Source organism: Ornithorhynchus anatinus, chromosome 13 (genome assembly GCF_004115215.2).
Source record: "Ornithorhynchus anatinus isolate Pmale09 chromosome 13, mOrnAna1.pri.v4, whole genome shotgun sequence".
NCBI lineage: Eukaryota > Metazoa > Chordata > Mammalia > Monotremata > Ornithorhynchidae > Ornithorhynchus > Ornithorhynchus anatinus.
Window position 1 is genome coordinate 19,112,480 of NC_041740.1, and position 144,179 is coordinate 19,256,658.

The 144,179-nt window shown below is 41.9% G+C and overlaps 1 protein-coding gene, 1 long non-coding RNA gene and 1 other non-coding gene across 3 annotated transcripts; 2 read left to right on the forward strand and 1 right to left on the reverse strand.

Annotated features, from left to right (window-relative positions):
• Positions 1 to 5,328: 5,328 nt before the first annotated feature.
• On the forward strand, positions 5,329 to 100,779 carry NEBL (nebulette). Its single transcript, XM_029078185.1, is given in 31 exon segments — positions 5,329 to 5,387; positions 6,656 to 6,780; positions 7,677 to 7,780; positions 7,871 to 7,942; positions 12,851 to 12,955; positions 16,708 to 16,818; positions 25,021 to 25,131; positions 31,981 to 32,082; positions 35,658 to 35,759; positions 45,455 to 45,568; positions 46,468 to 46,572; positions 50,276 to 50,380; positions 53,463 to 53,570; positions 55,128 to 55,238; positions 59,561 to 59,671; positions 59,874 to 59,984; positions 60,838 to 60,948; positions 61,165 to 61,279; positions 63,930 to 64,036; positions 66,955 to 67,047; positions 70,303 to 70,395; positions 71,436 to 71,522; positions 71,667 to 71,672; positions 72,789 to 72,881; positions 74,096 to 74,188; positions 76,749 to 76,853; positions 78,121 to 78,292; positions 81,283 to 81,375; positions 84,088 to 84,231; positions 98,153 to 98,268; positions 99,237 to 100,779. Coding segments are annotated over 29 exon segments (3,069 nt in total). The 5' UTR covers positions 5,329 to 5,387; positions 6,656 to 6,780; positions 7,677 to 7,684; the 3' UTR covers positions 99,414 to 100,779.
• On the reverse strand, positions 86,194 to 90,570 carry LOC114816187. The gene is made up of 2 exons (XR_003763956.1): positions 90,168 to 90,570; positions 86,194 to 86,546 (listed from the first exon to the last, which is right to left on the reverse strand). It is a non-coding gene; the product is annotated as an uncharacterized LOC114816187 (long non-coding RNA).
• Positions 100,780 to 128,287: 27,508 nt separating the features above from the next.
• TRNAS-AGA lies at positions 128,288 to 128,369 on the forward strand. Its single transcript has one exon. It is a non-coding gene; the product is annotated as a tRNA-Ser (tRNA).
• The last annotated feature ends 15,810 nt before the right edge of the window (positions 128,370 to 144,179 follow it).

Below are 144,179 nucleotides of genomic sequence, written 5' to 3' on the forward strand. Positions count from 1 at the left end.
GGAATACAATGCAGAAATGGAATACTTGTCACCGTATCTGAAACAGAAGGGTTGGGAAAATTCCAACTGAACTGAAAAAATAATAATAATAGTAATTGTGGTATTTGTTAAGTGTAATTATGGTATTTGTTCAGGGCTTACTGTGTGCCAGGCACTGTACTAAGCATTGCAGTAGTTACAAGACAGGTTGGGATCTATAAAGATGCGTAGCGGAAGGACTTTGTATGTAGCTCTTACTCTGAAAAAGCAGTGAAAACTATGGTATTGATGGGATTGGCAGGCTAATTAAACAATCAGTTAGTGGTGGTGTGAATGATGCTGGTTTCTTTCAATTCAGATGAAGACTCCACAGGACATAGACCTGATTGAAGTTTGCTATTAATGCCAAGCTATGCCACAGAATTTGCTAGAGGAAATCTGTTACTTGTAGGAGAATAATAATAATCATGGTATTTGTTAAGCGCTTATTATGTGCCAAGCACTGTACTAAGCTCTCTGGTAAATTCGAGACAATCAGGTTCCACATGGAGCTAACAGTCTAAGTAGGAGGGTGAGCAGATATCGAATCCCCATTTTTCAGATGAGGACACTGAGGCACAGAGAAGTTAAGTGACGTCTAAGGTCACACAACAGGTACATGGAGGAGTTCTGTTTATTGCTATTGTTCCTGTCTCTCCCGTTTAGAGTGTAAGCCCATCAAAGGGCAGGGACCGTCTCTATCTGTTACTGATTTGTACATTTCAAGCGCTTAGTACAGTGCTCTGCACATAGTAAGCGCTCAATAAATACTATTGAATGAATGAGTTGGGATTAGAACCCAGGTTCTCTAACTCCCAAGCCCATGCTCTTTCCACTAACTCAACCTGCTTCTTAAAAGCAAGAGCCAGAAAACAAAAACATGTTCCCCGCTGCTGCAGGTGTTCTCAGATCAAATAATATTCTTGGGAAATGTTGTGTTGAATGTTTGACGGATGTAGTATCAATCAATCAATTGTATTTATTGAGCACTTTAGACTGCAAGACCGTCTATGGGCAGGGATTGTTTCTATCTGTTGCCGAATTGTACATTCCAAGCGCTTAGTACAGTGCTCTTCACATAGTAAGTGCTCAATCAATACTGTTGAATGAATGAATGAAGTGTGCAGGACCCTGTACTAAGCACTTGGAAGAGTATAACAATAAACAGACAAGTTCGCTGTCCACAAGGAGCTTACAGTCTAGAGGGGGAGACAGACATTAATATAAATAAGTAAATTACAGATATGTGCAAAAGTGCTGTGGGGCTGAGGTGAGGTGGATGGTGAATAAAGGGAGCAAGTCAGGGTGAAGCAAAAGGAGTGGGAGAAGAGAAAAGGAGGACTTGTCAGGGAAGGCCTCTTGGAGGAGATGTGCCCTCAATAAGGCTTTGAAGGTGGAGAGAGCAATTGTCAGTCGGATATGAAGATGGAGAGCGTTCCAGGTCAGAGGCAGCACGTGGGCGGAAAGTCAGCAGCGAGGTACAGGAGATGGAGGAACAGTGAGTAGGTTGGCCTTAGAGGAGCAAAGTGTGCAGGCTGGATTTGTAGTAGGAGAGCAATGAGGTGAGGCAGGATGGGGCAAAATGACTGAGTGCTTTAAGCCGATGGTAAGGCCTGTTTGATGTGGAGGTTCAGTGAAGCTGCAGTGTTGTTAAAAAAGGGATTTTCCTGGCACAGTTGCTGTATGGTAGTATTCATGTGTTTTGCATTGATAATAGATAGGGTATGGCGTATGGCACGCACTTGCAAACATTCTTTCTCTATGGAGAAACACAACAGTGTTCTACGTAGGGAGAAGTGATTAAAATATTTACAATTGGTTTAAAGTATTTGTGACTCTAATGGAAGCACTCACTCCACTAGATTCAAGTCTTTTGGCTTACGTAGTAGACAGCAAAACAATAACTGCACAGTTTTGAAAATTGCTCAATTGTTTCCCGAAAGGTTTGGGAAAAATTATACCACATGAGAACTTGGGTAGGTGTGTGGCCTCGATATATTAGGTAGATATATGAGAGAGTTAGAAACTGTAAGCTCATTGTGATCAGGGAATGTCTACTAATCTGTTGTACTCTCCCCAGTGCCTAGAAGTGCTCTGCATATAGTATTTGATAAATGTCATTGATGATGATGATTTAGAGCAAGATTTCATAGAGAGTCATAGAAATACAGGCCGAATCTAGAAACTTTAGAAACATTCTTCAGAGAAGAGGAAACCTAAAGGAGCTGATTCACCTTAAGAAGTAGTTTGTCTCTATGAACAATTTAGGGGAACGACCAAGTGGAAACTTGAAATTTCAAAGCAACGTGAGAAGTTAGATCCAGGTACAGGGCAGATTGGAACCCTTCTACCAAAGTAGGATTAGCTGCTCAAGGAGGTAGATTTGGAAGAGAAGCAGTGTGGTTTAGTGGATAGAGCACACGGTAGTGTTCTAATCCTGGCTCTGCCACTTGTCACGTCACTTTTCGGTGCCTCAGTTACCTCATCTGTAAAATGGGGATTAAGACTGTGAGTCCCCTGTGGGACGGGAACTGTGTCCAACCTGATTTGCTTGTATCTACCCTGGCACTTATTACAGTACTTGGTGTTAACAAATAACATTATTGTGATGATGACGATGATGTGGAATTACTGTTTGTATCACTCCTAAGAATAGGAGAGGCCAATATTTATAGCAATTATTGTTCAGAATGGGTACAAGAATGTTGGAAAATGTTTCAGATTCTTATAGCATCACCTATGACACTCTTACATCTTAGTCATTGTCTTGCACCTTTTCCCATTTCCCTGGACCCGATTCTCCTGAAATTGGGAGACCAAAAGTAAAAAGATGCCAGGGATGAGTGAGGTTTTATTCGCTTATGGGTTTCTTATGGTATTTGTTAAATGCTTATTATTCAGTTGTATTTATCGAGCGCCTACTGTATACAAAGCATGTGTCAGGCACTGTGCTAAGCTCTGGGGAAAATACAAGCTAATCAGCTTGGACACAGTCCTTGTCCCACAAGGGTCTCACAGTCTCGATCCTCATTGTACAGATGAGGGAATGGAGGCATCAGGCACAGAGAAGTTAAGTGACTGGCCCAAGGTCACACAGTGGACAGGTGGTGGAGGAGGGATTAGAACCCAGATTCTTCTGACTTCCAGGCCCATGTTCTAACCACTAAGCCATGCTGCTTCTCTGCTGTAAATGTTAGTGATCACAGAGTGGCCTCTCCAAACCAACCTTCCTTTGCTGTTTACATGAGTATTAATATGATGATAATAAGCAGGTCTGAGGTTTAGCTTAGCTCTCATATAGGCTTAACAAAACATTCCTGCAAGTCATCAAAGCTTCTTGAGCACATTTCATAAGCAGAACATGTTAGTTGTGCAGTCATTGTTGGGTGATATATGCCCAAATGGCTTGAAGAATCACCAAGTTGATTTCTCTCTTTCTGGGAGCTTTTAGGGTGTCACTGAACCAAAGATGAGCTGCTTCAAAAACCGTGCTCTGATCGTCAAGCCTTTCCAGATGCAAGGAGTAGTTAAAGCCCTGCATTTATCGGGGTGTACATTCTTTTTGAAGAGCAACAGGCAGCTGGGGTGAATTAGCTGTATTTATGTCAGTGATATGTATATCTGCTAGATGAGAAGAAAACTGGGGCTTGAAAAGATTGATTTTTTTTTTTTAACTGAAGCGTTCTCATCCTTCTTTTACTGAACATTTAAAGGAAGAAATAGGGAATAGTGAAATACTCATAGCTCTCCTAAATCTTTATAAATGGTAACATTGTCCTCCTCATTTGAAGATAAGGGTGATGATTTCTAGTTCTGGGTACGTGTATGGATGAAAAGGAGCAACTCTCTTTTATGCTGTTATTCTAGACTGCACAATGCAATGACTGTTTTCAGCTTCCAGTGTTCACCACTGAAAACCTTTGATTTGCTGAGGTTTTCCTTGGCTTGGAACTCTGGACTTCTATAAGCCTGCACTGACTATGTAGTAATTATGTAGTGCTTATATGTGCAGAGCACTGTACTAAGCACTAAAAAAGAATGCACAGGTAGGAATTAGACATTATCCCTATCCTTTGGGGGGCTCATAATCTCCCCAGAGTGTCGCATAGCCATATATAATCATAGTAATGGTGGTATTCGTTAAGCATTTACTATGTGCCAGGCACTGTTCTAAGTGCTGGGGATGTTATAAACAAATCGGGTTGGACATGATCCCTGTTCCACGTGGGTCTCACAGTCTTAGTCCCCATTTTTACAGATGAGATAACTGAGGCCCAGAGAAGTGAAACAACTTGCCCAAGGTCACACAGCAGATATGTGGCAGCGCCACGATTAGAGCCCATGACTATATCTTCTTGGTTTTGTGTTTCACGGACATGAAGAATATCACAGATCATGGATGACTGCTTTGAAATTTTGATTACGCTCCTAAATTTTTTATGGTATTACTATGTACCCGGCATTGGGGTAGATACAAGCTAATCAGGTTGGACACAGTTTGTGTCCCACGTGAGCTTACAGTCTTAATCCCCATTTTACAGGCAAAGTAATGAAGGCACAGGGAAGTGAAGTGACTTGTCCAAGGTCATACAGCAGCCAAGAGGTGGAGCCAGGATTAGAACCTAAGGAGGTTTTGATTGTGAGGTTTTGAGGCTGAGGGAGATCCTTATAGCCAAGGGTCAGGAATTCCGGTTTGATTTAAAAATGAACGGATAACCATAGGAGAATTTTGAGGCATGAAGAGACACTGGCAGAATGATGTTTGAGAATGGTGGTTGGAGGAGTAAGATGAAGGCAAAACTGGAGAAGGGAGAGGCCGGAGGGAGGAAAACCAGTGAGGAGCTAGAATATAATGAGCATCGGGACCAGGGCGGCCGCCATTTGGATGGAGAGACTTGGGGAGATCTGGAAAATTTCACTGAGGAAAAACCAACATGATTAGCACAATCAGGATGTGAACATTGAAAGAGAGGGAGAAATCAAGGATAATGCCAAGGTTGCTGACTTTGGTAACAGGGAGGGTGGGGGTGATGGGAAAGTGGAGTGGGGGAGGAGGATTTAGCAGGGAAGGTGGGGTCAGTTTGACAAATTGAGCTTGGTGGGGGTGGAGTGAGAAATTGATACAAAGACATCTTGAAGGCTAGAGGAAATGTGAAACTGCAGATGGCAAGCAAGGTCACTGCCAGTGTAGATCCATGTAGAAAGTTCACCTGGTCACCCCTGATATTGGGATGTTTTGTTTTGCCCTCTACTCCTATGATTCGCCTGAATTTAACTCCCACCAACTTTCCTCTGTGTCTTTAATTCCACCAGGTACTGAAAAGCTCTGAAAACCCACTTCCTGAAGATGGGACTGGAATTGTGTACATGTACGTTGAAGGTAGCATATGTCTATGTGTGTGATGTGAGTGTGGGCATGTGCATGCATTTCTTGTTTAGGAAGCAAACTCCTGCAAAAGAACTGTTATTACCATGCCCTAGAAGGCCTGAAAAGAATAAAACTTCCACCTTGTGCACATGTAAAGATAGTCTTTTTACTAAGGAGGCAAAAGGCTGGTGTAAGTCTCCAGTTTCCACTCAAACAAATTTTAGTGGGACACTTGGTAGGCAGCCACCCCCACCATTGGCATTAAGGAGAAATTGGAGGAGAATATTTCTTTATGTTTTTTTCTCCAGTTCATTGGAACGTCATTTCCCCAAAGGGGTTCAGGTTAAGGGACATTGGCTGTGGATTCTGTATGTCCAGCTCTTTAATATCCAAAAAAAAGGGCCCGACCAAACATCTTCACTTATAGACACTATCAGGGAAGAACTTCCAGAAGCTCTCAGTGTAGAGGAGCAGGGTGACAGTTGAGGGAGCCCATTCTTTCGAAGTGTATATATGAGGACTTACGGAGAATTAAGCCCTATAACGTTGACGTCACATTAAATATCTCCACTCCTCTCCCACTACAACCCAGTCAGCATGCTTTGCTCCTCACCAGCTAACCTACTCACTGCACTCACTGAGACTGTAAGCTCCTTGTGGGTAGGGGAAGTGTCTACCAACTGTGTTATATTGTACTCTCCCGAGCACTGAGTACAGTGCTCTGCCTACAGTAGGCACTCAATAAATATGGGTCATGATTGATTCATCTTCAAAGCTCTACTAAAATCACATCTCCTCCGAGAAGCCTTCCCTGACTTATCTTCATAGGCCTTCCCTCCGGTTCCTCCTCATCTACTGCATCACCTATGCATTCGAGCCCTCCCTCTCAAAGCACTTAGTACTCACCCCTCTTCCTTATAGATATGTACATATCTTTAAATTCTTTTGCTTTCTTTATTTGTAATTTATTGTAGGTCTGTCTCCTTTGCTACACTGTAACTCCTTCAAGGCAGGGATCGTATCTACTAACTCTGTTGTACTTGACCGGGGTCTTACTATGGTGCTTTGCATAGGCTAAGCACCCAAGAAACACTGTTGATTGATCAAATTGTCGAGGTAATGTGTGCCAGTTAAAGGCTTTAGATGAGATAAAGTTAAGGGATCACAGAAAAGGAAAGTAACCAGAATATTTGCCAGAATAACTGTGGTTATTTTGAATGATGCCTAATGCTTTTGATATCATGTTTTTTTCTTTGTTATTAACTGTAGGGGACCTTTATTTCCAACTGCTGCAAGCTCAGTGACTTTGTTACATGAATGCTTCTGAATTTGGATGTATCAGAATTTCTAAATAGCAAGTGATAATACTGTTTTGAAAACCTAGTATTATCAAGGTGAGTCTTGTTCTCTGAATGTTACATGGGATAAATACACAGAGTTTTTTTCATTGTGGATGATTTCTTAATAGATTGGAGGACTATGGCGGTAGAACTTCCCTTCAGAAAACTCGTTCTAGAAAGTGACTTTGAGTTACTGGCTGACCAGAGATATGCCTGAAATGCAAGCGAAAGCTTTATTTAGACCGAGTGAAAGAGCTTTGAGATAGCAGGCGCTACGGCATGCGCTATCTTAAACGTGAGGGTCTGTTATTTTACCCATATGGTGGTCACGTGTCCTTCTCAACTGACTGGACCCAACAGTGGTCTTGGAGTCTCCAGTGGTTGAATCAGAGACTTGTAATCAGGTCTTATCTCTTAAATGTATTCACCAATTGAAAGGAAGTTGACTTGGAAAGGCCATCTGTGTACATACACCTAATCAATCAATTCATGGTATTTATTGAGTGCATATTATGTGCAGAGCACTGTACTAAGCACTTGGGAGAGTACAGAACAACAGAATTAGCAGACACATTCCCTGCCCATAACAAGCGTACAGTCTGGAGGGGGAGACAGATAATAATGTGAACAAATAAGTCATTTAAAATATGCATTTCCAAGATATGAACAATCACTGCTATGGGCTTGGGGATGGGGCCAATGTAAAATGTATTTTATCAGGTGAAAACTTTCTCATGCCTAGAGTAACTAGCAAATCATCTGTGAAGCTTTTCTGTTCCCGATGACGTAATTCAGATATAGGCTATCAAGGGTATTCTAAATAAGGATGAGGCCTCGGTCAGGTTAATCTCTGAACAGGGTGCCAGATCTCAGGGAAGCTGGGGAGGTAAGACAGTAAACTACATGGGAGGATTATTTTAGACTTCACTTTTTTTTTAATATTTCTGAAGGAACAAATATGAGGGTGCCTGTCATTCAGGATTTCAAGGATGAAAACGAAGGAGAAGAAAGAGAAGAAGAAGGAGGAGATGAGGAAGATGAAGAAGAAGAGAAGGTAGGTGACTATTTGGGAGTCATATCGCAATTCCATTTTTACTCTAGTCTCTGTGAAACAATCTTGGAATCCTTTCTGCTTCCTGCCTAGGTTTTCCTTAAGCCGGTCATTGAAGACAGAAATATGGAATTGGCCAGAAAATGCACAGAACTGATTAGTGATGTAAGTGAATGGATCAATTTTTGTTCAGTTTACATTATATGTGTCTTTAGAATGGATGGGTTTTCTTTAAGCTGATCATTGAAGACAGAAACATGGAATTGGCCAGAAAACACGCAGAACTGATTAGAGATGTAAGCAAATGGATCAATTTTTGTTCAGCTTGCATTTTATGTGTCTTTAGAATGGTCGATGCTAAGAATGGTTCTGAGATCTGGATATCCAAGTGATCAGTTATCTGAACCAAGGTCAGTTCAGATGATTAAAAAAATTGTGGAAATGGACCAAATTGGATGATTGCCTTTTTGAGATTGCCAACCCAATTCTTTTGGATATCTAAGCTTTTGATCATCTGGACTAATCTTGGTCCCAGTTAGTCTGGATAATCAGATTCTTGTGCATTAGCATCTTCGGCAGTGGCACGAGAGAAAAAATGTTATTTAGTGTCCTCTATTCCAAAGAAGTTGTTCCATACATTTTCTAAAAAGATGACTCTAAAGCAGTAGTACTTAGGAGTGTGTAGGAAATTTATTATGTCAGTTTGTAACATTCTGAATTATTGACATTATTGGCATTTTAAGAGAAGGTAAAGGCATTACCTTAAAGTATGGTAATTTCATGTTATTGCCATAAATATCCTTTATCTTTTCAGTGTTTGCAGTTCAACCTAACTCTGACAAGAAAGATTTAACCTAAGGATTATGCTAAAAAAATTCAGAAATAAAAATACATCAGGAATAGACAGTGGTTTATGGGGGTGTGTGTGTGTTCCGTTTTCCCATAGTATTTTCAATTGGATATATAATGTTGTTAATAATCCATTCATCCAAGTACCTCTTAGCATTCCTTCTTAGCCTACATCTCATTGCTTTTTTTTTATGGTATTTGCTAAGTGCTTAATATGTGTCAAACATTGTTCTAAACATTGGGTAGATACAAAATAATCAGGCTGGCTGCAGTCCCTGTCCCACATGGAGTTCACAGTTTAAGTTGGAGGGAGAAAAGTTATTGAATCCCTATTTTGCATTTGAGGAAACTGAGGCACAGAGAAGTTAAGTGACGTGCCCAAGATTATATAGCAGGCAAGTGGTTGAGCTGGGACTAGAACCCAGGTCTCCTGGCTCCCAGGCCCAAGCTTTATAGGTCATACTGCTTCCCTGTTCGCACATGGGAGAAGTCCAAGGAGAGTTTGCTTTTGAATTTAAGTTGTTTAGAGGTATTTAATGGTAGATGAACTTATTTTTTTTTCACTAAATTACAAAATGAACCTAAATAGTATTTGTTTTGATAGCTTGCAGGAGCCAGTGGGCACAACAATCTTTTATATTAGAAAGAGTGTCACTTTAGCCCTCTAACTGTAGAATTGCTTTTTCCTGGTTTTCCTCTAGGCTGCAAGCTCTTTGTGGGGAAGGAATCTGTCTATTACATTGTAATAATAATAATCATCACAGTACTTATTAAGTACTTACTATGTGCCAAGCACTGTCTTAAGCCCTGGGGTAGATACAAGTGAATCAGGTTGGTCACAGTCCCTGTTTCGCACGGGTCTTACACTTTTAATCCCCAGTTTACAGATGAGGTACTGAGGCACAGAAGTGAAGTGACTTGCCCTAGGTCCCTCAGCAGACATGTGGCAGAGCTGGGATTAGAACCCTGGTCCTTCTGACTCCCAGGCCTGTGCTCTGTCCATTAAGCCATACTGCTCGTACTCTCCCAAGCTCTTAGTACAGTGCTCTGCACACTGTAAGTGCTCAGTAAATACAATTGATTGATTTGGATGGCAAACAGAAGGTCTGTAATAGCAGTGATAAAATACATCATTAAGCATCTAAATTACTCATTGCATATCTTTTTTTCTGAGTTACAGAATCTGACATTTTACCTTAAATCATACCATCTATTGATTAGATCAGAAAAAATGCTTGACAAAAAAATGCTCAGGATTTTTTTTTAAAGAAATGTTCTTGTTAAAGGCCAGTGTTTCAGAAGTGTTCCATTTATATTTTCGTAGTTAGAAATTAAAACAGACTGGGATTTTAAGAGGAAATGCAGTTTAGGAGTAAGTATTATAAAGATCATGCCATTCTATAGCAGGGACATCTATGCAAAAGAGGCATCCTAATTAAAAACACAATTATCCCAAAAGTTAAAGAACAAATAACTTGTAAAATAAATATAACCACATGTTTATAAATTCTACTTTGGTGCTCTGGAAATTGCAGTCTTCCTTTAAATCTCATATTTTTTCAAGAATTTTTTTCACAAGCTAAAACATCATCAAGAAGGCATCTTTGGGTGCCTCTGTTGGGAATGTTTATGCCATATAAATACTCCTCCAGTATTTCAATTTGAATATATGTCCCAAAGGCTTTCTTTCTCTTGCTTTCTTGTGGGCAATGAACATGTCTACCAACTCTGTTGTATTGTACTCTCCTAAGCACTTAGTAGAGTCAGCACATGCCACTGATTGATTGATTGAAGTAGACAAAAAAATGCATTGTCAAGGTAGAAGAGCACCTGTAGGCTCCTTGGATTTTCAAGACAAAGAAGTTTATTTTCCATATCGGTACAAACCCAGCAAATCCCACTCCTTGCAACCGCAACTGGAAACTTCCTTATTTCAATGTAAAACCTCCAGATTGGCCCGAAATCATTCTGGGAACTAGAGTGTCATCAACAAAGCTAGTAACCAATCGAAGTTCAACCTTATGAAAATGTCAAACTGTCAAAAGAGATAAGTTTCAGTTTAACACACCTTATGGATTAGCATCAGCATAACACCATTTTGCGTCATGGCTCCAGGAATTTTCTGTCCCCATTTTGGGAATTTTTTTACCTTCCAAAATTACATTGGTCAGTCTTTTTCTAAAATAAGAAAAAAATGCAGTCAATACTTTGAACTCATTTTCTGGATACAGTTAGAGAGAGAGAGAGAGAGAAATTAACTGGGACTGTGTGTGTGTGTCATTGTTTAAACAGGAGAGGAAAGTGAATATTTCACACTTGACTAAAGTATGTTGCTTCTGTCAGTTCTTATCGGAGGGCCTGCAGTCCATAACTACATACCACCAAAGAGAAGAATGTGAAAGTGAAGTTAAAACTATAGTGGTTTGATGGCCAAATCATGAACAGAGCTTAATGTGAACGATGGGTCATTCTTCCTCCCACTAAATTATGGAAGAGGAGAGTCATAGCTTTTTGCTTATGGCCAAATAGTGGCCGATTTACTACCCTACTGTTAGCGATTTCATTCCTGCTCCCTGAGCACTGTGGTTTCAGACACCTAAAATTAGAGCCAATCTCTGATAAGACCGGAAGGAGTTGAATGTTCGGAGAAGATAAATAGGCTTCCAGTGTGATTTCAAGCAGCCGAGTGGAATGTACAAAGTTTCAGGCAGCTTCTGTGCAGTTTCAGGAATCTATTGCTGAACTTTAAATCGCGGGTTGACACTTCTAATGATTAGTACAATTGGTTTTATGTCCCATTGAACTTCAGTGCTGAAACTTCTACCATATGGTGTGTGGCTGCCCCAGTTACTTTTTTATGGTATTTTTTAAGCACTTGTTATATGCCAGGCACTGTACTAAGCACTGGGGTAGATACATGCTAATTAGATTGGACACAGTCCCTGTCCTACATGGGACTCACAGTCTTAATCCCCCTTTTACAGGTGAGGTAACTGAGATCCAGAGAATGAACCAACTTGCCCAAGGTCACATAACAGACATGCGGCGGAGTCGGGATTAGAACCCAGGTCCTTCTGATTACTGGGCCTGTGTTCTTTCCTTTAGGCCACGCCACTTCTCTAGTTTTGGAAGTCCCCTAGAAATATCTCAGGGAGATATTATCAATCACTCAATCAATCAAGCGTTGGGGTAGGTACAAGCTAATCAGGTTGGACATTGTCTGTGTCCCAGGTGGAGTTTATAGTCTTAATCCGTGTTTTACAGATGAGGTAACCAAGGCATGGGTATGACTTGCCCAAGTGCTTAATAATAATAATAATAATGTTAATAATTGTCGTATTTGTTCAGTGCTTACTATGTGCCAGGCACTGTACTAAGCAGCAGGGAGATACAAGGTAATTGGGTTGGACACAGTCCCTTTCCCACATGGGACTCACAGTCTTAATCCCCATTTTACAGATGAGGGAACTGAGGCACAGAGAAGTGAAGTGACTTGCCCCATGTCACACAGACAAGAGACAGGAGCTGGGATTAGAACTCAGCTACTTCTAACTCTCAGGCCTATGCTCTATCCACTAGGCCACACTGCTTACAAATACCATTAAAAAATTAAAAAAGGAAAGTAGAATAAAATTCCTTCACCCCCAATGCCTGTCTCTCAAGAAAAGAGCAAGAAATCAGTAACCCTTTTAATATTGAGGGATGAAATCAGGAGAAATAGAAAGAAACAAGAAAAGAGTCAAGCAGATGACTGCTGCTCCACAGTCATTGTGAAATCCATCCTTCAATAGAAGAGAAAGACGAAAGACACGTGATGCGAAAATGAATAGAATTGGAAAAACAAGGCAGAAAAAACCAATAATGTAAAGAAAAATTGATCAAAGATAACAACTGCTTCCCAAGACATCCATGTGACAACAATAGCTCAGAAAAACAGAAAAAGCAAAAGATGGAAGGAAGAAAATAGGAGAAAAAAGACTAGAAAAAGAAAGATAATTATATACCAACTAGGGCAAAGAATGGGCACCTCTGTTATCGTTGGCTCCTGGGTTTCATTTAGTGAGTCTGTCAGAATTTGATTTGGTTCCTTTGTTTTTTTCATTTAGAATCAGTAGAAAGAAAGCAAATATGTTGTTTTTTTTCTTTAAGGTTGACAGTCATATATAGACATATATGCAAATATCTATTTAAGCATATCTATTTAACATATATTTCTCTTTGTAGATCCACTATAGAGAAGAATATAAAAAGTCTAAAGACAAGTGTACATCTGTGACTGACACCCCTCTGCTAAATCATGTGAAAAGCATAGGTGCTTTTATTTCGGAGGTAAGATATCACAAACAAAAGAACTTTCTAATCAGCTTTGGTTCCTTGAGGCAGTAAAATCCAGGCCCTTTGTGAAATTCATGCTAAAGTTTTTCTGAAGTCCAGAAAATATTCAGAATAAATTGCAAGCACTTGGAAGGCAGGAGCTAAGTTTTGGGTTTTTTTCTATTGCATTTATTAAGTGTTTGACTGCTGTTTGACTTTGGACAAGCCATCAACTTCTCTGTGGCTCAGTTACCTCATCTGTAAAATGGAGATCAAGGCCGTGAGCCCCATGTGGGGCAGGGATTGTGTCCAACCTGATTAGCTTGTATCTACTTCAGAGTTTAGAAGGGTATTTGATACATAATAAGTGCTTAGCAAATACCATTAAAAAACAACAACCAATAACCAACAAAACCTCCTCCCATTTCTGAGGAAACTGTTATGCTCTTAGGTAAGGAAGTCTGTGTCACGTTTCCCTGCATATAGTCTCTGAAGAGCCCCAGGCCCAGGACTGAAATTGCCCAGCAATCACATGACTGAAAGTCAGTCAATTGGTGGTGTTATCAAACACTTACTGAGGGCAGAACATTATACTGAGCCCTTGGGAGAGTACAATATAACAGAATTGGTAGACAAGTTCCTTGCCCACAAAGAGCTTACAGTTTAGAGTTGGCTTGTTTTTTAAAAAATGGTATTTGTTAAATGCTTACTATGTTTCAGGCACTGTACTAAGCGCTTGGATAGATACAAGCTAATCAGTCCCTGTCCCACAGGGGGTTCACAGTCTTAATCCCCATTTTACAGATGAAGTAATTGAGGCCCAGAGTCCGACTAATAATGCCATTGATTGATTGAATTATTTTAAGATCAATCAGGTGACAGCATTGCAAATTCATCAATAGGCACCTTTAACTCAAAGAAGAAAAAAACCCAAAACTCAAAGAGAAGATGTAACCATTATGAAGATTGTAAGCTCCTGGAGGGCAGAGATCATGTATAACTACTATATGGTAAAAATAATAATAGGATGATATTTGTTAAGTGCTTACTATGTGCCAGGCACTATTCAAAGCCCTGGGCTAGATGCTAGATAATTGGGTTGGACACACTCTAGTTCCCACATAGGGCCAAGTCTCACTCCCCAGTTTACAGATGAGGAAACTGAGGTCCAGAGAAGTAGAGTGACTTGCCCAAGGTCACACAGCAAACAAGTGACAGAGCCAGGATTAGAACCCAGGTCCTTCTGACTTCCAGGCCCAGGGTCTATCCACTAGGCTACGCTGCTAAGTACAGTGCTCTGCACACAGAATGTACTCAGTAAATACCATTGTTTGATGACTGACTGATGAAGCTGCTGGTGTCAGAAATATAGTAAAAACAGATAAGACATTTGAGAATTCACCACTGCCCAATCGAAAGAAAAACGATTTTGCTGCTTTTTGGACTGACATCTTGCCTTGGGCAGTGAGTGAGAGCATGTGTTTAATGACCTCTAATGTTGCATAAGTCAATAAGGGAAAATACCAAGACTTTATAATCTCCAACGGTGCTTCTCAAAAGCATGTCTGCCAAAGGGGAAAAATGTTCTTCAACAACACGTCAAGGAGAATCAGGGAAATTTTTAGAAATGCCCAGAGTTATTTCAAAATCTCCTGGGCTCACCTGGTAAATCTGAAAGAAACGTGATGGCTGGGGCATTTATGATAACTTGGTTTCATTTGAGGGAAACGCCTTATATTCTTGGTGATCGATCCATTTTCCCCATCCTGAATGGTGTCAGTACGGAGATAGACACAGGTACAAAATGAGCCGTGATGATCCCTTGTGTCTGCATATGTGGAAGAAGTGGAGAATCAGTGTTCACTGGATCCGCGATCCAGTGAAGCATCAGCTACGACAAAAAACAGACAAAAGAAACACTGAAGCAGCATGGCCTAATGGGTAGAGCATGGTCCTGGAAGTCAGAAGGAACCAGGTTCTAATGTGGCCTCTGCCACTTGTCTACAGTGTGACCTAGGGCAAGTCGCTTCACTTCTCTGTGCCTTATCTTGAAAAATGGGGATTAAGACTGTGAGCCCCATGTGAGACAGAGACTGTACCCACCCTGATTATCTTGTATCTACTACCAACGCTTAGTATAGTCCCTGGCACATAGTAAGCAGTTAACAAATACCTTTAAAAATTGCATCAGGCTTGAATGGTCAAGTGGAATTGAATAAAGTCTTTGTGGTTTTCCAGACGAGGCCTTTGACAGGGACTATGTATACCTCCCACTTCATTAGAGAACTCAAGCGCTCCATTGTTTCTACGTTTGCTTCACCCGTGGCCAAAATGTGCAAAACTCTGCAAATCTGAAAAAAACATAACTGATTTTGCTTTATGAGACATGAAGAGGATTATGAAGTAGAAAACCAATATTTACTTTCTCCTTTGCTGCCCTCAAAGGGTTCATTGCGGTCTTTCTTGTGGGCAGGGAACATGTTTTCCAACTCTGTTGTAGTGTACTCTCCCAAGAACTTAGGACAGTGCTCTGCACACAGTAGGTGCTCAATAAGAGCGATTGATTCTTGTATAGTTTTCACTCTGTAAGTTCCTGGTGGGCAGGGAACATGTCTACCAACTGTTATTCTCCCAAGTGCTTAGCATAATGCTCTGCAACCAGTAAGTGCTCAATAACAATGATTGATTGATTGGCTATTGTTCTTCCTTTTTGCAAAACCTTGTCCAGGGGATTCAGGAATCTCAGTTATCATCCCTTTTAGCCATCTCCAGCACTTAGGCACTTAATTACAACCTCCTTAACACCTAGGTGTAAGTGTTTGTGCAGTTTATTCATTTTGCTAGTGGTTTAAATATTTTTATGCTTCCCCTGCTTGAGTGTAATCTCCTTATGGGTAGGGAATGTGTCATTATGTTATTCTGTAATAATAATTATGGTACTTCTTAAGCGCTTACTATGTGCCAAGCACTGTTCTAAGCCCTTGGGTAGATAAAAGTTAATCAGGTTGGACACAGACCCTGTCCCACATTGGGCTCACAATCTTAATCCCCATTTTATACAGATGAGGTAACTGAGGGACAGAGAAGTTAAGTGACTTTGCCTAAGGTCACACAGGAGACAAGTGGTGGAGTGCCCAAGCACATAGTATAGTGTACCACATATCAAGATTGAATGAATGAATGAATGAAAATGAACTATCATTAATGAATTATTGAGTGCTTACCATGTGCAGAGCACTATACTAAGGGCTTGGGAAAGTAAAATATAATATAGGACTGTATAATACAGCACAGTGCTATATTCCTACTAATACAACATCTACTATTGCATCAAATTGTATTACAATATAATCAGCATGGCCTAGTGGAAACAGCACAGGCCTAGGAGTCAGAGGACCCAGTTTCTAATCCTGGCTCTACCAATTGCTTGCTGTTTGACCTTGGGTAAGCCACTTAACTTCTCTGGGCCTCAGTTATCTCATCTGTAAAATTACCTCATCTGTAAAATGTGAATTAGCTCTTCCTCTCTTTAACTTAACCTGTGAGCCCCATGTGGGACTGGGACGTGTCCAACTTAATAAACCTGTACCTGCCTCAATGCTTAGAAAACTGCTTGACACATAGTAAGCACTTAACAAATACAATTAAGAAGAACAAAAAACAGATAAATTGGGTAATAGGTTCTGACGCTTAGAGATTCCTTTTAAGTCTTACTGTATTTGCTGGAAAAATGAGGATTTTCATGGCCTTATCTTCTTGTTTCCTAGTCCAAGTACAAAGGCACCATTAAACAGGATCTCTCCAACTCAATTTATAAACAGATGCCAGCCACAATTGACAGTGTGTTCGCAAGAGAAGTCACCCAGCTTCAGAGCGAGGTACCGTTTTTCAGAATTATTTCTGCATGTGCGCAGCTGTGACTAATCCTTGAAGTTAAAAATGGCAATCAATAAATAGATGATAAAGGGCCACATATTTACTTGGAGTATCATTTGGGCAACACTAGTAACTTTCCGAGTATGATGCTGAGAGAGGCAAAGAAGTATTGTCTCTCAAATCCCACGTCATCAGGGCCAAGGGACAGTTTCTCTTGTCTCTTCCCTCACTCTAGACTCTAAGTTCCTTGTGGGCAGGGAATATGTCTACCATATCGGTTATATTTTGCTCTCCCAAATGCTTAGGATGGTGCTGTGCACATAGTAAGTGCTCACTAAATACCATTGAGTCAATGATTGATTCCTGGGTAGTTTTCACTCTGACCCATGAAATTAGGCCATTCCTGCATTCCCACAACATATACCATTTCCTTAAGCCTGAGGGGAAACCCTTAGATTGAATTCTCAGTCTTTGCTGGATTTCTTGGAATTCAAATTCTGTCAGTTAATGACAACCCTCTTAAAGGTTGTCATCGACATTTATATCCTCAGCAAATTCCTTCCCACTTATGAAGGCCAGATGAAGGAGGACATGTCCAGCGTGGCCTAGTGAAAAGAGTATGGGTTTGGGGATCAGAGGATGGAGGTTCTAATTCTGGCTCTGCTGCCTGTCTGCTGTGTGACCTTGGGTGAGTAACTTAACTTCTGTGGCCTCAGTTACCTCATCTGTAAAATGAAGATTAAGACTGTGAGCCCCATGTGGGATAGGGACTGTGTCCAATCTGATTAGCTTATCTAACAGTACTTAGACCAGTGCTTGGCACATAGTAAACACTTAAACTATTATTATTATTATTACCACAGTTATTATTATTATTATCATGTCCAGTTGTGTTCTCCATCTTCTGCTTCAGATAGCCATCTCCGTTCCTCATCCAAGAACTTGCTTTTTTTTTTTTTGGAGAGGGGGCAGTGGTGTTTTTTCCCCAGCTAAGTGTCTAGTTAGTTAACAATCATCAGTGGTGTGTATTGAGCGCTTACTGTGTGCACAGCATTGTAATAAAGCAGTTAGGAGAGTGCAATACAACATAGTTGGTAGATACGTTCCCTACCCACAGTGATTTTACAGTATAGAGGAGAGAGGAGGTTACAGTACTCTTTCCATTAGCCCATGCTGCTTCTCTCACTTCTCTCTAGTATATGATTTTCTGTTTCCAGAGAATTCCTAATTTTCATTCCCATAGCTTTTCCTTCTCAAACTCCAGTTGCAAGACCAATTTGGGGTAAACAGCACATGTAGCCCTTCTAAAATCTGACCTACCTCAGGAGTTATTTGTCACCTCATTTCCATCATCCATGGGCATATCATCCCAACGGCTCCCATAGTATTTTTGTATTTATCAACTTATTTATGTTTGCGTTTACTCTTTTTTTCTCTACTCCTCCTATCACCAGTTGAACCTATGTTTTTCCACTTATTCCCCCTATATGATTACAATTTGCATCTCTCTAACTTTCCCAAGATCCACAATAAATCAATCAAGGGCATTTATTGAGCACTTACTGTGTACAGAGCTCTCTGCTAAGCGCTTGGGAGAGTAGAGTAAAACTGAGTTGGAAGACATATTCTGTGCCTACAGCGAATTTACAGTCTAGATGGAGAGAGAAGCAGAAATGTAAAAGACATTAATTTTTAATTTTCATTTTAAATTTTTAAATGGTATCTGTTAAGCCCTTTCTCGGTGCCAGGAACTATACTAAGTGTTGGGAAAGATACAAGCTAATTAGATTGGACACAGTCCCCGTCCTACATGGGACTTAATGTCTTAATCCCCATTTTACAGATGAGGTAACTGAGGCACTGAGAAATGAGGTTACTTGCCCAGGGTCACACTGCAGACAAGAGGCAGAGCTGAGTTTAGAACCCAGGTCCTCTGGCTTCCAGGCCTAGGTTCTTTTCACTAGGCCATACTGCTTTTATTGAACTCTCCCAAGAGCCTAGTATACTGCTCAACATACAGTAGACTAGAAATACAATTGAGTAAATAAATTGGGACTTTGGTTTATTTTTCTATTCTGTATACCCTGGGAATCATTCTACACCTTTCCTTCTTTTTTCGTGGCTATTCCTTTGAAAAGTTTCTAAACTGTGTCAGGATGGTCAGAGCTCTTGTAGAACATTGGGGCACTATATTTGCCTGAGTTGCTTTCGCCCTTGAAGGGGACAAACTGAGTTTAAAACTCTTCATCCTAGATGAGTCAGTCTCTTGCCAAAGAACCTTTTCCTTTCTTGTCCGACGGACCCTCGTTCATGATTTCCAAGTGCTTTGAAAACAGATGACACCATTTCAATGATAAGCCCCGATATCATTTCCAAAATATATCTCAGTCCCCCCGTAATTATAAAATCAAGCCGCAACTCTGCACCTGGCTAGAATGACATAATCTCAACCACGGAAGGCCAGGCTAAAAATATAATCTGGGTGATTCTACATCGTTGACCATGATTAATATATAGTTTACTTTTCATGCTAACATCTGGCCATCAGTCCACTTACTGGTATTATAGACTACATTATAAAGCAAATAATTACAGTCCCACACTTGATAGAAGACAAGAAGCACTGGAGAAATAAAGACGGAAAATTAATAAGAAGCCCATGTATGCTACAGTGATCTCACAAGGCCATTTCATGAGCTGATTGGGAACATGCTTTCTTAAGCCAGTGGTACGATGTATATTACATGATTGTGAATCACACTTTCAGAAATAAAAGCAAACATGTCATACCTAATTTGCATGTGATTGAATGCAACCCCAAAATGGTTGAGAACCCTGAGATGCTGGAAGAATCCTATGGGAATTTTTGTTATAATTTCAATTTGTAATAATCTGCATCTGCTCGTTTGGCAAACTAGGGGCGTTATGAGCCTTAAACTTTCTGCCCTATGGCCCCTTATCTACATTGGTTCAAATGATCCCCTATTTTCAAACCATTTTAAAATTTCTGGAACTTAGTGTTTTGATTTAGTAAGGACCATTGATTGATTGGTTGATTTAAGAGTTGTGGCCCGAGTGAGTTTGAGATTTAGAATTTCTGGAATGACAGTTTATTCCCCCCAGTCCCAATACTTCTTTATATCTAATAATTGAACTTTCTGGAGCCAGGAAATACTTCATTACTAGTCTTTATCAATTTATATTTCCCTCTAGACTGTAAGCACATTGTGGGCAGGGGATGTGTCTACCAGCTCTGTTATATTGTACTCTTCCAAGTGGTTAGTACTGTGCTTTGCACACAGCTCTCAAATATGATTGATTGACAGCCTCAAAGAATCAAAGATTATAGTATGGGAAACACCACTCAAATGATAGCTTACTATTAATGAACATAATTTAAAAAATGTATTTATGTGAAATAATTTTCCATTAACAGCTTAAAAGCAGGAAACAAACGTGATGAATTAAAGTACAGTACTTGCTAGTGTGATGTTCACATAATTCACACGATTCCTTATGGAGTTAAAACTGAACTAATTTTTTTAGTGCTCAGTAGAAAATGACATAGCCCTTTAAACTTTGTATTTATTAGCAAGATATTTTATAAATTATTGAGTTTATGACGTTTCTATGGAAGTCACTCCAATGCCAAAGCCTACAGTTTTATGTTTTTGAAATTAGCAATGGGAGTCAATTCAAAATATTGAATGAGCTACTCAGATGTATGAAAACATGTAGACAAACCATTCCTAGTCAGAAAAAAGAGTGAAATCCCCAAGTGTTTTTTTTTTCTCCATATATACAATACTTTAAAACCGATCTAGTCCTGTTTTTGAACATTCCCTCCAGGCAGTAAACAGCATCTAAACCAGTTTATTCTCGTCTTCATCAGTGGTATTTACTGAGTGCTTCCTTGGCGCAGAGCACTGAACTAAGCACTTGGGGGAGTACAGCACAACAGAGTTGGCAGGCACGTTCCCTACCCACAACAAGCTTGCTGTCTGGAGGGGAAGACAGACACTGATATCAATACATAATGCCAATTATATAATTTATAGAGCCGTACATAAGTGCTGTGGGTCTGAGGTGAATATCTAATGCCCCAAAGGCACAATTCCAAGTGTAGAGATAATAATAATAATAATAATAATAAAGGTATTTGTTAAGTGCTTACTATGTGCCAAGCACTGTTCTAAATGCTGGGGTAGATACAAGGTATCAGGTTGGACACAGTCCCTATCCCACGTGGAGCTCACAATCTCAATCCCCATTTTACAGAGGTGGTAACTATGGAACAGAGAAGTTAAGTGGCTTGCCCAAAGTCACACAGCAGACAAGTGGTGGGGCAGGGATTAGAACCTATGACCTCTGAATCCCAAGCCCTTGCTCTTTCCACTAAGTCACGCTGCTTCTCATGACATTTGATACTACTGATTGCTGGGCCTGTTCAATCCATCGTATTTACTGAGCACTTATGTTCAGAATACCATGCTAAGAGTTTAGGAGAGTACAATATAGTGGAATTGGTAGACACTTCCCTGCCCACAGTGAAAATTATCCCAGAAAAGGGAATACTATTAACTTCTTTTAAGAGCTTGTTCTAGTATTTATTCACTTTATAGTAAAAACATATTCTTCCCCACCCACATATGACCAAACTTTCTTCAACTACAATCTAAACCCATTTCCTCAGCTCTGTTATTTAAGGAGATACAGAAGGGCTGGTTAATGTCTTCTTTCTAATAATTCTTCCTAGCTTGAAGTCCCTCCCAAACATTCTCTTTTCTAGGCTAAATGATGTTCCTTTGAGGAGCTGTTACAGTCACATTAATCGTTATTTCCAGATCTTTACCAGGTTTTCTCTATCCCTCTCAAAGTGGACCGTAACTGCTCCATTTTAGTAATTCAAAGTAATTCTCATAAATGACATAATTGATATACTTTCTTGCCGAAAACTCACCACAAAGATAAGAAAAGTGTGGGTTGTTTTTGTTTTTTGTTTTTTTTCTTCTTCTGGGCTCACTTCTATAGTTTCTATATATACTTTGGCATATTGTACAATGTCAAAGTGAAAAAATCCTGGAAAATATGATGCTTTCTCTTTATGGCAGCTGGCCTATTTCTGTTGACTCTGGGGAGTGATTGACATTTTTGTGAATAATCCACTCTGCCTGTATAGGAAAATCCATGTTGGCCAGGGTTTGAAAGAATTATGATGCGTTTTTCAAGTAGAGAAGTGGTTTGGATAGGATCAGTTTTTTGGGGGATTGTGAGTGTGATCCCATGCTAGAAGGACCAGGAGTATAGGAATTTCTTTGTCAGTAATCACCTCGGGATAGAGGTAGGATTTGACTCAGACAATTCTTCCCTTTCACCCAATTGTGGAAATTTTTTTCACCTTAAAATAGTTAATTTTAACCTAAATGTCTTACCGTGTATCACCCTGTTAACCTGGTGGAAAACTAGGAAAGGAGTTCCCTTAGGTTTAGGAATAGGAGAAGCAAGAAGCATAGGATATCAATCAGTGGTATTTATTGAGATCTTATTGTGTGCAGAGCATTGTACTAAGCACTTGGGAGAGCACACTGCAACAGAGTTGGTAGATACATTCCCTGCCCACAATGAGCTTACAGTGGAGAGGGGAAGACATATATTGATATAAAGAAATTTATAAATATGTACATACATTTATATTTTTTGTGGTATTCGTTAAGGCTTACTATGTGTCAACACTGTCTAAGCACTGGGGTAGGTATAAGTTAATTACGTGGGGCATCGTCCCTGTCCCACGTGGAATTCACAGTGTAAGTAGGAGGGCGAACAGGTATTTAATCCCCATTTTATAGTGAGGGAACTGAGGCACAGAAAAATGAATTGACTTGCTCAAGGTCACACAGCAAGCAGTTGGCAGAGCCAGGAATAGAACCCTAGTTCTCTGACTCTCACGCCCATGCTCGCTTCACTAGGCCATATTGTAGTCACAGGATAGATGTTAACAGTCCTAGGGAGAGAGCAGATCCAGTGGAAGTCAAACAAAATGGCCATTCAGAAACCTCCCAGCCTCCAGTCTGAGTCCACAGTTTGTCCCCATCACCCCTCAACTGTTTTGTGACCAATATTATTGAGGAATCTGAGCCTTCCCATTCCCCCTTCCCAAATTCCTGGTTTCATAGCTAGGTTCTGATGATGAAGGCTTCGTGTGGTGAGGCATTGCAGATATCCCCTTGGGAGGCCACAGAGTGCCAGGGAGTGTGGACAGGGTTTTACCCTCTTCAGGGAAGCAATGTTGCCTAGTGGATAGAGCAGGGGCCTGGGAGTCAGAAGGATCTGTGCTCTAATCCCAGCCCCACCCTTGTCTGCTGTGTGACCTTGGGTAAGTCACTTCACTTCTCTGGGCTTCAGTTACCTCATCTGTAAAATGGGGATAAGAGCATAAGCCCCTTGTGGGACATGGACTGTGTCCAACCTGATTATCTCGTGTTTACCCTAGCGCTTAGTACAGTGATTGGCACATAGTAAGCACTTAACAAATACCACAATATTACGCTAAAGAGTTCAGATGTTGCATTCTTAGATATCAGTATTTTAATTTCCAATTAAGCAACTATTCTTAGGAGCAACTTCTACCATTATCAGCAATAAAGTAATCAATTCTTTCCTATTTATTTATATCAGTCTTTAATATCCCTTATTTTATTTAAAAAATAAATCATTTTCTAGGATTCTGAACCATGATGATACTGCAAGACCACCTCTGAACTAGAATGATAGTAAATGCTGGATATTGAAACCTTCAAATTCTTCCCAAATAAATGAATCATTCTGACTTAATATTAACAAGGAAGGATCATTTGGTTAATATTGGCATACAGGTTTTCTTCAAGTTTCAATCAAGTTGCATTTTTCATGATGAAAACCTAATGATTTTGATTATGCGCTTATGTAAGCCTTTGCCATCTCCTCACACTTCTTTTAGGTGTTTTATATACCTCTTTGAACACCCCTGTCTGACACTTGGAAATATTTTGCTCTCTTCTCTCTCTTCCTTTCTATGGAATCCAGCGGACCTTTCATAGGGTTCTCTGTCAATAAATGTATTAGTTACTACAGTCTCTGCCTTTAGTCTTGATGTCTTTATTTTCAACTCTTTCATGTGCTGAATGACTTTCAACTGCATTGTTCTAACATTTTCTGTTTGCTTAGGGACCATTTTGTCTCTTCAATAGAATCTCCTGAAAGTTAATCTTCTGTGTATACATGTTCCTTATGGCATCAAAGATCAGCATTTTTCCTTAATGGAAACAGATAGAGTTAGGTCAGTGGGAAGCCGGCTGTGCATTTTCACACTCTTTAAATGATTGAGAAAAGCCGTTTCGTAAATTTAAGACAGCATCAGATCATGGTAACCACTGCCGGTCCTCTCTCATCTTGTTAACTGCATTTCTCTTGTGTGAACACAATAAACTGTTTCGTATTTTCCTAAATCATTTAAAAGGTACATGAATATATAATGAAGTGATTTAAAAGTACTATCTTCATGCCATCGAGAGTGCTTGTTCTCCTGGATTGGAGATTTATAGGGGCATGAATGTGAGTCTTGTACTTTGCAGTTTGGAAGAGAAGGGTATGAGGGAGAGAAAAATAGGGAAAGAGAGACACAGAGAGAGAGAGACAGGGAGAGAGCAGGACAAAGAGAGACTGACATATATAGAGACAGAGAGAACAGAGAAAGTGACAGAGAGACAGAAGAAGGACTAGGAAATCAACCAATCATTCAATAGTATTTGTTGAGCACTTACTCTTGCAGAGCACTGTACAAAGTGCTTGCACTGAACTAAATGCTTAGCAAGAAACAAGAGAAAGCAGAGTAAAGGGACTGATCCTGAGGAGGGTATTTGCTCATAGTCAAGTGTGGTTTTGAAGTCATGTTGGAGAGCAGCATTAAAGCTAAACGTGAGACCCTAGTCCATCTCAAACATGGCAGCATTAGCTAAGTAGTCAGAAATACAGCAGACATCACACAGTAGCATTAGAACCAGACTGTAATATTTATTACCTTGGATAGAAGCTGAGGTAGGTTTAGCCAGCAGCTGAGGTGAAAATATGAAACCTCAGCCAAAAAAAAAAAAGTAAAGGACTTTCTTTTCTTGAAAGGAAAATTTCTGCCAAGGAAGACTGGAAATGAATTTATCTTTCCTTTCAAGGTTTTCTACAAACAGAAACATGATGCGGAAAAAGGAGCTTCAGATTATACCCATATGAAGGAGCTGCCAGATGTTAAGCATGCCATGGAAGTCAGTAAGCACCAGAGTAACGTAAGCATATGCTATGCCATCGCTGCCCATTTGGGAAATTCCATAGAGACACTACAACACTGGAGGATGGGCCGTTACTCCCTTCTTTTGGGTTGGGGCTGATGGTAGGGAAGGAGTGGCGTGGGGAGGGCTTGGGAATGCTCGGGGATATCTCCTTTTTCTCGGTTTTCCCGACGTTTGTGGGAACCCCCTCGAAAGGCCCCAGGCAGGAGAACAAGGCTCATTCTATTTCAGCACAAACTTTGCGAACCTTCAGTTAGACTTGAAAATATTACGCAGATGTTCTATCCTAGGAGACTGGAGCTGGAAAGCAGCTCATTGGTTCATGGGCCTTGGCTCCGATCGGGGCTGTGGGCCGCCAGTTTCCTCCCGGCTCCGTTCCAACACCGAAAGCACTGAGCCACCCCAAGGTGTGTGGTGACCACCAGACCAGTGGCTAGTGGAAGGTGGTCAAGTCAGGAGGGGGCCATGAAGGGTGGGAAAAGTTGTACTTCCATTCTTTAAGTCCTCTTCACTGGCCAGAAGGAGGCTTGGTGATCTGGTAAGTAGCCCTCAGACAGAGCTCTGAATTATTCTTGGTGGTTGGCACAGTGCCTTTCATGCTGTGGTTCCTCAATGGCAAAAACAAGCGCAGTGAGCAAAAAGGTGGGGAGGAAGCAGCGTATTCACTCATTCACTCATAGAATCATATCTATTGAGCGCTTACTATATGCAGGTCACCATACTAAGCATTTGGGAGAGTACAGTATAACAATAAATGGACACATTCCCTGCCCACAATGAGCTTACAGGCAAAGCAGAGGCAAAATGCATAGTAATAACAATAATTAATAATAATAATCAGAGTATTTGTTAAGGGCTTACTTGCCCAGTATTGTTCTAAGCACTGGGGTAGATACAAGTTAATCAGGTTGGACACAGTCCCTATATAACATGGGACTCACAGTTTTAGTCCCCATTTTCCAGATGAGGTAACTGAGGCCCAGAGAAGTGAAGTGACTTCCCCAAGGTCACCCAGCAGATAAGAAGTGGCAGAGCCGAGATTAGAACTCATGTCCTCTGACTCCCAAGCCCGTGCTCTTCCCACTAGGCCATGCTGCTTCTCTAGTGCAGTGTCTGGCACTTAGTAAGCACTTAATAAATACCATAAAAAAATGGACAAGTGGTTACAAGTGCACAGATGTGTAAATTGGCAGAGGCATGCAGCAGCAGTAGTTAGTGGTAGATATGGCCCAGGTGTTAGACCTCATAGGAAGGACTCCTCACCACTCCGACACCCACAATCAGGGGGTGAGAGGCGGTGAAAGAGATGGAGAAGGAGTGGCCAGAGCCTTGGAGGAGAACCAGGGAAAATGAAACCGTGTCATTAAAACCAAGGTCAGACCGTGTTTCCAGGAGAAGGGAGTGATCCGAGGTTTCAGAGACAGGCAAGAGGCCAAGAAGAATCCGCGTAGAGTAGCATCCGTTGGATTTGATGAAGAGCAGCTCATCGGTGACCTTGGAGACTGATGTTTCAGAGGAATGAAGGCTGCAGAAACTGGACTGTAGAAACTGGGCTGTGCTTTAAAGCACTCAATTTCCTTGTCCCCTCCTACCACACCTCGGTACTCTCCTACTACAACCAGACTACACACTTCCCTGCTCTAATGCTAACCTTCTCACTGTGCCTCTATCTCATCTCTCTTGCCGCCAGCCTCTCGCCCCCATCCTGCCTCTGGATTGGAACACCCTCCCTCCTCATATCCGACAGACAGTTACTCACCTCCACTTCAGAGTCTTACTGAAGGCACACCTCCTCCAAGAGGCCTTCCCTGACAAAGCCCTCTTTTCCTTTTCTTCCACTCCCTTCTGCATTCCTCCCTTTATTCCCCTGTCTCCCCCTCTAGACTCTAAACTCACTGTGGGCAGAGAATGTGTTTGTTATATTGCTGTATTGTACTCTCCCAAGCACTTAGTACAGTGCTTTACATACAGTAAGCACTCAATAAATACAATTGACCGACTGACTTAAGGAGGGACTAGTAGGAAAGGAAGTGGAAGCAACGTGGGTATCCTGTGTGTTTTAAGAATTTGGGCAGGAAAGGGAGTAGGGAAATTGGGCAGTAGCTGGAGGGCATAGTGGGATTCAGAGAAGCTTTTTCTTTTTAAATAATATGGGAGATGTGAGTGTGTTGGAAGAAAAGAAGGGAAGGAGCCATCAAAGAGTAAGCAGTTGATGATGATGGTATTTGTTAAGCACTTACTATGTGCCAGGTACTGTAGTAAGCACTGGTCGGTACAAACAAATCAAGTTGGACACAGGCCCTGTTCCTTGTAGGACTCACGTTCTCAGTCTCCATTTTACAGATGAGATAACTGAGGCACAGAGGAGTGAAGTGACTTGCCCAAGGTCACCCAGCAGACAAGTGGAAGAGCTGGGATTAGAATCCCAGGCTGATCTTCTGACACCCAGGCCTGTGTTCAATCCACCAGGCAATGCTGCTGGAAGTAGGAAATGACCCAAAGATAAGCATTTTTTTAAGGCTACATAGTTCCAGAATGTGTTTCAAAATACTTCTTGGACAGTGGGGCTTATAGAGAAACAACACGAACCCATAAAACTACATACTTTATGGATCCTTTAATGAAAAGATGACTTAAAGCTAACCGACCCAAATTATTGTGTCTCCAAAGAAACAACCCGCTTGTTGGTTATTATTCTTATGCAATTAGAGATCGGAAACACTATACCCATTTTTGGCTCCCTCCGAAAGAAAGTTTGTAATGGAAATCCCCCTTTCATTGACTATCATCAATCTTATCAAAGAGGTAGACTTGCAATGGCTGAAATAAATCAAACTCATTCTTAACTCTACCTAGACTTCATGCTTTGCGTGTTATACTGACACTAGCAGGCAACTATAATGAATTTGGAGAGGTGAAACTTTTCAAGGATTCAGATTAGTAATCAGTTTTGTGTACAGTTTTTTAAAAATATCAGCAGGGGACACAACATTCCCATTGCTGTTTTCCAAAATGATAGATGGGTTTTCTTAAATGTAATAAAGCAACAAAGAGCTTAATAAAAATTTCTTTTTCCCCACAGATGGGCCAAAATAACCTATAATGTGTTTCTGGGAGGATATTCAAAAATAAACATGGGGGCCTTAACATCATTTCAGACCCCATGATTCTAAATTTTAACATTCATCCCAGAAAGAATATTACAAATGAAAGGGTTCTAGGGGTGACCTTATTTTTTACTGCATTCGGATGTTAGAAACTTGTCTGTCTTTAGAGTCAGTATAATCCTAACATTTCTTGACCTTCTTAAAGTTTATTTATATTCTGTTGCTGGGTAGATAGAGGCAAAGTTTTAGGTTTTTTTTTAATATTGGGAAATGTTCCTGTTATCAAGTTTCTAGCTACAAATGTTTTTGAGAAGAAATAGTATATTGTTCTAATATTAATAGTGTTTTGGATAGGTTTTTCTTCTTGCCTCTTTCATTTTCCTCTTTTCCTCATTAATCCACTGTCATCTCTCATTCGGAAGTGTTATTGGTAGAAAGCCATCTTTTTTACACAGCTGTAAATCAAGAAAGGTAATATGTCCCATGGGATGCTGTCGGGCAGATTGTGGTACCAACATTGATTCAGGATCCAGACCATATCAAATGTCAAGCACAGTCCTTGGACTATATCTTCTGTACAGTCTGAGAACTGGACTGACCCCAGATTTCACATCTGACTTCTGGAAAGATCCTGTCAAGAGTTCCTTGTTTGCAGGGAATGTGTCCATTTATTGTTATATTGTACTCTCCCAAGCACTTAGTACAGTGCTCTGTACAGTGTAAGTGCTCAATAAATACGATTGAATGAACAGATCTCTGACATCCATCCACCTTTCTAAACTGTAAGCTCGTTGTGGACAGGGAGCCTGCCTACCAACTCTGTTGTGCTGTACACTCCCAAGTGCTTAGTACAATGCTCTGCTCAAAGTAAGTGCTCAGTAAGTACCATTTTTTATGTTATTCATTAGGTACTTATACTGTGCCAGGCACTGTACTAAACACTGGGATAGATAAAAGCTAATGTGTGACCGTGTCCCACATGGGGTCACAGTCTTAATCCCATTCTACAGATAAGGAATGGAGGCACAGAGAAGTGAAGAGACCTACCCAAGGTCACACAGCAGACAGGTGGCAGAGCCAGGGTTAGAACCCCGGTCCTTGTGTCTCCCAGGCTCGTGCTCTATCCACCAGACTATGCCATTTCTCTATTCTGTGGTGTCATGAGGGAGAGAGCCCCAGGCTAGGTTTGGAATATTTTTTGATCCAGTGGAAAACTTTTCCCACTCAACTGTTTAGGCTTTTCTCTAATCCTAAAGCAGTTCAGGAGCTGCTTTATGCTAGGGACCCTACGTTAGCGAGACACTAAGTGCTTGGGGCAGTAAAATGGACACAATCCCTGCCCTTGTGGAAATCAAAGGAGGAGTTGCTCTCCAGGAGAAAAGGTTTTGGGAGGACTAACTCTTGAGGTAGAGTAGAAGAGAGAGACAGGCCTTATGAGACTGAAACCCACTGATGCCCCGAGTATCCAGCTGTATCTGTAACCAGTGAGGAAGGGTGCAACAAACCCATATCCACCTTTTCAGCCACCGTCACACTCTTTGACGCTCACTTGTAATAGAATCAATCAAAGAGGAAGGAGAAGCAGTGCGGACTAGTGGATAGAGCATAGGCCTGGAATGATGATGGTGGTATTCATTAAGCACCTAGATCGGCCCTGGGTTCTAATCCTGGCTCCACCACTTGTCCGCTGGGTGACCTGCATATGCACGCAATACATTCTATAATAAATCACTAAAGCCCTGCATGAATATTTGCACCCAGGAGATCTGTCCCCCTCTCCCCCCTGCCCTCCAATCAGTAGATCTCAGTAGATGAGTGACCAAGCTAAGCTCAGAAACCCCTTCTTCAAGATGGGTCAGAATCTCAGCAATGGGCCCATGATCTGGAGGGGCAAGTCTAGATATGGGAAATGTGTCCCGTTCCCCCCCCCCTTTTTTTTTTGAATCGCTTCAGGAAAAGTACGGTTCTGCTGCATAATGTTTCTTCTCTCCCCGGAGTCTGTGACAAGCAGTGGAATGGAGCCAATGCATCTTGCAGCTCTTGGCAAATTTTCCCACCAACAAAAGTGATAGGGATTCTTGTCTGAGTAGGGGGGAGAAGAAATTGTTCAGACTATGGACAATATTACAGCTTAGCAAGAAACGCAATAGATAAGGCTGTCGCCATCTGAGTTTATCTCTCCCCCACAGAGCCCTTCCCAAACTCGAGTCCACGGTCCTTGGCTTCATGGGGAGGGAAGAGGGAGTAGTCGGGCTCCTCTCTCTCCCCCCACTGCCCTCCCCTGCATTTCCGGTTCACTTCCATCTTAATATCCGTGTGGAGCTACTTGCGTTGGCCTTCAATTTGCAATTAGAGTGGATGACGGGGGCCTATTCAGCTCTCGATTCCTAGATCCTTTGTGGTGGCCACCTCACTTCAGGCGCTTGTTAGGCTGAACAGCACGTAATTAGAGAAATCTATGGGAAGCCTAAAATGGGGAGTGTGGGGGCTTCTATTCAAAGCCAAGGTTTTCATTTCCTTTTTACTTATTTTTTTCATTTTAGCAAAAGGACTGTAAGGTTTGCACATCAGTGGGATGACCTGGAAACATTTGGTTTTGAAGTTGGACAATGATTTTGGCTCTGTTTCACCTGAGGGGGTTTAATCCTACTCAGCCTCTGGGTTTGGGTTTGCTCTGCCAGCTAGGAAGGGTTTGCTCACCAAGTGGGCATAGCCAGCACCAACTTGATGAAAATGCCTGAGGATTGCATTTTAGGGCAGATTTTCAGGGTCCTTTTCATCCTTTCAGATAGTCTACGTACATTTGCTGTAAATTGCGACGTGTGGTTTTTTTTTTGCTGTAGTTGGCAGAATTCTTTTTTTTCTTAAACAGCATTTGTTCAGCCCTTATTCTGTGCCAGGCACTGTACTAAATCCTGGGATTAACACAAGATAATCAGGTTAGACACAGTCATGTCCCACAAGGGCCTCACAGTTTTAATCCCAATTTCACAGATGAGGGAAATGAGGCTCAGAGAAGTGACTTGCCCAAGGACACCCAGCAGACAAGACAAGAAGCAGCATTGGCCCAGTGGATAGAGCATGGGCCTGGGAGTCAGAAGGACCGGGTTGCTAATCCTGGCTCCGTCACTTGTCTGCTGTGGGACTTGGGGCAAGTCATCGGACGAGGACTGTGTCTAAACTGATTAGCTCGTATCCACCCCGGTGCTTAGAACAGTGCCTGACACATAGTAAGTGCTTTAACAAATACCACAATTATCAGTATAATTTTTATCTTTCACCCAATTAGAGAGTTGGACATGCCATTGTCTTAACTCAGTTTTTACAGGTCAGACTCTAAGAGTCCCGTGTACCGCAATTCCCATCAGTCCTGGGAGTTTCCAAACTAGACTGAAATGAGCCAAGTGTTTCCAATCCTAAATTGGCTCTTGTGGACTTGTAAGCCATTGAGTAAGTGCTTCGGGCATGCTTTTGCACACAGTAAGCTCTCAGTAAATACGACTGAATGAGTGCCGAACTACCCCCTCCACCCCAGCTTGTATGCTGTACAACTCAAAGCCCTTCCCTTTCTCACCACAGACGAAGTGAAAAGTCGGTAACGAAGACAGTTTTGGGAAACTATTCTTCTAATGTGAAACTAGGTAGTCTGGGGATGAATCTGTGGCTTTGTGTGTGCGATCTGCTTTTCTTGCTCTTGCTTCCTTATTCATTTTCTGACTCATCTAGTGTCTTCCTTCAGGTGTCTTACAAGAAGACGTCCCAAGATGTCCACAAGTACACGGCAGGGCTGGACAGACCAGATATAAAGATGGCGACCCAGATCTCCAAGATCATAAGCAATGTAATATATGTGTAATTGCTGGCAATGTGCAAATGCATCCTTACAGGGAAAAAAACCTAACCCTCTAATTCAGACCAGAGGGTAGGGAGTCTGAATTGTGGAGGTGTTTTAATAGGGATTTAGTACTGAAGCTTTCTCTGTGAATGACAAGGGTCTTCAAAGAAGCAATCAGATGAGATGAAAAAAGAGAGAGGGAGAGAGAGGACAATCTCAGCAGGAAAACTGATAAGTTGGGCTGTGTGGGTAACGAAGCCAAGCAGGAAAGGGAGGGCTGAAAGATTCCCATTTTTCTCTCTTTCTTTTTCATTCTTTCACTCTGCCTCTTTTCTGCTCTTTTGCCTTTCCTCTCTAGCTCTTTTCTCATTCTCTTCTCCACCCACAGGAGAATTTAGGGCTGATGCAATCATGAATCAGTCAGTCGATGGTATTTGAGTGCTTACTGTGTGCCTAGCACTGTATTAAGTCCTTGGAAAGTGTAATACAGTAGAATTCATAGACATATCCCTTTCATTCATTCACTAGTATTTATTGAGCGCTTACTATGTGCAGAGCACTGTACTAAGCGCTTGGGATGAACAAGTCGGCAACAGATAGAGACGGTCCCTGCCGTTTGACGGGCTTACAGTCTAATCGGGGGAGACGGACAGACAAGAACAATGGCACTAAACAGCGTCAAGGGGAAGAACATCTCGTAAAAACAATGGCAACTAAATAGAATCAAGGCGATGTACAATTCATTAACAAAATAAATAGGGTAACGAAAATATATACAGTTGAGCGGACAAGTACAGTGCTGTGGGGATGGGAAGGGAGAGGTGGAGGAGCAGAGGGAAAAGGGGAAAATGAGGCTTAAGCTGTGGAGAGGTAAAGGGGGGATGGCAGAGGGAGTAGAGGGGGAAGAGGAGCTCAGTCTGGGAACGCCTCTTGGAGGAGGTGATTTTTAAGTAAGGTTTTGAAGAGGGAAAGAGAATCAGTTTGGCGGAGGTGAGGAGGGAGGGCGTTCCGGGACCGCGGGAGGACGTGACCCAGGGGTCGACGGCGGGATAGGCGAGACCGAGGGACGGTGAGGAGGTGGGCGGCAGAGGAGCGGAGCGTGCGGGGTGGGCGGTAGAAAGAGAGAAGGGAGGAGAGGTAGGAAGGGGCAAGGTGATGGAGAGCCTCGAAGCCTAGAGTGAGGAGTTTTTGTTTGGAGCGGAGGTCGATAGGCAACCACTGGAGTTGTTTAAGAAGGGGAGTGACATGCCCAGATCGTTTCTGCAGGAAGATGAGCCGGGCAGCGGAGTGAAGAATAGACCGGAGCGGGGCGAGAGAGGAGGAAGGGAGGTCAGAGAGAAGGCTGACACAGTAGTCTAGCCGGGATATAACGAGAGCCCGTAATAGTAAGGTAGCCGTTTGGGTGGAGAGGAAAGGGTGGATCTTGGCGATATTGTAGAGGTGAAACCGGCAGGTCTCGGTAACGGATAGGATGTGTGGGGTGAACGAGAGGGACGAGTCAAGGATGACACCGAGATTGCGGGCCTGCGGGCCGGGAAGGATGGTCGTGCCATCCACGGTGATAGAGAAGTCTGGGAGCGGACCGGGTTTGGGAGGGAAGATGAGGAGCTCAGTCTTGCTCATGTTGAGTTTTAGGTGGCGGGCCGACATCCAGGTGGAGACGTCCCGGAGGCAGGAGGAGATGCGAGCCTGAAGGGAGGGGGAGAGGACAGGGGCGGAGATGTAGATCTGCGTGTCATCTGCGTAGAGATGGTAGTCAAAGCTGTGAGAGCGGATGAGTTCACCGAGGGCCCTCAAGGAGTTTGCCATCATGTGGGAAATCCCATGATACCTTATTCTGACATTACATTATTTCTATACTTACTTTGCTTTCTTACCTCTCTCCATCTACAACCCTTTCCCCTCTCAGCATCCTGTCCTGTTTCTTTGCCTTTGAGCTGTTCACCCTGCCTGTTCTCTTCAGTTTTCAACATGGCCTAGTGGAAAGAGTACAGGTTGGGGAATAAGGGGACTTGGGTTCTACTCCCAGCTCTGCCACTTGCCTGCTGTGTGACCTGGGGCACATCTCTTACCTTCTCTGGGCCTCAGTTTCCTACTTTCAGACTGTGAGCCCCATGAGGGACAGGGGCTATGTCCAACCGATTATCTTGTACCAAGTCCAGCCCTTAGCATGGCACATAGTAAGTGCTTAACGAGCACCTCCTCATTAATGTTGAAGATGAAGGGTTTGTCCTCTAATAAAGCCTGAAGGATATTGGGGTGAGTAGAGTAGGTTGTAGAGCAGAGACATTAAACCTCTCGAGCAGGACCCAAGAAGAGTTGTTTATCAGAAGTGCTTTCTATAGTCTGCCCCCATGGGCTTTTGGGGCTATGGGAAGATACAATTGCCTGGGTTGGCAGAACTTACCCACATCGTTTGAACCATTTTCAAGTTTTTCTTGCTTTTCCTCATGAAGTTCATTGGTTTTGGGGTTCAGTGGGAGTAGGAAACTCAAAGAGCCTTGGGTTGGCAGAATTGTTTCCTCTTTGGACCCACGAGAAAGAAATTCATGGCATACTCACAGGTTCATCTTGAAAAACACCCCATCACCCCCAAGAGAGGGCTCATGCACTGACTGTGTGATTTGGTTTTCACATTAATTCAGTTGTTTTAAAAACAAGAGCAGAAAAAAAAATCATTCTTAGTTGAGCTAGAGAGATTTACATTTGGAATATCTTGTACATGGAATATAGTTTTTCTACTCAAAAATTATCCCAGCATGCACCCTCCCAGCTCCACTCCTTTATAACAGGTGATTGCTTTTTAAGATAAGTGTAAGTGGTGTGGACCAAAACTCTGGCAATACATGAGGATTTTTTTTTTAATGGTATTTGTTGAGCACTTAACTATCTTACTAAGTGCTGGAATAGATGCAAGATAATCTGCATTGAGAAGCAGCGTGGCGCAGTGGAAAGAGCACGGGCTTTGGAGTCAGGGCTCATGAGTTCAAATCCCAGCTCTGCCACTTGTCAGCTGTGTGACTGTGGGCAAGTCACTTAACTTCTCTGTGCCTCAGTTCCCTCATCTGTAAAATGGGGATTAAGACTGTGAGCCCTACGTGGGACAACCTGATTCCCCTGTGTCTACCCCAGCGCTTAGAACAGTGCTCTGCACATAGTAAGCGCTTAACAAATACCAACATTATTATTATCAGGCTGGACACAGTCTATATCCCACATGGGGCTCACAGTCTTAATCCCCCATTTTACAGATGAGGTAACTGAGGTGCAGAGAAGTGAAATGACTTGCCCAAGATCACACAGCGGGTCAGTGGTTGAGTCGAGAATAGAACCCAGGTCCTCTGACTCCCGGGTCTGTGCCATTTCCACTAGGCCATGCTGCTTCTCTTTTTAGCTTTGCTTGCAAAAAAAGGTCATTCAGAGCTAATTTTAATCATACTATGCATTTAAATAAAAAGAGATAGATTTGGCACCTGAAAAGTCATAATTGTTATTTTCATCTGCCCCGATTTCAGACGATATGAATTCAATTCTTTATTTAGAGTTGTTCCTAATATTTCTCACCCTTGCTTATCTCTTAGGCTGAATACAAGAGAGGTCAGAGAGACATGAAGAAGGATTCTGCAGTAATTGGAAGACCTGATTTTGAACACGCTCTGGAAGCATCTAAACTTTCTAGTCAAGTAAGGTTACCATGACAGTTCCACAATGACTTTATTCAGAGGTCTGATTTCTGAGAGACAGTCCTCTATTTTAGATTCTAGGTGGTGCCTCTCAGAGCACGAAAGTGCCGAGATAATATTTCTGCAACCTTTTCGGTTACGATTACAGTAACTGGTAAAGTTAAGATTCAGAAAACATGGGGGTCTAATTTTTGGCAGAAAAGAAGGTTGGGTTTTTTGTGGACTTAAGTGTTCTCCTGAGTCAGGAAATTTAGATCATTGTTTATGTTCCCTGGGATTTCTTCAGTGCATCAGCATATATACTTTGCCAGGCTGTTAGAGCATTATTTCAATCATTCATATTCTGGGCTCGGAAACAACCAACTCACACTCAACAGTATCCCGGTTTTTCTCATGTTTGAATTTTCAGCCTATTAGCTTGCTTTGAAAAAGTAAAATGACCTAATGGAATCTTGTTTTGGAAATTGTTTGGCACATTTTATTTATTCAGAACTTTTTCTCATCTGTGATCTTCTTTTACCCTCCCATTACATGTATTATAGGGAGGTCAGAGGTGAGATATAAAGCATTGAGGGGGACTATTATCCCCAATTTACAGATGAGAAAACTAAGGCACAGGGAGGCTAAGTGACACCAGGTTAACCAGCAGGGCAATGGCTAAGCCAGAACTCAAACCCAGGCCTCTTGAATCTAAGCCAGAACTCGAACCCAGACCTCTTGAATCCCAGCTCTGTGGTCGTATCATCATCAGTGGTATTTATTGCATGCAGACGGTGTGCAGAACACTGTGCTATGCACTTTTTATATTTGATAAGTGCTTATAATGTTCCAGTCCCTTTAATAAGTGCTGGTGTAGACACAAGCTAATCAGGTTGGACACAGTCCATGTCCCATAAGGGGTTTACAGTTTTAATCCTCATTCTTAATCTCCATTTTACCCAAGATCACGCAGCAGATAAGTGACAGAGCCTGGGAGAGTACAGTGCTACAGAGTCAGTAGACATATTCCCTGCCCATAATGAGCATATAGTCTAGAGGGGAAGAGAGACATTAATGTGAAAAATCAATTTATAATATATAATGTATAGATACATTCATTTCTCTACATAGATCCCTCTGGGTAACATTTATCCTTCTTTTTGGCATTGTTCTAGGGGTTTCAGGTTAATCAATGCAGGGGCCCTGATCCAACTAAGGAAGGGAGGTCCAGATGAACTAGTGCTGAAATTGGAACTCAGGAATTAAGCATGTATTATGTGTCCAGGACTGTTACTGAGCGCTGAGCTAGATTCAAGATAATCAGGTCAGAAACAGTCCTTGTCCCACATGGGGCTGACAGTCTAAATAGTATTGAATCTTTTTTGTATAGATAAGGTAATTGAAGCACAGAGAAGTCAAGTGAATTGCCCAAATTCACACAGCAGGTAAATGGTGGAGGTGGGATTAGAACCCAGGCCTGGGCTCTTTCCTAAGGTCAGAGGGTTGGCTAATACTCAGGGAAGTCAAAGAGGCTTAGCCACAAGACAACTGAGTTGGATCCTTATCTCTCTAGTAAGCTCATGGTCTTGTTTCCCTGTAAGTAATGGTTTCTTCCTTTCAGCTGACTCATTCCTACAATGTGACATTAATCAATCAAAAGTATTTATTGAGCTCTTACTGTGCGGGGCACTGTACTAAACACTAGGAAGAGTACAGTACAATAGGCTTAGTAGATGCAATTCTTAAGAGATTTAGACATAGAAAAACAGTGTTGTCCTGTGGGTAGAGCACGGGCCTGGAGTCAGAAGGACCTGGGTTCTAATCCAGGCTGTGCCACATATCTGCTGGGTAACCTTGGGCCAGTCACTTCTCTGTGCCTCAGCTATCTCATATGTAGAATGGGGATTAAGATTGTGACACCCATGTGGGACAGAGACCTGATTATCTTGTATCTACCCCAATGCTTAGTACAGTGCCTAGTACATAATAAGCGCTTAACAAATACCATAAAAAAGAAAAAAATCCCTTCCCATAAGGAGCTTGCATAGAAAACAGCCTCAAAATTTCCCGGGATATACAGCCTCAGAATTTCCCAGGATATAGCTCAGTTTGAGTTCCGTCAATGGATCTTTTTTACTGAGACACCTTCCCCTGTGCCATTTTCCAAAATTACTTCGAGTCCAACAAAATGGTAAGGCGAATAAAGTGAGCATTGGTGTTCCTCAGACTTGGGTTCCGCTTCCAGGTGCCTCAGATGTCAGGATTCCCATTGAAGTTATGGTCATATGACTAGGCTATAAACTCCCCTGTGGACTATAAGTTCGTTGTGGGCAGAGAATGAGTCTGATGCATTGCTGTGTTGTACTGGCCCAAGCACTTAGTACAGTGCTTTACATGAGGTAAGTGCTTAATAAATACGATTGATTGATTGATGGCTGTCATCCCCAGTAGGGGGGTGATTCACCTTTTAGATGGCTAAGGGTGTTTCAGCTAAATAGTTGTATTCTTGGCAGCTATATTGTTTCTAGCAAGAATCTTTTATCTCAAAGACAGAGAGGAGGAGCAAAATGATGGAAGTGACTGTTTTTTTGAGAACACCCAGTTTTGGTTTGACGCTCAATTATCCTAACTAGTGGGTGGGGGAAAAAGGAGATGGAGGAGGGAAGAAAGGAGAGAAAATGGAATAAAAAGACAAAGTCACGAGATCTAGTGGAAAGAACCCTGGTCTGGCAGTCAGGGAACCTGAATTCTAATCCCGGCTCCACCACTAGCCAGTTGCGTGACCTTGAATAAGTCTCTTAACTTTCCTGTGCATCAATCTCCTCATCTGTAAAATGGGAATTCAATTCCTCCTCTTCTTATTCCTTAGACTGTGTGCCCCAGGTGGAAGGGACTGTGCCTGACCTGATGATCTCGCATCTGTCCCAGTGTTTACTTAGTACAGTGCTTGGCAAATAGGAAGCCTTTAACAAATATCACTATTAGTATTATTATTATTATTATTACCCGAGAAGATTCTGGAACAGGACCTAGATTGGAATGAGAACTGAAGAATCTTGAGTAACCCAGCAGGCTTTAAAAGAAGGGTTAGAGCCTTCAGTCTCTTCTTAGGAATTTTAGTCTTCATTTAATAAACGAAACCTAATTACTCCCCACAAGGAAGAGAATTTTAATTTCCCATTTTGATCATGACAAGAAAAATCAATATATTTAGAGTAATTATTCTTTATTTTTAATTACATTGGGTGTGGAGATAGTAAAGAGATGGAATAGACTCTCTACCCTCTTAAACGACCAATTTAAAATTGCTCTGAAAATTCAACATTAAATGTAACTCTTACATTCTAAAATATTATAATTAGTTTTGTGGTAATAAACTCTTTGGAATATCAATCTACACTTAACACTAAATCCATGTGATATTAATTGGGTTTTTGAACAGTTGTAGAACCACTATTTTATACCACATTTTCATTTCAAGGGTACTATCATTACAGTTCTTGATGGGTCCTAAATCATCAATATGAACCTTGGATTCTATTCCTTTCTCATCTTTAAGTTTGATTTCTGTTGAACTTGTGGCGAACGGATGCTATTGGATTAGCTTGCCTTTCACCAGGGGTGGACCCTTTCGTTTTTATTAGCTATGATGGTCCAGTTATAGCTTTGCCATTTAGTTCCTGACCTGTGATTATAAGCTCACTGTGGGCAGGGAATGTGTCTGCCAATTCTATTGTACTATCCCAATCGCTTAGTACAATGGTCTGCATATAATAAGTGCTCAATAAATACCACTGATATTGATGATCTGAATGGAATGTCATAAATGGAGTATTTGTTCATTGCACACAGTGAGCGCTCAATAGGTACAATTGAATGAATGATTGTACTCTCCCTGGTAGCTGAATGCCTGGTCTAAGTCTTATGGAAATTGATCCAGAGCATGATGTCTCCCCTTTGGGAAATTCAACTCTCCCAGAGGGAAAAGTTTCAACTATTGGTTTGAGAGTAGCTTTGCAGACCTGCAAATTAAGTCTTTGTTCTGTCCAGAAAGCCAATGGCTTTCCAAGGCTTTGGGGTGAGCGGAGAATCAATGACCATGTTTTTCTTGGCTTATAAAATGCCAGAGGTCTCTTCAAGATTGTAATGCCCTGCTGACTGTATATATTGCTCATTTAACTGGAAGAATCTAGTCCCACACAGTCCTTTTCTACCATTCAAAATGTTGGGAGATAAAATCTTTCGTCAACTGGCCAGGCACTGAATTCAGAGGGCGTGTTTGGTGGATAGTGTTCATGATGGAATTGAATTACTACAGGACTGCTTAGATGATCCCCCCCCCCCCCAGTTTTAAAAATCCTTTCCATGAGCACATTCAGCAGTATTTCAAATGTCAAGTTCATTATTTTGTGGCCACCCACTGGCCCCCTTGCTTACCAAATATTTTGTTTGTAAAAGATAATGTTTTCTGCCAAAGCCCCACTTGGCTTTTCTCTTAGAATTTTGGTTAAAACTTTTCTTTGAGGCAGAAATGTCGTCCAGATAAAGTGAGTTTTTCTTCCTTTTCTTGCCAGATGTGGCTTTCTTGGGAGAGGTTATGGGTAGGGTCAGATGATCGAGGGAAGCCCTTGTCCCCAAAGGTCTATCACTGCTATGATGCAGTTCTACCAAAGCTCTGCATTGGGTAGCTAAAAGTTTATCAAGTTAATGAGAATTTACTGGAGGTCTCCCATTGGTTTCCAGGCCAGATGTGGAAGGGTTACAGTGTGGAGTTGGGAGGGAGATAAACATTAAAATAAAAAATAAATTACAGATATGTACATGAGTGCTGTGGGGCTGGGAGGGTGTAAGAATGAGGGAGGAGTCAGGGTGTTGCAGAAGGGAATGGGAAAAGAGGAAAAGGGGAGGTTAGTCAGGGAAGGCCTTCTGGAGGAGATGTGCCTTCAATAAGTCTTTGAAGAGGGGGAGAGTCAGAAGTATTTGAGGAGGGGAAGGCATTCCAGGCCAGAGGCAGGATGTTGACAAGGGGTCAGTGGCAAGATATACAAGATGGAGGTACAGCGAGAAGATTAGCATTAGAGGAGTGAAGTGTGTGGGCTGGGTTGCAGTAGGAGAGTAACAAGGTGAGCTACGAGGGGGCAAGGTGATGGAGGGCTTTAAAGCCAATGATGAGGAGATTTTGTTTGATGCAGAGGTGGATGGGCAACACCGGAGGTTTCTGAGGAGTGGGGCTGGAGCAGGGGTTGATGGGAGCCCCAGTGTCATGGGAGTGGGGTAGCTCTCCTTCCCTCACAGCTGGGCCCCAGAAGTCTAGAGTAAGGGAAGTGGCCGATGGCTCCTGGAGTGTGCGCGTGTGGGTGGGTGTGTAGAAAGAAAGAGAGAAGAAGGGAGATTTCATCCATGTGTGTACATTTGCTGAAAAGACAGATGTGAGTCCAACAGGCTACAAAGATGGTGCACCTAAAAATTTCCTTTGTTATGCTGATGCATTTGCTGTGGAAGTGTCTGGTGCTGCTTTCAATTTGGCCCTCTTGCTGTGTGATCTTCTCTCAGAGAGAGAAGCCCTTGTCTCTTCTGGACTGCTGCAAGCTGCCACTGCCTCTCAGCAATGCCTTTGGCTACACCGTTCATTCATTCAGTCATATTTATTGAGCGCTAACTGTATGCGGAGCACGGAACTAAGCGCTTGGAAAGTACGGTTTGGCAACAGATGGAGACAATCCCTACCCAACAACAGGCTCACAGTCTAGAAGGGGGAGACAGACAACAAAACAAAACAAGTAGACAAGCATCGATAGCAAAATAGATAAATAGGATTATAGATATATATACACATCATTAATAAAATAAATAAAAGAATAAATATGCACAAATACACACAAGTCCTGTGGGACGGGAAAGGGGGTAGAGCAGAGGGAGGGACTGTACTAAGCACTGCGGTAGACACAAGGTAATGAGGTTGGACACTGAGGCACAGAGGAGTAAAATAACTTGTCCAGGGTCACACTGCAGAAAAGTGGCCAAGCTGGGATTAGAATCCAGGTCCCTCTGACTCCCAGGCCCACGCTGTATCCACTAGGCCATGCTGCTTTGCTTGTGAAACCAAATATGGCAGTTCCTTTATTACAATAGTAAAAACACTTTGAATTTGGATGGCATTTTACAATTTTCCCAGAGCACTTTTACATTAATTTAGCTCATTCTGTCTTCGCAACATCCCCTGTGAGGTAGGGATGCAATTCAAGGATTTTGGGAAATGATACTAACCCAAGGTATGAAAGAGTTTGCTCAGAGAGGCCACAATCATATCTTAACCCCATCTTAAAGTCCATTGCTGCATCTATAGCTTGTTGTGGGCAGGGAGTGTGTCTATCAACTCCTATGCACTCCCAAGCACTTAGTACAGTGACCTGCATGCAATAAGTGCTTAATAAATACCATCGATTTATCGATTGGTCACCTGATCCACAAGTGTGAAAACATGCAATAGGGTGATGAGGACTGGACGCCTCTCAGTCCCGCTTCTCTCCAATGGTCCTGAGAAATGGGTTCTTGGCTTCTGCTAATTCTACTGGCAATGCCACCTATATGTTTTACAAGCCAGAGACTTTTCCTACCCATCCAAGACTCTCAGGTTACCTGTTTTCTCTATGTTGGGGAGGTAGCATGGCCTATTGGAAAGCACACAGGCCTGGGAGTCAGGGGACCTTAGTTCTAAACCTAACTCTGCCCCTCATCTGCTGTGTGACCTTGGGCAAGTCACTTAACTTCTTTGGGCCTCATCTCATCTGTGAAATGGAGACTAAATATCTGTTCTCCCTCACCTTTATTCAGTGAGCCCAATATAAGACAGGTACTGTGTCCAACTAATTAACATGCATCTGCCTCAACATGTAGTATAGTGCTTTGCACACAGTGAGCACTCAATAAATACGATTGAATGAATGAATGAATGAATACAGTGCTTGGCTCATAATAAGAGCTTAACAAACACCACAAGTATTATATGATCATCAGTCAATCAATCATTGGTACTTATTGAGTACTTACCCTTTGCAGTGCACTGTATTAAGCACTTGGGAAAATATAGTACAGTACAGTTTACTGTCTGGGGGGAATGTTAATATTAATACTGTTAGGAATAACAACATTATTATTAACAAAACAATCAGGATATTATTGCTGTAATTGGAGATAAATGTTAGTTTTCTCTTTAATTGAAACAGAACTCAAAATGCTATTGAACAGAACCAGGAATATTTCAGATTAATTAAAAAATTTAATGAAATACTATAAATACTGTAAATACAAGCACTCTAGGTATACCTAGACTATTTAAATAAATGCAAAATAATCACATAGGGAGAATATTCGCTGTTTAATAACTCTACTTCACATTATGGCTTCCAACAGTTTGTGTAACACAAAAATTGAAGCAAGCCAGGAGAACAGCTATTTTAGTATATGTCAATTGTTGCAACAAACCATGTGAAAGTGTATCTAATTTACAATCTGGTACTCCTGAAATTGCTATTCAATAGTGTTCTAAATTACTAATGACCTTCAAGCTGAAGATCATGATTTAGTTTTCATTCTGTGGCATAGGACTGAGTGGGAAAAGACTCTCTCACTAGTTTCTTTGATCACTTTTCAAATGATAACAGGAATTTAAGAGGCTTTTTAATTATTTGCAGCACTGGGGCACTATAGAATGAAATAAGCGATGTTCAGGTATTGATTTATCTGGGACTGAGCTCCAGAGGTTCACAGGGGAGTCTAGGTTGGGGTGATTAGGAGAGGAAATGAGTGGGAAGTGGGACCTATTTAATTTTTTAATTTTTATTTTTAATAGTATTTAAGTGCTTACCATGCTCCAGGCACTGTACTAAGCACTGGGGTAAATACAAGCTAATCAGGTTGGACACAGCCCCTGTCCTATATGGGGCTTATGGTCTCAATCCCCATTTTACAGAATCAAGTTGGACATAGTGCCTGTCCCTCACAGGGCTCACAACCTTAATCCCTATTTTACAGATGAGGTAACTGAGGCCCAAGAGAAGTGAAGTGACTTGTCCAAGGTCACACAGCAGACAAATATTGGAACTGGGATTAGAACCCAGGTCCTTCTGACTCCCAGATCTAGGCTCTTTCCACTAGGCCATGCTCTTTCCCATTTTCCTACAACTAGTTCAACACTCTCAACAGAACTGTCCTTCCTTCCTGTGTCCCAAGGCAATCCACCGGATGCTTCATTATCATCTTTTTAACAGTTCTATCCCTTCAATCAATCAATCAGTCATATTTATTGAGCACTTACTGTGTGTTCTGTACTAAACACTTGGGAGAGTACAGTATAATAGAGTTGGTTGACATGTCCCCTACCCAAAGCAAGCTCACAGTCTAGACAGACAATAAAATAAATAACTTAGATTTATGTACATAAGTGCTCTGGGCCTGAGGGTGGGGTGAATAAAGAGTGCAAATCTAAATGTAAGGGTGACACAGAAGGGAGTGGAAGAAGAGGAAACGAGGGCTTGGTGTGGGGAGGGAAAGTATCTGTTTATTATTATACAGTACTCTCCCGAGCACTTAGTATAATGCCTTGCACACAGTAAGCGTTCAATAAATATGACTGACTGAATGAATGAATGACTGGAAGGCCTCTTGAAGGAGATGTGCCTCCCTCTTATTCCATCAGTATTAGTTATTACTTTACCTCCTACCCTCCACTCTTTTATTCTTTGTTCACCTTCCTGTTCACTGCCTTTATACTCCTTTTGGGATTGGCCTAAGGCTCTTGAGAGGGGTAGAACCATCCCACTCCCCTCACCTGGCTCAAAATGGTCATTGTGAGCTGAAAATAACTCAGGCAATGTCAGCTAGTCACTCCTCTGACAAGGGCAGAGAGGGAATGAGTTTTGGTCTAACGGTTATGGTCAGCCAGTCAGTCAGTTAATTAGCATTTACTGTGTGCAGAGCACTGTATTAAGCACTTGGGGGGGGTCCAGTGTAATAGACATACCCTGCCCACAAAGACCTTACAGTCTAAGCTGGAAGCTCCGTTAGACTTCCTCGATCCTGGGCCTACCAAGTTTAGCCCAAACCTTAAATAGAAAGATCCTCACTCCAATAATATGATGAACATTTCATTTCATAATTTCATATTGCCCGTTTGGGGAGAAGCGTGGCCTATTGGAAAGAGCATGGGCCTCGGACTCAGAGGATGTGGGTTCTAATCCCTGCACCACTTGCCCACTCTGTGACCATGGGCAAGTTGTGCCTGTTTCTTCAATAAAATAGGAATGCAATAATTGTTCTCCGCCGTATTTGACTTTGGGCCCCATGTGGGACAGGAACTGTATCCGGCCTGATTAATTTGTGTCTACCCAGCACTTAGAGCAGTGCTTGACACATAGAAAATGCTTAAGAAATACCACAAGAGAAACAACCAGTTGGAGAAAAAGTTTGATAACTTTCGAGTCACTGTAGGCTCCAAAATATTCCAGTAGAACTTTTTACTCCTGGATTTAATAGTCCCATAATGTAATCCATTTCCACAAATTCCGGGTTCAGATGGGAGAAACTGGTCACTTCCATCAGTGACTCTGAATTTGAGTCCTTGAATTGCTCCAGGTATTACGAGTGTTCTGTTTGATAAATGTGATTTCTCCATTAAAGGTTTGTCTCTAATTTACTTGTCTTTCCTTCGGACACAGGTTAAATATAAAGAAAAATTTGAAAGTGATATGAAGGATAGAAAGCACCAGTACAACCCTCTGGACAGTGTCTGTTTCCGACAGAGTCAGTACGCGTCAACTCTGGCCAGTGATGTGAGTCCTTTTGCTCAGAATTGTCTTGTGGTCTGAACAGATTAGGAAGCGACGTGGCCTTGGAGTCAGGAGGACATGGGTTCTAATCCCTGCTCTACCACTTGTCTGTATGTGACCTTGGGCAAATCACTGAACTTCTCTGTGCTTCAGTTCCCTCATCTGTAAAATGGGGAGTCATACTGTGGGACCCATGTAGGAATTGAGATAGTGTCCAAACTGATTAACTTGTATGTCTTAAATCCCTGAACTGTTTTTCTATCAGTGAGTTTTGGGTCTAAGCAGTGTCTTTATCTCTCTCTATCACACACACACACTTTTATTCATAAGTATATGTTCATTTATATAGACACCCCTATACATGCATGGGTAGTTTCTTCATAATTTATGTTTCAAATCACAAACAGATTGAAGTTTACCATTTTCATTGAGCAGAGCCATCAGCCCTATCAGTCCTCTTCCATTTACTCCCTTTGTGAGGTGTTGCCATCCATCAAAAATACGGATCACAAAATGAATGTTACTGCAACGTGTGTGCTATAGGAGAAGGAAAATAAAGATCGAGTGAATAGAAGATCGGAAGCCAAAATGTAAATTCCTTTTGGATTGCCCAAATATAGATACATCTGTTCTGTTTTGAAAATTAAAGGATTATTCATAAAAGTCGAATCTGGTTAACTTCATCCCCTTATTTTGGGGAAAAAACTGAAGTGTTTATCTTCAGAATTTTAACTCCTGGGAACAGAACCCTTCAAATGATTTCAGAGCACAACGGGGAATGATCACCATCTAGTGGCCATTTGGAAATGATCACCTGGGTCAGAAACTCATTCTGTAGAGTTCGTATTTTGAGTCTTTTCCTGAGTTGTCATTTGAGCTATTTGATTTTTTTCCCCCCACAGGTGAAATACAAGAAAGGGAGGCAAACGATGCATGATCCAGTTTCGGATTTCCCGAATTTATTATTCTTGGACCATGCTTTGAAAGCCAGCAAAATGCTCAGTGATGTAAGTTTGCTCAATTTCAAAATAGATCATTACGGATTTTGATAGTAAAATGTATTTAGTACTGTGGAGTCCCTGTACTATGGTCTGAAAATTCACAGGTCCCATTTTTTTCTTTGCACATAAGTGCGGTTAGCAGTTGCACGACTTAGTAAAGTGCTCTGCACACAGTAAGCGCTCAATAAATGCGATTGATGATTGACTTATTGATCACCACACCCATTTTCTCCTAGTAGTAGCAATCAATCCATTGATCAGTCTTATTTATTGAGCACTGTGTGCAGAGCATTGTACTAGTGCATGGGAGAGTACAGTATAACAGAGTCGGTAGACTAGAGGAAAGTCTAGTCATAGCAGCATTAGTAACAGTAGAAGCAGCAATTTTGAGCGTCCGTTTGGTGTTGATTCCCTGTAATAGGTGCTGGAGAAGTACGGAAAGATGAAGTGAAATTCATTCATGCATTCAATCATATTTATTGAGTTTTTACTGTGTGCAGAGCACTGTACTAAGCACTTGGGAGATTACAATGCAACAATAAACAGACATATTCCCTGCCCACAACAAGTTTACATTTTTCCTGCCCACAAGGATTTTATGATCTCACGGAGGAGACAGACCTCAAAATAGTCAACAACTAGAGTGGTCAGAATATATAACTGAGTACACATATGCACATGATAATTTTGGTGTCTGTAAAATGCTGGCGTAGATATAATGCAATCAGATCAGACACAGAAGCAGCATAGCCTAATGAGAAGCAGCACGGCCCAGTGGAAAGAGCATGAGCCTGGGAGTCAGAGGATCTGGATTCTAATCCTGGCTCGGCCAATTGCCCCGCTAATTGCTTGCTGTGTGACTTTGGCCAAGTTACTTGGATTTTCTGTGCCGCAGTTTCCTCCCCTGTAAAATGGGGGATTCAATACCTGTACTCCCTCCTACTTAAGACTGTGAGCCCCATGCGTGACAGGGACTCTGTCTGACCTAATTGACTGGTACCTATCCCAGAACTTGTACCTACCCCAGGGTATGACCCATAGTAAGCGCTTAAGAGTACCATAGAACAAAACAACAAACCCAGTCCCTGCCCACATGAAGCACACAGTCTAATGGGGAAGGAGAATAAGAATTTAAACCCCATTCTACAGATGAGGAAACTGAGGCTCAGAGATAAATGACTCACCCATGGTCACCTAGCGGGCAATAATAATAATAATAATTGTGTTCTTTGCTAAGCACTTACTAAGTGCCAGGCACTGTAGTAAGCACTGAGGTGGATACAAGCAAATTGCATGGGACACAGTCCCTGTCCCACATGGAGCTCATAGTCTCAATTCCCATTTTACAGATGAGGGAACTGAGGCACAGAGAAGTGAAGTGACTTGCCAGAAGTCACAGAGCAGACAAGTGACAAAGTTGGATTTAGGACCCAGGTCTCCTGACTCCCAGACATTTCCTCTTTCTATTAAGGTCACGGTGCCACTCGTGAATGATTATGCATGCACAGGTAGAGCCACCTGGTTATTTCTCATATACCTCACAGCCCTCAAAACAGTGAAAGTGTGACCCTATTTGAACTATGCGACTAGAAGAACTTGGGTAATCTCTTTGTCTGGAAATGGTTATCATACTGCAATGATTTAATCTTGATGAGCTATTTCTGTGAGTTCATGGCTATTCACTGATGGAAATCCATGAGTCCAATCAATGATATTTGAGTGCGTACTGTGTGCAGAGCACTGTACTGAGCATTTGGGAGAATTCAAGACACCACCTCTGCCCTCGAGGAGCTTACAGTGTAGATCCTAGGATCGTTGTGAGCAGGGAGTGTGAGTACCGACTCCGTTATATTGTACTCTCCCAAGCACTTAATGCAGTGCTTGGCACACAGTAAGCGCTCAGTCAATATGATTGATTGATTAGTGGATGAAATCGGTTGTTGGGGTACAATGCCAAGCTTCAGGTGGGAGTTAAGAGCATAGATAGACCACTGAATACAAGTTGTACAGCAGTTGCGTAAATTGGCCTAGTTGTTGAGGAGAAATGGAATTTGTTTCCTATAAAAATACCAGCATTTCAGTTCATTAACATTTCAACTTTAAATTGAACTTCATTTGTGTCACTTCAGAGAGCCTTTGAGTTTTCCTTGAGAGAATTCTCTTTAAATGGATATTTTATTCTAAATTGCAAATTAGTCAATGGGTTCGGGTTTCGGTAAAAAAAAAAAAAATTATCCGTTGGTATTTGTGAGCAGAAGGGTTTTTGGTACCTTGGTAGAAATGTTTATTCACTTCACACTGATTTGTGACACCAATACAAGGTTGATAAAGAAGGGGAAATGAAGAATGCCCGAGTTTTAGAAAATATATTTGAATCTGTGTTTCGTGGCTTTTTTAATGATTCATTTTTTTTAATACAAAGAGCTTGAAATAGTCTTCCGTTTCTCTGATGGAATTATGTCATTAGGGAGATGTGGATAGTTGTTCTGCCAATTCTGTATACCTTCCACTAGGAGGCAAACAGAGGCTAGTAAATCTTCTCTTCATCCCCGGAAAGTGAATTCTTTTTTTTAAGGCACATGACAAGTCTGGAAAACTAGGTTTCCTGAACAGCAGATACAGCCTTTTGTAAAGTATGTTCTGCTACCTTAACTTGTGCTTTGAATCATAATAATGTTGGTATTTGTAAAGCGCTTACTATGTGCAGAGCACTGTTCTAAGCGCTGGAGAAGATACAGGGTAATCAGGTTGTCCCACCTGAGGCTCACAGTCTTAATCCCTATTTTACAGATGAGGTAACGGAGACACAGAGAAGTTAAATGACTTGCCCACAGTCACACAGCTGGCAAGTGGCAGAGCCGGGATTTGAAGCCATGACCTCTGACTCCCAAGCCCGGGCTCTTTCCACTGAGCGACGCTGCTTCTCATTATTATTGTACTTGTCAAGTGCTTACTATGCAAGCACTGTTCTAAATGCTGGGGTAGATACAAGTTTATCAGGTTGGGCACAGTGTCTGCCCCACATGGGGCTCACACTCTAGCCCAGGAGGGAGAATAGGTATTTAATCCCCATTTTATAGATGAGGAAACTGAGGCACAGAGAAGTTAAGTGACTTGCCCAAGGCCACACAGCAAGCAGTTGGCAGAGCCGGGAATGGAACCCAGGTCCTCTGACTCCCACGCCCAAGTACTTTTCACTAGGCCATGCCTCTTCCCTGTATTATCTCTTTAGACTGTAAGCTCCATATGGGCAGGGAACATGTCTGTCAACTCTGTTATATTGCATTCTCCCAAGAGCTTAGTACAGTGTTCTGCACACAGTAAGCACTCAATAAATATGATTGATATTATCTTATTTAAATAATAGCAGGTGTATTCATATATGACCTATACAAATTCTCTGGGTTTGCAAAGGATAAATTAGAATGATCTCTTGGCTACTTTAACTTCACCTCATATCTTTACGATGGGAAAGAAGTTTTCTGAATTACCCAGGGTCACTCAGGTTCTGCAGAGCTTCCCGACTCCAAATCGAGGGATTTTGTCTTTAGATTTGCCACCATGAAGAATGCAAATTTTCAGTTTTTGGTCATGAGCGATGTTCATTTTTTGATAAATTAAAATGTTTTGTTAATTATCCCCCGTACCCCACCCCACATCCCTTTCTATAACTTTAAGTATAAGTTTCCTTCCACCTTTTCTATTTCAGCATGAATACAAGAAGCTATTTGAGGAAAGCAAAGGGAGTTACCATTTTTCTGCAGACAGAGTTGATCACCTCCATCATAAAGGAAACTCTGTCCTCCAAAGCCAGGTACCTACCCGGTGTGAATCCCATTTTCTATAAAATGGAAGGTGTGCAGGGTTGCTGGAAACATCAATCAACTTGCTGGACATTTTGAAACTTCCTCAGAGGTCGAAATGGCCTTTCGTTGCTAAAATGATCTTTGACTGACCCTTTAGAAATTCCCAAGCAAGGGTTCTGGACTCGATTATCTTCTGAAACATATGTTCCTGGAAGCTGTTTTAATGTAGAAATACACTTTAAAAAAACCCAAGTTTCACAACACTGAAAGAATAAATAACTTCTAATATTCACATATGACCCACTCATATGCCCCCATGGCCATTTATTCAATGAGATATAATCCACTGATTTGTAATTTGGGGTTATAAAATTAAATTGACCAGTAAGGGATTAATCCCAAATTCTCAATTCAATTATGAGAAACAGTTCCCCCCAAAAAATCCATCATATTAAAAGGTCCTAAACTTTAGATGGTTTCATCTGGATTTATCATCTTCAGAGTAGATACCATTCCAATCTTGTTGGGGAAGAACTGTATTCTAATACCTCTAAACCCTGGTGGGATTCCAAACTGAATAATATGTCAGATTTGTTTCCTTGTGGCATGATTTACTAATGTAATCTGTGCTGCATTTCCTAAGGACCAAAAGGTTATGTCCATCCAAATTATTCTATATGAAAAGCTGCTCCTTGTGTCAAATGTTATTAAACAACTACACATGACATATGAATTTCCTTCTTGGAAATAGCCTTTGCTCATTTCCGGCTTATGCTGGGTCAATTTCTCTAGAGAGGGTATGGGAAGAAAGTTGGAATGAATGGGATGAAGGATCTCTTGGCCTCTTCTGGGACGAGACAATCCATTGAAATTTGGATTTGATTTCTCTGAGATCACTATGTTTGAGAGTTACCAGGAGAGAGGTGCAAAGATCGCATCTTTTCAGTCTACATAAACTACTGTTGGAACAAATTCTAGGGCCCTCCAATCCTCAGAGTCCACTTCCCAGTGAGCGGGAGAAAAAAGTGTCTGGGTCCTGAACCCTGGAAGGAGAAGCAGATTGTGGGGTAGCTATATGGTGAGAAGACTAGATCTTCCATGTACTTATCCAGTTTCCAAAAGGAATGATGACATCTTTTTGCTAGTTTATGAGTGAACACTGACTAAAGAAAATGTTTTTGAAATGTGTAAGCCATCTGGTTGTGGAAATACTGTACCAGGAATATTATCCTCCACCATTTTAAAGTCTTGTCTTCATAATCCTCCCCCCAAAATATGAGGAGTGAAGAAAGAAAAGTTTCTTGATTTCTTTTTCCTCTCCCTCACCAGATTTTTATATTTGAAAACCTTCATTTCTGGCTGTCTAAGTCATAGTTCTACATAATGCAGTTAGAAAAACACTAGATTTTTACCTAATGAGAATACTTTGATTTCTTAGTAGATTATTTTTATGTCTACTATTTTTATTCAATATTATTTCAGTACTATTTATTGAGCTCCTACTAGGCAGAGAACATTATATTAAGGGCATGGAAACATCAATAAAAGTAGAAGACATGGTTCCTGCTCTCGAGAGCTTGCAGTCTGATAGAAGAGCTCACTGTAATCTTTAGACTACTGAATCAATCAATCAGTCATATTTACTGAGTGCTTACTGTTTGCAAAGTGCTGTACTAGGGAGAGTACAACACGATACAGTAAAGTCGGTAGACACTGCAGCTGTCTGTTGTGCACTGACGCCTGATGCTTTGAAACATAGAAAATGCATGGCCTAGTGAGAAGCAGCATGGCCTAGTGAGAAGCAGCATGGCCAAGAGGCAAGAGCAAGGGCTTGGGAGCCAGAGGTTGTGGGTTCTAGTCTTGGCTCTGTCACTTGTCTGCTGTGTGACCTTGGGCAAGTCATTTAACTTCTCTGTGCCTCAGTTACCTCCTCTGTAAAATGGGGATTGAGACTGTGAGCCCCACTTGGGACAGCCTGATTAGCTTATATCTACCCCAGCGCTTAAAACAGTGCTTGGCACATAGTAAGTGCTTAACAAATACCATAATTATTAAAATGTAACACTATTCAACCGCACCAGGCAGGAGAATGATCCTTTTTTTAAAAGTGGTATTTGTTAAATGCTTTGTGCCAGGCGATGAACTAAGCACTGGGGGAGATACAAGGGAATTGGGTCAGACACAGTCCCTGACCCACCTAGGGCTCCTAATCTTAATCCCCATTCTACAGGTGATGAAACTGAGGCTCAGAGAAATTGAGTGGACCTGCCGAGGGTCTCACAGCAGACGAGCAGCAGACCTGGGATTAGATCCCAACTCCTCTGATTCCCAGGCCCGTGCTCTTTTCACTAAGTCAAGACCCCCCACTCGCCTGCTCCAGCTGCAGTGTCCATTTTCTAACCAGGGAGAGTCAATTCCAACCAGCATCAATGCGTTAAGGAATTCCCCAAACCAGGAAACCAAACACAGCTCCAGAAAATCAGTGACTGGTCCTGTCATTTGTGGGAGCAGCTGAAGTTCTCCATGCTCATCTGACTGAGTTCGGCTCCTCAATACTCTGTCCCTTCCCCTATCTAAAATGTATTTCAATGTCTGTCTCCCCAACTAGGTTATAAGCCCCTTGAAAATAGGGACACCATATTGTACTCTCCCAAGTGCTGAGTACAATGCTCTGCACCCACTAGTGCTCAGTAAATACCATTGATGGACCAATCGATTAACTGCAAAACCTGCATTCTCTGGTGCCATTTATTAGCAAGTAGGACTCCTCACAGTCAATCGTTCAGCGTTTACTGGGTGCAGAGCACTGTAATAAGAACTAGGGAGAATACAGTATAACAGTAAACAGACACATTCTCTGCCTGCAATGAGCTTACAGTCTAGAGGATGCTCTAGTTGGTCCCACTTTCTCAATTATGACCAGAGTAAAAAGGTGAGGAATGGAAATTAAATGTGTTTTGGTTTGACAGAGAATTGGTAGCCAGCCCAGACACATGCCCCTGACTTTATTCCGGGAGATCACCCAAAAGCAATGAAAATAAAGTTGTCGGATTTTGGAAACATTGTGATTTCTATTTTTTAAAAATCCAGGTTAAGTACAAGGAGGAATATGAAAAGGAGAAAGGCAAGACGATGCTCGAGTTTGTTGTCACACCATTGTATCAGGCTTCGAAGGAGGCTCAAAAGATGCAGAGTGAGGTAGGTAGGGGTTTTTGGGTTGCTTTGAGGAAAACACTTCTGTGGTCATTCTGCTGTCCCAAATACTTGGCTCTTGCAAAACCCTTTGCTTCAGTAGTTCCTTCCATGACTGTGTACATGTCTTTAATTTATGTACATATCTGTATTTATAGTAATGTCAGTCTCCCCCTTCTAGACTGTAAGCTTATGTGGGCAGGGAATTTGTCTGTTTATTGTTATATTTTATTCTCCCAATCGCTTATTACAGTGCTCTGCATCCAGTAAATGCTCAATAAAAGCAAATGACTGACTGATAAAGGTTTGGTGTTCCAAGGATAATTATGTATATGGAGCCATAGTCTCCTTGGGAGAAAGGCACTTTGGAAAGCTGCATTAATTTTTTCATATTGCCTCCCCAAGAGTTTGAAACCATTCTCTAATGGATCCAGTGCATATGATAAAAATAATGATTTATAAAGATGAACAGCCTAACATTCATTTAAATATAATGCCGCACACAGAAAAGGACTATATTATATGCCTGGAGGAGAATTTGTTGAGGCTTCCTGTTTCATATAACTCATTGCAGTATCCCAGCAGACTATATAGGAAGTCCTGCATATCAATCAGTGGTATTTATTGAGTGCTTACTGTATGCAGAGCACTGTACTAAACCCTTGGAAGAGTACAATATTACAGACTTGGGAGAAACATTCAGTACTCACCAGGCTCTCACATTCTAGAGAGGGGAGGCAGACATTTAAATAAGTGACAGAATTTACATAATTTCTGTGAGGCTGGGACCACTGGGAAGCTCGTGACAGTGACTTATGGACTCTGAACCATGAAGGACTTGCAATTCTTTCCCTCTAGCCACATTACCCTACAGCTTCTTTGTGTTTGTTTTGTGACTGTATTTTTATTTTGTCTCTTAAGCACTTTGTACAGTGCTCTGCGCCCAGTAAGTGCTCAGTAAATACCATTAATCAATTATTTTTATCTATTTGTATGTGTCTGTTGTCATTCCCCTTACTATCCAACATCTTATTTGCAGATTGCAGATTGCAGATTCCCAAGATTTGAAGTCTTGGGATTGTGTTGGAATCTCACCAGTGTATTTTTTTCCCCATTGCTAAGTACCATGCTTGACATATAGTAGGCACTTAATAAATAGCATTACAACTAGTAGTCACGTGGAATTATTTTCCAAGGAATTCAGGGGAACTCTAACTTGTTTCATACTCCCATGGCCAGTGGGTGTAGGGATGATTCCTTCTCATGATGTCGCTTTTCCCCGTGTTTCAATCTCTTTGGTTCTATGTTGGAGCTTCCTGGAGATTCAGGGATTAGAAGATTTGAGAGAAATCACCCCATCCAAGTCAGGGATCAGTCAGTCTATCAATCGTACTTATTGAAGGCTTACTAGGTGCAGATCACTATACTAAGCGCTCAGGGGAGTACAATATAATGGAGTTGGTAGACACGTTCCCCATCCACAACCAGCTGGCTGTTCAGAGTCTTGCTTTGTGTGTCTTCTCTGCATTGGTCTTATCACGGTTCATTTCTCTTTATTGACAGAAAGTTTATCGGGAGGATTTTGAAAAGGGGATCAAAGGGAGGATGTCACTGGATTTAGACAAGACGCCAGAATTCTTACACGCGAGGTACATGACCAACCTACTGAAAGAGGTAAGCTCTTCCCTGTCTTTGCTGACTCATCTTTGAAACATGAAGTCGATTATCTTTGCCTCTTTCCACTGGATGTGAAGGAAAGCGCACAGGCCTAGAGGTCAGGAGACCTGGGTTCTAATCCCAGTGCTGCCACTTGTCTGCAGGGTGACCTTCAGCAAGACACTTAACTTTTCTGTGCCTCAGTTCTCTTATCTGTTCCCTTATAAATAAGATTTCTTTTCTCCCTTTCCTTTAGATTGTGAGCCCCATGTGGTGCAGGAAGTGAGTCTGATCTGATGATCTTGTATCTAACCCAGTGATTATTATTATTATTATCAATGATAATATAATTCTTGTTAAGAGCTTAATGTGTGTCAAGCACTGGGGTAGATTCAACTCAGGCCACCCACTTCAGTCCTCTATTGACAACTTATTCACTGTGTCTCAGTCTCATCAGTCTCACCTCAGACATCTCACCACATTCTGACTCTGGCCTGAAATGCCCTCCCTTTTCATACCTGGCAGACAATTAAGCTCTCCACCTTCTTCAAAGCCTTATTGAAGAAACATCTCCAAGAGGCCTTCCCTGACTAAGCCCTCTTTCCTCTTCTCCCGTTCCCTTCTGATTCACCTTGACTAGCTTCATTTATTCACCACCCCAGTTCACACAGCAGCAAGGCGCAGTGGAGCATGGGTCTAGGAATCAGAAGGTCATGGGTTCTAATCCCGGCTCCACCACTTGTCTGCTGTTTGACCTTGGGTAGGTCACTTCACTTCTCTGAGCCTCAGTTACCTCATCTGTAAAATAAGGATTGAAACTGTAAGCCCCTGTGGGACAGGGACTGTCCAAACCGATTTGCTTGTATCCTCCCCAGTTCTTAGTTCAGTGCTTGGCACATAGTATGCGCTTAACAAATACTCTTATTAGTATTTATATTAATGTCTGTCTCCTCCTCTAGACTGTAAGCTCATTAAGGGCAGGGAATGTGTCTGTTATATTGCTATTTGTACTCTCCCAAGTGCTTAGTACAGTGCCCTGCACACAGTAAACTCAAAAAATATGACTGATTAATTCAAGATCATCAGGTCCCACATGGGGCTCACAGTCTACGTAGGAGGGAGACCAGGTATTGGAATGCCCATTTGACAGACGAGAGAATTGAGGCATAGAGAAGTGAAGTGACTTGCCCCGGGCCCCACAGTCAGTAAAACAGGATTAGAGCCCAGGTCCTCTGACTCCCAGGTCCATGCTCTTTCGCCTGGGTCACGCTGCTGTCCATTTTGGATGGTACATCAGCTGTCCCATTTTTGCATCCTTTCTGCCATCTCTTGCTTTGTCTCTTTCCTCTCCTTCCACCTCTCTTTCCTCATGTGAATCTTCTTGGCCCCAGGACCATTCTCCTTCTCCAGCTCTCTCCGGTCATGGTTCCCTGTAAATGCTACTGTGAGGGTTCCTTTCCCTTTCTTTTTTTTTCAACTTCTTTCCACTTGATTTCACTTTCCTTTACACACCACCTGTATCCCACCCTCCATTTAGTTTAAATTGCTTTATTTCCCCTGGGAATGCACTTCTATAACAGGTCCAGAGCAGCTCCTCCACATGGATCCTAGTCTTGGACAGGCTACCTCTGTCTGCTGCTTTCAATCTGTGGCTTAAATTAGGGGTTCCCCCTACAACCCCCCAACTCCCCGGGGGCCCAGGTGTTGCCGTCTTTGAGGTAAGCCTCCTGGCACTCACTGTTAGAAGATTCCATGTGACTGCCCCTGCTGGGAGATAGCCTGAAGCAGTGGTTTACCTCACTTTCCAACAGCCCTTGCTCCTCACCTTTCATTAGGCCCTCAGGAGGAAGGAGGGCAAGACTCTGGAAGAAGTTCTGACCCAATTTTGCTTCACAAAAAGTCTGGAGGTTCGGAGAGAACACAGAAATCCCACCCTGCTGGACTTCCAGTTGCAGTTTCACCCGGCAGGCTTTCCAAGCCTCTTCCATTTCCTGTTGTTCTACTGGGAAAGGTGGTGACTAGATACGCTTTCAAAAAGAAACACCTTTATTACTTCGGCTTCTGTAGCCCACTCTGGGTAGGACTTATGGTATCAGGGAGGATGTTATGCAGACCAGAATGCTCCAAGACGAAATTCAGATTCTCAGTTAAATTAGTTTCAGCTCTGTGGCTCTAGTTAGATGCAGATCGGGTAACCACTGAAATTCCACCCTGAAAGGGAAAGAATTTTATGGTTTGCAGTTTTATTTAGAAATCAAGCATTTTCTTTTCCTTCTACTAGTCCTTTCTTCTTTTTATATGGGAAGAATACCTGCTAATATTTCTTTTGAGAGTCATGGGTGAAAATAGCCTAGGTCTTTTAGAAAGATGGGCAATTTATTTGGCTTTTTTTTTTTTACACTTTTGTCTCTTATACTGTGGCTTAGAATCTGTAAAAGCAGTTGGAGATGAAAAAGACGTGCCTCCAATATTTCTGTTTTGGTGGGAAAAGTTTCAATCCCCTAAGCATGTGCTATTGTTAAAATGTGTCATCTTTTTGGAATCCCCTTCTTCTCTGGCTTCTCTGGCTTCCATTTTAGTAATATTATCTCAGTTAATAGATTTTGACTCCGGCAGTGGTGTCCTTGCCTATATTAAAGCCCAAATTATTTGCGGAGAAAAATAAAGCTGTCATTATTTAAGTGCACTGAATGCATTAGCCCAGATGATATACACAGCATGCAGTTTTCTTTCATTTGAAGCCCTACATCTTTTTTTTTTTATTGCCAGCTTTGGAAAGATCACAAAAATATTTTCTTTGAGGAGCTAAGAAGATGATTTTTTTGTGTCTGTATAATTCTTGATGAATGGATTTTCTTTCAAGTTTTAAACAACCAAAGTTAAGCACAAGAGGTTTGACCTCAAGCGCTCTTTTCAAGAGGGAATTTTACTGACAGAGAGCTGGGTCAAGTTCTTTTTATCCACAGCTAAAGTTTCTCAATCCTACCCGACTAAATTGTAAGTTTTTTCAGAGAAGGGATAGAATCTGTTATGTTTTCTGTGTGTTTCTCAAAGGTCTAATACAGTGCTCAGTAGGCTCTTCATACAGCAGTCACATAACAGAGTGCTCTGCCCACATCACAGATTTAACACATTCTGCCAATTTTGATACTGACATTTCATCCATTTTTAGAAAATGAATGATACTACCTGTTGGGTGAATCAGTAGAAGGCTCAGCATTATACAATTTGATACAATTTAAACATACCAATTGATACATTGATACAATTCTGGGAGATAGCATGGCCAACTGCAAAGAACAAAGGATCGAGAATCAGGAGACCTGGGTTCTAGTGTCGGTTGCTGTATGACGTTGGACTGTCACTTTCTGTGCCTCCATTTTCTCATCTATAAAATGGGGATAAAATACCTGTTCTCCCTCCATCTTCGACTGTGAGCCTTGTGTGGGACAGGGCCTGTTTCTGACCCGATGATATCGTATCTACCCCAGCACTTAGTCCCCTGCTTGGCACACAGTAAGCACTTAGTTAAATACCCTTATCATTGTTATTGTTGTTATTAAATGTATTCCTGATGGGCCACCCTCACAAGTGGATCCAAAGTACACAGGAGAGAGGTCATTGTAGGCGGAGAATGTGTCTACCACATCTGTTTTATTACATGGGAGGAAACACAGAAGGGACCCAACAATCCAGACCTGTATTGGATTGTGGTCAATATGGAAGGCATCAATTATTAGAGCAGAATTAATTTAGTCATATTATTAGTGTTCTTGTCAGAAATGGAGTAAAATTGGCTTTGTTCCAACAAATTCTACAAGACAGCAAGAGATAAAAGTCTTCATAGGTTTGCAGAAATAATGTAAAATAAGCAGGCATTTAAAATATTTAAAGAGTTGAAATGCTCAAACAATACGATCATGTAGTTAAGGGCAGTGCATGAAATACAAAGTGTATCACACCATTTGACTTTGTAATTTTCCATTCTCTTTCAACTATGTTCTTTAGGCAACTCACATTTTATAGCGATTTTTCCAAGAAGCACTTCAAATAATTAACGAGGTCTATCTTTCAAAAATCTTGCCCACAATGTCTTTGTTACTAAACTAGTACAGATATGGTTGGAAGGAAGAATGAAAGGGAGATAAAACACAATTCTGGAAGATATACTGGACTTGATTAAAGTGAAAAATGAACAAAGACTAATTTTCTTCAGCGAAAGTTATTCATTACATAAAATATCTGCCTGCAATGTACACACTATGGAAATTTTACATAATAGTTCATCAGCAAAAGGGCTAGATGATAGTCTTTGAAACTGTGCACTTTTTTTCTTGCAGAAAGAATATAAAAAAGATCTTGAAAATGAAATCAAAGGGAAAGGAATGGAACTCAGTTCGGAAAACCTGGACATCCAGAGGGCAAAGAGAGCATCCGAAATGGCTAGTGAGGTTAGTATAACGTAAAATGCTTCATTTCCCTTTCTTTATTTTGAGTTTGTTATGGGAACATTTTTCACAGAAACATATTTACATAGCTCGGATTGGAACCCACATCTCCTGGCCACCAGGGTTGCAATCTTCCAAGAAGCTGCTTCCATATTGAATTGCTGATTATTATATATCCAAGTGTTGGAAATGTTATCATTCACAGAAGGAGTACAGGAGAGACCTGGAGACTGAAATTAAGGGGAAAGGGATTCAGATTGGAACTGATTGCCTCGACATCCAGCGAGCCAAGAAAGCCTCTGACATCACAAACCAGGTGAAAAGAGTGAGCGGGGAGGTGGAGAAGTTTAAAAAATGAGGTGGAGAGAATTCCAAACAAATTCTGTCCATTTCTCCTTAGTCTAATTGATTTTTAGGCATTTGCATCTTATTTTCAGTACCTGGAAAATTTAATTCTGGAAAAGGCTTTGTTATCTGCCTGGTTGGGGAAATAGGAATCCATTGCCTGTTTGTTAAAAACTGAGTTGAGGATTACCTTGGCTAAGCAGAAGGGGGTGGGCATGATCTCAACCTGAGAAGCTTAGCATGTGGGTTGTCATCCCAGTTGGATAATCATTAATCCAGGGAAGGTCTGTCTACAAGGAGTAGTTAACAGTGGGGAGAAGTTCTCAATAACAACAAAGTAAGTAGATGTGATCCCTGCACACAAGAATTTAGAAGTTGGAAGAAGCATGGCCTAGTGGATTGAGCACAGGTCTGGGAGTCAGAGGACCTGGGTTCTAATCCCATCTTGCCACTTGTCTGCTGTGTGACTTTGGGCAAGTCCCTTCACTTCTCTGTGCCTCAGTTTCCTCATCTGTAAAATGGGGATTAAGACAGTGAGCACCCTGTGGGATTGGGGCTATATCCAACCCTATTTGCTTGTACCTACCCCAATGCTTAGTACAGTGCTTAGCACCTAGTAAGAGCTTAACAAATACTGTAGTTGTTACTTATTATTATTATTATTATTAATATTAAGTAACACTTAATGTAGACAACTAGAGTTCAGTGGAATTCCTCCAGACATGGCATCAAGAGAGAATCCTTGGATTTTCTGATCAAATCCAGGGAATTCAAATTTGGTTTCTGCAACTCACCATCCTGCTGCCCATTTTGCTTCTTCCCAGAGAGAATACCAACGCGATCTGGAGACAGAAATCAAAGGCAGAGGAATGCAAGCTGGTCCTGAGACTATTGAAATTCAGCGAGCTAAGAGAGCGTCTGAGATTGCCAGCCAGGTAATGTGCAATCCAATGAGCATTTTGAAGAATTATTTCACTCTGGAATTAAGGTGAACTTTTTTCAGTGGCCTCTAGAGTTGCAACCTCTGGTGGCCAGCTTCCTGGTCCTTGGAAGCCAACTACCCTGGCCAGAAAATCTTGGAGGCCAGATGCGCAAACTCTAAAGGAGTTGCAGTCAAGATCTTAAACTTTTCTGCCATTCTCTCTTCTCAGAAAGAGTACAAAAAAGCTCTGGAAACTGAAATTAGAGGCAAAGGAATGCAAGTGGGCACAGATATTCCTGATATGCAGCGGGCGAAGAGAGCCTCCGAAATCTTCAGTCAGGTCAGTAGGTGATGAGTGTCTTCAGAATTCATTCATTCATTCAGCATTTATTTAGTGTTTAAAGTGGGCAAAACACTACATTAGGTCTACAGGAGGAAGGGTTTTAATGCCCAGAGCTTCACAGCTGATTCTACAAATCGACCTAGTTGTCTTTGTAGACTGATGCGGGGAACATATCTTCCAAGTCTGTGGTATTGTACTCTCCCAAGCGTTTAGTATAGTGCTCTGCATAGAGTAAGCACACTATAAATACCATTAATTGATTGTTTGAAGCTCTTGATTAATGGGGGGGGGAATGGTGTAAATTTGCTGTCTTAATCTAGCAGAGAGCTGAGTAGCATTGGATTTGTTTTCCACCCCAAGAACAGTCAGCTTTAAAGGAAAGTTCGTCAGTTCTAAATCCAGATTGTAACGGACATATATCAGTTATTCGCTGAAAGAGGAGGAAATGGTTTCTGTTCCTCGAATATTTTCCATTTGTGACTCACTTTATGTTTCCTTGTCATATTTTGATTAATTAATCAATCAATCATGGTGTTTTTTTGAAGGGCAAGTGGGTGCAGAACAGTGTATTAAGTGCTTGGATGATAACAATAGAATAAAAAGACATGACCCCAATGCTTTCGAGGCTAGCAATCTTATTTACAACTTAATGGGCATTTTGATGTCCAAACACAGCTCCTGTTGAATGTCATTTTGTTATGGTATTTGTTATGGTATTTGTTATGTGCTTGCTATGAACTAAGCACTACTAAGGGCTGAGGTAGATACAAGATGATCAGGTCTCTGAGCGTGACCTAGTGGATAGAGCACACACATAGGAGTGAAAAGCAGCGTGGCTCAGTGGAAAGAGCACGGGCTTTGGAGTCAGAGGTCATGAGTTGAATCCCAGCTCTGCCACTTGTCGGCTGTGTGACTGTGGGCAGTCACTTAACTTCTCTGTGCCTCATTCCCATCTGTAAAATGGGGATTAAGACTGTGAGCCCCACGTGGGACAACCTGATTCCCCTATGTCTACCCCAGCGCTTAGAACAGTGCTCGGCACATAGTAAGCGCTTAACAAATACCAACATTATTAGAAGTAGCTGGGAATTATGCTGGCTCTGCCATTTATCTGCCACGTGACCTTGGGCAGGTCACTTCACTTCTCCAGCCCTCAGTTACCTCATCTGTAAAGTGGGGGTTAAGACTATGAGCTCAATATGGGATATGGACCATGTCCAACCTGATTATCCTGGATCTACCTGAGCACTTAGAACAGTGCCTGGCACGTAATAAGCACTTAGCAAATAGAAATTTGTCAGAGAAGCACAGCGTGGCTCAGTGGAAAGAGCACGGGCTTGGGAGTCAGAGGTCATGGGTTCGAATCCTGGCTCCGTCACTTATCAGTTGTGTGACTGTGGGCAAGTCAGCGTGGCTCAGTGGAAAGAGCATGGGCTTTGGAGTCAGGGCTCATGAGTTCGAATCCCAGCTCTGCCACTTGTCGGCTGTGTGACTGTGGGCAAGTCACTTAACTTCTCTGTGCCTCAGTTCCCTCATCTGTAAAATGGGGATTAAGACTGTGAGCCCCACGTGGGACAACCTAATTCCCCTGTGTCTACCCCAGCGCTTAGAACAGTGCTCAGCACATAGTAAGCGCTTAACAAATACCAACATTATTATTATTAAATCACTTAACTTCTCTGTGCCTCAGTTACCTCATCTGTAAAATGGGGATTAAGATGGTGAGCCTCAAGAGGGACAACCTGATTACCCTGTATCTATCCAGCACTTAGAACGTGCTCTGCACATAGTAAGCCTTAAAATCCACATTATTATTACCATTATTAAATACCATAAAAAAAAGAATGCAGTCACTGTGCCACATGGAGCTCACAGTATATTTAGGAGAGAGGAACGGATATTGAATCCCTGTTTTCCAGATAAGGGAACCGAGGCTCAGAGAAGTAAAGTATTTAGATAATAGTTATTGAGCAGTTAGGTGTGAAACTTCAAGACTGTGAACTCTCTGTGGGCAGGGAATGTGTCAGTTATAGTGTTGTCGTGTACTCTCCCAAGCTTAGAGCAGTGCCCTGCACACAGTAAGCATCTAATACGATCAAAAAGGTTTGCAGTGTTATCTGAAGCCATGACCTGTCCTGTTAGATGCATAATGTACTTTAAGTAGCGTAGGGAAACAGTGAACATGTGTTGCACACGCAAAGTCTTGGTTAAGTCAGGAGTGTCCAGAATTCATCATTGCTGTCAGTGGCCACTCTATCTGCAAACCCGGACATGAGAAAAGGGTATAAATTGGGCTAAGCCTCATCAGTAAAAGTCACAAAGAAGCTGCACCATTGAGGGGAAAGAAGAAAGAAACAGGAGTCAAAAGACCCAGGTTCTAATTGCTGTTCTGCCTCTTGCCTGCTGTGTCACTTTGGGGAAGTTGCTTAATGTATCTCTGTCCATTTCCTCACCAGTAAAATGAGGATTAAATACCAGTTCTCCCTTTGCCCGTAGACTGTGAGCCCCATTGGGACAGGGATGGTCTGGCCTGATTCTCCCCAGTGCTTAATACAGTGCTTCGCACGTAGTAAGTGCTTACAAATACCACAATAGTTATGGTGATTCATTGTCCAGAGATGACCCAGAATGTGTTCCTGTTGTCCTGACAGAATCAAAAAAATAAGATGAAGCAGAGAAGATGCTAGGAAACTATTCAACAGTAGTAGATACTCCAGAAATCCAGAGAATTAAGATAGCCCAGCAAAACATCAGCACAGTAAGTAAAAAAAAAGTCACCTTTCAAATACCCTGTGTTTTGTTTCATCCAAGGTACGAAGCTTTTTTGGTTTCCCTGTCGGGTAATTGTTTTCGTTAATTGGCTTGAATTTTCTGGCTAGGTCTAGTTAATCTTGCCAAGGACTACAGCATCTTTTTCAGGGTAAGTATGGCCCAATTGTTGGGAATCAGTCAATCAATCAATCAGTTGTATTGATGGAGTGCTTACTGTGTGCAGAAAACTGTACTAATCAATCACAGTGGTATTTATTGTGCACTTAAAGTACAGAGCACTGTAGGAAGTAGCATGGCCTAGGGGATAGAGCACAGGCCTGGAAGTCAGAAGGACCTGGGTTCTAATCCTGGATCTGCCACCTGTCTGCTGTGTGGCCTTGAGCAAGCCCCTTAACTTCTCTGTGTCTGTTATCTCATCCGCAAAATGGGGATTAAGACTGAGAGTCCCATGTGGGACAGGGACTGTGTCCAACCTGATTACCTTGTATCTACACCCTAATGCTTAGAACAGTGCTTGACACATAGTTAACGCTTAACAAATACCATCATCATCATCATTATTCTTCAGAGTTTGGGAAAGTACAATACAACAGAATTAATGATTACATTCCTTGCCTGTAATGAGCTTACAGTCTAAGAGGAGGAGACAGACATTAATATAAATAAATAATAGTGTAGCTGTCAGTCAGCCACAGTTATTTTTTACTGAGGAATTTAAATTTCTCCAATCAACGCTCAGGGAGTGATTTATACAGTAGTGTTACCAAGTTGGAAGTGCATTAAAATAGAAAAATCTCGGGGAGGTCACACTCTCTTCTTCAAATAAGATTAGAATGACACTAATAAAAGTAACATAGAATTTCTTGATTTTCCATTTAATTCAATGTTAGTTCTCCACAATATACCTAAATGAATGTTCATAAAAACATTATTAAATTTAACATTCAATCTCCTCTATTTTTATGTCGGTAATAAATTGTGGAGTGTTTAATTGTCAAATTTGGCAATTATTTTCCCTGGAATCAAACTGAAATCTGCTGATGAAAACTGCATCAAACAATTTATTGATTGATAAGCTGTTTCTGCTTTGCAGAAGTTTAGGTGTGATTTTACAGCTAGTTTCAGAAATATTGTTTTCATAAGAATTGGCGATATATTAATTAGGATTACCAGTTACAGGAAAAATATGAATTCAAATGATCAATCAATAGCATTTTTTGAGTGCTTACTCTGTGCAAAGTACTGTACTAAGCACTTGGGAGAGTACAGGAGAGTTTGTAGACATAAAGCCTGCCTTTAAGGAGTTTTACAATCTAGGCTGGTTGCAGAAACTAAAATAACTGCAGGCGGGGAAGCACTGAGTTTAAAAATATGTGCACACGTCCTCTTCGTGGGAGAGAGTAGGGTGAATACCTATATCCTAAATGCTTAGGGGGTGAGAATTCAAGTGCATAAGTCATGAAGTAGAGAGAAAGTAGCGTGGGGAGATGAAAGATTATTTGGGGAAGGCTTCCTGGAGGAGGTGTGATTTCATAAGGGCTTTGAATTTGGGGAATGCTAGAAATCAAACTAGAATTCCCTTTGCCCCAAACAAGTCACACGATAAGTGCATCTGTGAGTGCATTAAAGGAAGTAGCTTATTCATATTGCTTAGGCCATATTATTTGACTAAAGTACATACTGACTGAGATGCTTGAGAAGTGCCCAATATTAATCAATCAATTATTTGTATTTATTGAGCATTTACTGTGTGCTCTGCACTATACTAAGCACTTGGTAGAGTACATGTAGAGCAGAGGTCGTTAGACATGTTCCTGTCCACCAGGAGTTTACAGTCTAGAGGGAGTTTACAGTTCCACGTGGGAGGTAAGCAACTCCTCAGACTTTTGGGGATAAAAGTTTCAGTAATTATCATAAGACAGCTGTATTATATTTATTTTATGATATCCGTAAAATGGAAACTGTGAGTATCATTTGAGACAGTGACTGTGTGCCCCCTGATTAACTTGGAACTACCCCAGCACTTAATACAGTGCCTGGCACATAGTAAGTGCTTAACAAATGTCATTTTAAAAATAAAAATCTTAGCTTCTCCCATCCCTTTTGTGTCATTCTTACATTTTGGCATACAAACCACAGCCTAATGAATTTATCCAGAATCTATTTATATTTAATCTCTGCCTCCCCCTCTAGACTGTAAATTCACTGTGGGCAGGGAATGTGTCTACCAACTCTGCTCTATTGTATTCTTCCAAGTGCTTGGTACGGTGCTCTGCACACAGTGCTCAATGGATATGATTGATTGATTCATATTGGGCCCTCTCAAGCACCCTAGTCATTATATACTCTAATCAAATAATATAGGTCTAAGCAATTCCTTCGATGAATGTGAATCAACTACTTCCTTTGATTCACTCACAAATGCACTTATCATGTGAAAAGGGAGTTCTAGTTTGATTACAGTCCTCTAGACTGTAAGCTCATTGTGGACAGGGAATGTGTCTGCTAATTCTGTTGTCTTGTGCTCGCCCAGCGCTTAGTTTATTACTCTGTACATAGTAAGCCCTCGATAAATACAGTTGATGGATTTCTAGCTTTCTTTAAGGAAATGAGCTGAATTTCCACGATTCCAAGTAGTAAGATCCCAGTCAGAGGATGGAACAAGGGAGAAATTTATAAACTTCAGGATAAACTTTGGCTATAAACATTGAGCTGCCTATCATCAGGCCGGGCAATGGGATGGATGGCTGGAAAAATGAAAAATCCTACATTCTTACTTAGAATTTATATTCCCAGCCTTGTGAAAATTGGCCTTCTGCCTAGACACTTTTTTAAATGAGATTTGGTTCCAGGGCTTCTGGTCTTAATTGAATCATAATTATTGTTTCTTCTCTTACATTGAAGGTGTTTTATAAGAAAGGAGTAGGAGCTGGCACAGCAGTGAAAGAGACTCCAGAGATTGAGCGGGCAAAGAAAAATCAGCAGAATATTAGCTCAGTAAGTTCTCCACCCCATGAATTATCCTTTCCCAGAGCAAACAGAAGCCAGGTAACTGTTTTGCATTTGTTGGTTAAATATAAATCCTGCTCCTGCCCTGTGCATTATTTCATGAGATTTCATCAGATTACAAAGCCCTCCAATTCCATCTGAGCTTTGGAATGCAAACTTCCCCACCACTTAATTATTTCAGAGACACTAAGGACAAGGTCACTGAAATAGTCTTGTAATGGTTATCAGCAAATGGATTTCACCTTTCAGAACAGAATATTTTGCATGTCTTAGGCCGACTTCCGAGTTCCTCTTTTTTTATGGTACTTGTTAAGCCAAGTGCCAGACACTGCACTAAGAGCTAGGGTAGATACAAGATGATCAGATCAAACCCAATCCCTGTCTGACATGGGGCTCACAGTCTTAAGTCAGCGGGAGAAGAATTGAATCCCTTTTACAGGTGAGGTAACTGAGCACTTCATTACTTAGGTTAAAAAAAATTCTCCAGCATATGAATTAAGGGGCTGGATATTTATTTGGCAACTTTTGAAATAGTTCTGGTTATTTTAGTGGCCCAGTTCCCCTCTCCACACTACTTCCATCTCTCGTTCTCCAGAACTATAGGCATCCTCTTCCAATCACGAGATTTGACAGGTTGCCTTTCTGCTTCTCTCTTTTCAGCACTTTGCTTTTCCACCATTTTCCAGCCTTCTCTTAAGACCTGACTCATTAAGTTAGTCAACATTCTGTCATCCATAATTTTGTTCATTTGTATTGATTCATTTGTTCCTTTGAGACAGTATGGCCTAGTGGAGAAGAGCATAGGCCTGGGAGTCAGAGGACTGGCTTCTAATCCCAGTTCTGCCACGTACCTGCTTGTGTGACCTTGGCAAGTCACTTTACTTCCCCTGTTCCTCAGTTTCCCTCATCTGCAAAATGAAGATTTCTTCCTCCTTCTTATACTGTGAGAACTATATGGGACCTTAATTATCTTGTATCTACCTCAGTGGTTGGACACATGGCAAATGCTTAGCAAATACCATTATTATTATTTATTGTTACTATTATTACCACCTAGTCTCTCAGCGTGGACATACCCAGCTATGTCTACTGTCTTTCCCTTTGGAGTCTATGATCCTTGTAAGGCTACAGAATTTGTGTCTGATATTACAGTGTGGACACTGAATATTAATTGAAGACAGTTATGTACTTTTGAGCCATTTCACCCCCAAAAGACCCCTTAAATCCACCCCTTAAGCAGTGTTCAGAGAGTTTAAAGAGATTCAGTGAGATTTATATTTGGAGATTTAATGCTTTTACTGTGACACCCTCCCTTTTTCTAACCCATCTTTCTAATTCAGTCATCCATTCAGGACAGGTTCCTGACGGTACAAGGGAAGCAGCATGGCGTAGTGGAAAGAGCCTGTGTCTTGGGAATCAGAGAATCTGAGTTCTAATCCCAGCTCTGCCACTTGTCTGCTGCATGACCTTGGGCAAGTCATTTTGCTTCTCTGGCAAAATGTGTCCCCTTTTCGTAAAATGGGGATTCAACAGTGTTCTTCGTTTCTACTGAAATGTGGGCCCCTGTGGGACAGGGACTGTGTCTACCCTGATAAGCTTGTATCTATCCCAAACAAGGCACCATTAAAAAACACAAAAGTGACCACGCTCAGGCAAGTGTCATGGCATAGTGAGTATAAACAGTTCCAGTGAGAGGGAAACACAAGGGCTCTGGAATCCTTGAGTAATGAATGATCCATGGCAACCATAGTGGTATTATTGAGCATCTTCTTTTTTTAAAATAACTGTATTTGTTAAGTGCTTGGTATGTGCCAGGCACTGAACTAAGTGCTGGATTGAGTATAGACTTATCAGGTTGTGCGCTTTTCCATATCCCACATGGGGCTCATAGTTTTTAATCCCTATTTTGCAGATGATGTAACTGAGGCTTGGAGAAGTTCAGTAACTTGCCCAAGGTCACACAATACAGATGTGGCATGCCAGGGATTAGAATTTATGTCCTTCTGACTCCCAGGCCCTTGCTTTTTCCACTAAGCCATGTTGCTCCTCCCAGTTTGGGCCCATTTTTAAGACCACAGTCAAACCAGTGGAATTTACTGAATGCTTACTTTGTGCAGAGCAGTGTTCTAAGAGCTTGATAAAGTACACTTGCAGTTGTTAGATACAGTCCCTGTCCACAAGAAGCTGACCAAATTAGAGTCAGTACTATAGTAAAAAGAATGAATTTTGCCTCTTTTCAGTTTTCAGGTTTGTGATCTCCCTCTTCCTTTCCCTTGCCCCAAGTTATATTCATGGCAAATTCTAGGTCTGTTTTGACTTTGTTTTTTGTATTCCTTATTCCTCTGTCTCTCTATCCTGCCTCCTTCTCTCCCCACCTTGCTAGGAATATTGGAAATGTATTTGGGTGAACAAAACAAATTCTGTTTTCCTGGAGACAACTATACAAAGACAAATCATTTTCATCCAACCCAAGGTTGGCCAGCATTCTAAATGCTTTGCATCATCCTATTGCTCCCAAACTAGGGTGACCTTGGATTTAAGGTTCACCATTCACCTTCCCTCAGCTGCTAATTTGGTACTTCAAAATGGAAAAAAAAAGATTTTACTAAGCACATCACATTTACTCCTAACCATTTCTACTTGCATTTTCAAGGACTCTTACGTGTCTGCTATTCTAATGTACCCAAGCAGCGTGGCTCAGTGGAAAGAGCATGGGCTTTGGAGTCAGAGGTCATGAGTTCGAATCCCAGCTCTGCCACTTGTCAGCTGTGTGACTCTGGGCAAGTCACTTCACTTCTCTGTGCTCAGTTACCTCATCTGTAAAATGGGGATTAAGACTGTGAGCCCCATTGTGGGACAACCTGATTCCCCTGTGTCTACCCCAGCGCTTAGAACAGTGCTCTGCACATAGTAAGCGCTTAACAAATACCAACATTATTATTATTATTATTATTGTCTCACAATGTGTGTGCATGTGCACACATACACACACACCCCCTCTCCTCCATCTCTTGTCCCATACCCATTCACAGACCCACACCGACTTCATTACTTTTAAACTTTAAAGGGAAACAGAGTCTTAAAATAATCAGATAAATAAAACATTTGAGCTTCCCAAGTTATTCCTTTTATATGATATTAAAAATTGAACAGTGCAGAGGATTCGGGAAAATAATCATGCAGTATCAATAAGGCCTGGTTTAGAAAATGAACTCCAAATACTCTTTCTGACAAATTTTGTAGGTGAAATACAAGGAAGAAGTTAAGCATGCAACGGCAATTTCTGATCCCCCAGAACTAAAGCGCGTTAAGGAAAACCAGAAGAATATCAGCAATGTGTGATCCCATTACTTTAAGTATTTTTCCTACTTTGCTAAATGCTTGTATCTAATGTAATAATGCTCCTTTCTGTGACTTCATTCTATCCTGCAAACTAATTTTCTGTCTAATGAAGGTCTGTTTGTTATCGTGATTTCTTTGTTCCCCAAACTAATTTGAACAGCCCAAGAAAATGATTTTTTCTGAAGTAGCCTGTTTTTTGTGTAGTGTGGAACTTATTGGTTTTGTAAGTGAAAGCATATTGAAAACTAGTGAGTTTAATCCTTCCATGAGCACAAATTTACTTGTTTGCCTGTTGGCTTGAAAGAGTTCATTCATTCATTCATCAGTTGTACTTATGGAGTATCTCTGGTGTGCTTAGCACTGTCATAGGTTCTTGGCAGAGTACAGTTCAAAATAAATAACATGGTCTCTGCTCTCAAGGTTCTTGTAATATAATGGCTTCATGTCAACACATTGAGAATCATACTCCTTTCTGTCCAGGGGTATCTCATCCAGGGTGATGATCAGTCAGTATACCTAGATATATTTGGTTTGGAAGTCGGCGTTGTCCAGCAGAAAAAGTATAGGCCTGGAGTCAGAAGACCTGGGTTCTAATTCCAGCTCCACAACTTGTCTGTTGTGTGACCCGAAGCAAGTCATTTGACTTCACTGTTCCTCAGTTATCTCATCTGTAAAATGGAGAGTAAGACTAAGCCCCATATCAGACCGTGGACTGTGCCCCACTGATTAGCCTTTATCTATCCCAGCACTCAGTACAGTACCTGGGACATAGTAAGCACTTAAATACTATAAAAAGCAAACAAACAATAAACAACAACAAAATGTAGGAACATAGAAAAGGCAAGCAAGCAATGGAAAGATTAAAATGTAGGAATGGGATGAACAAAAATTTCACTGTACAACTTGGATCGAGATTTTACCAGTGATTGAGTTTTAGAAATAAAGTACTTATGGCACCTCCCTTAATCTGAACTATCCCACTAAAACTGTATTATTTTCTTGGCCTGCTTACAAAATTGAAATTTGTTTCCCAGCTCCAGTATAAAGAGCCACACTACAAAGCTACTCCTGTGACTATGACACCTGAGTTGGATAGAGTCAAGAAGAATCAAGAAATTTCAGCCTGGTAACTTGTCTTTTCCCTTTCTTTTCATGGCCACACGTTAAAAAAAAGTTGGTTTCCAGCAAAGCCCTTATATCTAAGGAGAGTATCTAATGTTGGTGATATCAATCAGTGGTATCTATTGAGTCCTTACTGTGCGCAGAGCACTGTACTAAGCACTTGGAGAGTACAAGCTGCTTGGGGAACAGCATGGCTTAATGGAAAGAGCTCGGACTTGGGAGTCAGAGGTCATGGATTCTAATTCCGGCTCCGCCACTTATAGCGGTGTGACTTTGGGTAAGTCATTTAACTTCTCTGTGCCTCAATTCCATCATCTGTAAAATGGAGATGAAGACTGTGAACCCCAGGTGGGACAACGTGATTACCTTGTATCTGTGTCAGCGCTTAGAACAGTGCTTGGCACATAGTAAGCACTTAAATACCATTATTATTATTATTACAATATAAAATAATAATAATAATAATAATGCTCCCTGCCCACAGGTTTATACCAACATGATGGTGTTAATAGTGATGAAGGCTATGATGGTGATGGTCATGAAAACTAGACACCTTACTGCTCTTTTTCCCATCTGCAAGTCGCCCAAAGATTTGAGCTGTTTCCCTGTTCTTCCACACAGTCATACTCCTCTAGCCCCCTCCTGGAAGATGGGGGAATTGGGGCAAATCTTCCTCACAATTATTTTTTTAAATGGCATTTGTTAAGCATTTAGTAATAATAATTGTGGTATTTGTTAAGGGCTTAGTATGTGCCGGGCACTGTACTAAGCGCTGGGGTGGATACAAGCAAATGGGTTGGACACAGTCCTTTTCCCATATTGGACTCACAGTCTTAATACCCATTTTACAGATGAGGGAACTGAGGCCCAGAAAAGACAAGTGACTTGCCCAGGGTCACACAGCAGACAAGTTACGGAGCTAGGATTAGAACCCAGGTCCCTTCTGACTCTCAGCCCTGTGCTCAATCTATTAGGCCGCACTGCTTCTCCTGATTGGCAAATTGTTTACCAATCAGGGAGGAGGTGGATAGGATGGGAGGGGTTAGGCTGAAATTTCCAGCCTGCTCCTGGACCCAAGAGTGGTGGCTGACCTGGGCTGGAAATCCGGTAGGAAGAGGGTAGGTCCAGAGATTGGGAAATGTAGTGGGTCTTGGCGGCCTGCTGCATCCGGGGATAGTGTATATCCCAGCTGGCCAACACCAGTTTGTAAAACATGTTCTCATGGTGCAGGAGCTTCATGAGGAATTCCCTTTCATGTCATGCAGGTGAAATATAAGGAAGGAATCAAGCATGCGACTGCCATTTCCGACCCTCCGGAGCTGAAGAGAGTTAAAGAAAATCAGAAGAACATCAGCAATGTGGGAATTTGTTTCTCGGAAGCATTTTCTCTTTGGGGTCAACAGTGGGCCAGTGGCAGATTTTCACAGGGAATTGGGATGGCAGAGCTTTGGGCTGGAACAGTGGAAGGAGCCAGTACCAGGGGACCCGTTACATTCCGGTTTCTGGCTGGTTGGTTGGCATCTGGAGTCATGAGTTGGTTGCAGGTGGGAAGGAAGGGGGTCTCCAGATCGGAGAGTGTCTTCAATGCCACTCTCGTCTGGCTGGGGACCCCAGTTTATGGGGCAGGTTGGGGAGATGGAACTAACGGGTTTTCTCTATGGGAATGTCACCTCTCCCGGTTTTTCATCATCCACTGCACCTTCTCCCCCACCCCCCATCCTAGTGCCCCTGACCCTGAGAAACTGGAGGCTTCAGCTCAGAAAATAAGCATTCCCATGGTGACAGCTAGGTATCCGAACGAAGGACGTCAAATATTATTTAATATTGGCTAGATAATGATCAGAACTGGGATTCTGGAGGTTGGACAGTAAAGCCACACCATTAGGGTTTTTTTAAATAGCAATTTTTTCTCTTATGTGCCCCCCCCCTTTATTGTACATCTGTAAATTCATGGCATCTTGTTTTTCTTTTCACAGTTCAATACTTATTTTCCCACATCATTAGCCCTCTCGTCAGCATCCGTCAGTCCTTCACAAAATTAATTCCTACGCACAACATTAGCTCAAAGCAACATTAGTTCTGCACGACATTGGTTCAGTACATTAGTTCATGTGCTACTGGAGGTCTCCCTTTGGGGAAGAACTTTAACCCCTGACTTCCCACTGCATTATTTGCTAATTACAATTTTACAGATAGGTTGACTCCTGAAATGGACAATGTTTTACTGCAATTGATGGCATCATTTATTTAAGAATTGTTCCTTGAGAGGTAATTCCTTGCAATCTACCACAACAGAATATACATAGAATTGACCTTGAGAAAGATAATTTTGTATTTAAGTAATAAATGAAATCTAGCTATAGAGTAGATGACTAGAGAAACTATGTGATGAATTCAAAAAGATTAGTTTTGCATCTCATTAGGGTGAGAGAACCCCAATGACTTTAAATACTTTCTTTTGTCACCTTAACTTGGAGACTTTTCAAATTGAATTGTGTAATTCAGAGTTAGAGAACTGTGGTTTGTTGAATTAGTGTCTATGGTACATTATTTTTCATCTGTGAAATAACAGGTCCATTATAAAGAAAAACTGGGCAAAGCAACGGATGTGAGTGTCACTCCAGAGATGAAAAGAGTCAAGAAGAATCAAGAAAACATTAGCTCGGCAAGTGGTTTGGATTTTTCTATATTTTAAGATGTTCAAGAGAGTGAGGGAATGCATCCAGAATCGAGCCATATCTGAGTGAACTTTTGCCCTTCCCTAATATTCAGTTTTCTGGTGGCTCAAAAATAATTTTTGAGTTAATTAATCAATCAGTGGTATGTATTGATCCATACTAAAACAGGAAAATTACAGGACACCCTCCTTCATACAAAATAATTCGATATTTAGCATAGGCAGGGCTGCTGGGATGTTCTACCTTTTGATACTCTGATCTGTACTTCAGATGTCCTTTATACTCAACAGTGCTTATTGTTATTCAGGCACATTTTCCATGCCAAAACTCAAATTATCCATTGCTCCTTTTTCCTCATATTTCCTCTCAAATGAAATTCTGATGCCTAGCTGTCAGGGTGTAGCGATAAGGCTGTAATGAATATTTACATAGTTGAAAATGTAATTTAGAAATATCACTTACGAGTCACGCAGAAACTTTCGGGCTCAAATGGGGAAAATTATGCTTTGAAAATATGGCGAATAATAGCTATTTTTTTGACTCTATATGAGCTCAGAATTTTTACCTCAGTTAAAATTCTATTTCATTTTGGCTGAGGTGCATTCGCTTTAACAACTTTTATAATTGAATATACTTTGGCCCATTTCTTCCCAGGTAAGTTCAGGTAATAATTATCTTCCAAGGCAAGAATGTAAAATTTTTTTTAATGCACTAAATATGGAATTTTGTGTATCTTGTCAGGCATCCCAACATCTGATTTTGACATCATCGTCAGAGTTTATTGTGTGTGTACAGAATTGTTCAGGACACTTTTCATGTGCAGAGCACTTTTCTAGGCCCTTTGGAGAATGCATTTTTTAATGGTATTAGTTAACTGCTTACTCTGTGCCTGGCATTGTACTAAGCGCTGGGCTAGCTTCAAGCTAATCAGGTTGGGCAAAGTCCCTGTTCCTCATGGGGCTCACAGTCTTAATCCCCATTTTAAAGGTGAAATAAATGAGGCACAGACAACTTCCCTCAAGGAAGTTAATGCTGCTTTTCCCAGTGATACCTCTTCAGGGTTTCAAAACTGACTACTAATCAATCAATCAGTCAATGATATTTATTGAGCCCTTACTATATAAAGAACACTATACTAAGCATTTGGGAGAGTACAGTACAACAGAATTAGCAGACACATTCCCTGTCCATAATGAGCTTACAGTCTAGAGGGGAAAACCAACATTAATGTGAATAAACAATTTATATATATCATTTAAAGATAAATACTGTGGGGTTGTAGGTGGGGTGAATATCAAACGCAAAGATTTTGTCTGCAGTTGTGCTAACCCACTAGTAGCATCAAAACTGATGGAAGAGTTTAGTGATTTCTTGCATGATGTGAGCTCTCTGAAGCTAGGATTTTATAGCAAAGCTTTACAGTGTTAAAGCCCTCTTATCTGGGGGCAAGGATCTTTCTGAAAATTCTTTCCCCATTCATTCCCTTTGGGTTACAGGTGCTTAAGAGGAAAAAATGATTTCATTCTGCTGTTGGGACCCAGACAATTAAGCCTTTTCAAGTTGGCTCCCATTGTTCCCCAGTCCCTGCAAAAATGGAGGCAATTTGAACTGCATGTGAATTCCTAGATGGAAACCATCAGGGAGTTATTTCTGTCTTTTTCACATTAGGTTATGGCTTGGTGCAAAATGAGATGTGAGTTTCTCTGTTTCACCCTGCAGGAGGGACCCCAAAGAAGTGGGATAAAAAGAAGAAATATTTCCAAGGTTTATTTTATTTTTGGCTCTTCCCATCCAGCCTGAACAGGCAGAGGCATTTCTGTTGATACTGTTTGTGGATTGCTGTTAGACTGAACCTCATTTCCCAAGTGGGGACACTGGAGAAGGGTTCAGAGAGTTTTGCACTTACCTCGTAGACATCCTTTTAAGATTTTCAACCTCAGATCATTCACTATTCTTGGACAAAGTACCCATCTGAGTGAGCTTCCAAGGGTTTGCTGTCATGGCCAGGGTCAATTCAGTCAGTCAATTGATCATATTTATTGAGCACTTACTGTGTGCAGAGCATTATACTAAGCACTTGGGAGGGTACAATATAATAGAGTCAGTACACACTTTTTTTGTAAAAAAAAAAAATGGCATTTGTTAGGCCTTGCCATATGCCAGACACTGTACTAACAGCAGAGGTAGGTGCAAGCTAATCAGGTTGTACACAGTCCTTGTCCCACATGGGGCTCACAGTCTCAATCCCCATTTTACAGATGAGGTAACTGAGGCACAGAGAAGTAAGTGAATTGCCCAAGGTCACACAGCAGGTAAGTGGCAGAGGTGGGGTTATGAACCCGGGTTCTTCTGATAGAAATGGTTTAACTTCTCCCTTGAATATGGGTCACTGCATGGAGTTCCACCATTCAGGAACCTGGAATGATTTAGGGAGGATCTTGGTACCATTCCACAGTCCGGAGAAGGACTCCATTCGGACCAGTTCTGTCATACCATTTTATGTGGCTCCTCATTTTAATCTAAATGCCTATTGTTCCCATTTTGTAGGTAAAGTACACCCATGACAAGAAACGAATGGAAGGGAGGCCAAGCCTGATTCTAGACACTCCGGGACTGAGGCATGTCAGAGAAACCCAAAACAATATTTCAATGGTAGGGCCCAACAGCCTGATTTTCCTCATGACTAAAATGTGCTATGAGATAACATTGGGGGATGACCTGAAGACAATAGTTAACCAATAATCTAGCTGGCTAACAAATCCCGGAATATGACACGCGAACCCCCCCATCTTGTGGACTGTCCCAAAACCCTGGAATGTAATGAAATCTTTCAGGATATGAATAAAATCGTTTCTCACAGTTGCTTGTGTGGCTTTTTATTGTTCACTGGAATGTCTTGTATGATACCCACTTGCTTGGATGGTTTTCCTCTTCATTTTGAGATTGATTGTGTTGTCTTGCATGGGGCAGAATGTGTGAAAAAAGGTCATTTGCTTGTTTAAAAATGGTTAAAATGAATAATTCAAGCTAATTTAAACTGCAATGCTTGCTTACTAATATCAACTCTTTAGGATTGTGTGGCTGTGATAGTCTAATGAGCTGTTTGAACAGCTATTGAAAATTAAATAGCTAGAAAGGATATTTATATTTGTAAATGAAAAAATCAATCTTTCACCCACTTTGGCAAGTAAATCTGGGGTATTCCAAAGACTCTGCATCTTTTGGAGCTTCAGCTTTCATTAAGTTTGTAAGAGGCGCTTATAATTCATGGCATTAATATAGCAATTCAGGTCCTCACAGAAACCACTACCAGTCTCTGAATCCTTGGAGCTGGAGTCCTTGTTAAAGTCACAGGGAAAGGAGAAGAGGAATCAATGTTATTTATTGAGCGCTTACTGTATGCACAGCACAGTATTAAGTACTTGGGAGAGTATAATAGAACAGAGTTAGATATGTTTCCAGTCCACAATGAGCTTATGGTGTGGAGGAATATTGGTTTATCTAATTGAAGGAGAAATGTGCAGATATGCTTCAAAAATGATAATATGAGGAGAGAAGCAGCATGGCCTAGTGGATAGAGCATGGGCCTGGGAGTCACTAATCTCTGGGTCCTAATCCTGGCTCCACCACTTCGCTGTTGTGTGACCTTGGGTAAGTCACTTCACTTCTCTGTGCCTCAGTTACCTTACCTGTAAAATGGGGATTAAGACTGTGAGCCCCATGTGGGACATGGACCGTGTCCAACCTGATGAGCTGGTCTCTAACCCAGCACTTAATACAGTATCTGGCATTCAGTAAGCACTTAACAAATACCATAAAAAGAGCTGCTGGTGTTAAGGTTAAGGTTAGGGCATATACAAAGTCAGTGGAATCACACCTGTCAGAACTTGATCTGCTAACCCCTGATATTCCTCTCTAGGTTAAGTACCATGAAGACTTCGAGAAGACAAAGGGAAGAGGCTTCACTCCTGTGGTGGATGATCCTGTGACGGAGCGCGTGAGGAGAAACACACAGGTGGTTAGCGACGCTGCATATAAAGGAGTCCACCCTCATATAGTAGAGATGGACCGGAGACCCGGGATCATCGTGGGTAAGCTGTTCCTCCCATTATTTCAGCTGACAAAGAGACGGGTTAGACACGTCCGACAGCTCTCATTGCCGAAGCCTACAATGAGCCCTATTTCCCATGGCCGGGGGAAGGGCAGGGTTGTGCCATCCTACCCAGGCTGCCCAAGCGAGGCCCTGTCAGGGTTCCACCCTGGAAACAGTCTGCGGTAGATCTCTGGGAGTGCCCTCATTGACTGGCAGGCCCAGGCCACCATAGCAGAGAGGAAACTGAGACTCTAAGCTTTCGGCAGCTAGGCCAACCTCCCCTGGCTGGCTCTGAAAGTGTGGCTTTCAATCAATCAATCAAACGGTGGTATTTATTAAAATGCTTACAATGTGCTGAGCACTGTACTAAGCTCTTGGGAGACTTGTGGGCAGGGAATTTATTATTATTTTGTACTCTCCCAAGCCCTTAGTACAGTGCTCTGCACTCAGTAAGTGCTCAATGAATACGACTGAATGAATGAATAGATGCGTTCCCTGTCCACAAGGAACTTACAGCCTAGACGAGGAGCTTACAGTGGCAATTTCCATGGGCAATTTACACCCCCATCTCAGTTTTTGATGCCAATGCTTCTTGAGGTAATTGGTTCAAATCAGTGCTTCTTCATCCTCCAGGGTACGGTTGACATCTCTCTTTAGTGAGTTACCCACACCCAAGCAATTCTTGGAGGTCTGAAGGATTTTTCCTGAAATCTGGTCTTATTTTCCAATTTGCAGGGGGGCAGAGGGTGCTTTATGCTTCCATAAATCTTCTGCTCTAACTCTGTTTTTTGAGGATGGATTACATAGCCAAAACACAAAATATAGCTTCCTTGGAAACTCTAAATTCATGGATATGTTAATTAAGTCCCAAAAAAGATGTCCTTTGGGAGCAGTATTCTCTTCAGCCTTCCCTTAATTATTAGTGCTCTGGCAAAGAAGTAATGTTTTAGAGTAACATGGAGGAACTATTTGCAGAGAAAATTTCCAAAAGCCACTTTGAAATTTCATTTTTAATATTGCCAAAATAAGGAGTAAGTGATCTGAACTTGAAATGTAAGTAAACACAGCTGATGGTCTTTGTTCCAGAGAAGCCTGGGCTTGTGATGCCCTTCACTTTGAATCATCTCTCATTACTCCAACTGCTTTTATGGTTAAGAGCTTTGTGTGCAGGAGGAAATTTAACATTGTAGTTCTCTGTTCATATAAACAAGAAAAGAAAAATCAGGGATTTTGTAAAAGCATCTATTTCTCACAAATACAAACCCCAAACTTTGAGCAGAGTTGAAACTGATGGGGAAAAGAGAGAGAAACTTGGCTTTTGAAAGGAATTGACAAGTTGCCATTCAAAGCATTTATCTTTCCGTCTTTAAAAAAACATTTTCTTAAGTGCAGCCATTAGCAGCGTGGCTCAGTGGAAAGAGCCCGGGCTTGGGAGTCAGAGGTCATGGGTTCGAATCCAGGCTCTGCCACTTATCAGCTGACTGTGGGCAAGTCACTTCACTTCTCTGTGCCTCAGTTCCCTCATCTGTAAAATGGGGATGAAGACTGTGAGCCTCACGTGGGACAACCTGATTACCCTCTATCTACCCCAGCGCTTAGAACAGTGCTCTGCACATAGTAAGCGCTTAACAAATACCAACATTATTATACTGGGGATGAGAAAAGGACAGGAGTTTAGAAAAGTCAAGAAATTGTCACTTGTGTTTTCACAGGGTAGGGCCAAAAATCGAAAAAAAATTGTCAACTCAAACGTCCCTTAAAGTTTGAAGTTGTGCACTGAGAAACTAAAGGGAAGAGCAGAAGGGTGATTTTATTGATTTGGACCAGCTGGGATCGTGTTGTTTGAGGTCCAGTGATGTTTGGGACTTCATGATTGTACCTTACTGCTTCCTGATTGGTCCAAGAGCCTGTTTGGTTGACAGTCAGTACCTCAGGATTCTGACAGCTCTTGCTTATCCTCTTAGCCTCTGGCCAGTCTGCCCCATCCCAGGAACGTGGATGATATTTCAAGACTGCCGGAGGGCTTGGAGGGTTGAAAATGGGAAAAGACCCATGGCTGAGTAAGCACCAAGCTCTTTCCTGGGTATTAGATGATTTATAAAGATTCTCCAGGTCCACTTTGAAAAGTGTATTTCAAAAAATCATTTATTTTCTAAGTGAATCTTATACCTGTGCAAGTGAACTTTCCTTGAAAGAGATTTTACTCTTCCCTGAAATAGATTTATTTGGGTCAGAGATAAGTTGATATTCACTTGAACATGATACTTGGATTTCAATTTTATCAGTTTTAAGTTATCTGGGTTACATTAAGGATAAGTACACTTTAGAAATGAAAAGTCCATCATTATGTATTTCATGATTTGAGCAATCAGAATGTGCTAATTTTAATTTTTTAGAGAGATAATGCTCATTATCAATAGTCATTTAATTTAAATAGTTTAGAAATATCAAAATTAATATTCAGGAAAGGCTTAAAGGGAAATAATGGATTTTTTCTGACTCGCTTATTTTCTCTACTATAAAATGTGCAATAAAGTTTTATGTTACTGTATTATTTGATGTGATTCAGTCCAGAGATAATTAAGAGATTTGCTACCATAAAGCCAAATGAAAATTAAGCAGAAAATCTTTTGTAAAGTGCCAAGTTCCCTAAACAAACCATTGGTGTAATAAATGTCCATTTACACGGTCTGACAAGCAGTAACACCAAAATCAAAAACCGGAATCATTGAGGTTTTTCAGAAATCACCATGTGTATATCTGAAAAGCTTTAGCTTAGCTTTAGCTTTCAGCTTAGGTTGTCAAAAATTTCAAGAGACACAGTAGAAGTGTTATTTTCATCCTTTTTGAATTTACTGAAATACCTAAATATGAGTTGTTGTATTTTCATCCCTTTGTCATGTAAGCTGTTCAGACAATATCAGACTCTAAATCTATGCCTCCATTTCCTGCCACTCGCTTCTTACTCTTTCTCTCTTTTGATAAAAGACCTCAAAGTTTGGCGTACAGATCCTGGCTCCATCTTCGACATTGACCCACTGGAAGATAATATTCAATCTAGGAGTCTCCACATGCTTACGGGTACCGCTGATCTCTCGACAAAGTTTTGTCCTAAAACTGATGTATCACAGGGATTCTGGCCAAAATGAGTCAGCCATCAGTAAAACATGGGTATTTACTGAGCGCTGACTGTGTGCAGAGCACTGTACTATCTACCTATTCTAGATACATTCCTTGTCCACAAGGGGTTTATTGTCTGGGCGGGAGAGACATGACAATACATTATGGATACGTACATAAGTGCTGAGGGGCTGAGGGTGGGGTGAATATCAAGTGCTTAAAGGGTGCAGATCCATATGTTGTAAATGCTGGGCTTTTAAAAGTGACTTTTAAAAGAAGGTTGTGTTTATAGCTAACATTCCTTTAAAATAGATCTAATCAAATAAACAGCTAAAGACTCAAAGAAAGCATTTTTATTATAAGCGAGACTAGCATGTCCTGCTGTTTCTGGTTTCAGTTCAAACAAAGTGTAGGGTTTCTGTTCATCCACATTTTCAGCTTGCTGTAGAGATTCCAGGTTTTTTGCTTTTAGCTTATAATTACAGTTATTTGGTTTTCACCCAACTTCAGAGTTGTAGAAAAGATTCGGTTTAGGATATTGCATGGTTATTGAGAAGGTATTTATCATAACGTGTGTTGTCTACTGGATTTAAAGAATGGAAAATACAGAACACCACCAATATTTTCTATAGCAGAGAGAAGGTCATAAAATAACTTGGATAAGGGATTACTAAATGAGATTTACAGATTGGTATGAAAATTGATTCCTCCAGAACTAAAAATGAATACAGCTTAGAAGCTCTATTTGACTTAATTTCTGGAGAGGTTTTGTATTTCTTAGTGGCAGTATTTCAGGACAGTTCCTCAGAAATCATTTCCCGGGATGCATTTCAACCTGATGTGTAACTACTGCCTAGTCTAGATATTTTTTAAAATATCTAGAGCAGAAAGACCTAGATATGAAGACCTGGATAACCCTAGATTGGAGATCAACACTGATGTCAGCTGCATAATCGCTTAACTCTCTACTTTCTCTTCCTTTGTAGACCCAGCCTAAGGGTATTGTGAAGATAATTTTTCAGGCCTTTTTAGCTGTAAAATGTTCTGCTTAATTGGAAAATTTAAAAAAGAAAGTAACTTCCATCTATTTTGGGTAGCTTGTATAACTTAAATATTTTTCTATTGGATTGAAATTCTTGTTTAGTTTCCTAGAATGACAGCCATTTCCAATGTCACTGTTTTTCAATCAGAAAAATGTCATGAATCACATAGATGATAGAAGAAGAGCTTGAGAATTTTTATTTAGAAGTCAGTGTAATTTTATGACTTTTTTTACTCAGTATTATATAAATGAATTATATTTATTATTTTTTGGCAAGATATTTGAAAAAAGGGACCCCTATTATGCATATACATTGGTTGCTGCACTATTGGACTGCCAACAATAATTCAGACCCACCCACTTATTTTGATTGGGAAAAGCCCTGGGGCTTTCTCACAGCCATTCAGCTTAGCACTGATCTACTGCCCCAGGGCCAAAAAGAACCATGCTCTGTGCAAGTAAGACTTATAAAGAAAAGAAAATATGATCAGTGTCCTTACTAGTAACATTCTTTAACCTTGTGATGTTCATATGCACCAGATCTTTAATCATTCTCAACATGTGTTTCTTCTAAGGAAGAGAATGACTGATGAAATTGTCCAGGCCAGGAAAAATGTTGACCAAAAGTTTTCTTGGAATATGTGATTGAGGCTGCCTTATTATTTGATAACTAGAGATTGAATCAATTATGTTCAACACCTGGGCCATTAATCAGTGGCATTTAGGGAGCACTTACTATGGGCAGAGCATACGGGCCTGGGAGCCAGAAGGTCATGGGTTCTAATCCTGGCACCACCACTTGTCTGCTGTGTGACACTGGGCAAGTCACTTTACTTTTCTGGGCCTCAGTTCCCTCATCTGTAAAATGGGGATTAAGACTGTGAGTCCTACATGGGACAACCTGATAACCTTGTGTCTATCCCAGTGCTTAGAACAGTGCTTGGCACATAGTAAGCATTTAACAAATACCATCATCATAAGTGCTTGGGAGAGTACAACACAACAGAGTTGCTAGACATGTTCCTTGCCCACAATGAGTTTATGGACTCGGGGAGACATCTTAAAATACTTTTTCAGTTCGAGGGGTTCTTGGTTGGCAAGAATGAAGGACTTTTGTTATAGACATGTTGGAACATAAGACAAGATTATGTACATTTTTCTATGATAGAAAGCAAGATAGGGAAGTGTCTATCATGTCCCAGAGTAGAGGAGCAGCAGTGGCTTGGAGGAAAGAGCACATTGCTGGGAGTCAGAGGACTTGGGTTCTAATCCTGGCTCCGCCTCTTACCCGCTGCGTGACCTTGTGTACGTCACAACTTCTCTGTACAGCAGTATGCTTGTTCAATTTCTGTGCTCTCTCCTACTTAGACTGTGAGCCCCATGTGGAAAAGGGATTGTGTCCGACCTGATTAATACATCTTTCCCAGCAGTTAGAATAGTGTTTGACATATAGTAAGTGCTTAACAATATAACAACAATAATAATGATGATTTAAAAAGTTGTTCATGGTAAAATAGACAATACTTGGATTTTGTATCCATTATCTTATATTTTGATACCTTTGAGTTTTTTTGTTTGTTTCTGCTTTTCAGTTACCCAGTTACACAAATATTTCTCTTTTCCCTACCTAGAAAAGGCAAGTCACTATAAAAGACAGCAGTCTCACTCCACCAGTACCTTTGGCACGAGTCTGGGGGATGAAAAATCAGAAATTTCTGAGGCAAACCCTAGTTTCTCTTGCTCCAGTGAGGTAACAAGAGGATCTGATGAAGGAGGTATCAAGAGTTTCCCATTTTCAAAGACAACTAATTCACTTCTAACGTGTGCTGAGCTGGAAGTTTTATTAACAGTTTTGACACAGGTACCAAACATTTGACCAGTGGACAGATTTGAAAAACGTTTGCGTTAATTTAATGCATGAATACCCCTTTTTTACTATCCCTGGGAATGAAGACCTTCATAAATGATCAACCATATAAATTAAAGGCAATCTCAATCCATGTAATTCTTTTCAAAGGTTTAAGATGTGTATCGTGTACTGGACTAATAGAAACAACAATATTGAACAGGTAACTCCTGCTTAGGTCACTGCAGGTGTCAAATAGGACAATCAACCTTATAATAATGGTCATTCTCTTTTGGTTTGGCAAAGGGGTAGCGCATGAGGGAATGTGGTCTCTCTGAACCTAATCCTTCCAAATCTCTGAAGACATAAAATGTGAGGTGTAGTTGGAAAATGAATTTCTACATTCAAAGGAGGCAGCTTAAATCAGAGGAAAAGAGTGTGCTAATGGGGCCCAAACCCTGTAATGCCCTCTAATTTTAATTGGAACGTTACATGGGCATAGCTACCTAGCAACAATAAAATAGCTCAATGCTTCAGGGAATGACAGAATTGAGGAACTACATTTTTTTGGCCTTGCTAGGTTGCAGAGTGAATCTCAGAGTATCCAGTCATTCTTTGTCTCTTCTATACTGTTCGGTTGAATGTCTATGCTCTACCAAGCCAACAGAAAGTTACCATGGAACCCTTTGAATTCTCATCCCCCTGGTGGAATTGAGAATAGGAAATGGGACTCAAGTGGTTGCTTTGGAATCTTGCTCTTCCTTTGAAATGTACATCTGGGCTAGGCTTCTGGGGGAAGGTATGGGAGAAGCAGTTCTGGTAATCGTGCATGTTTGATCAGAAGTTTTGTCTTCCTATTCTTTCCCATTGTTCAGAACATATTCGTTTAAAAGCAGATTTTGGAAATGGAAAACAATTTTGGGGCATTATTTGTGGGGGATAAGAAGCCCCACGATACATCCAGATGGACTTGCTGCTCGTCCACAAATAGGTGTTTTTCGTTTCTTCAGTATTTGTGGTGGCAGGGCATTAGGTCTTGAAACATGGGGCATCGCTACATGTCATGAGAGCTATCTTTCCCCTCCTAAAGTTTGTCTTTGCTGTTTTAAATGCGTAAACTGCTGTCTTAGTTCATGAGAAGTAAGCCTGTTCTCACCTCCCTGATCCACTGAAGTACACTTGGTGACTGAAGTGGCAGTGTGCCATAGGAACAGGTTTGGAGACGTCTTTCAGGCCATCAACTCTCCCCAACTTTAAAGCCCTCCTGAAATCACGTCTCTCATAAAAGGCCTTCCCTGATTAAGCCCTTCATTCACCTCTCCTACCTCTCTTCTGCATCAACCCTTCCCTTGGGCTGCATTCTCCATCTCAGCATGTTTAGACCTATCCTTTATATTCTACCATTTCCCCTATCTTTATTTTTTCTATTTGTCTCCCTCTACTACCTGTATGCTCCTTGTGGGCAGGGGTTCTTTCCCAAGCACTTCGTACAGTTCTCTGCCCAAAGCGAGCATTAAGTAAATACCATTGATCAATCAACTGACTGAGGAAGGGGGATGCAGATTCACGGGCTGCAGCTCCCTTACTCCAAACGCTTCCTTGCGTATCACTGCAGATGTCCACATTTGGTTTCAATCACTGTTAACGTATAAAGGCTTTTCCTTACATTGTCCTCATTGTTTTGGACTTACAGGCCTTTCATGCTATTTCCCCCCCATCTTGTTTTGATTGCAGGACCCTTTTCTTGCCCTGTTTTTCAACTTCTTTAAGTTTTCCTTCTGACTATCCTCCAGTTGCTGAAATTTTTTTTCAAAGGGTGTTCGTTTCAGGTCTCTCCCGTTTTGCTTTGATTTAATAAGAGCAGATTTTATTTAAACTTTACCCACTTTTGTTTGGATTCTGAAGTTTTATTGTTTGGAATGATCTCTGTGGCTTTTTGGTATTAGATTAGCTTAACTTGTTTAGATCTGACATCCTAACCCTGTATTGGAAATCATTCTAATTGTTTCCTGCTCATTTTTCAGCAATCTGGTCTTTCATCTTCCTCTTGGTTTCACATCTTGCACGGCCTCCCTTACCTCTTAGTGTTACTGCCTTTTCCATGGTGATCTTCCCAATTTTGCAGTTGCTGTTGTCCTTGTCATTTGAAAGGGCTGGCAGCCAAAGCTTTATATCTTTCATTTCAGTGGTTGCAAGTGCGGGAGAGTCCTTTTTTTTCCTTCTTTTTAAATTCCCGTGCTCCCCCTGGGAAGAGATAGTAGACATAACCCATGTGAAACAGAAGGTCTTTATTAAATGGCCACTTTCACTCTTCCAATAACGCAGCCTTCTCAAGTTAAGGAAAGAGTTCTCCTCAGGACAAGGCAACTGCTGCTGACTCAAAGAAAGCGCCTGCATTTCTTGGCACTTCGATCCCCACAGCTGATATATGTTTCCTGTTAGTATTCTTCACTGTCAAAATGGCTTTATTTTCTTTATGTAAGCATAATATGATCCAGATGGCTGACCTTAAGATATGCCAAAAATCAGTCCATTTTCTGATATCCTGAAAGGTATTTAAGAGGTACCTTGGTGCCCCCGAAAGAGTTAATTTGGTTGGTGGAGAATTGATCTACCAGAATTTTAAAATGTTGGGGAAATAATTTTTATTGGAGGGAAGGGAGGTGAGATTTGTGGTAACCATGTGGATTAGCACAGATTAGAGCCACAACTTTTGGTGAGTTGGAGAGAGTGTAGACCAACCATGGAAATAATAGATTGTTCTGATAACTGGAAAATAATCAAGATAGACTAGGATGAAGGCTGGTAAAAAAAACATAGGGAGAGGAAAAAGTTCGGTGAGCAACCACTTTTTTTTACATTTTCCGAATTAAAATGTAATTTCAGCTTGGCCTCTGCCTAATATAAAGCATTTGTGCCTGCTGTTCAAGGACTGCTTTCCTTTCAAAATATATGTAGAAGTTAGATTTTCATTTCAAACAATGCCCCCGCGGTCCCTTTCTGAGAACTGATGTGAGAAAAAAAATGTATTTTTTTTCTTGGCCAACAACCACATTAAAGCATCCTGGTGCTTTTTCAGCCCGCCCAAGATTTTTTCAATGCTTTTTTTTTCCCCCCTAGTTGACATTTAGATCTTGAGTGGAAGAAAGGAATCCAAGAAATCAAAGCATATAATTCAACTGCATTGTGACAAATGGAATTTTGATCTGAGAGCAGTTTTAAAAAGGACACTTGGGCTGGCTTTCAAGATATCCTGCGCTGATATATATATATATTTTTTTTTTTTTTTGCCTCCATCTATTAGTAAGCTTTGAATTGTGGCTAGATGCTAGTGCTTATTTTATTATGAAGGACAGGGGAGGAAGGCAATAGTGTAAATTTCAGTGGTGGTGCCACCTTCAGATGGTTTTGAAACCCTAAACAATCTCTCAGTAGGAACCTAATTATTATTATTATTTTATTTGTTAATCATTGGAGCACTGCTTCAAGCACTAGGGGATCAATCAGTGGTGTGTTCTCCCAAGTGCTTAGTACAGTGCTCTGCACACAGTGCTTAAATACAATTGTAGATTCATTCATTTGTAGTTATTGAGTATTTACTGTGTGCAGAGCACTGTACTAAGCACTTGGGAGAGTACAAAATAATAGAGACACATTCCCTGCCTACAACAAGCTTACAGTCTAGAGAGAGAGACAGGCATTAATATAAATAAATTACAGATCTGTATATAAGTACTGTGGGGCTGGGGATGAATAAAGGGAGCGAGTCAGGGTGACACAGAAAGGAGTGAGAGAAGAGGAAAGGAGGGTTAGTCAGGGAAGGCCTCCTCTTGGAGGAGATGTGCCTTCAGTAAGGCTTTGAAGGGGGTGAGAGTAATTGTCAGATTTGAGGAGGGAGGGTGTTTTAGGCCAGAGGAAGGACATGGGCGAGGGGTTGGTGGTGAGACAGATGAGGGTGAGGTACAGTGAGGGGGTTAGCATTACAGGAGCGAAGTATGTGGTCTGGGTTGTAGTAGGAGACTAGCAAGGTGAGGTAAGTGGCGGCAAGGTGATGGAGTGCTTTAAAGCCAAGGGTGAGGAGTTTTTGTTTGATGCAGAGGTGGATGGGCAACCACTGGAGTTTCTTGAGAAGTGGGGAAAACATGTCCTGAAGGTTTTTGTACAGTGGGGAGAGACAGGAGGCTGGGAGATCAGCAAGGAGGCTGATATAAGGTGGGACAGGGTAAGTACTTGGATTAAGGTGGCAGCAGTTTGGATGAGAGGAAGGGGTGGATTTTAGTAATGGTGGGAAGGATGAACCCATAGGATTTAATGATAGATGGAATCTGTGGGTTGAATGAGAGAGAGGAGTCAAGGATAGCACCGAGTTTATGGGCTTGTGAGGCAGGAAGGATGGTGGTAGTCTCTACAGTGATGGGAAATCAGGGGGAGGACAGGGTTTGAGAGGGAAGATAAGGAGTTCTGTTCTGGACACATTAAGTTGGAGGTGATGGGAGGAAATTCAAGTAGAGATGTCTTGAAGCCAGGCGGAAATACCAGACTGCAGGGAGGGAGAGAGATCAGGGCTGGAGACAGATACAGATTTGGGAATCGTCTGCGTAGAGGAGGTAGTTTAAGCCATATGAGTGAATGAGTTCTCCAAGGGAATGGGTGTAGATGGAAAATAGGAGGGGAACCAGAACTGAATCCTGAGAGACCCCCACAGTTAGGGAGTGTGAGGCAGAGGAGAAGCCTGTGAAAGAGACTGAGAATGAGTGGCCAGATAGGAGGAGAACCAGGAGAGGACAGTGTCAGTGAAGCTGGGGTTGGATAAGGGGGTGGTCAACAGTGTCGAAGGCAGCTGAGAGGTTGAGGAAGATTAGGATGGAGTAGAGGCTGTTGGATTTGGCCAGAAAGAGATCATTTGTGACCTTTGAGGGGACGGAAACCGGATAGGAGGGGTTCAGGAGAGAATTGGAGGAAAGGAACTTGAGAAAGCAGATATAGACTATCTGCTACTCAATTGAAAAGGAATGGTAGAAGGGAGATGGGGCAATAACTGCAGCCATGGGGTCAAATGAGGGAAGGAAAAGAAAAGAGGGTATGTTTAGGAGCTAGTGCTTAAATAAAAATACATGTAAGCTAAAGGTGACCTGGAATACTTAGACTGTAAGCTCCTTGTGGGGAGGGAATGTGGCTACCAACTCTGTTGTATTATACTCTCCCAAGCTTGTAAAACAGGGCTCTGCTCACATTAAGTACTCATAAATGCAACACTGCACACAGTAAGTGCTCAATAAATATGATTGACTTGAATGGATGAACTGATTAATTGGCACAGTGGAAAGAAAGAGCAAGGGCCTGGGAGTTGTATGACGTGGGTTCTAATCCCAGCTCTGCCTTTGACAACTGTGTGACCTTGGGCATGTCACTTAACTATTCTGTGCCTTAATTTCCTCATCTGTAAAATGATGACTCAATACCTGTTCACCCTCATACTTAGACTAAGAGTTCCAGGACAGGGACTGTGCTTGACCTGATTACTCTGAATCTATGCCAGTACTTAGCTCCAAGAGCACTTAGCAAATTCCACTATTATCATTATTACTATTAGAGAAAAAGCGTGACCTACTAGATAGAGCATGGGTTACAAGTCAGAAGGACCTGGATTCTAATCCCGGCTCTGCTCCATGTCTGCTCTGTGACCTTGGGCAAGTCACTTCACTTCTCTGTGCCTCATTTATCTCATGTTAAAAATGGGGAATGAGCCCCAATTGGGTCAGAGACTGTCCAACCTGATAAGCTTATATCTACCCCAGTGCTCAGTACAGTGCCTGGCACATAGTAAACACTTAAATACCATAAAAATATTATGCTCAATCATACCTTTCTGTGCCTCAGATGGATATATGGTTGTTTCTTGCAGAGCTCCTGTTTTCTTCAAAATTTCCAAACAGAAGCCAAATCGTGAGCATTTTCCTCATTGTCAAAGCCCAAACATATGTCTCCCTGCAGTCTGGTCTCTTTCCAGGTGAGGAGCACCACTTTGCATCTCTCCTTGTGGAAATTCCTTCCAGAGGTCATCCCTTAGCCAGAATCATCAATCAGAAGAGCTTAGCCAAGCAGAAGTGTTGATGATTTGCCTTGCTCCATTTGCCTCCAGTCAGAGAATCGAGAGTAGGCTATATATTTTGACCAGGATTTGCTACAACAGAAAACCATTAGAGTCAGGTTCTGAGGGAGATTGAGCAACTTCTCTTTTTGGAGTAGATTTTTTGTGAACCTACCCGTAGGGTGGGTTATATCCCATGGGATATTCTAATTCTAGAGTAATTACCTTTGGGAAACTATAAGATTTCCTTATCACCATGTACTGAGGATCCAGATGGTGCTGCGCAAGACTCTAATTTAGACACTGTTGACTTTTTTGTTTTAAATGGTATTTGTTATGCACTTACTATATCAGGCACTGTACTAAATGCTGGGGTAGATACAAGATCATCAGGTTGGACACAGACCAGGTCCCACATGGGGCTCACAGTCTTAATCCCCATTTTACAGATGAGGTAACAGGCCCAGAGAAATGAAGTGACTTGACTAAGGTCACAAAGCAGAAAAGTAGCAGAACTAGGATTAGACCCCAGATCCCTAACCATTAGGCTAGCTGCTATTCTAGGCAACCCCTGCCTTTGAAGGATTTATATTTAGCTGATCCAATGTATAACATTTTAGGGGCCTAATAATACAATTTAGTATCAACATGTATGATTGGTAGATCACTTTAGTCTTATCTAGGTAACTACTAAACAAAAGAAATACCATTGATTGATGGACTGATTGAGAGTGTCTCTGCTGGGTTCCCTTTTTATTACTCTGAAGCCACTCCCACAAAGACCCAGTTTATCTGGGATATAGGAATAAGTAGAATTAGAAGCCCCAGTTTCTCAGTCCAACTTCAAAGAACTTTATGGGGTCATTTGGAAGACACTACCGCTGACTCAAAAGGTGGTTTTCCCTAATTTTTGATTTAGGATTTGCTTTTTCTGAGTGATTTCCTAGCAGGCAATGATGTTATTTTCTTACACCCAACCAGCAATTGTCTGGGCTACATGGAAATATGTAGTTTTTATTCTCCAATTGCAATAGAACAGCAGAGGAAGCCTGGTTGAAAGGAAATAGCATTGTTTGCCACATAAAATTGATTCCTATTTTAGAAAGACAATAAAAGGTGAAGTGTGAAGTATAAATTTTCTCTGGTGAAGTTTCATCACTTCCTGCTGTTAAATGTAAAGTTTGTCTTTTGGATAGATTTCTGAAAAAAAGCATACCACTTGAATATATTAACTCTCCAAACAGCAATGCCCCCATTTAATACAAACCATTGAAAACTAATAGAGCCTTCCTCTCAGACCTATAAACCTCCAAGACAGGAAACCCAGCATGATTTTGAGCTGATCAGAGGGCCACATATAAGCACTTGCTGTCATCATCAGTGGATAAGAATGTTTTCGGAGGGTGATTCTGGATTGGGGTATACACATGTCTCTCATTGACCAACCTGGAATTAATGAAAACCATTTCCACATACAATAAAGGGAACCATGTGGACCCTAGAGTTTGAAGTAGTAAAATAAAGAACATCTTGCCTGGATGAATAGGGTTCAAGGTGGTTAGGCAAGTGATTACTCTGAGGGCGTTGTACTGGGGGAGCAGTGTGGCATACTGGAAAGAGCACAGGCCTGGAACCCTGTGGATCTGGGTTCTAATCCTAGCTTTACCACTTGCCTGCCATGTGACCTTGGGCAATCACTTCTCTGTGCCTGAGTTTCCTCATCTGTAAAATGGGTGTTCAATACCTTTTCGCCCTCCTACTTAGACTCTGAACTCCATGTGGGACAGTGGCTGTCTGATAGACCATCAGTAGTCCCAGGGCTCTGCATAAACAACTGCTCAATTAATACTGATGATGGAGGTGGACTGCAACAAGGAAACTGTCATTGATTTCGAAAAGATTCAGTAGATCCAGAGATCTATAATGCTTAGTCTCGAACCACATGCTTAAGGCTAATTGGAAAATGCCTGTTCTATAGTCCAGTTTCACATATTCCTATCTGCAAGTAATATGCCAGGACCACATTCAATCAGTTTGATATGGGCCCATTCAGAGGAACTGAAAATACATCTGAGTCTATACAGTGTGTAGACAATAGGGAGATGTCTGGTTCTTTCTAATATTAAATAACATTCTGATAAGATAGAGGCTCAAGTTCAAAATTCTGAGTACGACGACTTCCTATGGATTATGACATTCCCTTGGGAACTGGTGAGATATTCCAACTGATTAATGGGATACACAAATCCATATGGAGATTTGGAATCTGTAACCAATGTAACCCAGAATTCCCCAGTTACAAGAAATGATTATCCAGTAGTATTCTAGCAATCCCCTTCAATCTGGGTCACTACCTCAGAGTCTATCTTGGAGAACATGGAAGAAAGAAACGCCCAACATGTCAACAAGGGATGGAAAAGTTACCTTTCAAATGGCTGGGGCAGCCTGTAGTGAAATGAAAAATTGAGAAGCTTCATGGCCTGGTCAATAGAGCATGGGCCGTGGAATCAGAAGTACCTGGGTTCTAATCTCAGCTCTGCCACTTGTCTGCTGTGTGACCTTGGGCAAGTCACGTCACATCTCGGTCTTCAGTTCCCTCATCTGTAAAATGGGGATTAAGACTGTGAACCCCATGTGATACACAGACTGTGCCCAACTTAATTAACTTGTATCTGCCTCAGCCCTTAGTACAGTGTCTGACACATAGTAAGAGGTTAATAAATACCATTACAAAAACAACAACAACAAATACCTCTGAGCCTCAGTTACCTCATCCGTAAAATGGGGATTAAAACTGAGGCCCATCTGGGACATGGACTGTCTAATTTGATTACTTTTTATTTATCCCAGCACTTAGTACAGTCTCTGGCACTTAGCGCTTAACAAATGCCATTATTGTATTGTACTCTTCCAAGTGCTTAGTACAGTGCTCTGCACTTAGTAAGCACTCAGTAAATATAATTGAAAGAATGAATGAACCTAGTTTCACTGAAAGACTGTCTGCCTATTGCAAAAGATTGCAGCTCACTCTGCAAAATCTGCTGGTTGAATTATTAGCACTCTCTGGTGCTGATGTTCCATGCTTTAAGGCATGTGTGAAGAATAGGACAGGAATTATGGGGTGGTCACTGGAATTTTAGACAAAGTGCTTCATCTGAGAATCATCTCATTTATCTTCCTGGTGCTGTTAGTCGCTAAACTCCAATGACTCCACAGAAACAGGTGGAAGGAAGTGGGTCAGCAGAAATCCCAACTTTGGGATAAATCAGAAGCAGAAACCCCAGACAAAGCTTTCATGGAATGTGTCCAACCTGATCATCTTGCATCTACCCCAGTACTTAATACAGTGTTTGGTGCATAGTGAGCGCTTAACAAATACCACAGTTATTTACGTATACCATTATCATTCACATATAAACAGCACTACAATCAGTCCTGCCTGTCGCAAATGGAGTGGACCACAATTTTTCTCTTCTGGGGTTTTTTTGGGTCATTTTAGGGTGGCCAGTTATAAAGCAATGTCAGATAAAAAAATTGAATTTACAGAGTTTACAGGGTCCATAAAGTCAGAATATATAGGGTCAAATCTGATTGTTATTGCAGTCTTGTCACTCTAGTTCTGGCTTGCCAAGCTTCCAGACAGAAGTTTAGAGATTATAACTAGAGAAAAATAAAGCCCATTTTTATCATGACCTGGTTATTGTAAGCACCTTAGGAGCAGGGATCATTTCTACTTTACCTTGTTCTTCCAAATGGTTAGTAAAGTGTTCTGCATTCAGCAAAGTGCTCAATAAATATAATTGAGTCCAAACCTGGATGAGTCTCCACTGAACTGAATAGAGGCCAGAGTGACTCTTGGACAGAATTTGAGAAGCAATACTAAAAGAGAACCCTGTGAGATCAAGTTCCTCAGATGCACTAGCAAGGTGAAATTTAGTGACTCACCCCTTTAGCGATATCCCAGAACAGTTCATAGACCTTGCAAAGGTGGAAGCTCCTGAAAGACTTAATTTATCTACTCTTGATTGAACACAGGATATTTAACTTCTGATTGGTCATTAAGATCTTCACCTGTTTCAAATTCGCTCTCCTCATGTCTTCTAGAGCACTTCAAAGCTTTTCAAGTCAGATGCTCCCAGAGCTTCCAAATGTGCTTGGTTTTCATCTGTGGAATAATTTATGACAATCTAAGTCTTCCACTATAGGATATTGGTTTTATGAATTTAAGCATAGTAAAAGAAAATCATATTCTTATGGATTGTTAGGGAACATGGATACATATTGTCAGTCTCATAGTAGATAATACTAGTTATGATATTTGTTAAGCACTGTGTGCCAATAAACAAGATAATTAGGTTCCACAGCATTGGCCTAGTGGAAAGAGCATAGGCCTGGGAATCAGAGGATCTGGGTTCTAGTCTCAGCTCTGCCTTTTGCATTCTGTGTGACCTTGAGCAAGTCATCACTTGACTTATTGGTGCCTCAGTTCCCTCATCTGCAAAATGGGGATTTATTACCTGTTCTCCCTCCCCTAGACTATGAGCCCCATGTGGAACTGATGATCTTGTATTTACCCCAGTGCCTAGTACAGTACTTGGCACATAAGAACTTAAATGCCACTATTATCATTATTATTATCACAGCTTATGGCATCTACCACCACCATAGAGTTTGTAGACCTGACCCCTGCCCACAAGGAGTTTACACTCCGTAGGGGGAGACAGACATTAAAATAAATTACAGATAGGGGCAGTGGTAGAGTATGAAGTTATTTATGTATAGGGCTGGGTGAATATCAAAGTCAACTATAACAATCAATCAAATCAGCTGTATTTTGAGAGTCCCACAGAGGGACAGAGATAATGTCCAGTTCTCACCTGTTTATTCTTTTCCAGCACTTAGTACAGTGCTCTGCACGCAGTGCGCACCAAATAAATGTCATTGCTCCTCTCCTAATTGTTCTGGGCTCTACTACCCCTTGGCTTCAACTGCTCCAGATTTCGTCGGTCTCCCCTATATCAAAGCGGGTTGGTCTTCAGACCTAAGGATAGCTTTACTAATAAACCAGAGCTTAAGAAAGGATGGTGGCTACAAAATAGAAGATAAGGCAGGGGAAATCTTGTCCGCAAGAAGAGTTTGTGGTTGTGTGTGTACTAAGTTTACGGATTAGGGGAATCTCCAGCCTAGTAAAGTCAAGGGCAACCCAAGGAATCCTTCAAAAATAACCAGGGACCACTTAAAATACTATTTGTGCATTTAAAATACATTTAGCCCCACATCTACAAAGTTAAATAGCCAGCATTCTGTTCAACAGCCAGTTCAGTTCCCAGCTTTACATTTGCCCAAATCCTTTCCAAAACATATTATTGTGCAGCTCCAAGTCCTTTAATGGTATTTTTTATTAGTAACTAATAATAATACTAACAATAGCATTTGAGTGCTTACTGTGTGCCAGGCACTGTACCAAGCACTATGGTAGATACCAGATAGTTTGGATCCAGTCCCTGTCCCACATGGGGCTCACAGTCTCAATCCCCATTTTACAGATGAACTGAGGAAAAATTAAGTGACTTTCCCAAGATCACATAGCAGTCAAATGGCAGTCAGGCCTGTGCTCTTTCCACTCAGACACTCTGCTTCTCTAAGTCCCTCCACTTACTGTCCAGTGTCTCTCTGAATTTCTTCGTATTGGTAGACAGCCAACCCGCCCCCAGTACTCCTGGTTATTTTATGGGCATCTCTGATTTGCAAAAATCATGCCAACAATCTACTCTGAATTTATTGTTCAACAGCAACTGGCCAAGCAGATCAGAAACAGGGCAGACTCTTACAGAGGAAGCCACCGAAGGGTCAGCATTTCATCACTAGGATTTCCAAAGTGATTGAACTAGTTTTCTGAAAAACTGACAATCCTTTTTAAGAGTTCCTGATTGAAGGATGAAATATTTGCTTTTACAGGCAGGCACTGTGAAAATGCATTGAAGGGGAATCTCTGGAAATATAGTTTACCGTTCAAAAAGCCCAGCAGTTTTTATTCAATGTATTTTTATCAGGGCAAGCATTTTAGTGGTGCTCTTTGCTTTTCATGCTACCGCATGCATTTAAGTAAATGCAGTTGAAAACATTGAAAAATAGTTATTTCAAAAATCTAGTGTTGAATTCTTCAGTAACTTTATATAACTTTATACTTCAGTATGACCAAAGAACTCTAAGAGGCCTTGATCACTTAGAAATTGCTTGTAACAGAATTGGAAACTAAATTGCCTGCTGGACTATGAAAAAGCCCACTTATCATTATTAAATGGAAACTACATTAATGAGTAGTAATTGCCTTATGATTAAACTGCTTTAAAGTATTCAGGCTCTCATACATTGCCAGAATCATCCTACTGCCTAGTAATCTTTCATTATGTGTAACCTCCTTAAATTTCATTTATTGCTTCTTGTTATATCAACTATGCTGACAGTCAAGTAAATTAACCTTGATTTTATTTATCCATTTCAGTCATGAAAAATGGCTTGTTTTTACATACTTCCAGGGGTCATTTAAATCCCACAAAGAATGTTAATGAACCCAAAAAGCTTCCTTCTAGATTGTCAGCTCATTGTGGGCAGGGAATGTGTCAACCAACCCTCTTCTTTTGTACTTTTCGAAGTGCTTAATTCAGTGCTCAAAACCTACAACTGATTGCCTCAGGTAGGGTTGAGCAGTGGGAGAATCTGGATCATCAGATACACTAATTAGAAGGGGTCAGGGCTGCTTAGCAAGGGGGCATTGCATCATTCCTGACATTGGGGCTAGTGACCTTGGGCAAGTCACTTAAACTTCTCTATGCCTCAGTTTCCACATCTATAAAATATATGTGCCAGGCACTGTACTAAGCTCTGAGATAGGTGCAAATTAATCAGGTTGGACACAGTCCACGTCCCACATGGGGCTCACAGACTTAATCCCCATTTTAGAAAGGAGGTGACAGATACAGAGAAGTTAAGCAGCTTGCCCATGGTCACATAGTGAGGGGTGGGGGAGAAAGGGGTGAATAAAGGGTGCAAATCAGGCACAGATGGCTTCTTAGGTATTGTTTACCCCTCCCCCCAACTTTAAGTGGGGCTGCCAATTTGCAATTGTCCTCTCGCAATATTGTAGAGAATTATTAAAGCTGTGAAATTAGTTCCTATCCCCAGATTGGTTTGAAGACACAATGCCCCTAAATTGGTAAATCTAAGTTGTAGGATGTCAATCCAGTTCACTTCCCTTGCTTGGCCTAAAAATAGTAATTGTGATATTTGTTAAGCACTTACAATGTGCTGAACACTATACTAAACATTGGGATAGGAATAAGATAATCAAGTTCCACATGGGGCTCTCAGTGTAAGGAGGAGGGAGAACAGGTATAGAATCCTCATTTTGCAGGTAAAGAAACCGAGCCCAAGAAAAGCGAAGTGATTTGCCCAAGTTCGCACAGCAGCATGTAAGTGGAGGAGTCAGGATTAGAACCAAGGTCTTCTGACTCCCAGGCCCGTGCTCTATTCACTAGGCCACACTGCTTCTACCTATCCCCTGCATGTGTATTTGCTAACCAAGAGAGCAGTAACAAGTCTGTCTTGCACAGTAGCAGAACGCAACATGGCAAAAGACATTTCCTTTCAGGCACCTCCTTTCGGTGGACCTCAAGGAGCTGAGATTCCCCTTGGACCAGAGAAAGGACCATTGAACCTCCCATAACTTGTTGTTTTTGTTTCTGTCATTAACATGCAGCCCCTGTCCTTCCTGGGGCTTATCAACAAAGCCAGTGCCAAGGCTATGGATACATGCACCAGAGCAGCATGTCATCTGTAAGGTCGATACATTCCCAGCAACTTTCCCCGAGTCTGGTAAGTAAAAGACATCCCCCTTGGGTGAGTCAAGGTTTGATACAAACACCTTACCCCTGTAAGCTTCTGAAAAAGGAGCAAGAGTTACCATTGCTCCTCAACTGTATTTATTCGTCAGGATTCCTACCAGTTGAAGATTGAAAACCTTTAGAGAGGGCACTCTCTGCAGAATGGGTGTTTTCATCATCTTTGAGGTGGATTGGACCCAGTCCCAGAGAGACTTTTGAAAGAAAAGTGCTTGCCTTTATGTGACCCCTGATTATTGGCTGAAAAAAGATCTCTCTCTTTTTTTTTTGGCTGAATCCCAATCATCCAGCCGGTTTTCCTTACAACATGAAGTTAGAAAAAACAAGCACTGTAGCAAATGTGTCTGCATGCTCACAAGAATTCTTTCAATCAATGGTATTTGAGTGCTTACTCTGTGCAGAGCACTGTACCTAGCCCTTGGAAGAGTATAATACAGCAGAATTAGCAGACCTGCTCCCTGTCCATAACAAGCTTATGGTCTAGAAAAAGCTCAATAATGTCGCACGCTAAGCCCACGCAGGCTTATATTGTTGGAAGAACATTCCCTTAATCTCTAATTTTATAATTGATGGAAGCATTTGTAATCAGAGAATTGAGTGTGCTACATATAAACGTCACCCCTAAAGAGCTATAATATGAGATGGCACTCAATTGAAGATAATCGATCCATCAGTTGGATTTATTGAGCACTAAAGGCTGGATGTCAGGGAAAAAGATGAGAAATTGAAGAGAAATAATCCAGCCATGGTATTTGATCACTAAAGGGGAGTTGAGGGCAAAAAATGAAAAATTGAAGAGAAATAATCAGTTCGTCAAGGGCAATTGAGCACTGAAGGGTGGTTGTGAGGGTAAAAAAGTGAGATGAGGCGACAAAGCTTTGGGAAGGGCAGTGCTCAACAAAACCAAGGTACTGACGGTACAGATCTCCATTCCTTTGATAGAGGACCTACCGGGCGATGTACGACTACAGCGCTCAAGATGAGGACGAGGTCTCCTTTCGAGATGGAGACTACATCGTCAACGTGCAACCTATAGACGACGGCTGGATGTACGGCACGGTGCAGAGAACCGGAAAGACCGGGATGCTTCCGGCCAATTACATTGAATTTGTTAACTAGTTTTTCTCCTTTGACCTTTGAGCTTCACTCTCACATATTCGAAACCTAACCTTTGTAAAGGATGAGAAATGCTTTAAAGACCACATGCTCATTATCTTATACCTGGCTGAATAATTGGTCCTCACACTGAGAATTAGGAACTGCGAAAGGAAGAGCCAGGTCCCAGCTAAAAACGGTTAATTCCTTAAGAGCGAATTAACTCTGTCTGGAGATAGGGCACTGCTGAATATGTTAAAGGTTTCCTGCAATTGGCTATGAAACTACCAGAAAACTACTTTTCCAGGATTTAATGGGGGCCCTGACTGCCTTAAACCCATCCGTAAAAGGAAGGAATCTCCTTATGCTGTCCTTTTGGAGTCATGCGAGGCTCATTCTCCTTAATTTAATAACCCTTCCAGTTACTTCAGAGATATCTAGCTCTGAAGCCATTATGTGGCCCCTAATTCAGAGGACATCTGCCTAAATTCAATCAGTTCCATAGCCATGGCAGAGGGAAGACAGGCCTGAGTCTTACTTCCCAGCAGCCTTAGTGAGTTGGGTCCTGTTCAGACATCAAACAACTCACATCGGTTGTGCCCTGTCCTGAATCTTTTCCCATTTCATTCTTTACTCCAATGTTCAGTCCTTGGACCTGCCTCTGAGACTCCAGTCCCATTTCTCCCTTGGCCTTGAAGCATGTCAGGACCAAAAATCTTTGCCCAGCCACTTCTCAAAGGGTAGAATTTGAATGCCATTTATCTGAACCTCTCCCCCCGCCAACCCCCACTCCGATTCCCCCAACCCCCTTAACCACAGTAGGGGCTTCAGCCTTTCACTCCACTAGGAGCTCCGCAGTCTCTCCCTCCCTTATGGACAGCCTAACTTATCAAGAATATCCCTTCCCCCTGGTTTTTCTTCAGAAAACTGTGTTCTAAACAGTTAGCTTGACAATCTTCTGGCTGCATTGTGCTGAGGGACCTGTATAACCCAAGCAAAGAGGTTTCCTTTTGAGCCAAGAAATGGTTTAGGTTTTCACCAAGAAGCTTTCACTCTAGTATCCCTGTTGGCACTAAATCAGGAGTCAATGGAGAGTGGAATGGGAACCATGGTGAAAGTGGAAGGAAATTTAGCAAATTTGAAACTATACCCCCGGCCCCAAGTGAAATGGACTAGAGATTCTTGAGCCCCAATGTGAGTTTAGATTCTGGCTCAGATCAAGCAGAAAGAAGATGTCCTTACTGTCTTCTCTCCCTTCCTCTCCCAATCAAGGCTCAAAGATGAATAACGGTACAGGACAGCCCTAGGTGATTTTTCTTCTGTAGTTCAGGTAGCTCAGACACTCAGGATCACTTACCGACAGAGAACTGATGGTGCCAAAACGAGTTTTCACTGGCAGGGCAAGTCAGAGGGAAGTCAGCTAGGAGTTCAGTCAGTGGGGCACTGATCTGATCCCAGGATCACCATATCAGAGCCTGGGAATGCAAGCATCTGCATTCTTGAACGAACCGTGCTTTTCTGATTGTTTGGTTTTGTTGCCTGCAGCCACTTAGCCTTCACTGAGATGGTCGTTCTCCTGATTTTATCCTGAAAAACCTGACTTTTAACTGACCTGCCTCCCTGCTGGTTCACTGGAAACAGCGTGGCCTAATGGAAAGATCACAGGACCGGAGTCAGGAGACCTGGGTTTGAATCCAGACCCTGCTCCTTGCCTATGTGACCTTGGGAAAGTCACTTAACTTCTCTGTGCCTCAGTTTCCTCGCTTGTGAAATGGGGATTAAATAATCTCCCTTCCCTTTAGACTATGAGTCCCATGGGACAGGGACTGTAGATGATATGATTGTTTTGGATTCATCCCAGTGCTTAACACAGTACTTGGCACATAGTAAGTCCTTCAATACTACCATTACAGATATGGCACTTGGATGCCCTTTGGAACTGATAGTTTTACTTTAATTGCCCAGTCTCCAATCACTGAGAACTGCGGCTTGGAACCAGTAGAGAACTCGGAGAAGAGAACAGAAACAATGTAGCAAGAGAGTGAAATACATCCCTTGGGCAATACGCTCTATGGTTCTGTGAATTTCCTCAAAAGGATCATTACATCACGTTAATTAACCTACACAAATCACGTAACGGAAGGGATGTCTCTTACTTCCACGTCAGCAAGGTGGCATTTGGTATCTTCAACTCCAGTGTCTCCCTCACTGTCACTTTTCTGGCAGTAGTAGTTTTTTGTTGTTTTTTTTTTATAAACACAATTTATAATCACTGGAAAACATCCAAAGTTTAGATTGCATTTGGGGAATTTAAGAAAAAAAGAGAAAGCCTTTAAAAAAAAATCTCTAAAAGCTTTTTAGGCCAAAGGTAAATGTCAAATTTTTGCACCTTTGAAAGCCTTTCTTGTTTTAAGCCTGTGGACATTTTTAAGCTTTATCCCATCTCCAACCTGAAAATGCAATACACTTGTAAAATTTACGTTTACATCTAATTAACAATCAAAAAGTCCATTCAATTCCATTACATTGTTAAATAAGGCTGTACGTTTTAAGCCACACAACAGACCATATTCTGTGATTGCAAAATAAGAGCCGTTGGGTTTGTAAACGTTCAGAGTAAAGGGGACAATTAGAGTTTCTTGAAAAGAACATATTTCTAAGGAGTTCAAGGGCACCCGGACTTAAAATGTTGTTGTAATCAGGAGAAGCAACTGCAAGCAGCAGTTTGGCTTTTCTTACTATCATCAGTGATCACCAAATCAGACTTAAGTCCAATAATATTTTGTCAACTGCTAGAGTTTCAGACTGCCTAGAATCCAGAAATCAAGATGCTTTTGCTTCATGCAGTACCAGCCATCAAAATCAAAATTTAGCTGACAATTTTTCAAACTCACTTGGCTTCAAGATCACAACTCAGTAGCAGTTTTTCCTCCAATCTCTGTCTGTGCTACAAGCTGCAGAAAGAAGGGATGCAGGTATGTTTGATACCAAAGTGCTATTTTTACAGTGCCACTATTTTTTAAAAAAACATATCGTTGCTAAACATTTTTCCCAGCTAGAAGCAGGCATCTCAAACTGAACACTGATAGCAAAATGGAAAAATTAAGAAGTCTGTATTTTATCCAGTGAAAGAGGACTGAATGATCCTTTCAGCTCAGGAGGGAATATACCTGCCTTGATCAATGTGATATTCCCTAAAGCCGTGTGAAAGAACACAGAGCAGTTGGCTAAATGACAAAGCCGTCCAGAGAACCAAACTGAACGGGAATTCTATTTCTCTCGAGAATTGTAAAACAACATATTTCTTATGTTGTGAGACGCAAGTTTTTGTAGTTCATGTTTTTACTAAATCTTGTTACCTGGGAAAGCTTTTCTATCGTTAACCTGTGGCAAAATGAATTCTTCTTGTCTTATAACTGTTCCTTCTGTCATTGGTGTTGTAACCGTGCTCCACAATCAGACCCTCATTTGGTCTGTTTATTCAAATGCCAGTGAGGACCCTTACCTTCTTACCTATTCGCCCTTCGCAAACTCAGTAGACGAGCAAAATCCCGTAGCACAATTTTCCTGGACACCTGGTGTGAATTCGCCTCTCCCTAGCCCCACTTTGCACTAGCTAACTCGAACAACAAGCTGAAAATGACGATGTGATTGTGATTTTGCTGTTCCTTCCACAGACAGTCTCACCTTTACCATTGCCTTTTTTTTTTTTTTTTTTTTTTTGAGTTTCACAGCATTTCAGGGAGGGGGAAGTAGATTCTTCTTGAAAGGAGGCAGTGAAACAACCTGTCCCTCTATTACTAACCACCCATAAACTGCTTAAAAGCACTTACTACAGTGCCCTGCACATGGTACGCGCCCAATAAATATGATTGATGAAAACAAAAGTTGATTAAGTAGTAGTGGTAGCAGTAATATTTGTTCAGCTCCCATTTGGTGCGAGGCACTGTGCTAGGGTGCTTAGAAAAAGACAAAGGAAGTGACATGTTTAAAATATGGCTTGCCTTTTGTCAACACCACCAGAGAGGTGACTAAAAGAAACAAGATTTTCATGGGGAAGGAAACCAGAATGGGAGCTGGATGTTTTCTTTGCCTCCCTGGCCTTTGAAAGGGAAAGAACTTTCAGTTATCAATTTTGCAGTGACTCTGTTCTGTAATGCACAGTTCGTATCTGAGCCTTGGGGAGCCCATTCCAGCTAGTTGGAAAAAAAAGATAGCCATTCCATCCCATTCTGGAATCAACAGCTGGCTGGGTTTTACCTCCAGATGGTTAGAGGCTGGAAAAAAGGTGGAATTTAGCTCTTTGTATAGAGTTCTGAGGGGACCTAAAAAAAAGTCTAGAATTCCTGTTAGGGTGAGCTAAAACATTAACTTTAGGATTTCCATTTTCAACATCTATCAGACAGTACGACGAACGGAAGGATCGCGAGGCAGAAGGGTGCAGCAGAATCCGCTCCCTAAGATTGAATTTGTTTCCTGAATTTATTAGGTTTCTGCCATTTGCCTCTGAGTAGCTCAAAGCTCTATCAATTAGAAAGGTGGGCTTGTATGTGTGGTCAGACGATTGCTGTTCGGGGAAACGTTCACTATGAAATATGGAAAACACTTTAGTTAAGTATTAGAGTAGGAAGCTGTATAATAAACTAGATCAAATATGCTACAGTCATAAGTGCAGTTGCATTTTGAAATGCTATATCCCCACACTAGGCCACTGAGCTGTTAACCTCGATGATCTCAAAGGCTAAGCTGTCATATATTGCTTGAGCAATCGTTCCAAAACACTCTGATGCCTCCGGGAACCCTCCCTAAATCTGGAAAAATTCCCGGGGCAGAGTTTTCCCTAATTTTTCCCGCATAGCTACAGTTATATTCACGGGCGACTCATATGCGTTTTGTGTCTGATTGATATAGAGTTTGCATTCTGTGCTTACGTCGTAATCCTCGCTGTTGGGAAAGGGATTGTCTTTAGAAGAGAACGATACCCTGCATTAAAAGCGTGTGCTTGCGTATTTCATCTCACAAGTTGCTAAATCCTCAGGAAGCAGCCCGTTATCCTCTGTTGAGGTGTGCCGTGCGATATAAAAAAGCAAAATTAAACCGCTGGGCCGTGTACCTTCGATTTGCTACCAAGTGCGTGAAATCCTCATTCATTCTAATTTGTTGGCAAAACTGCTTTCAACAGGGGGCCTTCAGTTAGGAAAAAAACACTTTGTCAAATGGCCGGACTCGTCACTGGATGATGATGTATCAACCGTAATTTGGCTTTTGTTATGCAAATCGTTCACACCAGCTATTAAAATCTATTTTAGTAGAAACGCCTTCATTCATGATTTTTCCTCTATTTTGAGAGTCTTTATTGCCTTGGTGGGTGACGGCAGCTCCATGTGCTGCTCAGAAAACTAAGCTATGCAAACTCTCACATCTGAGTTGATATCTTACCGAATACCGCATTCCATCGGGTGTTCTACACCTCACCCAATGGCACATAGGTAGAATATCCAGCATTGTATGTGTACGTTACATCGAACACAGTGAACACTTCAAAGCTCTCATCCCTAATAGACTAGCAGAGGTTGAGAGGCACGTGATTAATTCACAATGCCCAAATGCTTTTGAAATGAAGACGATCTGCCAATCGAACACCAGAAAGTGTTTTCCTGGCTTAGCCCTGGGCCGAGATGCTCACTCTTCGGATATTAATTTTTCTATCCTCATTCTGCATTTGTTAAAAAAAAAAAAACAAAACCTAAAGGAATGCTGCTGCTCTGTCCCATGCAATGGCAGAACTTTGTTCCTTAGCCTGGTTCCTATGACAGGAAAACTCAGACACAAAAGCAATCTGATTATGAGGGCTCGTCCAATCGTATCAAATGTGTTTACTGGCTTTAGTGCACTGACGTTAGTGAATTATTCTAACTGTATTTTTCCCCCTTTCAAGAATAAACAATTTTAAACAAGTACAATGTTACCTTTTTTAGTTGAAGACGGTGTCCTATACCCAGTGGTGAGATGGGAAGGGGCAAGGGCGGGGATGGTCCTGTTTCTTTTCATGTTTGGGGGAGTTCACTTTGAAACAGTCCATTATTGTTCTCAGTCGAGCATTTTTAATTTCTCAAATTTTAGCAGGATGAAAAGACTGAAGGAAAGTGGGGAAAGTATACAGGTTGAACCTGGGTCTCCCCATTTGGTTTTATCTGACAATCTGCCGGGGGCAGATGCAGCTTTTAGGAAAGGATTTTTCTGTGGATGGGGAGGGAGGAGGGGAATATCTCTGTTTTTTATCTGAATCTGCCCAGCGTCTTAAAATTGTGGTATTTGCTAAGCACTTACTGTGTGCCAAGCAAAGTTCTAGGCAGTGGAGTACATACAAGGTAATCACATTGGACACAGTCCCTGTGCCACGTGGGGCTCGATTAGTCCGTCCCCATTTTATAGATGAGGTAACTGGCACAGATAATTTAAGTGACTTGCCCAAGGTCACATAGCAGACCTGGGATTAGAACCCACATCCTCTGACTCCCAGGCCCAAACTCTTTCCACTAGGCCATGCTGTTTCTCAAGACCACAAGGCCTTGACAGTAGATGGTGGTGGAGGGTGCATAGGGTGGAGGAGGAAGGGAGACAGAGACAGTGATTGGGAGTGGCAGATAAGATTCAAAGAACAACCTCACTCAGGAGCTCTAAAGTCTTTGAGGGAAAGACTTCAGTGGGAAACAGCGTGGCTTATTGGAAAGAACACAGGCCTGAGAGTCAGAGGACCTGGGTTCTAATCCCAGTTCCGCCACTTGTCTGCTGTGGACCTGGGACAATCATTTAACTTCTCCATACCCCAGTTATCTGTAAAATGGAGATTAAATCCTACTCCCTCAAACTTAGACTTGAGCCCTGGGTGGAACAGGGACTGAGTCCAAACTGATTATCTTGTATCAGCCCCAGCTCTTAGTACAGTGCTTGGCACATAGTAAGTGCTTAACAAGTACAATAAAAAGTTTACTGGGGGTTCTGGGACAAGGAAAAGGGCTGGAGGTCTAGCCCAGATGACTGGTGGCAAAAATCAGGGGCTTCACCTAGTCACCTGGAAGCCTGTAGTACCCCTAGGTTACCCCATCACCTCAAAGGCATTGGGGTCTCTGGCTCTTACACAGTGCTAGTGGGATACAGGGATACAGTCCACAACCCACCCGGGGCTCACGGTCTTAATCTCCACTTTACAGATGTGGTAACTGAAGCACAGAGAAGTTCAGCCATTTGCCCAAGGCCACACAGCTGACAAACTGGGGAGCCAGGATTAGAACCTGGGTCCTTCTGACTTCCAGGCCCAGGCTCTATCTACTAGGCTACACTGTTTCTCAAGCTCCAACTCTTCCTCATGTCAGTCAACCTGCCTAATGGACAGCTTCTAGGGACCAAGCCATGCCGGCTTAGGAATCCCTTGCTGGGCCTATTCTGCACTTAAAGGACTTCCATACTTATCAGTTGCACAACAGGAAACAGGAACTCACCTCAGGAAATTAAAATAGCAACATCTGTTAATTTAATGGTGGTATTTGTTAAGCGCTTACTATGTGCGAAGCACTGTTCTAAGCGCTGGGGGGATACAAGGTAATCAGGTTGTCCCACATGGGGCTCACAGTTTTAAACCTCATTTTACAGATGAGGTAACTGAGGCACAGAGAAGTTAAATGACAGCTGGCAAGCGGCAGAGCCGGGATTCAAACCCACGACCTCTGACTCCCAAGCCCAGGCTCTTTACACTGAGCCACGCTGGATCTGTTGAATTATTCACTCAATCTACCCTGGATGCCCTGGAGTTATCCACAATGCAAATCCTTGTAGCTAGGATCAAAATGAAGAGCCAGCATCCTCAGATGACAAATATCAATCCGGCCATATCCTGGGCCAACGAGGAGCCAGGTTCAAAGGTGAAATGTCACAGAAACATCTAAATGACTCACATAGGGTCCTTAGCTGTTCCTTGTAAATGATGCGACAAGCATTTGCACTGCCTGGAGAAGCAGTGTGGCCTAGTAGAGAGAGCTAGTAACTCCCAGTGTGGCCTGGGAGTCAAGAGGACCTGTGTACTAATCCTGGCTCTGCCACTGGTCCACTGAAAAGTCTCAGGCAAGTCCCTTAACTTCTCTATGCCTCAGTTCCCTCATCTGTAAAGTGGGGATTAAAACTGTGAGCTCCAAATGGATTAGCTTGTATCTACCCCAACGCCTGGCACATAGTAAGCGTTTAACAAAAGCATTACATGCACTGTTAAACATGAATGACAGATTACTTTTTAAACCGATATTGTGGTCACCCTTGAAGATTTGGCATAGAGTTCACTTATCTGAGAAAATCCAATCATTGATTTCTCCCTCAATTAAAACAGTGAGTCTCAGTTCTCGATAAATTTAATGCCTCATAATATTACTCAGTTTGTAAATTCAACCTTTCCGAAAGACACACTAATAAACACCACAGTGTGTTTGCATAGAGGGAAAACTTTTTTCATGGTATCTGTTAAGTGCTTACTGTGTGGCAGGCACTGTACTAATCACTGTGGTAGACAGAAGATAATCAGGTTGGACACAATCCCTGTCCCACAAAGCGCTCACAGTCTCAATCCCCATTTTACAGATGAGTTAACTGACCCATAGAGAAATGAAATATTTTGCCTAAGGTCATGAAGCAGACTAGTAATGGAGCCAGACTTAGAACCCTGGCCTGACTCCTAAGGCCGTGCTCTATCCACAACATCCCAACAAAATTATGCTTTCTATCCAAATGATCTGTGCACTACAGCATTCTTTCAAACAGTCCACTGCTAACAATAGATTTGGACCTCCCTAATGAAGTCCGGCCCATGCACGAGTCATTCTGAAAAGACCCCATCCATAACTGAGAAACCATTCCACCTCTGTACCTTTAAAAATCGTGGGCATTTTATCCATGCACTGACACAAACCTCTCTTAAAAATTGTTGATGTGATCAGCTGCACAACTTCATGTGTCAGCAGTCTCCATGTGGTTGCCTCTAGCTGTGTAATGGAATGTGGGCAAAGGGTGATGGGAAGAAAATCCTCCTCATAATTTTGGGGAACAGTGGACTAGCAGTTGACTAGTTTCTGGGAGAATTCAACCACTGCCAAAGGCAATAAAGGTAAAGCGACAGAGGGACCGAGTATCCACAAGTATTGTGACAAAGGAAATTACTTTCCAACAAAGAAGAGCATGCAGTCCTATGAGCACACTATAATAAACAAACCCCGATGTTAAATTCACATCTCCAAGAGGCCTTCCCTGCTAAGCCCTCATTTCCCCTTCTCCTATTCCCTTCTGCATCCTCCTTGCACTTGGATTTGCTCCCTTTATTCACCCCAGCCCCACAGCACATAGCCTTAATTTATTTATCCAATTGTATTTATTGGGTGCTTACTGTGTGCAGAACACTGTACTAAATGCTTGGGAGAGAACCATACAATAAACATATTCCCTGCCCACACTGAGATTATTAATATCTATCTCCCCATCTAAATTACAAAGTTCCTTGTGGATAGAGAATATGTCTAGCAGTTCTGTTATTTTGTACTCTCCCAAGTGCTTTAGTACAATGCTCTGCACACAGTATGCACTCAATAAATACGATTGACTGATGTTGGCCCAGAAGAAGAGACACTGTTTTAAGAAACAGGAGACCTGGGTTCTAGCATGTTTCCCCCTTTTTTTTAAAATGGCATTTGTTAAGCTCTTATGTCCCAGGCATTGTACTAAGAGCTGGGGTAGATACAAGCTAATTAGGTTGGTTGGACACAGTCCACGTCCAACATGGGGCTCACAGTGAAAAGTGAGAAGCAGCATGGCTTAGTGGATAGATCATGAGTCTGGGAGTCAGGAGGACCTTGGTTCTATTATCAGCTCTGCCATTTCTCTGTTCTGTGACCTTCGGCAATTCACTTCACTTCTCTGTGCTTCAGTTCCCTCCTCTGCCAAATGGGGATAAAAACTGTGAGCCTATATGGGACAGTGACTGTGTCCAACCTGATTACCTTGTATCTATCCCATTGCTTATTACAATGACTGGTACGTAGTAAGTGCTTAATACCACAATTATTAATATTTTAATTATACAAACTAACCAAGTAGACACAGTCCATGTCTCATGTGGGGCTCACAGTCTTAAACCCCATTATATAGATGAAATAAATGAGGCATAAAGAAGTTAAGCAACTTGGCCAGGGTCACTCAGTAGATGTGACAGAACCAGGATTAGAACACAGGTCCATCTGACTCCCAGGCCTGTGCTCTATCCTTCAGACCATGTTGCTTCTCATTATGGGCATGTCTACCAACTCTGTTGTATTGTACTTTCCCAAGTGCTCAGTAAAGTGCTCTGCACACAGTAAGCCCTCAAAAAATACAATTGATTGTATGTCTTTTACACCTTGAATGTAAACTCCTTGTAATCACAAAACCAGCCTATCAACTTCTCGTATTATATGCTTAGTACAGTGCTCTGCACATCACAAGTGCTGGGTAAATACCATTAATTGATTGGGTACCAAGCATGAGGCCTCTTCATCACCCATATTTAATCTCAAGCAAAGGGCAATGTGGGATCATGAATGATGAGATGGTGGAATACAGACTAATACAGATATAATGCCCATCACATGTCATCTGCCTTGGGACACATTTGTGGGGAGAATGGCCAATTTGGGGTCCTATGCTGGAATTTTTAACCACACTCACAGGTGAATTTAACTACTGATATCTTCTTTGAGACTGAAGGGCCACTGGATGGAGTATGCTCAAATCTATTATATAAAAAGGACACCAGAGGGCAGCTGTGTTCCGTTTTAAAGTAGCTGTGGAGACAAGCAGGGCGCTAGGAATATGCATATATTTTTGGCAGGATCATGACTTGAACTTGTGCCCAGAACTAAATTGTCTTCTTTTGCAGGTAGATGTTGCAATCCAAAATTTTGCCTAGAAGAAAGCCTCTAATTGCACGTGTGAGCTCTTGACTCTTTCACATGAAGGAAACAAGGCTCTGGCAGTGAAAGATACAAAAAAAAAAAAATCCAGAGTATGTTGGTAAGGAATGAGGTAATTAGAAGAAAACAGATGAGTTCATCACGCCCAACTTTCTGAGGCGACAAACTCCTTACCTTGCTTACCCAGAAATCAAATCCACCTTGATGTTATCAGCTCTGGGTTCTAGCTATGCCTTAACACCCAACACTGCAGTGAAAATCTCTCTCCCCAAATGAACTGGGACAGCAAAGAGAAAAACAACCTTCCTAGGTCCTAATCCCAGCTCTGCCAATTGCTTGTTATGAGATTTTGGGCAAGTCACTTAACATCTCTGTGCCTCAGTTTCCTCATGAATAAAATGCAGATTTACTACCTGTTCTCCCCTTCTACTTAGACTCTGGGTCCTATGTAGGAGAGGGACTTGGTCTAGTCTGATTAACTTTTATCTACACCAGCGCTTGGAACAGTGTTTGACATCTAGTAAGACAAGAGTTTAATACAATATTATAGTGGTTCAATAAGGGAAGCAATATGGCCTAGTGGAAAGAGCACAGGCCTTGGAGTCAAAGGAGTTGAGTTCTAATCCCAGCCCTGCTGCTTATTGTTATGTGACCTTGGGCAAGTGACAACTTCTCTGTGCCTCAGCTACCTCATTTAGAAATTGGGGATTAAATCCTCCCTCCAATTTAGACTGTATGTCCATGTGGGACAGGGCCTGTAATCAACCTGATGAACTTGTATCTACCCAAGCACTTAGAACAGATCTTGGAGCACAGTAAGTGGTTTAAAAAATACCATAAAAAAGGAGGAGGAAAAGAAGCAGGTGAAGGAGGAGGAGAAACAAAAGGGGAAGGAAAGGAAAAGTGGGAGGAGGTGAGAAGAAAGAAAAAGGGAAAGGAGCAGGTGAAGATGGAGAAGGAGGTGAAGGAGTTTGAGGACAAGGATGGGGAGATTAAATTATTTACATGTGGTGGCTAGGCCCAGAGGTAATCCAAGGACTTAACTTTCTTGCATTTCAATGCAACTGAGGTCAATCAGTCAATGATATTTGAGAGCTTACTATGTGCAGAACACGGTACTAAGCACTTGGGACAGTACAACACAACAGAATTTGTGGACATCTCCTGCCCATAACTATCTTACAGCCTAGAGTCTGTGAGGCCTAGACTGCTGTGGAGCTGGAAATGACTGTCCCATTCCATCTGGCCAAACATTCACTCTGAATCCCAAGTCTTTCCAACATCTGTAAGAATTAACTACTCTGAGCTGGAACAAAACACACTGGTCAAACATTCTTTCCTGCTGACAAAATGGGCGCTTCAACACTGGCCATGAAATAACACTTAGTCACCAGAGAGGAGGGCTAAAAAACAGAGCAGCCAAACCCACATGTGTTTGTCACTCGAACTCAATAAGCCCGATCCCCAAAGCCGATACCCTGCTAAATCCAGCAAGAGACATTTGTCTTTGGAGTCTCTCTCTGTGATGCCCCACAGGTCTGCCCCAATTCTCAGCTTTAGAATGAGTTTCTGCCAGCTTTCCCTTTCATTAGACAAGCAAATCAGGACCCTTTGATTCAAACTTAAAAACATCTTCTTTGCTTACTGCTCCCACGTGGTTTAGTGGAAAGGGCACAGGACTGGGAATCCTAGAACCTGGGTTCTAATTTCAGCTCTGCCACTTGCCTGCTGTGTGACCTTAGGTCAGTCACTTAGCTTCTCTGAGCTTCAGTTTCATCATCTATAAAATGGAACACATGGGACAGGTCAGACTATAGTCCCTGATTGACTTGTATCTACCCCAGTGTTTAGAACAGTATTCAACACACATTAAGTGCTTAAATACCATAATTCTCCAATTTTGAAAGGAAGATAAACTTAGCTCTGCAGGTTGCAGAAGGGTAAACACACCCAGATCTCAGCTTCATCCTATAACCAAGTCTCATGGATCTGTCTGTGCTCCTCCAGCTATGATGAAACAGCCTCCACATGTTAATATCTATTTACGTGAATCTTTTCTCCTTGGGGAATTGTTTTTATTAAGAGAGTATTTACTGCATTTATTAAGCACTTATTTTGTTCAAAGTGCTAGGGTGAATACAAGATAATCAGATCAGACACAGTCCCTGTCCCACATAATAATTCACAATCTAAGAGACAGGGAGAGTCAGATGTTGATACCTATATTTTATAGATGAGAAAACTAATTCAGAGAGGCAAATGATCTGCCCAAGTTGCCATGCCACAGGCCAGTGGCAGAGCTGTTATTAGGGTAAGCTCATTGTGGAGAGGGACCATGTCTACCAACTCTGTTATGTTGTATTCTCCCAAACACTTAGCACAGCTCATACACCAAGCACTCAATAAATGCAACTGACTTATGGGATATACAATCTCCCAATTTCCCAGCTCCACATTCTTTCTTGCCCACATGTGCAAGATATGAATGCGTAACATTATGTTCTTGGTCAGGGTCATGATATCCCAAATACCTTAACATTCTTAAATTTAATGTTTCCTCTCCTTTATTCATTCACTTGTGTCTCTTCTCTCACTTTTAATCAAGGTATGTTCTGCAATTTATAGCTACTGTCTCCCCCTGCATTGGATTGTAAATGCATCTTTATTTTTCCCAGTGTGCCCCAAGCAACTTAGAACAGGGCACTGTACAAAGTAAGCATTAATAATGATGATGACAACTTCAATGTGTATATTTTTATTTTCCCTGAAACCCTTTAATCATTTTTTCATTTTAACTCCACAACATCCATGAGGTAGGAGTGGGCAGAGGTTTTTCTACTATGCCCATTTTTTTTTAAGCAGTATGGCATAGTGGATAGAGTACCGGCCTGAGAGTCAGAAAGTCATGAACTCTATTCCCTGCTCCGCCACTTGTCTGCAGGTAGACCTTGAGCAAGTCACTTATCTTCTCTGTGCCTCAGTTACCTCATCTGTAAAATGGGGATTAATTCTGTCAGCCCCACCTGGGACAACCTGATTACCTTGAATCTAGCCCCCTGCTTAGAAGAGTGCTTGGCACATAGTAAGCACTTAACAAATACCATTATTATTATTATTAACTCACTTCTCTGAGTCTCAGTTACCTCATAAAAGGGGACTGTGACTATGAGTGCTGTGCGGGACAGGGACTTTGTCCACTTGAATTGCTTCTATCCACCCCTGCGTTTAGCACAGTGCTTGGCACGTAGTAAGCACTTAACAAATACCACAATTATTATTTTGATTGAGGAAACCAAGGTCCAGAGAGATTAAGTGAAGTCACACAGTGAGCCATTTGTATTTCTTGAACACTTACTGTGGGCAGAGTACTGTACTAAGGGCTTGAGAAAATATAATAAAAGAAGACTCTCCCAAACATTTAGCACAGTGCTCTGCACAGAGTTAAATACTCCATAAATACACAGATAAAAACAAGTCACAGTGCAGATCAGAAAGAGAGCTGGACCCATAATATAGGCCTCCCAAGTCCTTACCTCATGCTCTTTCCTGTAGATCACAGTACTCCAAGCAGCACAGCTGCTACTGTTATTTATCCTGGACAAAGTCCTGGGACCTCAGTGATCTTCTTCTGAAAAGGGGGATCTGAATCATAGCCTGCCCTGATAGTCTCTCCCTGAAGGTTCCAGGTGACTGAGGGATTCTGGGAGCTGATAATCAGGGGCAGATCTTTGGAAGCTGAAAGAGATTATGGTCTCTGAGTCTCCCGCTCCCCGGTCAGATAGAACCCTATTAACAACTAAATATGCACCAAACTAGCCTAGGCCAACAGAGGCAATTGACCATCTGGTCTCCATTTCTCCTAGGTATAAAGTGGAAAGGAAATGACCTCAAATGGCCTTAGGAAGAATATGATTTTTATTCATTTTAAAAACACGAGTTCCTCTCCTAAAAAAAAAACAACAAAAAAAAACCTTTTACATAGGTAATCCATGCACTCATATAATAATAATCAAGTCAAGAGAGATAATGGCAGGTTGAAATAGGGATGAACTTACAGGTGATACAGATGTTTGCTCAAATTAATGCCTTCCCCATAGTGAGGCGTGAGTTAGAGGAAGAGCTTATGAAATTCCTTCTATTTTGATTCTCCTCTGTCTGGGATAGTTTTAGTGTGTTGTATCTGGAGTCTCTGGAGAGAGACTGGGCCAGGATTTGAAGTTCTATAAAAAAACCAATGAACACAGGGAAGAGAGAGGAGTATCGGGAACTGGAAGAATCTGGCTTCCACTGTCTCTCCAACAGCTGGGCCTCAGTGGAACACATTAATCGCTGAGGCCTCTCTAAGTGAGATCCAGAAGAGGGGACATTCCTTAAATGCTTCAGCTACATCATGCCACTGCTTTCCATATTCGTCATGGCTCATTTTCTTTAAAGCGATTCTGTTTGCTAGCACTCAGAGGGGGAACCTTTCAAAGGCAGGGACCCGGTGGGGAATCAGGTTTGTGGTAAGAGAGGAAAAGGCAAGAAATGAAAAGAAAAAAAGAGAAAGAGAGAGAGAGAGGGATAGAGAAGAAAACCAATGAGATCGTCTGTCTCTCAACCAATCAATGATAATTTAATCAACACCATTAGGGAACCATTCTGGGTTCTACTCGTAACTCCAATGCTTGTCTGCTGTGTGAATTTGGGCAATTCACTTCACTTCTCTGTACCTCAGTGACCTCATCTGTAAAATGGGGATTAAGATTATGAGCCCCAGGTGGGACCTAGACTGTGTCCAGCCTGATGACTTTGTATCTACCCCAGCACTTAGTTCAGTGCCTGGCACATAGCAAACACTTAACAAATACCATAAAAAATATATACAGACAGAAACACTACCTAGAGAACTTTCCTAAAGATTTCCTGGGAAACCAAGCAGTAGCCCCAAAGTGGCACACATCAGAAACAGAAAGCCTACATTCACACACGTACATACATACACACACCCCACTATACCCATCTGCAATCTGCAAATGAATTGGTCCATCTTTCTGAAGTTACCAACTTGAGAAACAAATTCTGCAAATATGTTTTTCTCTTTTACGCAGTTTTAAGAATCTGACCCTTCAGCGGACCTGGAGAAGGTTGGGAAAAAACTATCAAGATCATCGGATAAATTCTGCTGAGGCAATTGTGAAATATCCTATTAAGTATGGAATCCCAGTTAGAGAGACTCTAAGCCAGCACACTTAGTTGTTCCAGAGAATAACTCTGACTCACATTTTCCCAAATGCTACAAACAAGATACATTGCTAATTACCTCCCTTTTGCCTAACGATTGCTCTTGAAAATCCAACAATCCTCATTAATGATCCTGACCAACTGGAGGTGGGTGGGATTTAGGTTTATTTCCCTGCTGCAGCCCAATAATAATAATAGTACTTGTTAAGCCCTTAATAATGCTAAGCACTGTATTAAACACTGGGGTAGATACAAGTTAATCAGGTTGGACACAGACCCTGCCCGACATGGGGCTCACACTCTTCTCCCCATTTTACAGATGAAGTAACTGAGGCACAGAGAAATGAAGTGACCTGCCCAAGGTCACACAGCAGACATGTGGCAGAGCCAGGATTAGAATCCAGGTCCTCTGACTCCCAGGCCTGTGCTCTATCCACTAAACCATGCTGGTTCTATATGTGAAGCCACTTTCACTGTGATTATAGCTTGTAAAGGTACAATTTCAGGTGAAAGAGGACTATACATAGTAATGATACTAATAATAACTGAGGTATTGGTTAAATGCCTACCCTGTGCCGAGGACTGTGATGGGCACCGGGCTAATTACAATCCAATCAGATCCAGCCCCTGTCCCATGCAGTCCCATGCTTGGGGGAAGAGTTTTGTGTTTTTTTTATGGTATTTGCTAATCGCTTACTAAATGCCAAGCACTATACTCAGTGCTGGGGTAGATATAGGCTAATCAGGTTGGACACTGGCCCTGTCCCACATGGGGCTCACAGTCTTAATCCCCACTTTACAGATGAGACACAGAGAAGTCAAGTGACTTGCTTAAGGTTACCCAGGAGACAAGTGGCAGAGCCAGGACTAGAACCAGGCTCATGTTGTTTCTTCTTATGCAGGACTAAGCACTCTGTATTGGCTCCGTCCATGGATATTATTCACCATAAACATGATGAAAGGTGCTTGAAAAAAAGGGAGGAAATTTGGGCTTGTCCAAGGGAAACAGAAAATGCCACTTTCACCTAAAGTACTCAGAGGCTGCTGGCAGTAAAGAGATTTGGCAGTGTAGAATCGAGGGAAGTTAGACAGATTGATCCCACCCAGTACAGCCTAGCTGAAAATAGGGCAAACTATACAGACTGTAAAGCGAGAAGGCCTTTATGAACTTCCTGAATTCTCCGTGGGACTGAAGACTACATTAAAGAGGAGGGGTTCTGTTGGGTGTCTGCCACTCTCTAGCATTGGTTTAGAGTCTGGTTCTCTATTAAACTGAATTAATGCTTAGTCCTAAAGCTGTTTCAGAGTGTGCCCTGAGAGTTCCAGATTCTATTCAGTTTACTGAAGTTCTTGCTATAAATTTTACTATTGTCTGTTGCAGAACTAGGCATTTAAGGAATGCTTTCCTTTCCTAGTGTTCCAGACTATTAATTAGCTAGTTAATTAATTCTCATTCATTCCTCAAGCCTCACTATTAGTAACTATAGCTTAATATTTGGCCTCGGGTAAATTTTAGTCTTTCTAAGGGTTGGGATTGATTCAAGTAACTTTTTTTAAATCTTGGTTTAAGGCATCTTGGAGCTGTTTTGGGCTTTGAAATCCTCTGAAATACAGCAAATATTTTAAATGGAAGCATGTTGTAATGGAAAAAAGACAGACTTGAAAGTCAGAGACCTGGGTTCCAATTCCAGACCCGCCACTAGCCTGTTTTTTTTTTTTTTTTTTACCTCTCTGAACCACCAGGCTTCCATTCTGTCATGGGCATAATAATTCCTGCCTCTCCCAACCTTATAGGGCTGTTGTGAGTACAAAAGGACACAAGTTATGCAAGAGTGCTTTGGAAAATGAAAGCGCACTACAAATTCACAGTGCCATTGTTTCTTGAAGGCCTGGAACTGGGTTGTTCTAAGACAGAGGGTGATTGATCAATCCATCAGTCATATTTATTGAGCGCTTACTGTGTGCAGAGCAATGTACTAAGTGCTTGGGAGAGTACAACATAAACAGAGTTGGTAGACCCAATCCCTGCCCACAACGAGCTTACAGTATCCCAGCCCAAGGTCATGATTTGATTAAATTTAAAACATGCTTCCCACATCACTGTCCTCAGGTGGCCATTTGTCCTCTAATTTTATATTGGACACTTCAGCTTTTAGCCTTCTGATACAGATATGACACCAGATAAATGCTTTTATAATCAGATATTCAAATTTTAAGCCCGGAGTCTCTCTCATTTTTGACTCCTACTGCTGGGTTAATAATAATAACTGTGGCATTTGTTAAGAGCTTACTATATGCCAAGCACTGTTCTAAGTGCTGGGGTAGATGCAAGGTATCAGGTTGGACACAGTACCTGTCCCACGTGAGGTTCACAGTCTGAATCTCCATTTTACAGATGAGGGAACTGAGGCACAGAGAAATGAAGTGACTTGTCCAAGGTCACACAGCAGACAGGTGGCAGAGCCAGAATTAGAACCCAGGACTTCTGACTCCATTAGGCCAAGCTGAGTTTCCCAGCTTGGAAGCTGCATTCGCACTCAGTGGAGTTTTGCTTTTTTTCCCCTGAAGTTTTTTTTTTTAATCCATTTGACAGTTCACTTAGAGAAATGTTCTCTCTCAACATGCAAGCACTGGGCCCCATGACAGAGAATTTATTAATTTACAGGAATTTCAGAGTTTTAAATCTCTGTGAATAGAATAAAGACTATCCTAATATAGAAGGGAGTAGATCTACAATTCTCAAATACCATCCAGGATTTAGGTCAGTGATCCAGGATCCAGAATGAAGCTCAATACCGTGGGCCCTTTCTTGTGGATCAGATTGTGCCTTAGAATTCTTCATTTTCAACCGTTATTCATTTTCTCACTCCCAGCCTCTCTTGGGATAAATGATTCCCAAAATGGAGGTTCCTCTTCTGGTACAAAAGGAATATCAAACCTTAAAAGTTTGGAGGAACAAAGAGAAAGGATGATGGGGTTATTATTTGGGGAGAAGATTGTTCTAGGTGCATAAGGCTTCTTGCATTATTGATTAAGCTATGCCTTGAACATAGCTTCATCCAGTTTGGAATCAGTGCTGGGGAGTAAGAAAAAATCGCTTGCATTCATCTTGCCTCTGTGGATCTTGGTGAGCTGATATAAGTGTTTATGGGCTGGTCAATTTTGTATACTCTTTTTCAAGGCTGAGATAAAGTTTTGGCAACTTAATCAAGGTGAAATACGACTTGAACCGTGAGTCAGACAAGTGCAGAAAAAGCAAAGGGGAAAGGAGATTTTCTCAGTGGTTTTATTCTGGATTTTTCCAAACTAGTATTGAATCTTCCCTTTTCACTCTGGCTGGCTTCTTTTCTCATTGTCCAAGACTTGGAAAAAAAAAAAAAAAGAAAAAATAAAACATTTCTTTACTCCAATCTCTTGAGTAAATCTTTTCATTCCTTTAGCACACTTCCAATCCAGATAGTTGAAGTTGAAGTTCTTGGCCATTAGAAAGCTACTTGGTATGTATGGGAACCCGGTGACTGTGAGTTCTCTTCATGTATCACACGACTAATAAACCAAGACTGCTTGCTAAGGAACAATTCTATTTGCCAGCAAAGGGGGAAATATTTGTTTGCGGCTTTGGATTGGATGCAGTGGTTGTGAATCTTTGGCTTTGGGGGTCTGTGTATGGTTTCCTGTATTGCTATGTCTCCAATGAGAACATTCTTCATTCTGGGCACACAGAGAAGGTCTTTGAAGCATTGGACTGATGCCATAGGATCAATTATCCTCTGTCGACTTGTCATTTATGAGTTGACCCGCTCATCTCGATGTCATTCTTGGCTTTAATCTTTCTGCCCTTCTGGGGCTGAGTTCCATTAAAAGCGAATTGCAGGACAAAGGAAAACATAGAGTTCAAGTAGCGACATTAGGAAAAAATTGAATTTGTATGTCCTGGGCCGCAGGAACCATGAACCCATGGACCGTTAATCAGCTTCCTGTGGTACGGGTGAGTACCCACGTTGAGCAACAGAGTAGGTGAAGTCCTGGAGGGTTTGCCAAAGTGAGAGATGGTGTAGCAAGTGGGAAGCAGGATTGCCTAGTGGAAAGAACAAGGGCTTGAGAGTCAGGGGACTTGGGTTTTAAACCTCTAATCTTGGCTCCACCGCTTTGCTGCTGTGTGACCCTGGGCAAGTCACTCCTCTGAGCCTCAGTTTTCTCATCTGTAAAAGGGGGATGATTACTTGTCCCCCCTTTAACTATGAGAGGTGAATATGGCTGGGATTTTTTTTTGTGTGTGTTGAGGTATTTTTTAAGCACTTACTATGTGCCCGGCACTGTACTAACCTCTAGGGTAGATTTAAGCTAATCAGGTTGGACACAGACCATGTCCCACATGGGGCTAAAGTCTAAATCCCCATTTTATAGATAAGGTAACTGAGGCACAGAGAAGTGGTGTGACTTGCCCAAGGTCTCAGAGCAGTCATGTGGCAGAGAGGGAATTAGAACCCAGGTCCTCTGACTCCCAGGCACGGGTTCTATCCACTAGACTATGCTGCTTCTCAAGAGGGAACAATATCATTTTTTGAAAAGAACACTTTGAGGCAGAATGAGACATTTTTATGATATCTGGGGGGCAATGAGAATGGGGAGACAGGCTTATATCATAAAAAATCCTTAAGACTAAAATGAAGGCATATGAGTACAGTGAGAAAAGCATCAGATCTAAGAATCAGCAATGTGTAATCAACTCTCTTACATAGCAGAAAGAGATATCGCAATTTTATTGAGGGCTGTCATTGAAGTACTTATCAGAAAACCCAGCTTGTCAATACACGGTGTGTTCTGCCCTGCTATTGTTGTAAGAGACATTCAGTTGGCCTTGAAATTGATCCAGCTTAGTCTCTTGCCATCAGAGCCAATATCATTGACCTGTACCCAACTTGACATTTTATTCTTGAAGAGGGGGAAGTAGACTGTGAACTTTTGAAAGGGGTGGTTTTGGCTGGGGATAATTTTCTCTTTCCATTTTCTGGATTTCACTGAAAGTGATCCTGTTATTTAAGTGAAACATGAAATGGCTTATTTTCCAACTGAGGGAAGAGTCTGGCTTCTTATATGAAACTATTGTTGGACATATGGCATGCTTTGAAAAACGGTGGAGTGGGCAATCTGGAAAAGATTTAAGGCCAACTTTTTCAATCAATCAATTGCCTTTTTGTGTGTTTACTGTATGCAGAGCACTGGGCTAAGTTTTTGGGAAAGTGCTGCAAAACTAAAAGACATATCTGTCTGCAATGTATAGTACAAAGTGGGGGACAGAAAGACATAAGAACTCAAGCTTTATGCAGTAGAGTAAAGGGGTAGAAAACCAAAATGGAAACCAAAAAACCAGTGAGGGTCACATTCACTAGAACAGCAAGGATCTTCCTTGTTCGTAAACAGTGGGGTAATAATTATGGTATTTGCTAAGGGCCTACTTTGTGCCAGGCACGGTACTAAGTGCTGGGGTAGATATAAGCAAATTGGGTTGGACACAGTCCCTGTCCACATGGGTAGGGTTTGTTGATCCTGTACTGGTTTTTGGAAAAATACACACATTGCTAGCAGCATCATAATCAAATATAAAGCCCAGTTGTACACTCACATACACGCACAGAGTCTTTCATTCAATCATATTTATTGAGTGCTTACGGGGTTCAGAGCACTATACTAAACACTTGGAAGAGTACAATACATAACACATTCCCGCCCACTAGTTTAAAGTCTAGGGGGACACACCCATACTCACTCATATCTATACCTACCTACCTATATATTTTTATATGGTATTTGTTAAGTACTCATTCTGTTTTAAGCACTATTCTAAAAGTTGGGCTATCTACAAGACAGTCAGGTTGGACACAGTCCCTATCCCACACGAGGCTCACAGTCAGAGTCAGGAGGAGGAGGATTTAATCCCCATTTTACAGATGAGGGAACTGAGGCATAGAGAAATGAAGTGACTTAATAATAATAATGTTGGTATTTGTTAAGTGCTTACTATGTGCCGAGCACTGTTCTAAGCGCTGGGGGAGATACAGGGTAATCAGGTTGTCCCACGTGGGGCTCACAGTCTTAATCCTCATTTTACAGATGAGGTAACTGAGGCACAGAGACGTTAAGTGACTTGCCCACAGTCACACAGCCGACATGTGGCCGAGCAGGGATTCGAACCCATGACCTCTGACTCCAAAGCCCGCGCTCTTTCCACTGAGCCACGCTGACTTCCCCAAGGTCACACAGCAGACAAGTGGTAGAGTCGGAGTCGGAATGAGAACTCAGGTTCTCTGACACTCAGGCCAATATTCTTTCCACTAGATCACATTGCCGCCCTGAAGCTTCCCTTCATGAAGCTTCATGATTAATATGTTTAAATTTGTCACCAGTGTGCACAGTGCTTGACTAGGCTGGTCTTTTAACTTGTGCTCCTATCTCCCCTAATTTCTCCTGAAGTCTCTCTCTCTGTCCCTCTCTCTTCCTCCCTCCACCACTTTCTCTTTCTCCCTCCCTTCCTCTCTCCTTTTTCTCTGCCTCTCTCCCTCTTTCTCCCGCCCCTTCTCTCTCTCTTTCTCTCTGTCCTTGCTTTTCAAGCTATAGCTGCTGCTACCATCACCCAACCTTCTAGCTAACTTTATCATGGCACACTCTACCGTTGCAGGGTTCTTTGACTGAATTAACCCATATGCCTGGCAAAATGTCAGGATTCAAGAGGGAGCTGAAATTATTTTAGTAAATCATGCTCAGTTATCATTTGGTGTCACTATTGGATGTTCTAGGTAATTAGAGCACTTTTATAGTTTTTAAAAATGTATTTTGATGAGAATCTGAATCTAGTTGTGCCCACTTAATGACTAAAGATGAAATTACTTTTTTCATTTACATTTCTATATGCCATTTGTTAGGCGCTCACTTGGTGCAAAGCCTTGTACTAGCGGTCCAAGGAATATCATTCAGTCCTTCAACCAATAATATGTACTGAGCACCTACTCTGTGCAGAACACTATAGTAAGCTCTTGGGAGAGGACAATAAAGGTTGTAGGCATGATCCCTGCCCTCAAGTGGCTTCCAATCTAACAGGGTAAATAGGCATTAAAATCGGGGTTATAAATTATAGGGTGTGGAAAGCAACAGAATATAAAGATAAGTACTACTAGGTGACGGAGGAGGGGGTCATGAGATGAGAACCTCAGTGCTTAGGTGATGTGGAAGTGTCTTCCAGACCTTGGGCAAGTTGTTCACTTCTCTGTGCCTCAGTTACCACATCTATAAAATGGGGATTAAGACTATGAGCCCCATAAGGGACTGGACTGTTTCCAATCTGATTAGCTTGTATCTACTCCACCACATAGTACTATACAGTATCTGGAACATAGAAAGTGCTTAACAAATACCTAAAAAATATATGCACACAAAATGTGCTCCCTGAAATATTGTCACCAGCCCCATCTCTATTTCATCTAGTCCTTCTTCCTTCAATTTTTTTTTTTGGGGGGGGGGCGGGGGAAGCTGCAGAGAAGTTAAGATCCCTCTTGGTGAGATAAGGTAGCCAGAGAATCTAGTTCCTAGCCCAGTCCATAACCTACTTATTGTCTCTTTGCTATTGCCTCACTCTCTCACAGTTTTTTCCTCTGAGCTGTTGATTAATGTAGCTGAAGATTAATCAATATTAGCAGCCAGGATAGGAGATATATTACTGCATTATGAATGAACTTTAAAGATATGGTCTGAGAAGCAATCTTTTTAGGGACATATTTGTTATCAAAATGTTGACATCTTGATACCAGAATTTTAATATCCTGTGGGATAATGAAATTTGTGCCCAACACCAAGCTTCCATGTCTTTTGCAATAAGATAACTGAATATTGCTTCAGAGTTGGTGAATAAAATGATTATTTTTGGCCTGAACGCAAATAGTGGCTCTAAGGAGAGTTTTGCTTTTACTTGGCACTTTAGAAGGATAAGCGGAAAATTATAAAGAATAGTTGTTCTTCAGGAAGGAAAATTCTTGTTCTTTGAGTCCTTGGATGCTCACCTGTCCCAGATTATGTTAACAGACTCTGATCAGATCAGCAGTTGACTCTGAATGATACCAAAGAAGCCAAAGAAAAGCCAGACACTTTGGGAAGGCAAAAAGCAAATAACTTTCTGATAGCAAATGCCATAATGATCACTTTGGGTGACCATAGGAGAATAACTAGGAAGCAGCACGCCTAGCAGAAAGAACCCAGACCTGGAAGTCAGAGGACCTGGATGGTGATCCCGGCTCTGCCAATTGCCTAGTGTGTGACCTTGGGCAAGTCACCTCACTTCTCTGGGCCTCAGTTTCCTCATCTGTACAATGGGGATTAAATATCTATTCTTCTTCCTATTTAGACTGTGAGCCCCTTACGGGACATGGACTGTGTCTGACCTGTTTATCCTGTATCTACCACAATGCCTGGCACATAGTAAGCACTCAGTGAAAATCACAGTTGCTATTAGAATAGGTACTATTAGAGTAGAATTCCTAGAGACAGAGTTCCATTTCACTTCATTTGTACATGGTTCCCTTCAGCATTTAGTTGGACTTTATTTTTTATGGTATTTGTTACCATAAAAGTAAAGTAAATGACTGACTCTCATTCATTCATTCAATTGTATTTACTAAGCACTCACTTTGCAGAACAATGTATTAAGCATTTGGGAGAGTTCAGTGCAACCATGAACAATGTTGAGTCCAATCCCCTTCAAAGGTTCTCTTGGCGTTTGACCCAATATTGGCATCACTTTGAGGCTAAAGTTCTTATGAGCGAGAACATAATTCCATGAAAAAGGAGTATGGAGTTTTGGAACTTTTGTAAGCTAGTACAACATGCTGTTATCATTAATTATGGTCCTGGAAGGTAGGTGGATTTCCAGTGTAAATTAGTCGATGAATCAAAGGTATTTGTTGAGGGCCTACTATAAGCAAAGCTCTGAACCCAGGGTTCTGGAGAGTACAGTGGAATAAACAGTCAATCAATCGTATTTACTGAGCACTTACCGTGTGCAGGGCACTGTACTAAGCGCTTGTGAGAGTACACTATAACAGAGTTGGTATCACAGTTGGTGTCAATTAATGGCATTGAGTGCTTACTGTGTGCAGAGCACTATACTGCACTGGTTAAGACTGTGAGTCCCATGTGGGGCAGGGACTGTGTCCAAACCAATTATTTTGTATCTACCCCAGTGCTAGGTACAGTGCCTGGCACAGAGTAAGCACTTAACAAACACTGCAATTATTGTTATTACTAAGCACTTGAGAGAGTACAATACAACAGAGTTGGTAGACATGTTCCCTGCCCATAACAAACTTACAGTATAGAGGGCAAGGCAGATATAAAAATAAATAATGGATAAGTGCATCAAGCGCTGTTCCTCCCAGCATCTTGTTGCTATCTTTGGAAAACAGAATATTAGGCTAGAAGGACCACTGATCTAATTCACTTTAGAAATCTCCCATTATAATGCTCTTCTTTTAGAACTCTTGAATTTTATTAGCTTAGACTCAAAGTTAGCACTTCTCTTCCCCTTCTTTTTGAAATAGTTTGATTGCATTAAGAGTTATCATAGCCCATTAAATTTAGCATTGATAATAGCAGAGCAATTTAGTATAGATCATTTTTTATGGTATTTGTTAGGCGCTTACTATGTATGAAGCACTGTTCTAAGTGGTGGAGTAGATATAATTAGGTTAGACAATAGATATAAGTTAATTAGGTCAGACATTGTCCCTGTGCCACAGGAGGCTCATAATCTAAGCAGGAAGGGGGACATGTATAGAAACCTTAACATCTCCAATCTGCTGGCATAAAATGTTTTTTTTCTGAGCAGGAGGGGAAAGTTACCCTTTGAAAATAAAGTACCATTTTTGCATATTTACTCAAAAATCATTCAGAATATTTCATTGTGGGTACACAAGACATTATTTGATCATCTATCAACTGTGCCTTTTATCATTGTTTCAAAATGTTTGTGTTGTTTGGGTCAATTTTATGGATCTAGAGAAGACACTAAAGCACTTTAAGTTCCTATACTTGGTTTAAGTGTTGCTGGGGTAAAACCACTATTTTCAGTGCAACTAAGACCACTAATCGGGGCATGAGAGTAATGGCATTTTTTATATTTTATGACCCATGGTCTTTGCAGGGAATCAGAAGAGTTGGGAATCTGATTCATGTTGGTTACCTTTTCCCTTATGTCACCCCCATTTTTCTTTCCCCCGCAAAGCTCTTGACCCTGGCTCTCTTTCCAGCCCTGTTCCTTTGCTTAAGACTCTCTCCAAGCCCCTGTTCTTCCCTTTCTCTCTCAGCTCGATGTGGTAATGGAATGTGTCTGCTTATTGTTATATCGTACTCTCCCAAGTGCTTAGTACAGAGCCCTACACATAGTAATGTGTGCGATATATACGATTGATTCCCTGAGAGCCATCCAATGGATCCATGGATGGACCAGCTGGTCACCTTCTCTCTAGCTAGAAGAGTGGACGAAAGTATGTTGGTCCACAGCTGACTGAACAAGTTTATTTACAGTTAAGTCCATTACTGAGGGAGGTGGGGATGGAAGTCTCCCCCATTCATTTTAACAAAACTAGGAATTGCCTTGTCTGAGGAGAGGGATATGGGTGGTAGGTAGAATGAACACTATAATGGGTAATTTTATATCTGCAAAGAAAAAGAAGCCACAGAGGCAGCCTAGTGGATAGAGCACGGGCCTGGAAGTCAGAAGGACCCGGGTTCTAATCTCATCTCTGACGCTTGCTGTGTGACTTTGGGCAAGTCACCTGACTTGTCTATACCTCTGTTACCTCATCTGCAAATTGGGGATTAAAAGCATGATCCCCAGTGAGGGACAAGGACTGTGTCCAATGTGATTAGCTTGTATCTACCCCAGTGCTTAGTACAATGCCTGGCCCAGAGTAAGCGCTTAATGAATACCACAAAAAACTGAATAAACATCTGTTCAACATGAGCTGGTAGGAGGACCCAGGAAAACTGTGGGGTTGGAATTCAGGATAAACATAGTTTTATTGGCTGCAGCAGGAAAGAGACATTACACCTCTTGGAAACAGCTTTAGTAGGGTCTTTAGAAATTCCATCATTATGGTACATTGGGAGGAAGTATTAAAATTCATGAGTGCAGCAGGGAGCTGGGAGCATCCTGAGAAACAATATAATTAAAGCGCAGCAGATTTCAATCCTCCAAACCAGAAAATAGAGTGTGGGCAGCCGATGTGGCCTGGGAAATAATGACTCAAATAGCTTTCCTAAGGGAACAGGTCCCTTGGGAGCCACAGATAGGGGAGTAGCACTGCTTAGTTTTTAAGGAAAAATGGGAGGCAGTAAAATAGTAATGAGACCAAACTAGGAAAAGATTAAAGGCATTAAAAGTCACTTAACTTCTCTGGGCCTCAGATACTTTATCTGTAAAATGGGGATTTAGACTGTAAGCCCCATGTGGGACAGGGACTGTTTCCAACCTGATGAAGTTGTAACTACTCCAGCGCTTAGTACATGGCACACACTAAGTACTTAACAAGTATCATAATTATTATTATTCCCCAAGGGCTCCAGTCAAAGGAGAACTACTGAATCCCCATTTTACAGATGAGGAAACTGAGGCATACAGCAGTGAAGTGACTTGCACAGAGACAGGATTAGAGGCCAGGTTCTCTGACTCCCACACATAAAAAAGAAAGTAATTTCAATAGGGATGATAGAAAAGCATTCTTTCTCAAATTCCTTTCTCCTATAAGTTTCCCATTTAAATTCTAAGTTTTCCTATTTGCCATCCAATATTCAGCCATGGGAGAGAGAGGAATCTTCTACGAGTTGGGAAGCAGTGATGCTTGAAAGAGCGTGGATCTAGGAGTTGGAGGATATGGGTTCTAATCTTGGCTCTGCCACTTACTTGCTGTGTGACTTTGGGCAAGTCACTTAACTTCTCTGTAACTCAGTTTCCTCAATTGCAAAATGGGGGTTCAATATCTGTTCTCTCTCCAACTTAGACTGTGAGTCCTACGTGGGATGGGGACTGTGTCCAACCTGATTGATTTGTATCTACTCCAGAGCTTAGAACAGTGCTTGAAACAAAGTAAGCGCTTAACAAATACCATTATTAATCTGGAAAGAAGCAGGGCTTTAAAGGTTAATAAACTCATCCCAAATCCTCTCCTTCCCTTCTCCCATGTGGTGGCAATTGATCCTCTAGCCTTGCAGCCTCTGGGAGCTCCTTCTTTATTTTACACTTAGTAGAAAACAACATCTTTTCATGCCCTTTTCTGCATTTTACTAGGACCCAGGAATTCCTTGAGGTTAGCAGAGGCTTAGGTCTGAACCCAAACAAGACGCTTCATTCACTGCCACCGTGGAGGAAGTTTTAACGTTTAGTGAACTAACCAAGGCAATGAGGGCTCTTTTGGCTGAAATACCATGAATACCTTGGCCACTCAAGCACGGCAGTGGAATGAAAAGGAATTTGTAGCATCCAATCACCCAGTTAGAGAACTGGCCTCCCTTTCCTCTGTGCTGTTCAAGTCAGGATTGGAGACTATGTGCCATCAGAATGAGGAATGACAGAGCTCGACACAGGGAATGCAGTTCAGAGGGAACCAAAAGTGCATTCCCATTGAAGAGGGGGATTTGTAATTTGTAGTCATGGCCGAGTGGGTAAGGCACTGGACTAGAAATCCACTGGGGTTTCCCCATGCAGGTTTAAATCCTGCTGACCACACAATCTCACGAAAAGCAGCGTGGCCTAATGGAAAGAACATGGGCCTGGGAGCCAGAGGACCTGGGTCCTAATCCTGACTCTGCCCTGACTATAAACTCGTGGTGGGCAGGGAATATGTCAGTTTATTGTTATACTGTAGTTTCCTAAGCACTTAGTACAGTGCTCAGCACACAATAAGTGCTCAATAAACACAACTGAATAAATGAATGAATGAATGGTCTGCTGTGTGACCTTGGGCAGATTGCTTCACTTACTATAAATCTGTAAATTTGGGATTAAGACTATGAGCCCCCAGTGGGACAGGGACTGTGCCCAAACTGCTTAGCTTGTATCTCCCCCCAGTGCTTTGTACAGTGCTTGGCACATAGTAAGGGTTTAACAAATAACATTTTAAAAAAAGGGGAGGGAAAATAGAAGGCAATCCATATTATTAAATCACATATCAGAAAATCAGTAAGAAACAGAGCAAACTCAATACAGCACCCCAAAACAATTATGAAAGAAAAATTTAGAGGGAATGGGAAAAATAAAATAACATCCTGTCAAATAAATAAACACCCTCCCCAAAGCACTGCATTATCAGAAGAATGCTGTACCTGCTGAAAAAAGGCAATAAATTGCTGAGCTGCAATTTAGAGCATTTGGCTGCTCATACATTTCACGCTGATAATAATCTCGTTGATGAAGCTAAAAATTCAATATGATAGGTCACAGATCTTATATCCTCCACCATGCCTTATTATCTGAAGGGTAAATGCATGGTTTGGGGAGTTGCAGATGTCTATTTGATTAAAAGTTTGTTTGAGAGGCTAACTGGAAAAATTTTGTCTGGGTAAATTACCTATGAGAGATAACATAAGTCGAAAGAGAGAGAGAGAAAAAAAACAACCTGATTCTTTCAAGCTATTTTAGGAGCTGGTTTGTTGACATGTTTTCAACACCATGCTCCATTTTTATATTATTTTTCAATACCTTGCGGGGGGAGGTAGCATTTCCTTTTAGTGTGGAGCTATAAACATTCACAGTAGGCAAAATCAGGTGCAGAATATACAGAATAAGAAGTGATTTTATAAGATAGGAGGCAAAGGGATACAGGGATTCAGTGGATACATATATGGTGAGTGCCTGAGAGAATTCTGGAAAAAAAGTCATGAAAATGTATTATTTACTCAATCACTATCAATGGCATTTATTCTGTGCAGAACACTGTACTAAGCACTTGGGAAAGTACAATATAACAGAATTAGCAGGCACTTTCCCTGCCCATAACGAGCTTACAGACTAGGGAACAGGGGGTGAATACTGACGGGTAAATATATTGGTCTACCAGTCAATAAATCAATCAATGGTATTTATTGAGTGCTTACTGTGTGCAGAGCACTGTACCTTGTGAGATCACAATACAGTTAGTAGGCACTATCCCTGCTCTCAAGGGGATTACAATCTAATGTGAACTAGACAAGTACAAAGTGAACAGCTTGGTAGAAATGCAATAATATGAAATTCCCATTCATATAGCTCAAAATAGTCAAGTTATGATGGAGTTGTAACTATTTCCACCCCCTCCCCAGATGACAATAATTCTCTACAATACCCTCTTTGCACATTCACCTCTCGCCTCTTAATATACTTCAATGCTTACATTAATCAGCCCTTTTGACACCATATTTTTTGACTCTGCTCCTTCTTTCCACTCTAGTGGCTATCACTCTGATCAAGATCTCTTCAATACCCAACTGGACTAGTGTATCAGCCTCTTCACTGGTCTCCTTATGTCTAATCAGTCCCCTCTTCAGGCCTGTGATCTCAATTGCCATATTCAAATTTTGTTTATCACAAATGTCTTCCTTCCTCATACTTGATACTCATAATAACAATGATATTTGTTAAGCACTTACTATGTGCCAAGCATTGTTCTAAGCACTGGGTACTTAGTACCCAGCAAGGTAGTCAGGCTGCCCCATGTGGGGTTCACAGTCTCAATCCCCATTTTACAGATAAGGTAACTGAGGCCCAGAGAAGTTAAGCAGCTTGCCCAAGGTCGTACAGCACAATGCTTTGCACATAGTAAGCACTTAACAAATACCATCATTATTATTATATGGGGTGGAGGCAGGTTTAGAACCCAGGTCCTCTGACTCCAAAGCCCGTGCTTTTTCCACTAGGCCAAGTTCCTCAATGGCCCTCCGTCGTTACCCATTCCTGCCAGCACTAAGCAAAACGTCTTGATCACTGACTAATTCTCTCATCCGCTCTATCTTAACGTACCTGTTCCCTTCACCAGTTACTTCCCAGTGGATGCTCACTGCTCCTCTTAAATGAAACTTCCTAGCCATGGCTTGCTCACAACCCTCCTGGGTCACCCCTTGCCCCCTGTCTGGAACTCCCTTCCCACTTAGAATCTGCCAGACCATAACTCTTACCTGCTTCAAGACGTCCTCCACTCCCCAATTAATATCCATCACACAGGCTATGTCACCCCTACATGTACCTCAGCTAGTAAATACTTACAATCACCCAGAGTTGCTACCATCAGCATGAGCTGGGGTGAGAGAGTGTTGTCAGAGAGCTGGCATGTTAACAAGGGTTTATTTTCACAGCTGAGTTAGCTCAGCTCCCATCCATGTGCTGAATTAACCCTGAATTAATTGTAGAAGTGCTGTGGCCTAGCAGAAAGAGCACATGCCTGAGAGTCAGAAGGTCTGGATTCTAATCCTCCAATGGTGAGTTAGGTTTCTGCAAAAGCCAAGAGGAGTTATAATAATAAAAAGGGTATTTATTTGTTAAGCAATTTCTACGTGTCAAGCATTGTTCTAAGTGCTGGAGTAGATGCAATCTAATCAGGTTGGACACAGTCCCTGTTCCCACAGGGGTTTTACAGTCTTAATCCCCATTTTACAGATGAGGTCACTGAGGCCCAAAGAATAATAATGTTGGCATTTTTTAAGCGCTTACTATGTGCAGAGCACTGTTCTAAGTGCTGGGGTAGATACAGGGTCATCTGCCAAGTGACAGAGCAGGGATTCAAACCCATGACCTCTGACTCCGAAGCCCGGGCTCTTTCCACTGAGCCACCCTGCTTAAGTGACTGGCCCAAGGTCGCACAACAGATGAGTGGCAGAGTCAGGATTAGAAGCCAGGTATTCTGACTCCCTGGCCCATGCTCTTTCCACCTGGCCTTACTGCTCTTCAAGAATGAGTATTTTCTTCAGTGCTTACTGTGGGCAGAGAACTGAACTGCCTCCTTCCTGCCCCCTCCCTCCATCACCCCGAACCTTTTATTTTGCAGGCAGGACCCTCGCGCCTCACTGCCCACTTAGATACAAGAAGCTATGTGGCCTAGTGGAAAGTGCACAGGCCTGGGAGTTAGAAGGACTGACTTCTAATCTCAGCTCCACCACTTGCCTGCTGTGTGACCTTAGGCGAGTCATTTCACTTCCTCCATGCCTCAGTTCCCTCATCTGTAAAATGGGGATTCAATCCCTGTTTTCCCTCCTACTTAGATTGTGAGCCCCGTGTGAGACAGGGATGGTATCTGACCTGATTATCTTGTATTGTCCCCAAGGCTTAGAACAGTGCTTGACAGAGTAACTGCTTAACAAATACTGCTATCATTATTATTATTATTACATGCAAGATGAGGACTCACTCATCCTAGCTGCTGCCTCTACTCAGTGAGGCAAGCATATTTGACTTGACCAGCCATCTCTCCTTAATGGGTCCCTAATGGCAAGTGACTTCTCATTCTTAGACAAAACCCAAGACATTTCCTTGTTGGCTTGGGAGGAATTTTCTTTTCTTCCTCTTTAATGGGTACAGGAGCCAGAGTCTTTAAAAAGGAAATAAGTGTCTTCCAACCACTAGAGAGGGCTGCGGTTGTAATGATCACCCAGAGGACTGATTTTTTTCTTTTTAAGCAACTGAGCTTGGCCATGAAATTCCTTTATCAGCTTTGAATGTTTTCCCATCTCTCCAGCCCCCAAGTCTATCACACTGCTTTCCTAGCATGCAGTAAGCCCTCAATGAATACCATGGACTGATTTATTGAGTGTTTACAATGGGTGGAACACTATACTAAGTGCTTGAGGAAGTACAACATTATTATTTCTAATAATAATTATCAGATCAGACACAGCCCCTGTCCCTCATGGGACTCACAGGCTAAAGGAAGGGAATCAGGTAACTTCCTCCCATTTTAAAGTTGAAAAAACTACAGCACAAAAACTAAGTCTGTCAAGCAGCTAGTACAGTGCTCTGCACATAGTAAGCGCTCAATAAATACCATTGATGATGGTGATAATGATGGAGTGACCTTCCCTAGATAAAACAGCAGGCAGGTGGTGGAGACAAGATTAGAACTCAGGTCTTCTGACTCCAATGTTCTTTCTGCTAGGTCATGCTGGGAAAGCTCAAAGTGGGCTATGTTTCTCTCCAGACTAGTGGGAAAAAGTATGAATGCTCTCTGGAGTAGTCCCATCCTACACCTAATTGTGGGATTTGTTAAGCACTTACTATGCGCGAGGGACTGTACTAAGTGCTGGGGTAGACATAAGGTAATTGGGTTGGACAAAGTCTCTCTCCCACATAGGGCTCATAATCCTCATTTTAATCCCCATTTTACAAATGAGGTAACTGAGGCACAGAAAAGTAAAGCCCAAGGAAATAAAGCTGACAAGCCGTGGAGCCAGGATTAGAATCCAGATCCTTCTGACTCTCAGGCCCATGCTCTATCCACTAGCCCACACTGCTTCTCTAACCTGTTGAAATCCCTATCACATCCCTAAAAAACCAAATGGTGTGGGCTTCAGCCTAAACCCAAGAGGCTGACAGATTTAGGCTCACTTGCTTCAGGAGACAAATTCCCAAATTCTTATCTTTCCGCTCTTTGTTCATCTGAGGAGACTTGGCTGTTGTGATAATTAAAAGACATTCATTCCCTTCTAACTTCTTTCAACACACTGTAAGAATATTAATAATAATTAAGTGCTTCCTAGGTGCCAAGATCCTGGAATAGATACAATTTCATTGGATGAGACACAGTTCCTATCCCACATAAGAGGGAAGAAGAACAGATTTTTGTTGGGTTTTTTTTTGCTAAGCGCTTACTAATGTGCCAGGCACTGCTCTAAGCACTGGGGTAGATACAAGCTAATAAAGTTGGATCCAGTCCCTGTCCCACATGGGACTCACAGTCTTCAACTCCATTTAACAAATGAGGTAACTGAGGCACGGAGAAGAAAAGTGACTTGCCCAAGGCCATACCGCTGACAAGTGGAGGATGCTGGGATGAGAACCCAGATCCTTCTGCCTCCCAGGCCCGTGCTCTATCCACTAGGACATACTGCTTCTCATTTTACAGTGGGGAAAACCGAGGCACGCAGAAGTGAAGCAACTCACCCAGGGTCATACAGCAGGCAAGTGGCAGAGCTGAAAATCAAACCCCCATCTCCTTCTCTTTCCATTTAGGCCATGTTGTTTCTCAGAAATTAGGTGGGTCCCATTTTCTTATCAGCCTATTAAGCAAACATCCTTTCATTTTAGTTTTCAGCAATCAAGGTCCGGTTTGGATTGCCCAGATCTTCTGAGGGGGTGAATTTGAGTGGTGGATGAAACCATATCTACTACATTTGGGTTATTTATTTTTCCATTGTTTAAAATAATCTATTTGGAGGCATTCAGTGCTTTAAAAATGAAAAGCCAAATAACTAAAACTTGCAATCTCCCCTCTGTTATTCTATCTTATCACTTGGTGGAAGAACCTGTATAAACAGATCAACCAAGCCACTTCGCCCTGAAGGCTTTCAGATACCTGATCTGCAGCTCTGGAAGAGGAAGCAAGCTTCAGAAATGAGGTTCCTTCATGGAAAAAGACTTTGTCTCTTATCTTCCCATGGTTAGCACCAACACTTGGCTTATCTTGCCAGACAGAAACCTGGAAGAGAAACATTTTCTAAGGGAACTGTTTTCCTAACTCAGCTCAACTTCAATGAAGAGGAGACCAGTTCCACTCTGGGTAATATAACCACAGCCGATTGTGGAACTGAGGTGAAATAGCCTCTTAGCTTCTCTCTGTGTGTCTACTTCTTCCTGGAATAGGCTAGACATTTTGGAGAACCACATTAAATCTATTTCAGCAACCAAAAAAGCATGTAATTAGGGCATTCCAGATCAATGTGTTAAATTTGCCTGGAGATGCTTCTACAATTGATGTGAAATTCGCCACAGACCTGAATCCTTGACTGACACTGATAGATTAATTTTGGTTTATAAAGCACCCACACATGAAGGAATATTGAAAAAAAAATGGACCAAGTCACAATAATCTGAAAGCAATTGGTCCTCTCGCGTCCCAGTAGGCTAAAATGCTTTTATTTTTATTTTTTCATTTCCTTGTCCAAATGAAATATGCACTTGCTATGGAAAAGGGGATTGTGGGAGAACAATAAAATACCATTGGTAGACATGTTCCCTACTCTTGAGGAGCTTATAGTCCATTGCGGGGAGTTTACAATCTAGTGCTGCTATCTCAATATCTTTGGCAGAGACAGAATTCAATGAAAACAACCAACATGCCAACTTGAGTAGGCTGACATCTTTTTCCTAGAAACTGGGAAGGAAGGACTTCAGACTTCTGGCATCCTGAAGGGATGGAGACCATTGTCTACCCTTCCCCCTGCAATAATAATAATAATAATTGTGGTATTTATTAAGCCCTTATTATGTGCCATGTACTGGAGTAGATAGAAGCAAATTGGGTTGGACACCAGCCCTGTCCCACATGGGGCTCACAGTCTTCAGCCCCAATTTCCAGATGAGGTAATCAAAGGCCAGAGAAGTGAAATGACTTACCCAAGGTCATACAGCAGACATGTGGCAGAGCTGGGATTAGAACTCAGGTCCTCCAACTCTCAGGCCCATGCTCTTTCCACTAGGCCATGCTGATTCTCTGAGCCTTGGTCTGTGGCTTGCTCCCTAGAAAGTTATATAATAATAATAATAATAATGGCATTTGTTAAGTACTTACTATATGCCAAGGGCTGTTCTTAGCGCTGGGGTAGATTCAGGATAAACAAGTTGCCCCACGTGGGGCTCACACTTTTAATCCCCATTTTACAGATGATGAAGTAACTGAGGCACAGAGAAGTTAAGTGACTTGCCCAAGGTCATGTGGCAGACAAGTGGTGGAATTAGGATTAGAACCCACGTTCTCCGACTCCCAAGCCTGTGCTCTTGCCACTGAGCCACGCGGTTCCTCTGAGCTTATATCAAGAGCTCCCTACACAGGATCCTGTCCCACGGTAAACCCGGGGTACTCACCTTCTCAAGGTCAAATGCCACCTCGTGACCAGCCGCGCCAAGGCGGAACTGGGAAGTGTAGGTGGGATACCGCCCCCATGACCAAATCAGCTTGATTGACAGGCCAAGCCGTGAGTACAGAAGGTGTCCCTCGCCCCCCGTGCCAATCAAATTAGGCATGGAGGTCGGAAATTGGATAAACTGAGGCTAGAAACTGGAATGGCCTAGAAACACAGGTGATAAATCCCTGCAGCCTTTGACCTTCTGGGCAGTGGATCAAGACAACTCTGCCCGGCCACCTCTACCCCGAGTGTGGGATGCCCACTCGGCCTGCACCAACTGAGGGCCCATGGGATGGATGGGTGGATGGATGGGTAAGTGTCCCGTCCTGTCCTGCTGAATGCTCGTGGTCTGGAAGCCAGGCCCCTGAGCCACAGGTGGGTAACACTTAAGTGGATTCCTCCCGAGTGGGAGCGCACGAGGGTGGGAATCAGCCACCTCACCACATGCCAACAACCCCTCAGTGAATTCCTCCTGGATGGGACCTGGCATTTTTTTGCCATGCACAAGTAACACCCAAATATTTTCCTCCCTCTAAGGAAGCTCAATATCATTAAATCATTTAATTCGCAGCGTCCAAAATAAATAATTCAATCCTCTTTGTATTCAGTATTGGGGTGAATACAGAATGCCCAAGGGGTACAGATCTAAGTCCAAGGTCCAAACTGCTGCTGCCACTCCAGTTTCAACAGGTTTAAAGATGTTTCATTTGTCCCAAGTACCTGCAGTGAATGGTGTCTTTATTTTTGGGATGATGCAAAGGAAGAGGGAGGAAATTGGGGACCCAGAGGTTCCCAGGTGAATCTGGAGATCAAGGTTTCATTATGACTCCCTGCTTTGTCTCCTCTGGGACTATTAGGAGATATGAAACAGAAGCTTTGGTTCGTGAAAAATGCCTTTATCCCCACAAAGTTAATACGAATGAAGGTGACCGATTGCTTTTTCACAAAGTTAATGTGTTTTAAGTCAAGTTTATCCCCTTTATCAATGATGGTTATGTTCAAACTTGCTTTCCAGCCAGCAGGTTTAAAGGAGATGGAAGGTATTATCTTTCGAAGGATTGATAAATTGGTCCTAAAATTTTGTTGCAGAAAACCGTTCTCAGCTTAATAATTAGAAACCACATGTTATTGTCTTAATATAAGCAGGACCACTGCCATATTTCTTCTCTCTCCCTCAGGGAGATAACCAGATATCAGAAGGGAGTTGACAGGAAACTGAGTCAAGATAGCAAGCTAACATGGGGCCTGTCTTCTGATTGCAGGAGCTGCTGGCCCATGCCTGTTTTATCTGATTCAGGGTTTCAAAATCTATCAGAATTCATGGACCTCTAGGGATTTCTGCTGATGAATAAAAAAAAATTCCTGTTCCCCAGGAATGAGGTTTAACTTACAGATAGCTCCATCCTAGCCACAGACAGGCTTTAGAGAAGTGTGTGGAGTGGTTAGGAGCTTACAGTTTATTTGCACATATTTCTGGTTATCTTTTCATTGTGGATTGATCTGATGTATGGAATGAAGGAAATCATTTTACCTCTCTGGACCTCAGTATCATTACCTGAGGATGTTGGATTATTCTGTTATACTGTCTCTGTTATATTGTGCTCTTCTAAGACTGTAAGCTCACTATGGGCAGGGAATGTGTCTGTTATATTGTTATATTGTACTCTCCCAAGCACTTAGTACAGTGTTCTGCACAAGGTTAGTGCTCAGCAAATACCACTGATTGAAAGTTCATCTTTGGCTTCCCCCTGCCTCCCAAAGAGATACTTTACTCACAGTGAGTGAGGATCAGACACTGTGGCAATTCTAAAGGCAATCTGAAAATAATTTAGAGAATTGGTGACTTCTAACTTCTGAGAAAACCATGTGGGACAGGGACTGTCCAACCTTATTATTTTTTATTTATCCCAGTGCTTAGTACAGTGCTTGGCACATAGTAAACACTTAAAACATACCACGAATCAGTCAATCGTATTTACTGAGCACTTACTGTGTGCAGAGCACTGCACTAAATCCTTGGGAGAGTACAAGAGAACAGACATTTTCCCTGCCCATAATAAGATTACAGCCTAGAGCAGGAAACAGACATTAAAATAAAGAAATAAAATTACAGATATGTACATAAGTACTGTGGGACTTGGGGGGGTGAATAAAGGGAACAAGTCAGGATGACAGAGAAGGGAGGGGGAAAAGAGGACTTAGTCAGAGAAAGCCTCTTGAAGGAGATGTGCCTTCAGTAAAGCATTGAAGGTGGGAAGAGAGTGTCTGTCGGCTATAAAGAGGGAGGGCATTCCAGGTCAGAGGCAAAATGTGGGTGATAGGTCGGTGGCAAGATAGAGGAGACCTAGGTACATTGAGAAGGTTGGCATTAGAGGAGCAAAGTGTGCAGGCTGGGTTGTAGGACCACAGTTGTTATTAGGAATATTATTATTACCTAGGCAAGACTACCTGATCCATGAAAGCAGCTGTAACTGGGGGATCCACCGTTGGAATGTTGTGTCACGATTCAATTCAATACTGGCAGGCTAAAAAGTGATTTACTTGAGTCTACTCATGTGAAGGAGGCGGTTCTGCAGTGAAATTCCATCCTGATTAATTCCAGAGTTCCTCTGTTTATGGGAAGCAGCTTGGCTCAGTGGAAAGAGCTCGGGCTTGGGAGTAAAGGGTCATGGGTTCGAATCCTGGCTCTGTCACTTGTCAGCTGTGTGACTGTGGGCAAGTCACTTAACTTCTCTGTGCCTCAGTTACCTAATCTGTAAAATGGGGATTAAGACTGTGAGCCTCATGTGAGACAATCTGATTACCCTGTATCAACCCCAGCACTTAGAACAGTGCTCTGCAATAGTAAGCGCCTAACAAATACCAACATTATTATTATTATTATTATTGGCTGCTGCCCAGGGGTCCTGGTTTTCATGGGCATTAAATGCCATGTCTGGGACAAGTAGGGACCCAGAATAAGAAGATCATTTCCAGAGGACAAAATAGGGGTGACTAGGAATTCCGGCCAAGGACAGGAAGCTTCTGAATAATGCTAGGATTTGTGGCTCCACATTATTGAGCCTCATTTCACAAGGTCAGGGATTTCTCATTTAGAGCCAAGAAAAATGGGCCTGGCCTCTGGGCTTGAATCATGAAATGTTTGGGTGATAATTAAGAGCTCAAACGAGGAGCTGGAGCCCATTAATGAGTCCAGAGTTCTGCTGCTCAGGAAACACCAAATCTCACGGGTGCAATTAGTCATTTAAAGCCTCCGCTATTTTAAAGATCAGGCTTGGATGAAACAAATGGCAACGTAGACCACAGCTGAAGCTGAAGAGGAACTCAGGAGACGAAGAGTATCACAGCCGCCATTTTTCAGCCTCCTTCAGAGACTGGAAAGAAGGTTTTCAAAGTCTTCTCTCCAAACCCCATTTTGCCATCTTCAAGCGGGTCCTTCATGTTTCAAGAGGAGCAGCTTGACTTAATGGACAGAGCATGGGCCTGGGAGCCAGAAGGACTTCGGTTCTAATCCAGGCTCGGCCGCTTATCTGCTGTGTGACCTTGGACAAGTCACTTAACTTCTCTGTGTCTCATTTACCTCATCTCTAAAATGGGGATTAAGACTGTGAGCCCATGTGGGACAGGGAGAGTGTCCAACCTGATTACCCTGTATCTACTCCATATCTTAGTTCAGTGCCTTTGGACATTATGGACTCTCGATGACATGGACTGCATCGCCCTGAGACCTCTACCGGTCCCCTCTAACACAGGATTTGCTGAACTTCAAATTTTTATGCTGTTTGTCATTTAGATTATTTCATTTTCCCTATTGTGCTTATCTCCAAACTTTCCATCATTTTTTAGATTGTGAGCCCTGGGAGATAATTATCAGAGATAATAATTATTATTATGGTATTTGTTAAGCGCTTACTATGTGCCAGGCACTGTTCTAAGTGCTGGAGAAGCAGCGTGGCTCAGTGGAAAGAGCATGGGCTTTGGAGTCAGGGCTCATGAGTTCGAATCCCAGCTCTGCCACTTGTCGGCTGTGTGACTGTGGGCAAGTCACTTAACTTCTCTGTGCCTCAGTTCCCTCATCTGTAAAATGGGGATTAAGACTGTGAGCCCCACGTGGGACAACCTGATTCCCCTATGTCTACCCCAGCGCTTAGAACAGTGCTCGGCACACAGTAAGCGCTTAACAAATACCAACATTAAACAAATACCAACATTATTATTTTACAGATGAGGGAACTGAGGCCCAGGGAAGTTAAGTGACTTGCCCAAGGTCAGACAAGAGGCAAAGCCTGGATTTTGTCTCACCTGTGGTGCTTTTTCCCCATGGCTTTCTACAGTGCTTTGCACACAGTAATCACTTAATAACTACAATTTTTACTGCTACTACTACTGCAATTAATCATGGTATTTGTTAAGCATTTACTATGAGTTAGACTCTGTATTAAGTGCTGGGGTAGATACAAGGTAATCGGGTTGGACACAGTCCCTGTCCCACCTTGGGCTCTCAGTCTTGATCCCCATTTTACAGATGAGGTAACCTGGGCCTAGAGAAGTGAAGTGACTTGCCTAAGGCCAGAAAGCAGACAAGTGATGGAGTCGGAATTGGAACCCTGGTCCTTCTGATTTTCAGGCTTGTGTTCTATCCACTAGTCCAGGTTACTATTAGGAGTAGAACAATAGCCTGGAAATGGACTGGAAAAAGGAAGTGGGAGGCACGAGAACTAAAAATAGTCTTTTGGGTATTAAGCATTTATTATGTGTGCTGGGGGAGATACGAGATAATCAGGTCAGACACACTCCCTGTCTCAAACGGGATTCACAGCCTAAATCAGAGGGAAAAAAGATATTTAATCCTTGTTCTACAAATTATGGAATTGAGGCACAAAAGTTAGGGACTAGACTTTACGGTCATTGTAGGCAGGGAATATGACTACCAATTCTGTTATACTGTACTTCCCAAGTGCTTAGTGCTCTGCACAAGATAAGCACTCAATCAATACCATTGACTGATTGATTGCCAATAGACAGGGTTTTTTTTAGGGTGTGCTGCATCTTTCTGTTGGTGAAACACCAATTTCCTCCACAATTCACCCCAGACAGCAATCCCACACTGGATCCCATGACTTTAGCGATTATCAGAGGGCAGTTGCAGCGCAAAGATCAACTGAGTGTGTAGAGAGCTTTGTCATTCTAGAATGTCTCTAGAGATGTGAGGGAAGGAAGGGTAAATCGTTTCCTTATGGTTTTCTGGAGAGTTCGCCAGTCCCAAAGATAAATTCCCTTTCACTCCAATTAAATCACCAGTGGCTGTTGAGAGAGAGCAATTATACCTGAAGTCTCTCCAGAAGATTCATAATGAAGGATAATCTTATCTCTGACAAATGAATGACAGGTCACTTATCCTCTGTTGTTCTTCCTTTTAATAAAAGAAGTGTCATCTGAGGCTTTTCCCCTTCAGATATTCATCCTTTACCAATATTCCTTATTTAAGACGCTGCTTTGCCTTGGAATGCCACTCTGCTCTTTATCTTTTTAGTGCATCAATCCTGATGCTAAATTTTCCCATCAATTGACGGACCCCCTCCAATCTGGCTTCTGTCCCCTCCTCTCTACCGAGACTGCTCTCTCTAAGGTCACTCATGATCTCCTTCTGGCCAAATCCCATGGCTCCTACTCTATGCTAATCCTCCTTGACCTCTCAGCTGCCTTTGACACTGTTGACCATCCCCTTCTCCTCCACACCTTATCTCACCTTGGCTTCACGGACTCTGTCCTCTCCTGGTTCTCCTCTTATCTCTCTGGCGGTTCATTCTAGGTCTCCTTTGCAGGCTCCTCCTCCCCCTCCCATTCTCTAACTGTTGGGGTTCCTCAAGGGTCAGTTCTTGGCCCTCTTCTGTTCTCCATATACACTCCCTCCCTCGGTGAACTCATTCGCTCTCACGGCTTCAACTATCACCTCTATGCAGATGACACACAGATCTACATCTCTGCCCCTGTCCTCTCCCCCTCCCTTCAGGCTCGTATCTCCTCCTGCCTCCAAGACATCTCTACCTGGATGTCTGCCCGCCACCTAAAACTCAACATGTCCAAAACTGAGCTCCTTATCTTCCCTCCCAAGCCCTGTCCTCTTCCTGACTTCCCTATCACCGTGGATGGTACGACCATCCTTCCCGTCTCTCAGGCCCGCAACCTCGGTGTCATCTTTGACTTGGCTCTCTCGTTCACCCCACACATCCAATCCGTCACCAAAACCTGCCCGTCTCACCTTTATAATATTGCCAAGATGCACCCTTTCCTCTCCACCCAAATGGCTATCTTACTGTTACAGGCTCTCATAATATCCGGCTGGATTATTATGTCAGCCTTCTCTCTGATCTCCCTTCTTCCTCTCTCTCCCCACTCCAGTCTATTCTTCATTCCGCTGCCTGGCTCATCTTGGCGCAGTGGAAAGAGCACGGGCTTTGGAGTCAGGGCTCATGAGTTCGAATCCCAGCTCTGCCACTTGTCGGCTGTGTGACTGTGGGCAAGTCACTTAACTTCTCTGTGCCTCAGTTCCCTCATCTGTAAAATGGGGATTAAGACTGTGAGCCCCACGTGGGACAACCTGATTCCCCTATGTCTACCCCAGCGCTTAGAACAGTGCTCGGCACATAGTAAGCGCTTAACAAATACCAACATTATTATTATTATTATTATCTTCCTGCAGAAATGCTCTGGGCATGTCACTCCCCTTCTTAAAAACCTCCAGTGGTTGCCTATCGACCTCCGCATGAAACAAAAACTTCTGACTCTAGGCTTCACGGCTCTCCATCACCTTGCCCCCTCCTACCTCTCCTCCCTTCTCTCTTCCTACTGCCCACCCCTCACGCTCCGCTCCTCTGCTGCCTACCTCCTCACCGTCCCCCGTTCTCACCTATCCCTCCGTCGACCCCTGGCCCACATCCTCCCACTGTCCTGGAATGCCCTCCCTCCTCACCTCCGCCAAACTAATTCTCTTCCCCTCTTCAAAACCCTACTTAGAGCTCACCTCCTCCAAGAGGCCTTTCCAAACTGAGCTTCCCCTTTTCCCTCTGCTCCCTCTCCTCCCCCTCTATCCCCCCCTTCACCTCTCCTCAGCTAAGCCCTCTTCTCCCCCCTTTCCCTCTGCTCCTCCTCCTCTCCCTTCCCCTCAGCACTGTACTCGTCCGCTCAACTGTATATATTTTCATTACCCTATTTATTTTATGAGATGTACATCACCTTGATTCTATTTATTTGCTATTGTTTTAATGAGATGTTCATCCTCTTGATTCTATTTATTGCTATTGTTCTTGTCGGTCCATCTCCCCCGATTAGACTGTAAGCCCGTCAAAGGGCAGGGACTGTCTCTGTTACCAATTTGTACATTCCAAGCGCTTAATACCTGCTCTGCACATAGTAAGCGCTCAATAAATACTATTGAATGAATGAATGAATAAAAACCGCAATGGGGATGTTGTGTCACAAAATGAGCCGTGATTGGAATGAGGTCTATTCATTCAGAGAGAGAAAGAGATTACTTTCCTAGCAGTACACAGAGGAAAGAAGTATGGCCTAGTGGAGAGCGTGGGCCTATAAATCAGAAGGACCTAGATTCTAATCCCGGCTCTGTCACTTGTCTGCCATGTGACTTTGGGCAAGTTACTTCAATTCTCTGGGCCTCATTTACCTTGTCTATAAAATGGGAAGACCTATGTGGGACAGGGACTGTGTCCAACCTGATTAGCTTGTATCTTCTCCAGTGCTTAGTACAATGCCTGGCACATAGTAAGCACTTAACAAATATCATTTAAAAAAAAAGCTTTGGATGTATACTGCATTTGTCTTATTTCCCAGTGTTCTTCTGAGGGTCATTTTTTTATGGTTGCTTGCTTGGCTTTATTTTATGGTATTTGTTAAGCCTTTACTTTATGTTGAGATTTGTTCTAATTGCTGGGGTAGACATGAGTTACTTAGACGGAATTCATTCCTTCCCACATATGTGGCTCACAGTCTAAGTAGAAGGAGTCCAGATATATGATCCCATTTTAAAGATGAGGAAACTGAAGCCCTGGGAAGTTAAGTGACTTGCCCAAGGTCATGTGGCAGTGATGGATCTGGGATTAGAACCCAGGTTCTCTGGCTCCCAAGGCCATACTTCATTCAGTAGGCCATGCTGCTTGACTTTTTATTTATTCATTCATTCATTTATATTTATTGAGTGCTTAGTGTGTGCAGAGCACTGAACTGTGCTCTTGGGAGAAGACAATACCACAATAAATAGTCATATTTCCTGCCCACAATGACCTTATAGTCTAGAGGGGGAAAGAGTAGAAGCATTCAGTAATAGACCTCTGAAGAATACTTCTAAGCCTTGAGATATTTATATCTCCTTTAAAAAAAAACACCCACCGTGATGGGCCAATGACTTTTCTGGATTTTTATGAGAATATATGAT